General features: G+C 40.0%; 1 protein-coding gene across 2 annotated transcripts; it reads right to left on the bottom strand.

Annotated features, from left to right (window-relative positions):
* Window positions 1–37,432: 37,432 nt before the first annotated feature.
* On the bottom strand, window positions 37,433–114,586 carry LOC149142846 (protein OSB1, mitochondrial-like). 2 transcript variants are annotated; one of them, XM_089447397.1, is made up of 5 exons: window positions 113,921–114,586; window positions 76,899–77,034; window positions 44,026–44,188; window positions 38,109–38,203; window positions 37,433–37,981 (listed from the first exon to the last, which is right to left on the bottom strand). In XM_089447397.1, exons 1-5 carry the CDS (start codon window positions 114,391–114,393, stop codon window positions 37,790–37,792), a joined length of 1,059 nt encoding a protein of 352 aa, XP_089303523.1. In that variant the 5' UTR covers window positions 114,394–114,586; the 3' UTR covers window positions 37,433–37,789. The 2 variants fall into 2 exon arrangements, with proteins under 2 accessions (XP_089303523.1, XP_089303524.1); XM_089447398.1 differs by having other exon boundaries at window positions 37,434–37,981; window positions 76,908–77,034; window positions 113,921–114,585.
* Between the last annotated feature and the right edge of the window lie 29,593 nt (window positions 114,587–144,179).

Below are 144,179 nucleotides of genomic sequence, written 5' to 3'. Positions count from 1 at the left end.
GGGAGAGCGGGATCAAGAAGCTACAACAAGATTAATTGCAGGTATCGAGTTGCATGTATGATTTCCTTGATAATTTTGGCATGCATGGAACATGCATGTGTGTATTTGGTTCTTTCATTATCATTGGCATAGTTTTGCCAGGTGTGATAGTGGTTTTCAACCATTCCTTGCCATTTCCGGATAATCATGGTGTGATGGGGTTTCTCTTACCTGGTTGAGCTGGATTTCCGGATGGTTTTGAAACTGAGTGGGATGGTCTTAGTAAAAATCACAAGGCCTAGGAATCCCTTGACCGTTAATGGCAAGATACACGGTAAAGCCTAGTTATGAATATCCTTGTTGGGCCTAGGAATCCCTTGGTCGGTAATGGCGAGATACACAGTAAATCCTAGAGGTGAATACCCTTGTTGGTACTAGGAATATTTTTACTGGTAATGGTGGGATACACGGTAAATCCTAGAGGGTGGAGATAGACAAATTCCTCACGGTTTAGGTGGAGAGATCCAGAGGCATCTATGCATGTTTAGGGCCTTGTGATCCCTTGACCAGTATATGGCGAGATTGCGGTAAATCCTGTAGTGTATGTTTATTGTTTGGTCCTAGGAATCCCTTAGCGGGATACACAATAAATCCTGAGGAAGCCTTGAAAGATTTTTTTATGAGTCTCACATTCATGCTTGGAATATAGTATGGGGGTGATTGGCTGAAAGAAAGATTTGGTTTAGCCCAATCTATGGTCGGGTGGTACGTTGAAGTCCTTGACTTGGTTCGATTTTGCATATGTTAATAAGAGCTCTTTTTCTGTTGTGTATTATGTGTAAATATACTTGTTAATATGTGGTTTTAATGGTTGTTATATCATTATTATTTTGTTAGTTATATGTTGGTTATAAGCATGGTTTATGACATATCTTAGTCATGGCTCTCATCATGTTTTTATTAGTAAATGAATTGTTAATGAATGTATGACCTAATAGACGAAAATGCAATTATTTTGAGAGAGCATCAAACCTTCTTGACAATTCTTAGATAAGCATGAAGTGCATGTGCTCAGATGTATCTATATGACATGTAGATTACATGTTCATGATGTGTTTGACGAAATATTTGTCATGACTAGGCATTGTCAGTTCAGGTCCTTGTTTACGTTTTGCATTAGAGGCGTTGTAATCCTTTTATTTATCATTTCTGGAAGTTTTATGAAGTTCTTGGTAGAGGCTTGAGTCATGGCCCTGAAAAAGTGGCTCAGAATACGGGGTCGCTAAAACAAAACTACCTGAAGAAGGTTGCAGTCACATGGAGGCCTTGGTGTGGGAGTGACTAGAGGGTCTTAGCCATATGGAAGGCTTGTCATGGGAGTGGCTATGGGTTTAGTTCAGTCAGGAAGCAAGTTCTCTCAGGGATTGGACACCTAGAGGGGTTGGTTGGCTCCTGAAGGTTTTGTAGTTTGTGAAGAAGGTTAGATTGGTCTTGTCTTGTTGGTTCCACTTCCTTAACTATACATGGGGAGTTTAATCATATAATAGTAACTCTTTGTCACATGTTTACCCCGATGTACCGATTAGCTTGGGTAAATGTGGGAGGAGGGTGTTACAGATAACTTGAACAAAGATATCCCACTTCTTAGTAAACCCATCCAAGGCTATTCACACTAACTCATCATCATCTAGTTTATCTCCAAATGTAGCCAAATCATCCTTGACAAGTCGAAGTCTGGTGAGACAACTTGTAATATCTTCACCATTGTTCATCCAGGTGTTCCTCAACTTTTCCTTGAGAGTCAACTTCCTATTCGTGGTAGCATTTTGGTACATATTCATAATTGCATCCCACATCTTCTTCACTATGTTTAGATCTGTGATATGTTGAACTATATGGTCCTTAACACTGTCAAGGATTATCCTCCTCACTTTGGCATCTTCCTTCATATATGTTGTGAGTTGTGTTGGATCTATCGATACGATAATCACAAAGGTCACACGCTCCTTGAGACCATTTTCTTCCAGCAATAAAGAAATTTTGCCTTTCTAGACACCAAAATTTAAGGCTCCATCCAATAGGTCCTGATCTCTCAAACCTATTGAGGCCATTTATGAAAACCCTTAGAAATATAGCGAAACCATAATAAATTTGAAGAATTCAAACTAGGTTACCCTTGCTTTTCTCTTCTTGTGTCTACATAAAACCTCCTTTTCCCTCATATCTACTATGATGCCATGTGACTTTTTTAATATTGTTGCATTTACTAGTTATTATTCACCTATTTGAAATATATTATTTATCTTCTGTAAATTATATGCGGTTGAATAAAACACTACTGCAACTTCATGAAAATTAAACCACTGGAACTGAGAAAATATTGCACACACACAAAATAATAGACATTGATATTTTTAGAAAAATTGTCCCTAGAAAAACCACAGTATGGGGAAACCATTTATCTAGAATAGTATTTTATAATTCTTCAACAAATCTATAATTTAAATTACATGCACAGTTTGTCATAATTTAACAATCCTTCGAAAACTTATTTTCTTCACTTCTGCTAGTTGATCTGACCTCCTAAAAGCAACTGGGTCCCTATGATTCAATTTGGCCCTCCTATGGAACCATGAATTGAACCACATGTGTGACCCTGACTAACCCGATCTCTACTGGAAACGTGCACTAATTGGGAAAATTAACTCAAACTCCTCTGGAAATTCGACCTTCACTAGCAAACTCAGATTCTCCTATGCAAATTTATCACACTAGAAAATTTTCTCTTGCTCTGGAAACACAACCTCACTTATCCAACTCACACTACTAGGGAAACTCGTCCTACGCAGATAAAATTGATCTCCCTCTTATCACTGAGAATCAAGAAATTATTATGAAGGATTCACTTCGACAATCAATATTCAATCATTTTTGATCTCAACTGCGGGTGTCCTTACACTATCACTGTACCCTTGCTCTCAGTACAATTCATTGTTTGAATGTATTCACCAAATTCCCATTGATCCCCTATTATAATATATTGTTGAGCAATCAACGACCACATTGCAACTTCAATCGATGGCTAAGATCATCTTGACTTCTAATATGACTTTTCTAGAAGTCACTAGAGAGAAATCGATTTGTCTCAATTAATCCAAATTAATTAACCACTGAGCCTAAGTTAGACTTGGGAAAATAATTAAACCAGACAATTAAATCTAATTAAGACAATTTTCCTTAGAAACTTTTTCTAGGTATTGAAGATAATTAATCCAACTATGTTTCTAGCCTCTCAGAAACCACTTGAGACTAAAACACCTATTTGAGTTGTGTTGTTCCTTAAGAAACCCATTTCCTGGTTGTAGAGAAATTGTGCTTAAGACATTAATGAATATTATTTATTATCACTTGTTTGTCACTTAGATATATGGTGTGTTCTCAAATGAAGGACCTAGAGACTTGGTTTTTTACTCTTAATACATGTATGACCAAAACATCTCAGAATGCTATTTGTTGCTAGATACAAATGATGAATGAAGAAAGCTTGAAGGAAATGTTAAAGATAATATGTTGATTTTTCACAAAAACTATTATCCGTCACTTAGAAGAATTATGAAAATGAGAACTGAAACATAAACAATATGATGCTTAACACAAAAACTACTATCTGTGACCCTTGGAAAAGTTAAAGATAGTATGTTGGTCTTTCATAGAAACTATTATCAATAACTTAGAAAGGAAGGTGGAAACTTCAAATATAGGAGCGCTCTTTTAAGGAATTTTAACTTTATCTACATAAGCAAATAAAGACCTGCAACTTCATTACTATACTTGAAAGAAGAAAACATAATATGACAAATAACAGAGAAGGTTACAAAATTATACCTAACAATTCATGGAAACTTCTGATTCTTTCATTAATCAACAATTATATCAGGGATACAATGGCCTAGTCTCTGGGTTCTCCAAAGTTCGAACCCTTTCTTTGTAAATTTTCCTCTTTTTATACATTGTGGAACAGTTATTGGTTTCTGAAGCTGCCCAAATTATTTAAATGCTTCTCTAATTATATGAAGTAAAAGCTATTACAGAATTTTACGAGGGTAAAAGACACCTCAAAGAACATGAAATAACAGGAACATAACTGAATTCAGAAGGGGGCGATCATTGTTGGCTTGCTCTGTTAATCCGTTTAGTTCGTGTAATCCTGGGCTTACATGGGCATTCTGATTGGCCAAAATTCAAAGAAACATACCCAATTGACTTACTCTTCAGCTTCGGCTCTAACCCTGATTTTCCACTTTACAAAGTGAAATTCACGCGAACCTTTGATTAATACGGAACTCAAAAGAGTTAATCTTGCTTTATAAACCTGTTAAATCCACCCGTTCAGCGCTTCGTTGACTTCCATCGCAAATCACAATTAGCCCGATATATCACTGTAAAACTTAACTTTACGCACCCTTAGGCCGCATAACTATGGAAGTGTTGGACTTATGCATAAATCCTTTATATCTGCGCTTTTCTATTATATACCTTTTATAATGAAAATATACCATAAAGCATGCTTTTTCCGCTTTTAATATGGTTCGCACAACTATCAAGGCATACCTGTCTGCCAATATATCCCCACCGTAGATCTACGCTTTTCAGATCAGACGGTTTATAAAGCTTTTGGGTGAGACATAAACCCAGAGAATACCCGCCCGAAATGGGTGGTTTTCTCTCTCCACTCGGCTGCTACGTGTCGAATGATAAGTGGGATTGGGTGAGCTCCAATTAAAATCATATACCGTTTATGCTCTACCCAAAAACCTGCTTATAGCTTGAAATCTGCCTTTTCGTACGCCTCGTGAACCCGCCGGGGCTTATAAATCATAATATAAATGTGCTTCAGGTTTGGCCTTTCTATTATAATCCTTTATAATAGAAATACATATAAAACTACAGGGGGTTTGGCCAACAGAGAAGGCCCTACACGCATGGATAAAGAACCATTGGAAACCTAAGGGAGATACAGATCTACACCTTGGATCCAAGGGTTTCTTCATAGTTGTGTTTGCAAACATAGAGGATAAGGGAAAGATGTTTGAAGGAGGTCCTTACTTCTATGCGGCTGCAAGGCTCTATATGTGACCTTGGGTGATGAACTTCGTCCCAGAGCGTGAGACATTTACTTCGGTGCCGGTATGGAAAAGACTTTATTCCCTACCTCTAGATTACTGGTAGCCAGAATCATTAAAGGCCAAAGGTAATAAACTAGGGCATTTCATAAAAATATCGGAGGCCACACTGCGTGGAAAATATACCTCCTTTGCCAGAATATGTGTGGAAAAGGACCTCTTTGGGGCTTTGCTGGATGAAATAATTCTAGAAGTTTATGACGAAGATTGAGTGCAGGCAGTGGATTACGAGCATATACCCTTCAGATTTCGCAAATTCCATGAACACGGGCACCTCTTCAGTGACTGCCCTGAAAACAAAATGGAGAGCAGCATCAAAGCAACCTCAGGTAAAGAGACTGAAAGCTTTACTAAAGTGGGAGGCAAAGGAAAAGGGGGGAGAAAGAACCAAAAAAAAATCTATGAGGAAAAGCAGCCTAGTCATAATAGGTTCAAGGTATTAGAAGAAGAAGAGGGGGTTGAAAGAGAGAAGCAAGTATTGAAGGACAATCCAGTAGTGAAGGAAGAGGATTACAACATAGAGGATAGATCTGATAAAAGCCAACAAAAGAAAGATTAGCTTAGCACGATGGAAGTTGATAGGGACCAAGAGATGACCTCAAGTGAAGTGGGAACGAAGGAGCATGAACTACAGGACATATTGGAAAGGGAGCATCTAGATCTAGAAAAGTTCCTAGAGGAAGTAACTACCAAAGGCGTGGATTCACTACCTCAAGAGGAATTTAACAGAGTACAACAACTCTTCTTCTTGAGAACTAAGGCAAAGGGTTTGGGGGTCAAAAGGAACCATGATAGTCAGGATAACGAAGGGTTTAAAACTATGGAGGAAACAGAGGGACAAGCTCCCAAGAACCTAGGAAGCAAAAGAGGAAGAAAAAGACAAAATGAGCTGCTGATAGAACGTGGAAAACTAATGATCAACTCAGGTAAGATGAAAGACCTATCTAATTACTCATTTACAAATCTTTCTTAATGAAACTTACAAAATGGAATATTATGGGTCTAGGAAGTAAAAGGAAACAACGAAATCTCAGCAATAGAATGAAGGAGGAAAAACCAGATTTGGTATTTATCTAGGAAACAAAATGTTCTGTAGACAAAATAAGAGAAATACATAGAAAATGGCTTATTAAGTATGAATATCTAGAAGTTAAAGCAGACAACACAGTAGGAGGAATTATTACATTGTGGAACCCTTAGAAACTTGGAATCCTAGATGTTGAAGCATCCAGGAACTACCTATCAGTGGTCATCCAACCTTTGGGGGACAAGGAATTTTATTTGATCACAAATGTCTATGGTCGACAAAATCTTGAGGATAAATTCAGGCTTCTAACCTCTATGGGGGAGCTAAGGGAAAGACATACGGGCATCCCATGGATTCTGGGAGGGGATTTTAATATGATCAGATCTCTCTCGGAAAAAAAAAGGTGGGACTAGATCTCTAGGCAAAGATTCCATAGCTTTTCAGAACTTCATTACCAACATGAGGCTAGTAGATACAGAAACCTACAATGGTATCTTCACCTGGAATAATAAAAGGGGAGGGGCTGCTCAAGTGGCCTCTAAACTAGATAGATTCATTATCTCTGAGGACCTTATCCTCTCAGGCCTTGAATTGTCAGCTATGATTCTCCCTTTTGGAGGCTCGGATCACTGGCCAATTCAAGTAGAAGTGTCCTTTATAGGAACGCCAAGAAATAGACCTTTCAGATTTGAAAACATTTGGCTTACCCATCCGGATTTCAACAACAATATTGAAAAATGGTGGACAGAAGATTTGAATGTTCAGGGTACTAAAATGTTCCTTCTGCAGCGGAGGTTGAAACACATCAAACTTAGGCTTAAATATTGGAATAAGAATTAGTTTGGCAATATATTCAAAGCCTGAACTATAAATTTTGAAGTAGTTTGCGTAATGGATTTGTATCAATTTGTTTGTTTTCTTTACCATTAAGTGAGCTTTGAATTAGCTAGGTTATGATCCAAATAGAGTAGTGATTAAGGTTTGAATAGAATAAGGATTTAGCATGATAAGGTTCTTTGCTTCATTTTTTGTGATTAGAAATAGTTTTAACAATTCCGTGATTATGTACTTAGACAGTAAATTGATTTCATATTCTAGTTTAGGTTAGATGCTCTGATCCTGTGTTACCTGAGCTTGCGCATCTAAGTCTTACGACCCCGGATTGATTATTTAATGTTGGAATTATTACACATATAATTTCCCCAACATTTTTGGTGTTGTTGTCGAGGAGGTGCTAAAGGTATTAGAGCAAAGTTTGTTTCACAAGTTTTCGGTGTGGTCTTAGTTATAGGGAACTAGAGCGCAGAGATGATAGTAAGACGTGAGTGAAGAGCCACGCATCTACTTTGGTTTGGTGTCACTCCAAAGTTTGGTTTTCCAATTAAGCAAGTATTTCAAGTTTGGTAAGTTTTATTGCAATTAGCAGTTTTTATTCATTTACATTAAAATTCAAGTTCTTTAAAGACAACATTTTGGGGTGTTGTAATAACCCCCGGGTACTAATCCATGTTGCAAGACAGGAATCATCAACCAGTAGGAGAAATTCAGGAATTATTAACAAGAAGGGATTTGTTTGCATGAGGACATGCAAACCCTCAGGCATGGGGGGATGTTGGGCCTCGAATATGCCCATTTTTCCATCATACAATATCACCATTCATAACCTAAATTCCTATACTTTTACACTTATTTCATACGATAATTCCACAACTTTCCACCCATACAAATCCTACGCCTCATGGTCGATTATAATTAGTTTTCTTAGCTTTTCTAGGATTAGAGATGAATTTGCTATGATTTGCTAATGACAATTTTTTCTAAGTTCATTGAAATTCTTCACAAGTTAATTAAACTAGTTGCTACAGGTTAAGTACGGAATAAATTATGGTAGGTCAAAATCTAAACTTTGTGCTCAAATGAAGAAGAATCTAAATATTCTAACATGCGAGTTTTGTTCAAAGTACCCTCATTCAGGTAACTTAATAATAGATTGGCAAAATTTGGCATTATGAGGAAGTTGTGATCAAGGGAATTTTAAGTACAGAATCAGTGCCTGCGTAAGTACAGAATTGTTGAACGGTTTCGGGTGAGCCACGTGTTGCATGATCTAAAATATTTTAGATTGGTTTATCATCGACCTGTTCTCCTACTTTATTTAACTTCGATCTATTCCTTACTCCCTTTAGCTAATTTGGTATAACTATTAGCTGAACTGTTAAAAGGCCAAATGGTTCTATACGTAACGGGGGGGAGATATGGATATATATAGTCTATGTACAGGAGAGTTGAGAAAAAAAAGGAGTAATAGAACAGACCGTTGATTAGTTTTTATGCCAGTGTGCTTTGATGATGTCAGACCAGGCAGTAACTCCTCAACCAAAAATTGATTCGTACATATTCCTTCAGGTAGGTCTTCATTAAATACATGAGGGAGAGATTGTTCACTTCATCTCCCGATGACTGATCATATTACTTATTTATCTATTTACGTTATATTCACCCAATCATGAGGATTAGGTGTCAACATTTCCCCCCTTAATATGAAGGGATGTTGGTGAGTCCAAGCATCATTCTGAATCGTTCAAGCTTTTCTCTTCCAAGTGCTTTGGTGAAGATGTCTGCAATTTTCTCATTAGTGGAACAATGACAGAGATGGATTGTTTTGGCCTCAAAATGATGTCGAATCAGATGATATTTAGTATTGATGTGCTTCGTTCGATCGTGGAACTTTGGGTTCTTGGCCAACTTTATTGCAGAGGTATTGTCAATCATGAGTGGAGTTGATTGTACTTGTTTTACCTGCAAATCTTCAAGAATTTTCCTGAGCCACACAATTTCTTTTGTTGCTTCAGCTGCTGTCACGTATTCTGCTTCTGTTGTGGAATCTGCTGGAACTGATTGTTTGCATGATCTCCAGGAGACGGCTCCTGATCCAAGACTCATAGCATATCCTGAAGTAGATACCCCAATTTCTTTGTCTCCATCAAAGTCTGAATCAGAGTATCCATTCAAGCTGAAGTCGTCCACCTGTGTATACTTGATTCCAAAGTCTTGAGTTCCCTTCAAGTACCTTAGAACTCTTTTTGCAGCAGACCAATGTCCCTCACAAGGCTTTTGCATAAACCTGGAGAGGATTCCAACGGTAAACGAAATGTTTGGTCGGGTAGTAGTTAGGTAGTTGAGACTTCCTACAAGCTGTCTATACTTTGTTGCATCCTCAAATTCTTTTCCTTCAATAGATGTGAGCTTTAAGTTTTGTTCCATTGGAGTAGCAAGAGGATTGCATTTTTTCATGCCAAACCTGTTCAACAGATCTCCAATGTATTTCTTTTGATAAAGAAATATGGACTTCGGATGTTGGGTTACTTCAATGCCAAGATAGTAATGAATATAGCCCAAATCAGTCATTTCAAAACTTTTCCCCAATTCCTTGTTTATGGATGCAATGTAGCTTTCATTGTACCCTATCATCAAAAGATCATCTACATATACCACAAGATATACAATTGTTTTGCCAACTTTCTTGACAAATAAAGTTGTATCATCAAGATCATAATTTTTGAAATTGAGTTTCAGAAGATGCTCAGTTAGTTTTTTATACCAGGCTCGTGGTGCTTGTTTGAGGCCATACAAGGATTTCACAAGTTTTCATACTTTATGTTCATGTCCTTCCACAGCAAATCCTTCAGGCTAAGACATAAAAACATTCTCTTTTAGATCTCCATTTAAGAAAGCAATTTTTACATCCATTTGATGGACTTTCCAACCGTTCTGAGCTGCTAGTGCAAAGAGTGTCCGGATGGTAGCCCATTTTGTTGTGGGGGAAAAAGTCTCCTCATAATCGATCCCTTCCTTCTGTGCAAAACCTTTTGCCACAAGCCTAGCTTTGTGCTTGTCAAGTGAGCCATCAGCTTTAAACTTGTTCTTGTAGACCCACTTGCAGCCAATTGGTTTGGTTCCTAATGGAGGATCAACCAGCTTTCAAGTGCCATTCTTTATGAGGGCATCATACTCCTTTTTCATCACTTCTTTCCATTCATCATGAGAAGCAGCTTCTTTGAAGGAAGTTGGTTCAAAATCTGTCAACAATTTCAATTCACAATCATAAGAAACATCCATATCAACAGGTGAATTAGAGTCATCCACATCACCTCCATTTTGCCGGTTTGAAATTCTAGTTCCTGTCTTTCCAACCTCATCAGGATGAATACTTTCAAGTGTCTTTGTCAGCCACTTTGGGGGACCTTTTTCAGATGGTTTGTTGATTGAGTTGGTACTGAACCAAGATTGAGTCTCCCAATTCTATCAATCACATCACTTAAAGCATCATTTGTTGTTGGAGTTTCATGTGGGGGAGAGTGTTCGTCAGAAGAAGATTCCACATGTTGATCTAGTATAGGAATCCCCCCTTCAAGATGTGGAATTTGATTATCAAATTCTTGAAATGATTTTGCTTTTGCGAATCTATCCAAGCGATCAAGTTGTAGCCTAAATTGTCAGTTTTGGATGATTCAAGAAAAACTACATCTCTAGATACAAAAAACTTTTTATTTACTTCATCATAGAGATGGTATGCTTTAGAGGTGTTTGAATACCCCGGGAAGATACACTTATGACTTCTAGCACCAAGTTTGTTTCTATGTACCTTTGGTATCAAGGCATAACAGGTGGAACCAAAGACCCTGAGATGCTTTACAGAAGGAACATGTCCATACCACATTTCATAAGGAGTCTTGTTTCTAATAGCATTAGATGGACATCTATTCTTTATATATACAGCACATAGAATAGCATCAGCCCAAAACATTATCTTTACATTTTTTAAGAAGAGCATGGATTGTACCATATTTAAGATTGTCCTATTCATTCTTTCAGCTACACCATTATGTTGGGGATTATAAGGTACAGTTGTTTGATGTTTGATCCCATGTTGGCGAAGATAGTTTTCAAATTCATTTGATGTGTATTCTTTTCCATTATCAGTGTGAATAGACCCAATATGAGATTTTTCATCATTTTCAATCCATTTATGAAAATTCTTGAATGTTTAAAAAGCATCAGATTTGTTCTTCAATAAATAAACCCAACACATTCTGGTGTAGTCATCAATAAATTTCATCATATATTTATTTCCATTTGCAGAAGGAACAAGCATTGGACCACATAAATCTAAATGAATGAGTTCAAGTTTTCTATGTGCTCTTGAATTGAATCATGAAAATACTGTTTGCTATGCTTTCCTAGAATACAAGCATCACATTGCTTAAATTTCCTAAGAATTGTAGGCAAACCTGCAACACCATTTTTCTTCAACAAGCAAAGGATGTCATAGTTCAAATGTCCAAATCTAGCATGCCATAATAAACTTGATGGAAGTGTACCTTCTTCATGATGAGAATTGTGTGAGAAATGTTGTGCATGAGCAGAGGTTCCTTGCAGCTTGAGAAGTCTTTCTTCTTTTATTCCCCTCATGACAAGTGAGTGTTCAGATGCTTTTCTTACCTCAAGCTTGCCATCAAACATATGAATGGAGTGACCTTGCTGGCAGATGTGGACCAAAGGCAGCAAGTTTCTCTTGAGTTGTGGGAGATATAGAACATGAAGCAGAAGAAAGTCTGGAAGACCAGGCAGTTTAAGCCTGATTTTTCCAAGCCCTGATGGCTTGATTTTTTATTGGTTTGCAAAGTATACTGCTCCATCAACATTGTCAGTAAATTCTTCAAAAAAATCTTTTCTATGAGTCATGTGGCAGGTTGCTCTTGAATCAAGCAACCAATCATTTTTCCAAGAAGCAAGTGAAGCATTAAATAAATCTTCATTTACTCCAATATTACATTGTACCACAACATAGTGAGCGGATTCAGGTGCTTTACCTTTGTCTGTATCATCAGTTTTACCTTTCTGTTGGTTTCTTTTCTACTCAATTTTGTCCCATGGTAGCTTGCATGTAGAGGCATCATGTGATCCATTTCTTTTGCAGCGAATGCAGTGCAAATCTTCCTTTTCTCATTGAGAATGTCTGCCCCCCCTACCTCTGAAAGATCTTCCTCTTCCTCTTCGACCACCTCTTCCTCTTGAAGAATATTGAGTAGGATGTTTTTCTTTATGAGCAAGGCACACAGCCTCTTCAAAAGATTCAGGGGTTGTCTTCTTTCCAAAAGCTTTCTCTCTTTCAACAAACTTTTTCACAAGAGAGTCAAAGGTGATATCTTTGAGATTTCCATTTGCTTGCAATGACTCAAGATAATTGGAGTAAGTAGGATAAAGTGCCTTGAGAAAAGTGATAAGAGGAATATCCAATTCAACCTTAGTGGATTTGATATCATGCATTATAGACTTTGCTTCAGATGCAAGAACAAGAGGATCATTATTTTGCAGTTCAAGAGTGAAGAGTTTAATCATGAGTTGAACAACTTCAAGTGTAGAATGTGAGTCATAGAGTTCTTTTAGTTTTTGTAAGGCTTCAAAGGCAGTTGAATATGACAAAATATGGCGACTCACCTCTTCATTTACAGATGTTGCGATTAAAGCATAAGCTTTTTTGTTCTTGTTTTCCCAAATGATGAGCTCTTTTTCTGAGGTAGGTTGTACTGGTTCATTGTCTCCGTCTCCAACACACACTCCTTTCCACAACTCATTGAAAATGAGGGTGTGTTTTATCATCCAGGACCATTCAGGATAGTTCTCCTTGCCAGTGAGAACTATTCCCACCATGGATATGATTGAATGCATTCTGTAAAAAAATTACTTCTGTTGATAGAAAAATATATATATGCTATACCTTCCACTTCTCAAATATATATGCTATACCTTCCATATACCCATATATGTTTTTTTTATACCATATAACACATCGCCATAAAAAAACTTAATGAATTTCATGTCACGTTCACTTCTGTTATTCCCATTCGAAATAATATATTATCACTCCATATAATATATTATTATTCTTATTACTCCATTCTAATCAAACACACATTAATCATAAGGATGATCGTACATATAACACGGCCTTCACACATGAACATATGCTTTCATGTAAAAAAAAATATCGCACCAATAATACACCATCATACCTTACGATACCTCTTTTTATTTAAACATACAAACAATGCAGCATGGAGTTAAAACCAACGCACACCAGGAATGCACGGTCTTCACAAACAGCAAAGGTTAACACACTATATAGGTATGGATCTCACCACGCTTCCATCATTTAGAATAGATTTCATCCAAGGCTCACCAGGAAAGTCCATTCCAGTGCTCACAATTTATCAACACATCGAACAGCGGTACCATTTACACCCCATTTACAAGTAGACCATGACCAACACAACCAGTGCACAGTTCAATGAAGTTCACGGTCAAACGCAGAGTAGTAATCCAATTCCATTCAACGCAGGGTACGGCACAGCCTACCATTTAGCAATCCTCCAAGCACACAGCACACGGTCTCACAGTCATTACAATGCAGCCAACGCTCCAAATTCTGGCAGAGGGACAGGGAATAATGGCAGGGAAAAAATGAGGGCAATGGCAGAAAAGTTACGGGAGTTACAGCACAAAAAACTAATTCGGGAACCTGGCTCTGATACCATGTCAGACCAGGAAGTAACTCCCCAACCAAAAATTGATTCATACATATTCCTTCAGGTAGGTCTTCATTAAATACATGAGGGAGAGACTGTTCACTTCATCTCCCGATGACTGTTCATATTACTTATTTATCTATTTACATTATATTCACCCCATTATGAGGATTAGGTGTCAACAACTGAGGAGACAATATAGTGATGTATATGACATTTGAATCTGCATTTTGAACTTTAATATAATTTTGATTCGGCATTAAATCTTCTGTGAGTATCATGGTTTTTCCTTAGTTTTTAGTAGTATTGAATTAATTTAAACTTGCTCCAAGAGTGGCAAGGGCCCACCACCACCTAGAAACAAATTTTTTACTTAGTATAGATCATAGGAATTATATTTGATCATCCTTTAGCAGTGTGAGTCTTGTTTGGATTTTAGAATCGCTATTTTCATTTCATGCTTAAAATCTTTACCCTGTTTCATAAGTCTGAACCGAATGTAATAGATTTCATTCCTCAAATCTGTAAAGACCAACAAGGATTTCATTGAGTAATGATTCTTGACATATGAATGGTCCTTTTAATATGGTTGCATGTCGTAGAGTGTTTAAGGAATGCTTTTAATTTGGAAAGGTACAGGGATTGACCATTATATTTTAAGTCTCGAAATAAATTTTATGTTTTGTTCGTTTTTTAATCCTGTAGTGTTATGCTTATATGAAAAATTCTCATGATAGTGAAGTTTGAATTTGTTGATTCTGAACTTAACATAGATAGAAAAGGATTGAATTGAGATTAAAGTTTAATACTTATCATGCAAGGTTTTCTGAGTTGGTTGTAATAGCCTTAGTCTGGAATGAGTGGTTGAATTTTTGAGTTAAGTACAATTAGTGTGGAATTAAATAGAGTCAATGTGCATTTAGTTTTTAAGATGGAAAGTTATGACTTCATATGTCCCGGATCTAGGCCCAACAACTAGAATTTTGCTTAGTTAGAACTTTCATGTTTTCTTAGCATAAGAATATGTTAGTTGAGTGTCACTTTTATTTAGATTAAATCTGGTATGACTTTGGTTCTGTAGTAAATGCATGAATACAGTATGAGTTTGGGTTATGTGTGATTTCCATCATTTCGAAAAATTTAAGCTTCCTGAGTGATCTGTTTTACTCTAGGTTGAAGGTTCTTTTTTTTTCTTCAATTGAGGATTTTTGGATTTTAAACTAAGATAATGAATTTCTCATAGTTAGAGGTTAGAATCTCCTTATTCGAGTAATGGTGTCATGGATTGATATCATAGCTCAATTTATATAGTGGTCGGATTCTTTAAGTAATGATTGATATTCTTTTGCAATAGAAATTCATGTTGCTTGAACTATAAATTTTGAAGTAGTTTGTGTAATGGCTTTGCATCAATTTGTTTGTTTTCTTTACCATTGAGTGATATTTGAATTAGCCAGGTTATGATCCAAATAGAGTAGTGATTAAGGTTTGAATAGAATAAGGATTTAGCTTGATAAGCTTCTTTGCTTCAGTTTGTGTGATTGGAAATAGTTTGAACAATTATGTGATTCTGTACTTAGACAATAAATTGATTTCATATTTTGGTTTAGTTTAGATGCTCTTATCCTGTGTTACATGTGCTTGTGCCTCTAAGTCTTACGACCCCAGATTGATAATTTAATGTTGGAATTATTACACATAACTTCCCCAATAGGGATTTTCCAAAGCTTACATCTAGATTTATTTATTTATAAGAGATCAAGTCTGCTAGATTTTAGCTTCAAATCATATGAATTATTGTTGGAATAGTCTTTTTTGAGCTTATGATCATTGTTAGGGAGTAGGGAGTGGTGGTTTCCCTTTCATCCTATTTGCGGAACTTAGTTGATCATGGTTTGGATATTGAGGATAGGTATGTTTGGGTCACATGATACAAGACCATATGTTTGGATTTTTGTGTTGTTTATGCTCTACCTCAGTTCAAAGCAACAAAGCCTTTCATATTGGACAACTTCATCACTCTCAACTGCAAAGTTGATTATTAAGGGGGAATTTAACATGGTTAAGTGGGAAGGCGACTAGTGCAATGATTTAGGTTCTATGATAAATGTCTCTAAGAAGTAGCCTTGGTCCCATTGCAAGGCTATGCTTCAAATGTTTAACCCTAACTGGAAACAAAACAAGTTAAATTATGATGTTTGGTTCACTTGGACGAGCAACATGCAATGTCGCAATAGGGTTCAAGGTTGATTGCATCAATTTATGGTTTCTAAGAGGACATGTCCTTGTGCAAGCTTCATTCAATAGAGGTTTTGAAAGATGTGACAAATTCCTTATCCAAAATTTATTCACCATGGACCACTCAGTGGACTCTCCTCCATATGTGTCGCATGTCAATTCAAGGGACTTTCATACATAAGATCGAAGAGTCTTAAGTCAATTTGAAGAAAAATGATAAATAAATAACCAATCATAAGTTTCTTCAAAGTCAATTTTTAGAAAACGAGACGTGAATTGATGAAATTATATGGATATCATCAATTTCTAAGCATATATTATTAAAAAGGATAAATACTATGTTATGTGACATCCCCAGTGGATAGATCAATGAAAATAAAAACATAGGTAAGAGTTGTTCACTCAAACAAATGTTGAAGTGTTAATAAAATGAGTGTTCACCATAGCAACATATCTTGGCTCTAAACCAAAATGATTCCATCGATTGATGTTACCACATAGGGAAATGTTATTATTATCAGGTGAGTGGTGGGATGCCTAAAGTATTCTACACCTTGAAAGGATTTATTTATGCATCAACTAATGATTAAACAATATTTAGGGAGAATTTGAGGAGCATTTGGTTTATGTGATATTATTTATTCACCCCATTAGTTTCATATTTCAAGTCATTCATCTTCAAGAGGATATGGTTGACTTGGAAAGCTATTGTTGGATTGGTTGGTCGTACTAGGGTGGTAAGGCAAGTTGGGATTTAGCTAGCCACCCCTCTTGGAATTGGAAGGTGCAAGGTCATTTTGTTCTAGAGATGCCTCACTTTCAAGGTCACACATTAAGTAGGAAAGGCATTCTCTTTTTAGGGGGCTTGTGGGATGCAACATGACATGCCTAGAAGAATAAGTTCACTTGTGCTTAGGAGTTTGGACTAATTGTTTTAGATCATCTTTCAATGATGGAATTGAAAGGGTTCCTAAACACAGATTTATTCAAAAATATAAGGGTACACTAGCCTTTTTGGATGGATTGAGCATGGAGTTTTGGATGTCCTCTTCAACAGTGTGACTCTCCATGATTATATTTGATCTTACCATCACCATCCAAGGAATTTATTACAGGCAATTTTTTTGCCAATTTACTGTGTGTGTGTGCGTGCCATTTTATCTTTAAATATTGGCATATTTTTTCCATTAAATATGATAAGATTCACCAATATTTAAAAAAATTAATAGTACATTACATATTTTTAGTTTATATTCACATACATATTTATATGTATGATTTTTTTATTATGAAATAGTCACTTATATACTATACTTGGGTATAATATTTCAATCCTTAAAAAATACCACGCCACCATTGTTGATCTTGTAGCTTTGAAAGGTATTCTGCATAGGCTTGTGTCTATTATGCAAGAGAAGTCCTTTTAGGTGGTTGTTCGAGAGGAGCAACTTATAGGATCTCCTTCCTAAGTTTTCACTTGAGAAATAGTGCATTAACTAATCATTTAATTAATGTTGACTTTGGGCTAATGTTTATGTAAGGATTGTTACCCAACACCTGTGGGTAGTATGCATAGGAGAAATTTCTTTCTTCTAGATGGTCCTCGGTCGACAACCAACAACCCCTTGCAACCACTAGATAGCTCGATATGCCACCATTTCTGCCACCTGAGCCAACCATGTGGTCTCTCACCCATCTGTTATGATCGTATGTTTGAAGGTGGGCCTCCTAACCCCAAAGGTATGACTTTTCATTGGTATAGTTGAGTAATTTTGTTTACTTTTCATGGATACTTTTGGGCATGGATTAGTGGGGGGATTTGGAGAAAATAGTGGGCTAGGTTTTTACCCTTTCCTCCTCTGCTTAATTTGATGGTTAGCCTTGTATTCTAGTCTCGTGGGATCTCCTTTACTGGTTATTGGTTTTAGGGCTGGCACTACACAAGAAATCTCGATTTTGGTTGCATGGTCCCACTTCCTGATACCATATATGCCACTTCCCTATACTCATTATAACCCCATTCATCATATTTCTCATCTCGGTCCACATGTGTTCGATGGGTCCACAAAGGGTTACCCTCCCCCTCCCCTTGTCCACACTTTTGGTCAAGCCTGGAATGATGCCTCAGAGGTTGATGCAGCTAAAAAGAAAAGAAAAAGCATAATTTGGCCACTTACAACAGGAAATGTACCACAAAATGCAAAATATGATCAGGACATAGAAATTTAGCACGTGGGCAAAAGACAAACATAAGTTCTAACCCTATCTATGGCTATCACCCTGGTTCCTATGGGCCTTAGATAAGCGTCATCCACATTAAGGAACCCATGATTGTCCCAACCCCTAGTGGGAAACGAAATGTCCCACCTTAGAAAGAGGTACCTATTGTTATATATCACACATCATGCTCTCATTCCCTTGAGCCTTGAGCAGTTATGAAGGAAAATCAATAAAAGGCAAAAGGCATGTGAAGAAGGGTGGAAAAACAAAGGCCTGGGTAACTTATGTACCATGATTGCTCCCTCCTACACTCATATAACCAAGTGTGGGCTTCCCATATTATAGTTACCCTTATACCCTAGCATGTGTCTTGGAGTTTTTTCCTCACCCCCCACTCCATCTCATCATCACATCACATGCCACCTACCATTTGATGGACTACCATGGACATGTCACCCCTTTTAAAGGTTGAAACCACCTAATAGGGTACTTCGTTAACCCCCTTATTGAGCTTGGAGACACTTGTACATGTCAAAGCCCACTATGGAAGGACATGCCACCATGAAGTGCCCCGTTGATTCCATGACTTGTAAGCTCTTTTACTTGATTATTCTAATGATTTGTTATATTGGAGGGCAAGGGGACGCATTGGATCTTAGGTGGGTCTCCATTTGGGGCTTAGTCTCCCTATACATGGTCATAGCCCTCCAGAGGGCCATATTGATACTTCTAGGATGAGCGTTGAGAGCCATGGGCCTCCACCATCGTAGAGAATACTTCATGGATCCCCAATGCCACTCATTGATTGCTTGTGTTCCACCGTTTGGATGAGGATGATGCACCTAGTTCACCATGCCCAGCCAGCTCCACACTTGCACCATACACTTGGCATATGTTCCAAGGTCCAAATGAGGATATGTCTCCACTACAAGAGACAAGGTAGGGCGTGTGTCATCATACTAGCCCTTAAAGATGATTTACAGACATTTTTTAGCCACTTGGAGACCCATGAGGATGTCCTTGTGCCCCCACACCCACTTAGCAGCATCATAGTGACTTGCTTGGAAAACAAGGGGCCAACACCTTGCCCACTATGTTTGGAGTCCATTATCTCACCATGGCACACTTTGGACTTCATTAGGTCTCCTTAAAGGCCCAACGACACAGTTTATTGATCATTCTTCCCTCTTGAGAGGCTTATTTTTATGTTATTGAGATATATTGGTGGGCTTGTCACCAAGGGATGTTATTGTTTCACAATATTTTCTTATTTGGGGCTTAATTACTAAATTATGACTAATTATGCAAATCAAACTCTTTAGAGATTGTATAAATAGATGAGAGTTTATTCATTCCTCTCATCATCACTTGGATTGGATTAGTATCTCTTGAGAGATTTTCGCACTTTTTGCTAGGTAAACTTTTTGGATCTTTCTTGATGCGCTATGATGTTTGGATTTTCGCTATTGTCTTTGGAGCTTCTTTCTAATGTGAAGTTGATGAATGTACATACTCTCTCTCTCTCATGTAGGTCAAATTTTGATGCTATTCTTGTTATTTTACTAGTTTACTGCATGTTATGGTTGTCATCATTCATGTATGGGTTAAAGTAAATGTGAAATTCTTCTAGGAACCTTGAATAAGTGATTTGATGCATGTTTTGTGCTTGAAGAGAGTGGGTGAATGTTCCTAGAGGCACCTAATAGGTTTTTAAGCCTCGAAACTTCATCTCTTTGGCAAATTTCAAGTATAAATCCCCATTGACCTAGTTGTTGGCCTTAGAGAGGCTAGTAAAGATAAATTAGGGCTCCTTAGCTCACGAAATCATGATCTATGTGTGCCTTGACTCCATTAAACCCAAGCAATAAGGCATTGATCCTTGTATCCCTTTGGTGGTCAAATTTACCTCTCTTTTCTTCACATTTCCAATTTCTAGGCCTAACCCTAGAAGGTCACTTAGGGAATCAAATGAAACTCTTTCTAGCCATCCAAACACCTTGAAAATTAATCCACTACTATGCTAGAGTTTGCTCAAGGGGTCCTCCAAATTTCAGGCAATTTCGACAGTGGAATCTTGAGATATAGCAAGCCCTAGCCTCGAGACCATCTCTTGCCCTACGTTGATTTGGGTTAGCATCCTCACTTGGGTCATTGTATTTGTATTGCAAAAGAAAATTAGTACGTTGATCCTATTCTCCTCCCCAATTAGGTCAAGCCCCTCTTTGAGTGATCAACTCCATACCCTTGACCTAGTTTGGGTCCACTTGGCTTCTCTGTGGTCCCACAACTTTGTAACTCATATTCTACAAGGATTACATCTAAGCCATTTCTCCACAAGGATCCTTAGACCTAGGAAGCCTCTTGTCAAGAAATATTCTCAAACCCTAGGCTTAAGTACCCTCCTAGCCCTTCCCAGAGAGCCCATCACCTTGCTTCTTAAGCAAGTAAGCCACATAATTGAGCATCTCTTGCGAATAGGCTCTAAGAATCACCCTCTATCCATTCGTTGATGTACTCATCCTTGTGATTCCTCTTATATTGGTTCTCCTCCCATCGGTGGTAGTCCATAAAGAGCAGGGAGCCTTAACTGAGGTGACATTGGGCTATTGCTCCATTGTTTCCCCTTGACCTAGTAGTTTCTCTATAGGATCCCCTACTAGGACCCCCACTAGTTTGAGCGGTAACAAGGATAAATATTAAATTATTTACGTGAATTAGATCTAATCTCCATTGTTGAGCTAAGAAGGTTGGAATTTGTTGATTGTTGAGTTACACTTAAGAGAGGCTATGAAGTCTCCATAACCCAAGACACTGAGTACATATCAAAAATTAAATTTCCATGAGTAAACAAGGCATTCTAGCCCCTTTCTCTCTCCTCTCTCTACATTTTGTTTTCAAATTCTACAACCCTGTAGGGAATTGTAAAAATGTCGCTAGCATTATGAATAAAGCCTTGTAACAAGCCTAGGAAACTTGAGAATCGATCAACAAGTGAGTACACACAAAAATGTTGTTGTTGTTGTTGTTGTTGTTTTTTTTTTTTTTTTTTTTTTTTCACTTAGCCAATTATTCTTGCTTTTCAGCCACAAACTAGTTGAGCTTTTTTACTCGTATACACCCCCAAAGCTAGGGTGATGACTTGAAGATCAAGCCTTTGGTTTGTCCTAATGTCTAAAGATGATGTATATTACCATGCTTGATCATCTATAAAGTTTCATAGAATTTGAATTAATCTAGATAAAAAATTGTAATAATTAAAAAATTTCCACAGAACGATATTTTTAATTAATTCTTATGTAAAATGTAAATAAATGGTGCAAGAAGATGTTGAGGGTGTCTGAATACTCAAAATTCATCTTATTCACCCTAACATTCTCTTAGAGAACACTTTGGGTCAAAAAGTCAATATCTCCCCTTCAAAACCACTTTTCCTGAATTTAATGGATAAACGGGTGGAAAAAAAAAAAAATTTAAATTAAATAAAGAGTAAAAAAAAAATTAAAATTCCAAAAGCAAAAAAACAAGTGGAAGCGGAAAATAAAAGTGAAGTTAAAGTGCAAGATAATGATGAGTTGGGTGATTAGTGAGCATCCACCTAAGGCCCGCGAACTAGGTTGCCACTTCAAGGAGGTCAAAGCAAGCACTAAGAGGGCCCACGAAGTACCAAGGCGTGGAACAAGATTGAGACTCATAAAAAATTATTTGAGTAAAGATTATTAAAGTCTAGAGTAACTGAGGCCCACGAACTAGGTTGCCACTTCAAGGAGGTCAAAGCAAGCACTAAGAGGACCCACGAAGTACCAAGGCGTGGAACAAGATTGAGACTCATAAAATTATTTGAGTAAAGATTATTAAAGTGTAAAGTGAGTGCGAGGTAGACCCCACCTCACTCCTCCTTATGCTCCACGTATATCCAGCTAAAGAAAACCTCCACGCAAAGGCTCCAAGCCCCAAGGAATTACTTCCTTGAGTAATCACGGATTTGCCAACATAGTTCCAGATTTTATGGGGTGATTTTGGGCATTTAGTGGCAGCTATCTCCCCTTTATTATCTCTTCCATGCAGTTGTCTTCACAGAGTTACCACACAAGCAGGGAAAGCAGCTCCACGCATCCAACCAAAGGTGGGTTACGCAGCCAGTTAGCAGCTCCACGTAGAGATTGATTTTTGGGTGGCAGATATGTTGAAATCACTCCCACATCTTGGGGAAGCGTTCCTCCTCTCCACCACAACCATTTCCACGATTGACATCACTCAAAAGAGCACACAATAGCTTGCCACAACCATTTCCACGCTTGGCATCACTCAAACGAGCACACAATAGCTCGAAGGAAATCGTTCGCAGCCAAGGAGAAGCACAATGACCCCTACAACAATCACAGCGACCACCTATAGCCAATATTTCAGCCACTTAGCAATTCATTTTTGCCTTGGGATTGGCTCCCATGGCCACTTGGCATTGCTCATTTTTCATTAGGATTTCCTCCTAATTTCTTATATATTTAACCCATGGGTTCTCATTTCTTAGATAGTTGGAAGCTAGATGCTTGTTGTAACTCTACCAAAATTTTCATTGAAGCAATAAAGAAAGTCTTTGGGGTCACCATGCTGGATCTTATGCTGTTATGCCTTATAGCATGAGGTAACATTGTATCTTTTTATTGAGTTTATTCTCATATTACGGTTGTATTTCATTGAATTTCTCTTGCATAGTTATTGATTTCGGGTTATAGCCTGAGGGCATTTTTGTCTAGGGAAAGAAGATTGCAATTTCGTGTAGCCTACCTTGAGTTTGCACATATCCTGAGCAATAGTTGTGATTTGCTTGTTCTCAATTGAACAACAAATCCAACTTTGCCATCATATGACAAGTTTCCATTTGCAGTAATATTTGGCTTTGCAAGATTTTGGTTGTGTTTAAGCAGGGTACCAATTGCATTTGAATATTGGTGTTATGAAACCAGCTCACAAAAAGATAGAAAACATAGATCAACGAGTTCGAAACCAGCCTCTTCGACGAGGCAACCTCCTTTACATTACACAAATGAACAATCCTTGGATGATACAAATGACAAGACCTCCTTTACATTACACAAATGAACAATTCTTGGATGATACGAATGACAAGACCTCCTTTCTATATATAGGAGTCTAAGGGGTCATAATATAATCAGAAGCCGACATAATGATAATAATGTAAGGGCACAATAATAACAATAGTGGGCTTCTATGGGGCACAATAATAACAATATGGGGACTACATGTGCACAACAATATAATAAGGGGGATGTACTAATAACAATAAGGGGTTACACTAGTAGTATAGGGACCTAACATGCCCCTCCAAAAAATATTGTCCTCAACGTTTGAGTAGTTGTTGATGCTTCTATGTAAAATTCTTGTCCTCCCATGTGGAATCTTCAGTGGGTAAGTTCTTCCACCTGATGAGATACTCTGAAATTGATTGATTTCGTAGCTGTTGGGTTCTTGTTTTTGTGACTGCTCCAGGTTTCAATATGATTTTTCATTCCTCATCAAGTTCTGGCAATATTGTTTGAACTGTGATCTTCTGCAACTTTTGAATGAGTGGCCACACTTCTTCGTCCTCCTTCCATTCATCCCTTGCTTCGTTTATCCGATCTGGTTGGATAATATAAATCGCACAAAACAATGCTTCCACATCCTCGTCCTTTCTTGAGAATGCATCTGCAACAACATTTTGCTTCCCTTTTTTGTAGATGATTTCAAAGTCATAACCTAGCATATTTGTGACCCATTTTTTTTGTTCTTCTAAAGATAATCTTTGTTCTAAAAATTATTTAAGACTATCATGATCCATTTTTACCTTGAAGTGTCTTCCCATTAGGTAAGGTCGTCATTTCTTAAGTGCATGTAATATATCCAACATTTCCTTCTCATAAATAGCTTGCTTGAGATGTAGCCGTAAAAATACCCAGTCGCCTACATCAAATTTCTTTCACTGTGATGTTGATCTACTTGTTGTTTCATTTGATTCTGCACCAAAGCAGCATTATCCTTTAAAAGTTGGAGAACTTATTGTTGATGCTCGATGTGATCTTTCACAGCTTGAATCTTTTTCTTCTTGATATGTCCTTCTATCTTGAGAGTTTGAAGAGTGGTAATTTCTTCCAATGCATTACAAGATATGGTTGGATTCATTTCTTGATGCTCGATGTGACATTTCACTTCTTGAACATTTGTCTTCTTGATATGTCCTTCTATCTTGATAGTTTGAGGAGTGGTAATTCCAACCAAAGCATTACAAGATATGGTCAAATTCATTTCTTCTTTCTCAATGTGATCTTTCACTTCTTGAACCTTTTTCTTCTTGATATGTCCTATCTTGAGAGTTTGAGGAGTGATCATTCTTGCCACTGCTTCACAAGATATGGTCGGATTCATTTCCTCTTTCTTTGGGGTTGGTTCCTGATGTATATCCTCTTCTTTTGATGTTTCTTGATGCTTTTCTTCCTCCTCTTCATAATCTATGTAAAATAATTTCTTCTCATCACACTTCTGACCTTTAGTGTATTTGTTATCACAATTGTAACAAAGCCCTTTTTCTCTTTTTTCTTCCAGTTGTTGCGGTGTCAACCTTGTAGGTTGTGGAAGGCTAGGAGAAACAACACTTCCATCTTTATAATTTTGAGGGGTAGACTTCCTTGTTGCCATAATTTTGCTTTCCACTTTTCTTGCCGACCTGAATTCCCTCTCCAATGAATTAGGTTCCCAAAGACAAACCTCATGTTGAATGTTATCCTTTAAAGTCCCTATGGAGACATCAACCCTTTGCTTCTCTGGAATATCATTTTCTTTTATATTTAATTTTTGAAAGTCCTCAATGTGCTCTGCCATTGAACACTTTTGTTTGAGATTTATCAATTGGTTAAAGAAAGTGTTTCTCTTTGTATCCTCATAATGTGTTATCGTTTCCTCCGTGAAAATTGACCATGTAACAAGTGGTTTACGAGAACAAAGCCCTTTATACCATAAAAATTGATCTGGTTCTAAATATGAAGATGCAATACGTACCTTTTGTAACAGTTGCACCTCTTTTAGATCAAAATATTGCTCCATCTGTAGTATCCAATTTACCGAATCCTTGCCATCAAACTTCCTCATATCGTCTTTTCTTGAGTTTAGGAGCTCGATCTTGAAACGACTATAACTTTGTAGTTTCATATCTCCAAGTTCTGAAATTGCGTCCTGCAGTAACTCTCTAAATCCTCTTTCTAACCCCGCAAATCTGATCGTAATTGGATTCCTGAAGAGAGAGTTATGTCCAATCTCTCACGATGACCTAAGTATAGACTAGTTCAGTAGAGTGAATTTGTACGATGTGCCACATGTCACTATTTCGACCTTAGGTTCTGAAACTGATACCCAACAAAATAAAGTTTGTCTTCGTTCTGTCACATTTTACGAACTTTAAATCAGATGCTCTAAGTGAGAGTTATGATGATTTTCCCCAAGTCACCTGTTTGAGATGTAATTCGGGAACCTGCAGAAACCCTTAAGGTATTGAACTGTATCTCCGAAAATATAGCGAAACAAGATCTGAAATTCGGACCCGAGCTTCACCAAGATTTTGGCTTAAATGGGTTTTAATTGCAGAGTCTGAACCTTCGTATAAAAAAAATTACAGCGAAAATTTCACAATGCCCTGTTTGAGATGAAATTATGGAGCTTGCAAAAACCCTAAATTCCTCAGATCATATCTCCAAAAATATAGCGAGACAAGATCTAAAATTTGGACCCAAGGTTCAGACCGATTTCTTCTCAAATGGGTTTTTTGTTTAGCTTCTGAAACTTCGTAGCGAAAACGTTATAGAGAAAATGCCACGATGACCTGTTTGGAGCAGCGAAACCCTAGAATCCAAAGCTCTAATACCAGATGTTATGAAACCAGCTCACAAAAAGATAGAAAAGATAGATCAACAACTTAGAAACCAACCTCTTCGAGGGGGCAACCTCCTTTACATTACGCAAATGAACAATTCTTGGATGATACAAATGACAAGACCTCCTTTCTATATATAGGAGTCTAAGGGGTCATAATATAATCAAAGCCGACTTAACAATAATAATGTAAGGGCACAATAATAACAATAGTGGGCTTCTATGGGGCACAATAATAACAATATGGGGACTACATAGGCACAACAATATAATAAGGGGGTTGTACTAATAACAATAAGGAGTTACACTAGTAGTATAGAGACCTAACAATTGGTGACACTAGTCATCTCCATTGATCTCAAGGAACTCATAATTCATTCAAGCCAAGGACTCTCCAAAGAAACCAAAAGAAGAGATATCAAAAGGGGGTCTCCATAAGCCTCTACTTTCTCCTTCCATCTCATTAAAATCGAATTATTAAAAGGGGGTCTCCATAAGCTTCTACTTTCTCCTTCCATCTCATTAAAATCGAATTATCTCTCTCTATTGAGCAAATATTGTTTAATCGAGCATAGAAGGCTAATGTATTGGGCTTAGTCCCAGCTTTCATTCATTAAATTAGCTCATACGAGTTGGTTTAGTGGAGGAGTTTGTTGTATTATAAGTGTATTCAAATTATCGCTTAATCCATAAGTTTTTTTCCATCACATGCACTCAAGTTTTTCTTGCATATTTCAACGTTTTGCTTCTCTTATATGCTAACTTATCCTCTCGCTGTTGTTCAGGGGTTTGGAGATCCTCTCGCTGTTGTTCAGGGGTTTGGAGATCAATTCAAATTGGAGAAGGTTTGAAAGTAAACTTGATTGGAGAAGGAGAACTGAAGCGTATATATTGGAGGCCTTCTCACATCCAAACCCTTCAAGACTACCACCTTTTTGCTACTCATTTTCTTGTTCCAAAGCTTCACAAATTGTGAGGAGTTGTAATTTTTACATTTCATTTTTCATTCAAGACTTTCAAGTTCTTCTCAAGGAGAGTTTTCTTGTAACATTTCTCAAAAGTAGTCCTTGATCATTCATTGTAACTCTTGGGAAAGAGTAGTCTTGCTTTTCAAGAATATTTTAAAACTCTTCCCAAAACAGTCCCTCATTTCTATAAGAGGACACTCACATCATTAATAATAATAAAATATTTTTATTTAGGAGCTTGGGGCTTGTCCCCTTGGCATCCCATCCTTATCTCTTTGAGGGAAGCGGGTTTTGAGCATGATAGTTGTAATTTCCTCTTTCATACCTTTTCATTTCTCGCAAGTAAACTACTTACATTTTTTTTTGTTTCATATTAATGTTCATGTTATGCTTATGAGACTTTCACAATCTAGTTGCATGTTCTCTCCATTCACTAATGTGCATTTGATTTTGAGCTAGTTGGTTATTTTATGCTTTATCTCACTTGACTATCACTACATGCTAAGTTTTACTTGATAATTTACATGTTAATGCTCTCATAGTTTGATCTCATTTCCATGCCATTTGATTTTAAGCTAGTTGGTTATTTTATGCTTTATCTCACTTGACTATCATTACATGCTAAGTTTTACTTGATAATTTACATGTTAATGCTCTCATAGTTTGATCTCATTTCCATGCAAGTATCTTCTTTCATGCTAGTTTAATTTCATTTACATGCAAATTTTAATCTCCAATTACATGCTCTATAGATATTTTTGCTTTCATTTGATTTAGATTGCTCACTAACTCATTGCAATTTGTCTCATTTCATTTGCAAGTTTCTTTGAGCACTCTTCAAATCTGAAGTATTTGCAATTGATTATTTCAGTTGACTAAAATCAACCTCCAACATAAGTTAGTTGTATAGGCAATAAAACACCCTCCTCAATATTCATTTACCCAAGTTTGGAGAAAGGTAAACACATGACTTGGCAGTTCAGGCTCTATAGGCAATAGAATGCCCTCCTCAATATTCATTTACCCAAGTTTGGAGAAAGGTAAACACATGACTTGGCAGTTCAGGCTTGACTTAGTCCAGTGTTGGAGGGCTTGCATGTGGGTGGAGTGTTTGCATTTGGGTTGACTGGATAGACTAGGTGGATACTCATTAATGAAGCTAAGCTTCTCCACTTGAGACTCCTTGCAACCATCCCTATCCTTACAAGGGTGAAGGTCTAGAGAGGAAGTTTCACCTTAGAATAGGTCTAATAATATAAACCAAGAGCACTTTACATCACACATTACATCATTGCAATATCTCTTATGTTTATAATATCTTGAAGTTATCTCCTGCCATAGTTGATCAAGCTTCATTTTCAAACATTATTTACCTTCAAGTAGCATGTTACACTTGCAAATATTTTGAATTTACTTCCTAGCGTTTCTATTCTTGTACTTTGAAATATTTTCATTTGAAGCTCACTTGCTTATCTTGAATTATCTCTTATTTTATTAATGCAATTTTACTTCCAAGTATATTTCATGTGAAAAAATCTTAGTTTCAAGTACAATTGTATCGCAAACGTTCTACTTGCTATCTTTTTCACTTGCATGTTCTTACTTTACAAGTACTATTTCTTCCCTTGAGCATTTCAATTTGCAGTTTACTTTTTTGCCAATGGTTTCATCATTTTATTTCTTGCAAAGTATCCTTCATATTGGTATCATTGTTGCATATATTTGTTCATAAATGGGTATCTCTATATGCTTATTGCTGCATATATTTGTTCATAAATGGGTATCTCTATATGCTCATGGTGATCTTATTTACTTGTTGAAGTATTTACATGATGCAAGTGGTTTATTGTAAATTTGTAATTTGATGGTTGATGTATCTCTTGGCTAACTGATCATTTATCTCCTAGAACTTGCTTAGTGTAGCACTAATGAAGCCTTAAAATTTTCTTTAGGGTCTAACCCTCTTGGCTTCAACTAAGATAGAGCCTAGATAGAGAATTTGGGAATTAGGTGGCAACCCCAACTCACAACTTGCCCCCAAGGCCACACCAAGTGAAGTTAGGGATTTTCTCCACGCTAACCTTAATTGTGAATTTAGGCAGCAACATGATTTATCTTAGTTGTCTATTGCCTTGGAGATTAGGGATTTGGCCTATGGAAAAATTATAAGAGAACCTATGGGAAAAGATGAAGACACATTACATTGTTATTGTTGAGAGAGTGACTTCCTCCAAGAAGTGAAAGACTCCAGGACTAAAGAGAAGGGTAAAGGATTGCAGCAAGGAAAATTTGGGAGAATATTTCAAGGAAGCCGACTCTAGGAGAGAGGTTGAATTGTGGAGAGGAGGGCCAAATTATCCAGGAGTCGATTTTTCTAGTGCGCAGGGATTGTACGAAGGGTGAGAGAGGGGGCAAGTTAGATAGTAGAGGAAGCCAATTTTCTAGGGCTGAAATTTCTAGGAGGGTCGGATTCCTTGAGGCTAAATTTCCAAAAGGGCCAAGTTCCAAATTCCGGCCATTGTAATTTTTTATGTGTACCCTATGGATCTAGGCCCTAATTTTCAAGTAATATAAAGTGAAGGAAGATTGTTTTGGGTAGAATGTTTTGTTGTTGTGTGATTGATTTCCTTATTTAATTTCTACTGCAGAATTAATTTCTAAAGTTGATATACCAATGGTTCTATTTTCCAGCGATTTTCAAATTTTGTTGAGTAAATAATTTCTAGGTATAAAATAATTGTTGAGGTATGAATAAATTAGATTTGGTATTAGAGATTTAACAACTATCCAGTGTACCCAATGTGAGATGGGTGTCCACTAATGTAGAAGACAAATGCATCTACAAACTTCAGCATTTGGTTGGTGCATCTTTCTTATAACCTGCGAGTCTTTGCTTGGCTCATGATGTATTAGGGGATTTGAATGCCCATTTGCCCAAGAGTGGACCTTCTAACGAGCCCCACCATGTTTGAGATTGGGTGGAAACAGTGAAGCAAATTCTTTGGGAGTGTGATTTTGCCAATGATTGTTGGAAGTTTTCAAAAGATCATTAGCACTGCTTTGTAGGCATATTCCTTGTCACTAGGATTTTTGTTAAATTTGGACAACTAGGTCCAAACTCCATGTTCTGATGCTCAGATTAAGAGGCTAATATTTTTGTTGGATTCCTCTTTCTGAGAGGTGTAAAATCCATATAAAAATAGTCTTAATCCGATGAGCAGAACTTATATTTTGAATTTATTATTCTTAATAAATTATATGTGCAAAGGTCAGCCAGTTTTGTAATGTAGGCTCACATGCCCAACAGATGTGTCACACACCCTCATTGATGGATATATATATATATATATATATACAGGAAAAGTTGGAGAGAATTTAAAAAAACACAACACAACTCACATCTTCCTCTCTCATCCTAAAAAGTACGAGCTACCTGGAGGACGAATTTCAGCCACACGTGGGAAGGACGAAGAGGATTTTTCTGTTGCTAAGGTTTTCTGCTGCTAGGGTTTCGCAGAAGTTTGACCAGCGTTGACTTTGGTCAACGCTTGGTCCAAACAAGCTGAAAACTTGTGGGAGGTTCGATTTTTGAAGGCCATACTACCTGGCACAAAAATCGAGGTCAAAGGGTTGACCGTTTTGCTGCTGCGTTGACTTTTAGCTTGCTGCCCCTGCGTTGACTTTTCAGGACAGCGTTGACTTTTGTAGAACTGACTTGGGTTGACTCATCTACTGGTTGGAGGGTTGTTGTGACACATGCTGGGCTAGCTGACCAAAGGAGACTTTGCTGGTTGAAGCATCCTGTTGACCGCCGAAACAAACACATACATTTTTCTTGTTTCTGATTTGTCTTCTGTAAGATCTGCTTATATGTTCTATCTGCATTTTGCTTATCTACTTGTATGATTGCTGTGAGAAAAGTGAAATTTCTCTTAGCATAGAACATCTACAAAACTTTACATGGTATCGGAGCTGAGGTGAAGACAAACTCTATCTATAGCAATCATCATCGAAGGAAATGGATTCCTCTAAGCTTGAATTCAGGGAGAATGACAAGCTGACTGGAAGTGATGACTTCCATGCCTGGAAGATGTTATTAGATCTCAAATTAGAAGATCATGATCTCCTAGATCATGTGACAGGGAAGATTCAAGAACCTCCATCAAATGCCTCTGCTACTGTTAAACACAAGTATAAGAAGGGAGAAATCAGAGCAAAACTGTTGATCAGGGAATCCATAAATAAGAGTCTGGTTGCCTACATATCTGAACTAGGCACATCCAAGGAGATGTATGACAAACTGATACTTATGTTCCGAGTAAACAATGTGAACCAAGTGCTATTCCTCAAGAACAAGTTGAAGAATATGAAGAAGGGCCGAGATGAGTCTATTCAAACTTTCTTTATGAAGTTGACCGAAACCAGGAACAATCTGCTAGCTATTGGAGACAATAGCTGATCGTGAGATGGTTCTCACCGCACTTGGAGGACTTCCATATGAATGGCAAGTATTCACAACTACCATTCTCAACAATAATACCATCCCTAACTTTGATGAGCTTCTGTCTAGATGTATGCAAGAAGAAACAAGGATGAAGGAATTTAATAATGAAAGAAATGCTGCCTATGTTGCTCATTCCCGAAAGAAGAACTCTGGTGGTTCCAAGGACAAAGGAAGGACTAAGACTCAAAAGAAGAAGGGTAAATGTTTCACCTGCCATAGGACTAGACACTATGCTAGAGAATGCCCCTTCCAGAAGAATTCTCCCGATAGTGACGACAACAACAACAACCGAAGGAAAGAGGAAGGCTCACTTTGAAGGAAACCATCCACCTTCTAAAAGGACCAGAAATACCAGGTATGAGGAGTCTAATGTTGTTGATAAAAGAAATGAGTATATTCTAATATCTGCTCTCTCAGCTGCATCTCCGCCCGACACTATGGATGTCTGGCTAATCGATAGTGGTGCCTCAAGACACATCACCGGATTCAAGGAAGCACTTTCTGACATGGTTGAAAGGGATACTAATCTAGAAATTATCCTTGGGGATAATGCCACTTATCCTGTGAAAGGGACCGGGACTGTGACCCTCCACTTGTCTCAAGGACAAGTCCTCCATCTACAAGATGTACTCTATGTACCCAAATTGAAGAAGAACCTTGTGTCTGTATCTGCCATGGAAGACAAAGGATTCAATGTAACTTTCTCTGATGGAAAGGTACTCATGTGGAAGAAGAGCTTCAAGGAAGCTATCTCAATTGGTTTTAGAGTTGGTACACTCTACCAGGTTGGAGGGAGTCCGTTGGGAGCTATGACTTGTGATACTATCCGTCAAACCGAACTATGGCACCGAAGATTTGGACACCTTCATTACAAGGCTCTTCCCGAAGCAAGGAAGGTGGTGACAGGGATGCCTGATTTTGGAAATAATCATAAAGGTGTATGTAAGGGCTGTGCTGAAGGAAAACATACAAGGGGACCTTTCCCCTCAAGTGTCACAAAGACATCTGAGATATTGCAACTGGTCCATTCTAATCTTTCCGGTATGTTGCCTGTAACATCCCTGGGGGGATGTTCTTACTATATGACATTTACTGATGACTTCTCTCGCAAAACCTGGATATACTTCTTGAAGAAGAAGGATGAGGCTTTCATGTGGTTCCGTATCTTCAAAGCCTTGGTGGAAAATATGACCGGAAAGAAGATCAAGATTTTGAGGACTGACAATGGCACTGAATATGAGTCAAATGAGTTCAAAGACTTTTGCAGAGAAGCTGGCATTAAGAGGGAGACTACCACTGCATATACTCCTGAGCAGAATGGTGTTGCTGAACGCAAGAATAGGACTATTGTGGAAGCTGCCCGTGCCATGCTATGTGACCAGGGTCTTCCAAAGTTTCTGTGGGGAGAAGCTGCAAATACTGCTGTGTACATTCAAAACCGATGCCCTCATTCCGCTTTGGACTCCAAAACTCCCGAAGAGGTTTTCTCTGGTAAGAAACCTGATGTCTCACATTTTAGAATTTTTGGATGTCCTGTCTATTTTCATGTGCCGAAAGAAAAGAGAAGTAAGCTGGATGCTACTGGGAAGAAAGGAATGTTTGTGGGCTACAGTGAGACTTCTAAGGCATATAGAGTCTATGTACCTGGTCAAAGGGAAGTAGAGATAAGCCATGATGTCACTTTTGACGAAGATGCTTCCCTGAAGAAAGTAGTAGATCTTCCTAAATCTGAAGAAAACCATGAAGAAAGACCTGGAAATCTGGAAGAACCCCAGGATGAGACTATGCCTGATGTTGAAGGGCCAATGGACCCTATTGATCCTTCCCCTTCTCTAGGAAAGAGGCCATCATGGCTCAGGGACACCCTCGAAGATGCTGAGGGTCATGCTGCCCCAAGGGGAACATTCCGAGAAAGCAAGAAGCCGTGTAGATACCAAGGGTATCTAGCTGCCATGAGTACTATTATACAATCTGAACCTGGATCTTTTGAAGAAGCCATCAAGCATCAAGTCTGGAAGGATGCTATGCATGAAGAATATGAGGCTATTATGAAGAATGATGTCTGGGATGTGGTCCCGAGACCGAAGGACAAATCTGTTGTCACCGCTAAATGGCTCTACAAGATTAAACATGGATCTGATGGGAGTGCTGAAAAGTTTAAGGCAAGATTTGTTGCCCGTGGCTTCTCTCAAAAGGAAGGAATTGACTATGACGATATATTTGCACCTGTGGCTCGATATACCACCATCCGATCCATCATAGCCCTTGCTGCTACGCAAGGATGGAGTCTTCATCAGATGGATGTCAAGACCGCTTTTCTGCATGGTGCAATAAAGGAAGAGGTGTATGTAGAACAACCTCTGGGATTTGAAGTTCAAGATCGAGACACTTATGTCTGCAGGTTGAAGAAAGCTCTCTATGGGTTAAAGCAAGCACCCAGAGCTTGGTATGAGAGGATGGATAGTTACTTGATGAAGCTGGGCTTCACTCGAAGCAATGCTGATCCAAACCTTTACTTTAAGGTTGAGGAAGGAAAGCCTCTCATTCTAGTGCTGTATGTGGACGACCTCTTCCTGACAAGTGATGACCCTCTCATTCATCAATGTAAGAGGGAGCTTGCTGCTGAGTTCGAGATGAAAGACCTAGGACTGATGCACTATTTCCTAGGCCTGGAGGTCTGGCAGAGACCTGGAGAGATTTTCCTTTCTCAAGGAAAGTATATTGTGAAGCTTCTGGAAAGATTTGGGATGGTGGACTGTAAGTCCGTGTCGACACCAATGGAACTCAACTTTAAGAAGTTGAGTGGCAGCGCTGCAGGGCCTATCTTGGCCAATCCTACTGAGTATCGTCAACTCATAGGAGCTTTGATGTTCTTAGTGAACACCCGTCCGGACATATGTTTTGCAGTGAATACTTTGAGTCAACAGATGGTTGAGCCTCATCATTTTCACTGGGTTGGTGCCAAGAATCTTTTGAGATATCTTCGGGGCACGATAAACCATGGGCTGAGATACACTGCCGGGAGTGTGATACTCTGGGGATATACTGATGCCGATTGGGCTGGCAGTGTGGTGGATCGTAAGAGCACATCTGGATGTTGTTTCAATCTTGGTTCTGCTTCGATCTCATGGATGAGCAGGAAGCAGAAGTCGGTGGCTTTGAGCACCGCGGAGGCCGAATACATTGCTGCTAGTATGGCCTGTTGTGAAGCAGTTTGGTTGAGGAAGCTCTTTAGTGAGTTGTTCCAACATGTGCTAGATACCATTGTAATACTCTGTGATAATCAGAGTGGGATTCGTATGACTGAGAATCCTGTGTTCCACGACCGATCCAAGCATATTGATATCAGGTACCACTTTATCCGGGATATGGTACAGCGAGGCGCCGTAAGGCTCGATCATATAGGAACTGATGAGCAGGTCGCGGATATTCTCACTAAGCCCCTGGGGAAGGTCAAGTTCCTAACCTTCCGTGAGAGTCTTGGTGTCGTGGAAAGACCCTATGATGTGGGTCCTGTTGGACGATGAGCTCTGGGAGCTCTGGGGGGCTTTGGGGATAGCTTCTCGGAGCTATAAGCACTCATAATGCTTCTGCCCCACCCTTGTGATTATTGAGCTGGTTCGCCACTCATTTAATCTGTGCCCCGTATGCATCCTACCCATTGAGTTCAGGGCTCATGGGAAGTACCTCTCATTTGGCCAATGAGGTGTGGGAAAGCTAGAGACTATTAGCAAAGACTGATGGACGCATCAGAGATTGCCGTACTCTCTATCTAGGATGGCATGGTCCAACCACTTGATCTGGGATCAAGATTTGTGAGGTCTGGGACCTCTGGACTGATTATGTCAGTCGGGGAATGATGTCTTTGTGACTGACCCACTTCTGTTCTGAAATAAAGAAGCCAGCAAAGCAAGTTTCGGCGGGATGACTCACGATGTTAATTGCACTAATAGATGGAGTTCTCCCTAGTTGAGAGGGAGTGTTAAATTTGGACAACTAGGTCCAAACTCCATGTTCTGATGCTCAGATTAAGAGGCTAATATTTTTGTTGGATTCCTCTTTCTGAGAGGTGTAAAATCCATATAAAAATAGTCTTAATCCGATGAGCAGAACTTATATTTTGAATTTATTATTCTTAATAAATTATATGTGCAAAGGTCAGCGAGTTTTGTAATGTAGGCTCACATGCCCAACAGATGTGTCACACACCCTCATTGATGGATATATATATATACAGGAAAAGTTGGAGAGAATTTAAAAAACACAACACAACTCACATCTTCCTCTCTCATCCTAAAAAGTACGAGCTACCTGGAGGACGAATTTCAGCCACACGTGGGAAGGACGAAGAGGATTTTTCTGCTGCTAAGGTTTTCTGCTGCTAGGGTTTCTGCTGCTAGGGTTTCGCAGAAGTTTGACCAGCGTTGACTTTGGTCAACGCTTGGTCCAAACAAGCTGAAAACTTGTGGGAGGTTCGATTTTTGAAGGCCATACTACCTGGCACAAAAATCGAGGTCAAAGGGTTGACCGTTTTGCTGCTGCGTTGACTTTTAGCTTGCTGCCCCTGCGTTGACTTTTCAGGACAGCGTTGACTTTTGTAGAACTGACTTGGGTTGACTCATCTACTGGTTGGAGGGTTGTTGTGACACATGCTGGGCTGGCTGACCAAAGGAGACTTTGCTGGTTGAAGCATCTCGTTGACCGCCGAAACAAACACATACATTTTTCTTGTTTCTGATTTGTCTTCTGTAAGATCTGCTTATATGTTCTATCTGCATTTTGCTTATCTACTTGTATGATTTCTGTGAGAAAAGTGAAATTGCTCTTAGCATAGAACATCTACAAAACTTTACAATTTTGAGTTGCTTGAGGATTTCCACTTTACTCATTCTCTAGAAGGTACTTGTAAATTTGCTTTTGAAAAGTAAGTTGCCTCATTTTGTGTTTTGTTCCTTGTGTGATAAGGTATGCCATCAGTCCCCATCTAAGGGAAGTCCATTGATCAAATATAACCAATCTTTAAATCCCGTAGCTTATTCTGACTTTGTTTCAGCTCTAGTTGCTTTAGGGAAGAGGTTATATCTCAAATGTATATAGTCTTCCACCTTTTACGCCATTGAGTATTTTTCCGTTAATGTAAGGTGTCCCTTTCAAAACTAAAAACATCACTATGGCAGGATGTTGAAATGAAATGGTTTTCATTTATTGTACTTCTACTAATGACATGATTGTTCCACAAATCCCCACTTTCATCACCAAAATCTAGAACAATATCATGCTATCCACGACATAATACTGTCAACACTTATCCCAGATTCTGATTTCCATATTTATCAATACCTAGTAGAAATATGTTAGACTATGAAAACACTTCCTTTGTTTGCATGAATCCCAATCTATGCTTCATACATTATAGTGTATGATTACCCTTGACCATCAGAGCACGTCGATTTAATAAACATGAAATGTCATTCAGAATTTTTAAGAGGTAATAAACCTCCAAACCTTGTTGCAATACTGCAAAAACATATCTAAATTATAAAATAGAGCACTGCATGTACTCGGCAGCTTATTATGAATGTCAAATGCAAAGTAGCATAGAGTGAGAATCATACATTAGGTGACATTTACTTCCTATTCTAAATAAGGTGTTTACTTATCGATAATTTTGTTGTCTTTAAATCTTCAGATCATTACATAGCCTTCCCATGATGCAAGAATCAGTTAAACTATCAAAGATAAACTAGCATGGCATCGAAATCAAACTGATAATTACCAAACAAAAAAAATACTCATGCAAAATTGCCTCTACTTGACAATTCATGATTCCCAAGGATTGCATGTCTATCAATTGCTTATGATTTCAATGTACACACATTTGGATTGAAACAAGACCAAAGCACTGCAGGGGAAATATCATAGAAAATGCTCTATTCTCCATGACCAATTGACAAGCAATTGTGAACTATTTGCAGTTAATGGAAGGACTAGTTGTTTATCAATGGAAATGGCTTTTTAGATAACAGCCAACAAAATTATGCCCAAATAAGCATTTTCAAAGACGACCAACAAAATCGATTATTCAGTAATAAATCTTCTTGCCCAACCAAGTAGGATGTCCCATAGAAAAGCCTAAATGTCTGTCCTGGGAAACATATATCCTAGAAATCATTAATCTGGAATGATGATAATGATCCCCGCGACCTTGTAGAAGATCCACTTTCTCCCCACTTGCCTAATCTGGAATCCAGTACATCTAACTGTGACTTGAGCCATGATGGACTATGTCTACTCTCAATCCACAATCCTTCACCTGAATCCTTGTGCTTGAAATCCGGAGCCCTTGGATTCCTCTGTAACATTCACCCACTTTGTGACTATATTTTTATTTTTCCTTGAGGAATATTATCATAAAAACAACTGTCCAACCAAAAACTTCATATATTTCTAACAAAGACAACTGGCAACAGAGGTATTCACCTTATTTGTCCGGTTGTCCCACCACTCAAATGGGTTAGCAAAAAATGTTTGCCACAAACTTTCAATGTTGGCACCAGCTTCTTGTGCATTTTTGCCTGCAAACATAGATCCCATCCATATTAGTTAAGACACCTCAAAATCTCAAGTTAATGTTGTTGGATTATAGATCTCATCCATATTAGTTAAGACACCTCAAAATCTTGAGTTAATGTTGTTGGATTATTGGAGTATACTGCTCAATATTTACAATCCAATGGCAATCTAATGTAAAGGTTGAGTTAATATATGTGGCTTACAAAATAGATAGATATAAAATATTAGATATTAGTAAATGAGTTTAACATGTATCAAAGCTTCTAACCTGGCAAGTCTTGGAGTACACGACTGGTGAAAACGTTCATGTTTATATTGGAGAGAGAAGCAGATATGAATGAATTAAGGTTTGAATGGCAATTTTATATATATATATATATATTAAAAAGAGGCCTCACACGTGGATCTCAGACTCATCTTTAGATATAAAGAAGTAAAGGGCAACAGTAGAACTTAGAAGTATTTGTTTCGAATTTTGTGTGAATTTCCCAGTTAAAATACCATTGACAAACCTTGAAAGAAAAGAGGGCAAAGATACAGAATGTTTACTTCCTAGAAGGAGTTAATTTTCTTGAAAGAAGAGGGGAATGAAACAAAAAATCTTCTATATCCTCTCTTTGTTTTTAAACAAAGAAAAATTATCATTCCAAAAAGAGAGAAAATATGTAGATTTTTTTCTTTCTGAGAATATGCTTAGATTTTGATAAGTTTATTTAAGATTGAATGTGAACCCCTTATCTTTTAAGATAGTGGAAAAAAATGTTGACTCTAATGAAATAAAGACAACAAATAAAAGCAACAAAAGCAGATTGTGAATTCTTATTCTGAGTGGTTTAATTGTCAGATGGTGTTGTCATTGATGTCAACCCATGGAGTTGACTAGGTTTGACTTTGACTAAAAACACCAGTGATTGATGTTAAATGTTTAATGAACACTTCCTAGTAATTGTCGGATTACATCAAGTTGGCAGCTCCATTGTTGGATGGTTGAAAACGCAAGTCCCAGGGTTTCGGTTCCCTTGGTTGAGGATGTACCCCGACTTTGTCAAGCGGTTTTGAAGGGTCAAACCATTGAGTTTGACCCTCCTCCTCGAAGAGATGTTTTTGTTGATATGTGGTATGCCACATAAGTCCTCCTCGTTTGAAAGAAAATTGAGTTTGAAGTTGGTGAACCTAGTTTCTGGGCTAAAACCCCCAAGGCTAGTGACATGAAATCTTATCATTTATTCTCCGATGGTTGTCAAGGTGATTCTTACCGCAATAAACCAATCATTGACATCACACCCTAGGTAGGACATGTTACCGCTCAAACTAGCAAGGGACCTAAGGGAAATCCCTAAAGGGAAAATGTTAGACCAAGGGCCTTGAAGATCCACCTTAGAAAAAATGACTACCTCTAACATAATGTTAGACAATATATGGATGAACATTGTGCAAAATGGTCCCAAACTTTTCATTCTTGAAAGACTAGATGATTCTTACAAAGTAATTCAATCAAGTAAACTCTAAACATGCTATTATCACATGCTTCTATCTATGATGCCATACCAAAACAAGGTTCTTCTAGAAAATACAATGATGCATGCTTACTCCTTTAATGAACTTGTTAGCATCAATTCCTTCAAGGTCCTTACAGTTCCCTCTTCCCATCATGCTCATCATTAACAAGCGCAAGAACTGCCTTGTTTAGCCATCCTTCTCATTTTGCGTCCTTCATTATGTACCTGCAATATTCACCGACAAGTACAACCAAGCAAAATATACAAAAAGAATAATGTCAATTTTGATGATCTAGGGTTTCCATGGATTTCTTAGAGGGTATACTTCTAGGGTTCTTAAACACACCCTAAATTCCTTGATATTTTCCTCGGAAACATCGACCCTAGGGTTTATCCAATTCAATCCTCACTTAGGGTTTACCACATACCCTAGATCTTTTATTGCAAACCCTAAATATCAAGAGCTAGGGCTCCCATGAGGGACCAAGTCAATTACGGGTTTTTTTCACTTAACTAGGGCTTCCTAATCCAAGTCCCATCTTGGTTTTACAATCCCTAGATGCCATGGACCTCCACGGTAAATCCTACAAACCCGAGAACCCTAATGTATTACATTATGCAGACCTTTTATTCAACCTAAGCATAATACAATTGTGCATACCTTATGGACAAGGACTACGTACCTTTATCTTCCATGATCACTTGGAAGCTTCCACAAAGTCTTCTTTAAGATCTCAAAAACTTGATCTCACAAAGCATTGTCACTTCCACTGTTGTCATGATCTTCCTGTCAAGATTGCCTTCAAGAGAAGCTTCAAAAATGTCAATTCAGGATGCTCTTCAAGATGACTAATCGATGCTCTTCTTGAATTCTAGCTAGGGTATGTTGTAGATGCTACTACAGATCCTCAAACTAGACTCCTACTACAGCTCCTTACTTCAAACGAGCCTTGAATGGTATACATCAATCCTTCCTTACTTCACTATCCGCGATGATAGCTCTAAAATGAAGCTTGTGTTGTCATTCTACAACTTCGGCCCTCTGGTTAGGCCTTACTACAGTCATTGTAAAAACTTGAGAGCAGGCTTAACAATGCCTCTTCAACCTGCGGTCTTGAATCCTCTTTCTTTGTTGGCTTTGAGAACCATTATAGGCCTCTCAAACACGAGATTACATTGCTTGCTTTTCTTGACAAGGGATACAGACTCAGTGGCCTAAGCTAAGCAAACCCTAGGTTAAGCCTCTGCTTGGGTTGTTTGAAGAGTGATTTCCAACCTCTTTTAATATTCCAGAACCCTCGGCCTAGAATGATTTGTATAGAGGTCTTGACATTGTTGTTCTAGCTTGTAGATTAGTCCTTCTAACAGCTCTCGATGCCATGAGTTAGTTCTGAAACCTTCAATTTAGATTATAGTGGAATTTAAGTGCCCAGTCTTGCCTTTTGTTCCCACGTCCAACCTTCTACTCTTTCAACTTCGCCTTTCTTCAAGTCTCGGTTTTTTTGAAATGACGAGGTTGTTGCCTGAGGTGAACCTTTTCGGCATCCTGAAAACTCTTGGTTTTATGTGCAGAACTTCAGCCTACTTTTCAAAGGTCTACTCTATAAGATGGGTGCTCTAAAGAATGACTTTTTCTTACTTGGATTTACTTCCAGATGGCTCAGTCTTCAAGACTAATGTAAACAGACCCTTCTCGCTTACAATTAATGGTGATCTTCCAGTTGCCCCTGCCTTCGACCTTAGCTCTGATACCATGTTGGAAAATCGATTAGGGCAGCATTTTAAATTGAATTTTCCTTACTTGACAGTTACTTGTGATACTATGTTCCTTTTTACTTGATTATGCTTATGTTCTTATCATCAAATAAATGCCAAAAACAATGAAGATCACAGCCATACAAAAATGAACATAAGATATAGGCTCCAAGCCTGAGCAAAACACCTCTAAGGGGAAAACCCAGAAAGAACTTCTCTTCTTATAGAATCAATTCAAAGGAGACTTCCAAGACCGAAACCTAGACCAGGCCTACAACTAAGAACCAAGTCAACCAGCCAATCTTTCTTCTTCAATGCAGGACTAAATCTTCAAGGGCAACGAAACAATATCTCTTCAAGATGAGGGCTCTTCTAGCCTTTCGCTCTTACCAAGACAACCTACAACACCTCTTGCAATTTTGGCCCTAAGGTAACCCTAGAAACCCTAGGGTGCTCACATGTGTGAGCAATCGAAAGCATATTTCAAGCTTTCGAACTCTTCTAGGGCTTCTTCCTTTCTTCATTGCACTCCTTTCCAATTACAGATCGAAAACAAAGATGTATGCTTGAAGTATATAGTAATAGGTCGAAGATCCTTCGTTATATAGTCTTTCCAAGAGGTTCAAATAGCCCTCTCTAGGCTGACTTCCTCCTTGTTGGCCGACTTGGTCTTGGGAGCCTTCAAGACACTTATATACAAAATAATTTTCCTTTTCTTGATACAAGTGCCTGAGAGGGTCTTTTACAATATGACAATGACACTTTGACACATGACAAACCCTAGGAGCATTCAATGGATGCTTGACCTAATAACAAAATGACTTGAGCATGAAACTCATGCTTTACAAAAATCATTTTCTTTCTTCTTTTGATAGATACATAGAAATTACGTTATGACATGAGTCAAATGACAATTATGAAGACCAAAACTAGTTACACTCTCCAACACTAGCCTCATTTGGACTATGGTGCACATGGAGAGACACACTTCTCTTGGATTAGACTTCTTTTTTCTAGATAGCTATGGATCACTAGTGGATTGACTTTCTTGGGGACCTTCTTGATGTGGATTTGATCTCTTTTCATGGATGATTTATGGTGAAGTTTGGATGGATGCATCGTAAATCTAGTAAGTGGCATTATTTATCACGGTTAGTGTTTTATTGGATGAATGTAAGTATTAAGCAAGTGGGCATGGTATTTGTTCCATTATCCTTGTTAAACAAACCCTTCTTCCAAGTCTTTCAAGAAGCAGCAAGTGGGCTTATTCCATTAATTCATCTTTGGAAATTGAGACCCTTGATTCAAAACTCGGATACGTCAATGGACTTACCCTAAAATTTTTGAGTCTTGTATCTACTCTAAATATCTTAAGTTTGTTTGTTCCTAGACTCCATTAGCCCTCGATTGAGGTAGGCACTAGTCCTTTCTCTTGTGATAATCATTATACTCATAAAATCATTTTTTATTGTTCTTGGGTAAATTATGATTTAATTACAGAAAATTCATATATTTCTAGTATTATTGTATTGGATGTCCTTGTCCTAAAGTCGAGCATTGTTTGGAATATATTGAAAAAGTAAGTGTCATTTTAAGTGTATCTACTAGCTAAAAATTAGGGTTGATGTCTAGGGTTTTAATTGTTATATTGTTATATTGTTTTACTCTTATCATTAGCCCTCATTTTTCACTTTATTATCATAGTTTTTAAGGCTAAATTCTCTGTTGTTATAAACTAGTTGATTGCCGCAATTTCTAATTACACATGCTAGTTTACATCAGCAAATTGTAATTTCTTGATAGTGTGTTTTCGGGGAAACATATTGAGCCTCTATTGATTGGCCTAAGCCTCTAGAAAAGTCGTAGGATCCTTTGAACTCAAATTTGGAAATCACCTTTTAAATCCAACCTAAATCCTAATTGTTTAATCTCCTATATTGGTGATGATTGAAGTAGAATCCTTAGGGGGATCTTGACTTGGTTTGACTAGGCCATTTTGATCCTTAAGACCTACTAAGGAAGCCTCCCTTACGTTGGAAATCCATCCTACACTAAAACGAGAGGAGTAGTTGCTAAGGTGACAATGGTAACACTCTCATTTTTAGTCATTGTCTAGGTCACCTAATGAGGCTTTGCACTAGAGTGCTAGATATTGTTAGAACAAGAACAAAACCCACTTTCATCCCAGTGGAATGAACCAAGTGAACCAAAGCTTCATTAACTCAACCACCAATTAAGAGAGGAACAACAGTCCATATAAAATGTCCAAAAGGACATTTAATATTTAATAAGTGTGAACGATACAATGATGATTGGTAGTCAAAGAGACTACTTATATACTTCCCAAGAGAAATATGGCAATGCCTGGCTCATAACAGCTATTATCACTAATAATCTAAATTATATTCATTTCACTATTAGCAATAAGCCCTCAGGTATATTGCAAGCATATGACATCAAACATTTAAACTGACTTCAAGAATGTGCATGCATATCTACTTGAGTAATCATGCAATCTAAAGTTGACAGCAAAGCAGCATGCCCATCATATCCAATTTTCAAAAACTCACCTGAACTAGAAGACTCGACTGGGAATTTTTGATATTGAAATGTATCCCCCTGAATAATTGCTTGTCTGGAAAGAGCTGGAGATGGAGTATTCTTGTCTACAACAACTTGTTCGGAAAAATCTAGAGATGTTTTTTGAATGAAATTCAGTGTGTTTGCAATAACCTGTAAACTTACAGCATGTCAGTAAATTTATGGATCGAATTGTAAAAGCTTTAGAGAAGCAGAGCACAAAACTAATATATAATTTAGTGTGATATATGGAAATCCATTTTGCAACATGCACTTGGAATTGTAGTAATAATCATCAGCTTGAACTAAGTTGCACAATGCAAACATCAAATTAAGTGGCCCATGGTAGGGAATATCTTTGTAGAATAAAGTCATCTTCTAGAAGATGGGATAGAAGAACTACACTAATCCAAAGGTGCTGTGGTATTTTTAACACCTAATCAGCAGAAAAAAGTCTACTCCCAATAGACAATATGTAGGATTGATTGAAATGAATGCAAAGCTTCCAAAATTACAGTGCCTCCCCTTGATTGTCAGTTGGTATATCTGGCTGGCCCGTAATCGTTTCATATTTGATAACAGACCAGCGAGCTGGCCTCACATCGCGGCTGGTATAATCTCAGCCTATAATGAACTGCCCGACCCTCCGCCACCCAGAGAGCGCAGACCACATGCCCCTCCTATCATTGACAAAAGCACTCCTTGGGCTTTCTTTGATGGCGCTGCAAATCAACGGGGCTGTGGGGGAGGTTTCATTCTATATATCAGTGAACAACACTTCTTCAAGGTCAAGATGGGATTAGGAGCTGGAACAAATAATTTCGCGGAACTCATTACCCTCCGTCACTTACTTCATTTCTCTCTGGGGCACCATTGCATCAAATTAAATATTTTTGGGGACTCAAAGATCATCATAAACTGGTTCAATGGCATTACTGCATGTCACATACACACACTCAGTAATATATTGAATGAAGTTAATATATTCAAGGCTGAATTTAACAATATCTCTTGCAAACATATCTACAGGGAGCATAACTGCAGTGCTGACCAACTATCCAAGGAGGCCTCGGCATTACCCAGAGGAGAGTGGTTGATACAAGAGCAGAGGGGGACAAATGAATACCGCTATTTTCATCGGCCATATATAGACCAGCATTACCAGAGGGACATCAGTCCCTGATCACTAGCTGTTTTTTGTCAAATACTGTAAAAACATCAAAAATTTTGCAATGTACATAGGCTTATATATACAGTTTTATATTCTGAAAGGGCCCTGCGTGGCTTTTATACAGGCTTATATAGGCATATAAAAGATAATCACAACTGATATTATGACAGATCGCCCTGCGTGGTGTATCTGGACAGCTAATAGTACTTTTTTGTGACAGTCCGTGGTGACTCAGTTACAGCATATGCAACAGCATCTACAATATGTAATTTTTCTATATTAATGAAAAATTACGGATTTTTCCAGTGGAAAAAGAATGCAAAGCTTCCAAGCTAATCATCAATGGTCCAAAATGTCCCATGATTTATCTCAAATTATGTGGGATTGATAGAAATGGATACAATGCTTACGAACTAATCATTGATGATCTGAAATGTACTATGATTGAGCTCCAGCCTAGTAAATTTCATTTATGTACTCATCTATTCTTGGCCATGAAGAACATAAAATAAACATGAAGTGGAAAGAAAGGGGCAGTAGGTGCAGGGGGGGTCATTCATGATCCTGAAAGAAAAATGGAAAAAGAATTTGCTTGAGGAATAGGAAAAGCCACTAACAGTAAGACCGAGGCAATGGCTGGGTTCCACGGAGTGCAAAGGCTAAAGGCACAAGGGGAAAATAAGGCAATAATAGTTGTAGACTCATCTGCAATAATATGGTTCCTACTTCATCAATCAACCCTAAAGAACCCCTATCTCTTTTGATTGGTCCATAGAATCCTAGCAAACATCAAGGAGACTGAATCACTTCAGTTCTACTAAGTTCTATGAGCCCACAATCAAGAAGCCAACCAATTAGCTAATGTTAACGTGGGTATGGTAAAAGAAAACCTAAAAATAAAATGGGGATCCCTCTATTCATCCCCCTTTCCCAACCGCTTTCTCAAATGATGATCATAATCAATATGATGTCCAAATGTCTCATCACTCTGTTACCCATTTGATGCACAAGTATGTTTTTGGGCATTTTGCTATCAGTCATCAGATATTTACAGAGGTTCAAATTGTGTATGGGCATTATGCAGGGACATATTATGGAAGCACACGCCTTTCCTGCCATTACCCTTATTGCTGACTAAGGACTCTTAGGATTTCCTAGTAACTGACTGTTGCTCAACAACTCTAGTGTCTTCGAGAAAGGTGTTATGTGCAATGTGATCTGTTCATGCCCCTGTTGATGGTCTTGATAGCATAGTGATCATGATATGGTGGTATTTTGGTTGAGGGTCTATGTCACATTACACCCTTTTATTATTTGTGTGTTATCATTACCATTTTATACTCCAATAGTATTTGGGTGTTATTGCTATATGATGATATTGGATTCATGTGTGAGCTCCCTAGTAGATTGACACATATCTACACATTATTCAACTAATCGTCATGTCTACTAAGATTATTTAAGGGTTAATTATTTAATGGCCACATGTTGATAATGACAGAAATAATTTAATAGCTGATTATATGTGCTATGAGAATAGCTGAGTATATTATTCCCATGGCTTAGATCTATATTTAATGCTCAAATCCCAAGGGTTAACTAGCTGATTTATGATGAAAACTTGAAATAAAAGATAGTAAACTAAACTAATTAAAACAGAAAATAAAAGTTTTTGGGCCTGTTGCTGCAAAATCTAGCAGACCTTGGAGAGAGGCACTCTACAAGGCTAATACTAGACCAAGAGACAACAATGGGGCAATGGCACACTATTGTTGATTTTTGGTAGCATTGGATGTGCTCTAGCCATGAAAATTGGTAGAGAAGCTAAAGCACATGAGATCTCCAAAACTCAGAAATCGTTTGGAGAAATTCTACCCGGATGAGGAGATATCAAAATAATAAATATTTTTAATGGGGCCTTAAGTATAAACTTAGGAAAATTAAAATATTAATGTGTGTTAATATAATTTTGGGTTAGAAGGTTCCAAGAGATGAGGATCAAGCCAAATCTAATCTTAGATTCTTAGCCATTGATTAGGGAATTATTCTCGGCCGTTGAAGACTCAATAGGAAAAGTATAAGAGGAGGCTTGAGGGTCAGTTGGAGATACACCAAATTGATCAGTCAATTCAATTTTCTGGAGCGAGGTTTGCTGAAAGAATCGAGCCAGTGATCTGTAATAGCGATGGGCAGTTCAACAGAAGGCCGAGAATACATAGCAGAGAGGCAGAGATAGTGCCAAAGAGACAGCGCAGATCCTGGGAGGGATGACATAGAGACAGTTAGGACAGATGCGGAAGCTGAGGAGGCCAACTTGGGCGACACAAAGGCCTAAAAGGTTGACGCAGAGGCAACAGTAGCTGCGCAAAGGCTAGCAGAGGCCAAGAGGCAACGCTGGAGATTTTCGCGGGGCAGACTGGAGCTGAGAGGGTGACACAGTCCCTGCAAAGTGACGCAGAGCAGTGGAGAAGCTTGGAGCAGCTTTCGCTGTCCAGCTAAGGAGTTGCCATAGTTGCTATGGGATCGATCATCCGGTGGCTGATCAGCCATAATATCTGTCTCCGAGGAGAGGTACTTCTGCCAAGGAAATTCTTTGAAGGGTTAGCCATTTCTAGCACCCTAGTTGTATTCAGAAATTGCATAATAATAAAACCCTCATATCTGCTTCACTAGTTTTCCCGCATTGGGTTTTTCCGGGGACGATTGTCCAAAAATAATGGTGTCCCTTGTGTGATTGTCTCAATTATTTCAGTTTTTGATCTGTATGTGTTAAGGTCGCATTTGTGTTTATTTCGGTATTTATATTTATAAATAACTTGTTAATGGAAAGAACAAGTAGGAGATAATAACCCAGATAATGCAATAGGGATTTTTGACGTGTTAGACTTAGAAATTTCAACATGGTATCAGAGCATTGCAGATCACAGGACGACTGAAGCCACTAGCAGAAATCTGAAATTTGCAGCAATAACAGCTGTCCCGAGAGACAGCGTTGTGCTAGAGAAAAAGCAGCAAGAGAAGAAGTGATGCAAAGCCTGGGTCATCATTTCGAGCTAGGAGGAGGGCCAGCGCAGAGGCAGAGAGGGGCAGATCATACCTACGCAGTGCTCGGTCATCTTTCTCAGCCAGGAAGGATCGACGCTGTGGCCAGGAGGAGCAGATTCAGCCTTTGCCGGGATTGCGTAGAGCCTGAAAGGCTCAGTTTCTTCAGTTGCCAGGGCTTGGGGAGTTGTGGGTAGATTGTGATTTGAGGAGCTGGTGGGATGTTGTTTCTATCGAAGCAAAACAGTGTCTAAGGAGATGGAACCAAGGTAGAGGGAATCACTACCTCGATGGATTTCTAGCCAAGGAATCCAAATCCGTGTTGCAGCGGCAAAGGAGGATTGGAGAGCAGTAGTTCAATAGTTGTCCAGAGGATTTCCAGGAGGGAAATCAAGACTTAGAGGGAGATTTCCAGGAGGGGAGTCGAGACTCAGAGGGAGTCCAAAAGAGGAGTTGAAATGGCAGTGAACGGACTGAGGGATCAGGACAGGTTGGACGGGGCTTCCAACTTTGTCATCTGGAAGGCCAGGATCTTGGCAGTCCTGGATCGACATCGCATCAAGGACTTTGCCTTGAGAACCGTGGTTATCCTAGTTAATCCAGCTAAGAACGAGAAGTATGAGGATGCAATGGCGAGGGCGAAGTGCATGATCCTTGACAGGGTCAAAGATCATGTCATACCACATATTGCTGAGAAGAACACAGCAAAGGAGATGTTACATTTTGATGACATTGTATTAGGGCTCTTCCGCACAGCAGAAGATGCTCTTGGAGAATCATTTGAGTCATATCAAATGCAGAGGGGAGAGCAGATAGATCGATTCCTTCTCAGGTTTGTAATATTCCTAATTAGCCCTAGCTAATTGGAATATTCGATTTTGCCAAATTTTGCCTTCTATAGTTATTATGTAAATAAAAAAGTAAGAAAGGGGGACATAACTCACTTTTAGAATAAAAGTCACTTCCTAGTAGCACAATGTTGTGACTTAAAGGGAGAGCCAAGGGGGGCCAAAAGGGGGACGCAGAAATGGAGCCCACGCAGACACATGGAGGGACTGCGCAGGAGGGGAGGAACACGTGGCAAAAGGGGAATCGCGCAGAAGAAGGTGAGCATTGGGATTGAGAGAGGCAGAAGCTATAAAAGAGAGAGGAGCCCCCTCATTTTGATCATTCAGTTATGTGCATTTGTGATAGTCGTTTGGCTTAGAGCACGCTGGCTGTTTAGCTAGTCTGCAGCACTGTTTAGTGCATTGAGCGTCTCCGTTCGGAGATCTCACCCTTAGCCCCAGGGGACTTCGAGTGCCTGCTCGAGCAAGTTATTTTCGTTGGCATTTCAACAGCAGTATCTTCAGCATTTCAGCAGTGGTTTTATCAGTGTTCTGGAGGGCTGCGTAGCACTGGGACAGGGACGCAGTTCTTTTTGGGAGCAGTCTGGATTGAGGGTTTGTGGAGGATTTGGGCCGAGGGATTGAGCAAGAGATCATCTCTTGCATATTGGAGGAGTGGCAGAGTTCTGGGCTGAGTTTCTAAGGGTTCTATTCAGTGGCAGCGCAGAGCAGTGAGGAACTGCGCAGAACCCCAAGGGGGTGATTTTCGGGGGTCACCCATTCCAGGAAAGCTTTCTGGGTTTTTCTGGGTTTCTTGAGTAGAATCCGATTCCAGAGTTTCAGCTTTTTTTTTAGGAGGGGAGCAGCCCCAAATCCTCGTTTGATTTCTAGCAACAGCAGCAGCGCATCAGTTTTCCCAGCAGCTTGGACGCAGATCAGAGAGGGGCCATTCCTTTGCTATTCTGAGTGTATTTCTTCACTTGCAGGTGTCATCTTCCTAATCACCTCCTGTACTCATTTTATTACCCAGTATAATAAAATGGCTTAGCATTCTCTCTGCATTTCTTGTGCATCTGTTTATGGTTTATTTGATATATATAGTATCATTGTTACTTGTATCTCTGTGAGCATTCTCGGCTATTATACCACTTGTGTGTTTCTATCATACTCTTAGACAGAGTCTGGAAAGGGCCAGGTAGCCTCCAGATCTCGTCCTCTTTCTAGAGGCGACATATCTGGTAAATGCCCTCCCAGTCCATCTCTGGTTGGAGTTTGCTTGTGTTTGGGGTATATTCCTGATATGGGATATTATAGTGGTATCAGAGCATAGATCTGACTCTTCCTGTGGAATTAGCAATCTATGACACCGGGGGAGAAACCCTATATCTGTTACAAAGGTTGGAGATACAGAGACGTTGGGCGTAGGTTGGAGAATACCTACGGAGAGGGAGACTGTGTTCCGGTGGTGGACGCAGAACAGGAGGAGCCTGTGGTGGACGCAGAAAAGAGGGAGTCGGTGGTGGACGCAGAGCAGGAGGCTCCAATGGCGGATGATGACGGGAAGAGATTTGCGGATATGCTCCTCAAATCAATGCAGGATATGTCGAGGCAGATTGAGGTGATGGGGCAGAGATTCACAGCAGTAGAGGCCAGACAGCGTGAGAGCCCACAGGTTTTCCCGGTTGGTGAGGGATCGGGTGCATCCCACCATTTGCCAGAACAGCATGATACTACGCAGCACGTGGCCTCACATGCCCCTACACGCTCTACCATGCCCACTTTCTTAGGAGCAGACACAAGGGCCGTAGCCCAGCAAGAGGCAGAGCCTGGACACATGGGTGATTATTTTGCAGAGTACCAGGCCTATGGGCAGGAGTTCAGGGAAGCCCTCTCATTCCGTGATTTTGTTCAGCTCCAACGGGATAGTAGACCCCGCAACCATCACAGAGGGTACCGACATTATCATGATGGTGACACCCACCGTGCAGCAAGTAGATTCCACTTGCCTACGTTTGATGGCTCATCAAACAGTGCGGCAAGGTCTTGGGTGGAGAAGCTGGACATTTATTTCCAGCTTAAACAGATGTCGGAGGTAGAGGCCATCAAGGTGGCAACATTGCATTTGGATGGCGAGGCCCAAGATTGGTGGTTTCATGGGATGGTTACACTCGGGCAATCTACAGTGACGACATATGCTGAGTTTACCAGGAGATTGATGGAGTGATTTGATCGGAGGGATCCAGAGCAGCATTTTGTTGAGCTGACAAGGCTCAAACAGACAGGGAACCCAAATACCTACATTGCAGATTTCTTGAGGGTCTCCATGATGGTGCCGACCTATGCACGGTGCGGAGGGTCGATATGTATGTTGAGGGGTTAGCAAAGCCACTTCAGGATTTAGTCCGACCCACTAAACCAGCCACACTTCAGGATGCTATCAGCAGGATCCGGGACCTACAGGATGTCTTACCCAGGACCCGAACACCTTACCCCCAGAGACAGACTTTCCAGTCTAAGGGGAAGGATGTGAGGATTCCACCTCCAAAGGGGAATCCAGGATGAGTGCAGATTGACGATGATGTCAAGAGGGAGCTGAAGAAGAAGCAGTTGTGCTTCACATGTCAGGAGCCATGGGCACCAGGACATAGATGTGCTGCTGGCAAGGCACATTTCATTGAGGTTTTCTCCGAGAGCAGTGGAGAAGAGGATGACGAGGATGGTGTGGAGGCAGGAGATAGCCATGATGGACAGGGACCTTTGCCACCTCCACCGCCAGCAGCAGGTGGTGCATCTTTTGCACCCACCGGATGGCCCTTGCCGCATTGCAAGGAGTTCCCAAGTATCTAACGCTACGCGTACGAGGGACAGTACGTGGCCAGCGAGTGTCAGTTTTGGTTGACAGTGGGGCGACCCACAACTTCATCGATGCACAGATGGTTGAGCGGAGAGGCATACAGACAGAGAGCTTCGATGGGTTTTCAGTCTTGGTCCCAGGAGATCAGACCATGACGTGTGCTCAATATGTTCCAGAGCTTTCAGTGATGATGGGCACCTACACATTGACTGACCACTTTTTCGTGGTCGATATTCCGGACACCAACATGATACTGGGTGTTCAATGGCTCATCACTCTAGGGAAGGTCACGACGGATTGGAAGACCCTAGAGATGGAATGGGATGATGAGAAGAAAGGGAGGCATGAGACGATACGAGGACAGCATACGTATCCGCCTCAGACTGTTTCGGCTCATCGGATGGAGGCAGTCTTCCGAAAGGGAGACATAGAGTGGGCAGTAGAGCTGCGTGCATTGGAGGCAGGGACTAGAGGGCAGACAGTGCACCCGGAGATACAGTCCATCCTTGACTAGTATGCCATAGTATTTGGGGAGATTCTACCAGGTCAACCACCAAACCGGGGTTTGAGCACACTATTGAGCTTGAGCAGGGCATACAGGCAATGATTACTACCCCCTATAGGCATCCCAAGGCCTATCGGGACAAGATAGAGCGAGCCATTCAGGAGTTGCTAGCTCTTGGGCACATCAGACCGAGCACAAGTCCTTTTGCTTCTTCTGTGGTGTTGGTGAAGAAGAAGGACGATACATTGAGGATGTGCATTGACTACAGGGCCCTGAACAAGAGGACACTAAAAAACAGGTACCCCATACCCAGGATCGAAGAGTTGATGGATGAGTTAAAAGGAGCACGGTTCTTCTCAAAGATTGATTTGAGATCAGGGCACCATCAGATTCACGTGAGGGAGCAGGACATTCCCAAGACCGCCTTCAGATGTCACTATGGGCACTTTGAGTTTTTGGTGATGCCCTTCGGGCTAACCAACACCCCATCTACATTCCAGACTTGCATGAATCACATCTTCCATAGTCACTTGAGGAAGTTTGTGTTGGTGTTCTTTGATGATATACTCATTTACAGCAGGACGTGGGAGGAGCATCTCCAACATATTGAGACAGTATTACGCATCTTGGAGGAGCAGCAGTCCTATGCCAAGCTATCCAAATGTGAGTTCGGGTTGACAGAGATGTTATACTTGGGACACATCATTGGAGTGGACGGAGTGAGGGTCCACGAGGAGAAGATTAGGGCCATCAGAGATTGGCCGGAGCCGAGAAATGTGACGAAACTTCGAGGATTCATTAGCATTTGTACTTACTACCAAAAGTTCGTCAAAGGTTTCTCACAGCTTGCTGCACCCCTGACAGATTTGACGAGGAAGGGGGCATTCAGTTGGTCGGATACAGTGCAGCGAGCCTTTGACAGGCTCAAGGAGGTTATGAGCAGCTGCCCAATGCTTGCATTGCCAGATTTTGCGCAGCCATTTGTTTTGGAGTGTGATGCGTCAGGAGAGGGGATCGACGCAGTATTGATGCAGGGAGGTCACCCTATAGCCTTTGAGAGCTGGAAGCTCCTTCTGCACGAGAGGTTGTATTCTATATACGATAAGGAGATGTTGGCCATCATGCATGCATTGGCTAAGTACCGGCAGTATTTGGTGGGGAACAGGTTCAGGGTGAGGACTGATCACAACAACCTCAAGTTCTTTTTGGAGCAGAAGCTGTATGCCGACAAGGGTCGGGTAGAGAGGCAGTTCGAGGTGGGGGACATGGTCTACCTACGATTACAGCCATACCGACAGTCGTCACTGAAGCAGAAGGGGGCTGAAAAGCTCAAGCCCTGCTTTTATGGGCCATACAAGGTGATATGCAGGATTGGACAGGTTGCATATGAGTTGGAGTTGCCCCAAGGCAGCAAGATTCATAACATTTTTCATGTATCATGCCTGAAAAAAGCATTGGGGTAGCAGGTAACAGTGACAGATGAGCTACCACCTATGGATGATGAGGGGCATTTGGTATTGCAGCCGGAGGCTATCATTGATACCAGGGAGAGGCAACTGCGGAGCAGGACGATCCAAGAATTCTTGGTGAGATGGAAGAATTTGCCAGATGAGGATGCCACTTGGGAGAATGAGAAGATCTTACAGCATCCATCACTTCAGTTGCTTGAGGACAAGCAACATTTTGCCGGGGGAGACTGTAATATTCCTAATTAGCCCCAACTAATTGGAATATTCGATTTTCCCAAATTTTGCCTTCTATAGTTATTATGTAAATAAAAAAGTGAGAAAGGGGGACATAACTCACTTTTAGAATAAAAGTCACTTCCTAGTAGCACATCGTTGTGACTTAAAGGGAGAGCCAAGGGGGCCAAAAGGGGGACGCAGAAATGGAGCCCACGCAGACACATGGAGGGACTACGCAGGAGGGGAGGAACACGTGGCAAAAGGGGAATCACGTAGGAGATGGTGAGCATTGGGATTGAGAGAGGCAGAAGCTATAAAAGAGAGAGGAGCCCCCTCATTTTGATCATTCGGTTATTTGCATTTGTGATGGTCGTTTTGGCTTAAAGCACACTGGCTGTTTAGCTAGTCTGCAGCATTGTTTAGTGCATTGAGCGTCTCCGTTCGGAGATCTCACCCTTAGCCCCAGGGGACTTCGAGTGCCTGCTCAGGCAAGGTATTTTCGTTGGCATTTCAGCAGCAGTATTTTCAGCATTTCAGCATTGGTTTTATCAGTGTTCTGGAGGGTTGCGCAGCACTGGGAGAGGGACGCAGTTCTTTTTGGGAGCAGTCTGGATTGAGGGTTTGTGGAGGATTTGAGCCGAGGGATTGAGCAAGAGATCAGCTCTTGCATATTGGAGGAGTTTGGCAGAGTTCTGGGCTGAGTTTCGGAGGGTTCTATTCAGTGGCACCACAGAGCAGTGAGAAACTGCGCAAAACCCCAAGGGGGTGATTTTCGGGGGTCAGCCATTCCAGGAAAGCTTTCTGGGTTTTTCTGGGTTTCTTGAGTAGAGTCTTATTCCAGAGTTTCAGCTTTTTCTGAGGACGGGAGCAGCCCCAAATCCTCGTTTGATTTCTAGCAGCAGCAGCAATGCAGCTATTTTCCCAGCAACTTGGACACAGATCAAAGAGGGGCCATTCCTTTGTTATTCTGAGTATATTTCTTCACTTGCTTTGTGCAAGTAGAGGTGCCATCTTCCTGATCACCTCCTGTACTCATTTTATTACCCAGTATAATAAAATGGCTTAGCATTCTCTCTGCATTTCTTGTGTATTTGTTTATGGTTTATTTGATATATATAGTATCATTGTTACTTGTATCTCTGTGAGCATTCTCGGCTATTATACCACTTGTGTGTTTCTATTATACTCTTAGACAGACTCTGGAAAGGGCCAGGTAGCCTCCAGATCTCGTCCTCTTTTTAGAGGTGACATATCTGGTAAATGCCCTCCCAGTCCATCTCTGGTTGGAGTTTGCTTGTGTTTGGGGTATATTCCTGATATGGGATATTACAAGGTTGCAGGAGATTTGTGACCAGCTTACTTCCATGGGGTCTACACCGGATCTAGAATTTATGGTTAGGACTGCCTGAATACAGTCTCCAAGGAGTGGGAGACACTTGTCCAAAGTATTTTGGGCAGGGCTACTCTTCCCGGTTGGGAGGAGATGTGGGCAACTTTTCGCCAGGAAGAGATCAGGAGGATGACCAAGGCGAGGAGTAGTGGCAAGGGAGGTCGAATCAAGAACGAGGAGGAGGATGCGGCTCTAGCATCTGCGGGACAACAAGGGAAGAGGAAGAAGAAGAACATCTCCAAGGTTAAGAGCTTCCATTGTGGGGAGATGGGACATTACGCATCCCAGTGTCCCAAGAAGAAAAAAAATAAGGTAGAAGCTTCTAATTCAAAGGCAGCTTCAGCTAAGGCGGAGAAAGAGATCGTAACTGATGACGATTATGCCATGAGTGCTCATCCGCCTCTAGAGAAGAGGTGGGGAGACATCGAGTTGTATTCAGGAGGAATACATACCAGGGGCAGGATCCTTGAGGTGCCCAAACTCTTGGATCATATCCGGCTACAGGAGCCCTTAACGACAGTAACAAGATGATAGGGGTCGGGTGGAGCAAAGTGTAGTGGAGCAGCAAGGCAATGCTTGGCTGCAAAATTCTGAGACAACGCAGTGGAGGTTGCAACAGTGCGAGAGGCACAGAGATGTATGCAGCAGTGCAGTGGCAACAGAGGGAGCACAGGATAGCAGCGGCGGCAACTTCAGCATCACGAGGCTTCCAAAATCACTGGGATGTCAGTGTTTGAGGGAAGTCAGTTACCTACTTCTCGGTAACTAAGTTGCAATGCAGCAATTAACAATGGCAGTGCTAGGGGCAGCATGGGAAGCTTGTTGAAAGGGCGCTACAGTACAGATATAGCAGTGGCAGTGGCAGTGTCATGGGCACCAGTACAAGGAGCAGTAGTGCAAAGGATATGAGGCAACAGGTCAAGCATTAGCACAGGTACCAATGTGAAGGATCAGTGTGATGTTTTTATAGTGAAGCATTGCTAGAGCACATTCCTCGCTAAGAGGGAGTGTTGATTTTTGGTAGCATCGGATGTGCTCTAGCCATGAATATTGGGAAGTTTGACTCAGATTTGAACGAAGACCAAAGTTGACCACAGACGAGAAAAGTTGTCTCTGATATATTTTGATGCTAGAAACTTATTTTTGAATGTTATTGGGTTTTTTTGTTGATGATAGTGTATTGGGATCATTGTACTATCTACTAAACATTTTATGACAATCTAATAGAAGAATAATTTCAAAGGGTTTTCCCCCTTGTGGGGTTTTTCCCTAATCTTTGACCAAACTTGGTGTCTCTTGTTGATGTGTTGATTGTCTCCTTTGTCATTGCATTTATTGTTCTATCTTCAATTATTGTTGATGAATGGAAAGACTAATTGTAATTGGAAAGATTGGCAATCGAAGTATTGAATTAGGCTAAAGTAATTTATACAGCATAGAACAATCTAAAAATTTAACATGGTATTAGAGCTAAGGTGAAGGACAAGCCCAAAAGGAGACAAGCATTGAAGCAATCATCTTTGGAAAGTTGAAAGAGTTGATCTAGCCAAGTCAAGATGACTTCCTTCTTCAAAGAAAATGAGAAGTTGGGTGACTCATCCAATTTTGTTGCATGGAAAGTCAGGTTGGAGATCATAGCTGATAATAATGATGTTTTGGACTACATTCAAGGAAAAGTACTTGAGCCTCTAGAGAATGCTTCTGTTGTTGCCAAGAACAAGCACAAGAAAGGTGAGTTGAAAGCAAAGCAAATCATAGCTGATGGTTTACAAGATAATTTACTTGCATATGTTGGAAACTTGAGAAGGTCTAAGAACATATATGATAAGGTAGCTCGCATGTATGAAGTCAACAATTTGAATGAAATCATCTCCTTGAAAGATCAACTCAAAGACACAAAGATGAACAAAGGAGAGTCTGTGCAATCCTACATAATGAGGATATCTCATCTTAGAGATCAATTGCAAAGAGTTGGGGAATCTGTGCCTGACAGGGAATTGGTGATTGTGACTCTAAGAGGTCTCCCTCCTATTTGAGAAACCTTCATTACTACTATAAGCAACAACAATGTCCTCCCTCAAGAAGAATCAAGGATGATATCGAGAGGAAGGATTCAAAAGCATGAAGAAGGAGAGCCTGTTGCATTCATCACTCATAACAAGAAGAAGAAGGAAAAGGAGGTCCATCAAACTCAAGAAAGCCTCCTCCTCGAAATCCAAATAGAAGGAAGGATTTTTTGCACATTGAATGTTACAATTGTCATAAGAAAGGCCACTATGCTCGAGATTGCCCCGAGAAGAATAATGGACCACGCTATAATAATAGAAGTAACAACAACAGGTTCAATGGTCAAAGGAGGAGAGATGACTGAAGGAATAATTGCAATGGGAGAGATGAAAGAAGAAGAAGAAATGGTCCAAGTGATCATGAAGAAGATCGTCGTCCACAAAAGAAGTCAAAATTCTCCAGCTATGAAAGCAATGTTGTGAATCAATCTGAATATATTCTTATTTCTGCCCTTACTAGCGTGGAATAGTTGGTTGGTTGATAGTGGGGCCACTCATCACTTCTCTGGTTATAAGAAAGTTCTCTCTAATTTGGTAGAGAGGGAGTCAAATTTGAAAATTATCCTTGGAGACAACTCCACTCATCCGGTTAAAGGTTTTGAGTGAGTCAAATTTCTTTTGAATTCGGGAGAATCTATTTTTCTCCATGATGTGAAGTATGTGCCAGGGTTGAAGAAAAAATTGGTATCAATATCCGCTTTGGAAGACAAAGGGACGAGGGTTGCCTTCATCAAGGGAAAGGTCCTTACTTGGCCTGTTGGATCACCTATGAGAGATGCATTCATATTGGGATCAAGATATGAAGGACTCTACAAGGTTACTGGAAGACCACTTCTAGCATTGGTCCATTATACTAATCATCTAAGCGAGCTATGGTACCGAAGATTAGCCCATCTACATTATGATGCTCTTCTGAAATTGAAGAAATTGGTCTCAGGGATTCCCAAGGTTCAAGCCTATCATGATGGAGTATGTTCAGGTTGTGTTAGTGGAAAGAAGACAAGGGGACCATTCCCCTTTAGCGAAAACAAGACAAATGACATCCTCCATCTCATCCATTCTGACATATGTGGTTTGATGCCCGTGCATTCTATTGGTGGCCATCTCTACTACATCACCTTCATTGATGATTTCTCAAGAAAGACATAGATATATTATTTGAAGTACAAGGATGAAGCCTTTGAAATGAAGGAGTTCAAAGTTTTGATCAAAAATCAAACAAGGAAGAAAATCAAAATATTCAGGTCCGAAAATGGTGGAGAGTACACATTAAAGGACTTCATTGATTTTTGCAAGAAGGAAGGTATCAAGAAAGAAACAATTGTGCCCTATACTCACGAAAAAAATGGAGTGGCTCAAAGAAAGAACTGGTCCATTATAGAGGAGGGCTGAAATTAGCAAGGATGTTATATTTGATGAAGATGTCGCCCTTGGAAAAGCAAGGGACCTTCCTCCGCCTCCTCCTCCTGAGGAGAATGATGATATGGATATTCTAAATGGTCCTTTTGTGCCTGAATCTAGGACAGATATTGTTGATGGTCCAATGGAACCCATGGATCCCCTAGATACTCCTCCATGTGATCCTCCCACCAGGAAGAGGCCACTTTGGCTTCGAGACACATTACATGATGATGAGAGACAAGCTCCCATTCGAAGATCATTCAGAGAAAGGAAGAAGACATGCAGGTAACAGGGATAAGTTGCAGCCATGAGCACTATGCTTCAAGCCGAACCTCCCACATTTGAAGAAGTCATGAAGGAACAAGTTTGGAAAGATACTATGGCCAAATAATACGAATCAATCATGAAGACCAAAGGGGAAATCTGTGGTGACTTCAAAGCAACTATTCAAGATAAAGCATGGAGTTGATGTTAGCATTGAAAAATATAAAGCAAGGTTTGTGGCCCAAGGTTGATGATATATTTGCACACGTGACTCAATATACAACCATTTGTTCAATAGTTTCCCTTGCTCCATTCGTTCGATAGTTTCCCTTGTTGCAAGTCAAGGATGGACCCTTCATCAGATGGACGTGAAGACTGCATTCCTCCATGGCATGTTACAAGAAGAAGTGTATGTTGAGCAACCACAGGGATTTGAAGTAGAGGATCGAAAGACACATGTTTGCAGGTTGAATAAGGCATTGTATGGTTTGAAGCAAGCCCCCAGAGCATGGTACGCCCGCATAGACAGTTATTTGGTGAAGTTGGGATTCACAAGAAGCAATGTCGATCCCAACCTCTACTTCAAGGTAGTCCAAGGTATGTCGTTGATTTTGGTTTTATATGTTGACAATCTATTCTTGACAGTTAGTGAGCCCCTGATGATCAAGTGTAAGAGGGAGCTAGCCTCTGAATTTGAATTGAAGGACCTTGGAATCATGCATTACTTTCTAGGCCTTGAGGTGTGGCAAAAGCCCAGTGAGATTTTCCTTTCACAAGGAAAATATGTTGTGAAGCTACTAGAAAGATTTGGAATGACAGAATGCAAGTCACTACCCACACCGATGGAAATGAACTTCAAGAAGCTATGTGGAGAAGCTGCAGGACCCGATTTGGCAAATCCATTTGAGTATAAACAGTTGATTGGGGCTCTAATGTTCCTAGTGAACACCTGTCTGGACATATGCTATGCAGTGAATACGTTGATTCAATTCATGACTGAGCCTCTCCATGCACACTGGATCACTGCCAAACACATTTTGAGATATTTGCATGGGACGATCACACTTGGTCTGAGATATTCTACCGGAGATGTTCGACTTCATGGATACACCGATGCTGACTGGGCAGGAAATGTTGTTGACAAGAAGAGTACATTTGGATGTTGTTTTAGCCTTGGATCTGCCATGATATCTTGGATGATCAGGACATAGAAGTCTATAGCATTGAGTATCGCCGAAGCAGAGTATATTGCCGCTAGCATGGCTAGCTGCGAAGCAATGTGGTTGAGGAAGCTCTTTGGAGAGTTATTTGAGCGGGTCCTAGATACTACAGTGATATATTGCGACAACAAAAGTGGGATCCGTCTAGCAGACAATCTCGTATTTCATGACAAGTCCAAGCACATAGAGATTCGATATCACTTCATTCGAGACATGGTGCAAAAAGGAGTTGTTAGACTCCATCACATATCAAAGAGCAGCTTGGACTAATGGATGTGAACCCCCTGATAAGGGGCATCACTGATCGAGGACGTTGAGCCAGCTCCCCCCCTGTTTGAGCTCCCAGGGTGTGGAATTGAGATAGAGGGCTCCTGGGGTTGAGGGATCTCTGGACAATAGGGTATCACCCCTATCTGTTACCCATAGGGTTGGAGATGTTGCTCCCCTATCTTGGTCTTTGTAGAGTATACCCCAGTTGGCATCATACCCACAAGCCGAGCTTTTTGGGGTTGTCCCTCCCCATCGGGTTGAGGAGGCTTGAGGGCGTGTGATCCTTACCTTTTGGTAAGTCGGGTATCTCACCCAAGCTTGGATTATGATGCAGGTGTTCTACCACATGACTCTTGAGGGTCACTGTTGGGAAGATCGGTAGGCAATAGGATGGGTTGAGATGTGATCCCTATATCACCTATTGCTCAATATGGGGTCGGAGAGCTCCCCTGTGAGATTTCAGGTTGAGATGTACTCCCTGATGGGGTTTCGGATTGAGATATGCTCTCTAATGATGTAGAGGGTGGTAGCATTAGCTCCCCGGTGATTTTTCTTCTTTAGATTCAAGAATGTTTCAGCAGATGGAGTTGAACAGAGATTGGACATGATATGGCGACAGGATTGTTGATCGATGGTCACATATTGACAGGTGGAATTCTCCCTAGTTGAGAGGGAGTGTTAAATTATGCAACTACGATCAAATTCCACTTTAGACAGCTCATTTGATGGAGATGATGATTGCATTGAATTCCTCCTTTCGAGAGGACCAAAATCGACCTAAAGATCACTCAAATCAGATAAGGAGAAGTATTTATGAAGGAAAGCCCACACATGCACTTTTGGACAAGGTTGTCCCTAAAGCAAATTGGTCACCCAAGCTTATAAATACAAGTGACCTCAAGCTCATTTGCCCATCATCAAGCATCTTCTTCTTCTCTTCTTCATTGATTGGCTCACACAAGTCAGAGCAGGGATGACAATAGAAGTTCGCAAAAGTCCGAAATTATAGGGTCTGAGGCTCGCATTTGTTTTAGGGTTTTTGGATTACAATCACAGGCACGTCACAAGGTAAATTCGACCACAGTCGTTGGCTTGGAGGCATTAAGGGAGCGACTGAAAGCCTTCAATCACTCACACAGTTCCTCCTGCATGCAACCGAGAAGTTTGACTAAGATTTGACCGAAGACTGAAGTTGACCACAGACGGGAAAAGTTGTCTCTGATATATTTTGATGCTACAAACTTATTTCTGAATGTTATTGGGTTGTTTTGTTGATGATATTGTATTGTGCTCATTGTACTCTCTATTGAACATTTTATGACAATCTAATAGAAGAAGAATTTCAAAGGGTATTAACTTTTCCCCCTTGTGGGGTTTCTCCCTAATCTTTGACCAAACCTGGTGTCTCTTGTTGATGTGTTGATTGTCTCCTTTGTCACTGCGTTTATTGTTCTATCTTCAATAATTGTTGATGAATAGAAAGACTAATTGTAATTGGAAAGAATGCTAATTGAAATATTGAATTGGGCAAAATAATTGATACAGCAGAGAAGAATCTGAAAATTTAACAGCAGCAACCGGGTTCATAGTGTCTATGGGTCAATCCTAAGGGTTACTCAACCTTGGGAGTCTCGAATAGAGTCCCAAAACACAACCGATGCATACAAAACACAAGACCGTTGTAAACTAGGGCAAAATCTGCAGTTCATGACAACAAATGAAACTTCATTACAGCATCAAAACTAACCATTCAAATTGCATGAAAATTATACTCGAGGAACAGTTAAAAAATTAGCAACTTAGGAAATAAAATTCAGCAACATCCCATGGTTCAATTAGCCAATAAATGCGATCGCAGAAAATTACATAAATTATAAAGATTATGCTTCTCCAATGCACTTTAAATCAATTCTACACCATCAGACATTCATCAAAGCGCATTATTAAACCAATAGAACACATTTTAGGAGAACTTTATCCCCAAGATCAATGAAATTATATAAAAAGAAAAATTTAATTAAACTAAGGTTTTACAAATTTAAATAAAATTAAAACATATCCACTTGATGAATGAAGACTAGTGCCTTCTCCACCAAGGGCAATGGAGTTTAGGATATAGAATAACACCTAAGGCAATCTAAAAGGGAAGGCTTAATTCCAACACTCTAGGGAAAAATAACTTGTTTGCCCTAGGGTTTAAATAAGGGTTCTTAATTCTCTAGAATTTCAAGGGAAAAGAATTAACCTACACTCCTCAAATCTTTAGCAAATGAGGACCAATTGAACAAGGAGCATGCACACCAATGTCAAATTAGCCTACTATAACAAGCGTAGCAACAATTCCTGTGAAAATTATCCAAGTATAGTAAATAAACCAACTTACAATACGTGCAAGTTCCAAGATTCACCAAGAAAACCTTTGAGAAGAGCTGAATCCACAAGAAGAGAAACCCTAGCCCTAGTTACTCTACTAGACCTCGATTGCCCACTAGTTCAAGAGAATCCAATACAATAGAAATGAATGTGTGTTATGATGTGAAGAGGGAGCAATTATGGGACCTGAGTTACCCCTTTCCTCGTCCTATTTTTATCACCCCTCAAGTGTGCTGTTTTCTTCAGTGATTTTCTTTTTCTTTTCATTCATAACTTAAATTACAAGCTCCATTAGGTGCATCAATTACCCCTTAAAGACGTAACAGTTCATTGCTCATCAAGGTTGGAACATTCATAAAATTTATATCATTTAAATAGATCATGATATACCAAGAATTGAGTGGGGGCTAATGAGAGAGGTAGAGATCAGGCTAGGCTTTTGTCCACACACTTTCATTTTGTCCCAATTGTGCTTTGCCTTTTAACATTCTTCTTTTAATGTGGCTACATACACTTTTATCTTTCTTTCAATTGCATCAACCTCTTAAAGCGAAGTTTATGGGCCCCAACTCAAAGACATGGTACATAGGGAACTAATAAATATAAGCAAGAAGCAATCAACCAAAAGAAGGGAAACGGCAAGGGCGAAAAGTGGTAACTATGGATTACCATGGAGATCCAACATTAATCAATGCCTCTTATTTGTGCCCCTCCTAGGCAATGAAAGAAAAAGCCTCAAGGAGGGTCACACTGGACTAGGGGCGAGCAATAACCAACAAGGTGAGGCAAGGGAACACGAGTACAGTAAAAAGCAGTCAATTATCCAATTAACTCGTGGTCCATACCAGAATGCCTTTAGCCATTAAATAAAAGCACTTGCATACAAAAATGGCTAGTATACCTCATATTTGAATACCCACCTTCATCGAGTGAACTGGTTGGATGAAATAAAACAATGACCAGAGAGTGTCTGATGTTGATTTTGGGTAGCATCAGATGTGCTCTAGCCTTGAAAATTGGTGGAGAGGCTAAGGCACATGGGATCTCCAAGACCCAGAAACCGTATGGAGAAATTCCACCTGCATGAAGAGATATTAAAATAATTAATATTTTTAATGAATTCCTAAGTCTAAACCTTAGGAAAATAAAAATATTAATGCGCATTAATATAATATGTGTGAGAAAGTTCTAAATGACGAGGATCAAGCCAGTTCTAATCTTAGCCGTTGATTAGGGACTTAATCTCAGTCGTTGAATCGTCAACAGGAAAAGTATAAGAGGAGGCTTGAGGGTCAGTTGGAGATACACCAAGAGAGATCAAGAATTCGATTTTTTGGGGCGAGGTTTGCTGAGGAAATCGAGTTAGTGATCAGTTGCAGCGAGGGGCAGTTCAGCAAGGGATTTTCATCCAAGGCTGAAGAATACATAGCAGAGAGGCAATGAAGTGTCGGGAGAGAGCACAGCCCAAGAAGGGCTGACACAGAGGCCAAAGGAGGTAGCGCAGAGGATGCAGAGGGCCATAGAGGCTGACGCAGAGGACGTAGAGGGCTTCAGAGGCAGCGTTGGGAAGTTTCTATGGGGCAGACTAAGAGCAGATCATCCAGGAGAGGGTGACGCAGTTCCAGAGCAATGCTTGGAACAACTTTCACTGTCCAGCACAAGGAACAATCAGAATCACTGTGGGGTTGATCATCCAGTTGTTGATTTGCCGGAATATCTGTCTCCGGATAGAGGTACTACTGCCAAGGATATTCTCTACAGGGTGATCCAATTCTAGCACCCTAGTTGTATTCAAGAATCTGCTTAATAATAAAATCCTCATATCTGGGTTTCCCGCACTGGGTTTTCTCGAGGACGATTGTCCTAAAATAACGATGTCCCTTATGTTATTGTTTCTGTTTACTTCAGTGCATGATCTGTATATCTATGAAAGTTGCATTTGTGTTTACTTCGATGTTTATGAAATTAAATAACTTGTTAATGTCAATAACTAGTAGGAGATAGTAAACCAGAAATTGCAGCAGGGGTTTTGATGTGTTAGATTCAGGAATTTTCACATGGTATCAGAGTGATTGCCGATCAGAGGCCACTGAAGTCACCAGCCAATAAAATCTGAGAATTTGCAGCAAAGAAGCAACTGTCCCGAGAAACAACATTGTTCCAGAGCCAGAGACGCAGAAGGAGATGGGACGTAGTGCAGAGAAGGTGATGTAGAGGCTCACGCAGTGCCTACATCAACACTCTGAGCCAAGTGAAGGTGACGCAGAAGCTGGGAGGAGCCCACGCAGTAGCTGCATCAGCTATCTAAGCCAGCACAAAGGCAGAGGGGGGAAGATCAGACCTACGCAGTGCCAAGTCATCTTTCTCAGCCAGGAAGGATTGACGCAGTGGCCAGGAGGAGTTGATCCAGCTCTCATTGTGATTGCGCAGAGCCAGAAGGGCTCAGATTCTTCAGTTGTCGGGGTTAAGGGAGTTGAGCAGATTTTGATTTGTGGAGTTGGTGGAACGTTGTTTCTGTGAGTACAGAACAGTGTCCAAGGAGACTGAACCAAGGTAGAAGGAAGCACTACCTCAACAGATTTCTAGCCAAGAGATCTAGATCCAGGTTGCAGCGGCAAAGGAGGATTGGAGAGGAGTGATTCGACAATTGACCGAAGGATTCCGAGAGGGAAATCAGGACTCAGAGGGAGCCTAGAGAAGAGGCGCAGAGATGGCAGTGAACGGATTGAGGGATCAAGACAGACTGGATGGGGCTTCCAATTTTGTCATCTGGAAGGCCAGGATCCTTGCAATCCTGGATAAACATCGTATGAAGGACTATGCCTTGAAAATAGTTGTTATCCCAGTTGACCCTAATGCAAATGAGAAGTATGAGGAGGCCAAGGCAAAGGTGAAATGCATGATTCTAGATGGGGTCAAGGATCATGTCATACCACATATTGTTGAGAAGAACACAACAAGGGAGATGTGGCAGACGCTGACCACCTTATACCAGGGCTCTTCCGTGCAGCGGAAGATGTTATTAGAGAATCAGCTAAGGTCATATCAGATGTAGAAGGAGAGGAGATAGATCCGTTCCTTCTCAAGTTGCAAGGAATTCGTGACCAACTTACTTCCATGGGGTCTACACCGGATCCAAAGTTTATGGTCAGGACTGCTCTAAATGCAGTCTCCGAGGACTGGGAGACGTTTGTCCAAAGCATTTTGGGCAGAGCGACTCTCCCCAATTGGGAGGAGATGTGGGCAGCTCTTCGACAGGAAGAGATCAGGAGGTTGACTAAGGTGGGGAGTAGCGGTAAGGGAGTTCGAATCAAGAAAGAGGAGGAGGATGCAGCTCTAGCATCTGCAAGACAACAGGGGGTTCAGAAGAGGAAGAAGAAAGATATCTCCAAGGTCAAGTGCTTCAACTGTGGGGAGCTAGGACATTATGCCTCTCAGTGCCCCAGGAAGAAAGGCAAGGGAGAAGCTTCCGACTCAAAGGCTGCTCCAGCAAAGGCAGAGAAGGATGTCGAGACTGATGACAATTGTGCCATGAGTGCTCATGCGCCTCTAGAGAAGAGGTGGGGAGACATAGAGCTGTAGTCGAGAGGACTACAGAAGAAGAGGGGCAGGATCCTTGAGGTGCCCAAACTCTTGGATCACATCCAGCTACGGGAGCCCTTAACGACAGTAACATGATGACAGGTGTCGAGTGGAGCAAGGTGTGATGGAGCAACAATGGAAGTGCTAGAGTGTCGGAGTCTGTACCAATGCAGTGGAGGTTGCAGCAGTGCGAGAAGCACAAAAGAGGTTGCAGCAGCGCAATGGCAGCAGAGGGAGCATAGGATAGCAACAGAGGTAGCTTCAGCATCACAAGGCTTCCAGACTGACCAAGATGTCAGTGATTGGGTGAAGTCAGTTACTTACTTCTCGGTAACTGAGCTACAGTACAAATGTAGCAGTGGTAGTGGCAGTGTCATGGGCAGCAGTACAGGAAGCAACAGTGCAGTGGATGTGGGGCAGCAGGCCAAGCATCAACACAGAGGACCGATGTGGAGGATCAGTGTGATGCTTCTATGGTGAAGCATTGCTAGAGCACATTCTTCGCTAAGAGGGAGTGTTGATTTTGGGTAGGATCAAATGTGCTCTAGCCTTGAAAATTGGTGGAGAGGCTAAGGCACATGAGATCTCCAAGACCCAGAAATCGTTTGGAGAAATTACACCTAGATGAAGAGATATTAAAATAATTAATATTTTTAATGAGTTCCTAAGTCTAAACTTAGGAAAATAAAAATATTAATGTGTATTAATATAATATGGCTGAGAAAGTTCTAAGTGACGAGGATCAGTCAGTTCTAATCTTCATCGCTGATTAGGGACTTAATCTCGGCCGTTGAATCATCAACAGAAAAAGTATAAGAGGAGACTTGAGGGTTAGTTGGAGATACACCAGGAGAGAACAAGAATTCGATTTTTTGGGGCGAGGTTTGCTGAGGAAATCGAGTTAGTGATTAGTTGCAGCGAGGGGCAATTCAACAAGGGATTTTCATCCAAGGTTGAAGAATACATAGCAAAGAGGCAGTGAACTGCCGGGAGAGACAGCGCAGGCCCAAGAAGGGCTAACGCAGAGGCCAAAGGAGGCAGCGCAAAGGACGCAGAGGGCCGCAAAGGCTGACGCAGAAGCCGTAGAGGTTGACGCAAAGGACGCAGAGGGCTTCAGAAGCAGCGTTGGGAAGTTTCTGTGGGGCAAACTGAGAGCAGATCAGCAGAGAGAGGGTGACGCAGTTCCATAGCAATGCTTGGAGCAGCTTTCGCTGTCCAGAACAAGGAACAATCAAAGTCACTGTGGGGTTGATCATCCGGTCGCTAATTTGCCGGAATATCTGTCTCTGGATAGAGGTACTACTGCCAAGGACATTCTCTGCAAGGTTAGCCAATTCTGGCACCCTAGTTGTATTCAAGAATCTGCTTAATAATAAAACCCTCATATTTGTTGCATCGGTTTTCCCACATTGGGTTTTTCCGGGGATGATTATCCAAAAATAACGGTGTCCCTTGTGTTATTGTTTTTGTTTACTTCAATGCATGATTTGTATGTCTATGAAGGCTGCATTTGTGTTTACTTCTATGTTTATGAAATTAAATAACTTGTTAATGTAAATAACAAGTAGGAGATAGTAAACCAGAAATTGCAATAGGGGTTTCTGATGTGTTAGATTCAGGAATTTTCACAGCTGAGAGGTTGAGAGTGGCTATCTATAGATCATCGTGGAGATGCTAGCTAGCAAGTTGACTGTTGGATCAAAAAAAAATTGGGGAAAAATTCCCCTGGGGTTTACCCACAAGCTAGTGGGTGACAGATCTTTAATGTAGCTTGTGAATACCAAGCCATATATGTGTTATGTAGTTAATACATTGAGTTAATTCATGGTTGAACCTCAACAAACTTGTTGGAAAGATAGTAAACATGTGTTCAAATACTTGATGTGAACGATTCCTTATGGCGTGTAGTATGTAAGGAATGGCAAGTTGCAACTCTATAGATTTGACGATTCATATTGGACAAGAGATCAAAGCATGCAAAAAAGTACTTCTAACTAAAGTTTTAGCTTGGGCACAAGGATGATTTCTTGGTTCAACGAGAAGTTAGTGATAGTTCTCAATTCAGAAAAAGAAGAGTATATGGTAGCCTCTTCAAAAACCAATGAGAAGTTGAAGCCCACATTTACTTACTATTATAATTAGAGTTAGAGTTGCATTAGGCACTCTGAGAATCCAGTCTTCCGTGATCACTCCAACCACGTTGACATCCAATATCATTTCCTGCAAGCAAATAAGGAAGGGTGTAGTGGTCATGGATTGCATTCCTACAAATTCACAACTAGCTAACATTCAAACAAATCCCCTATCAACAAGGAGTTCGAGATGCCGATGAAGAAGATTGGTTTCCTTAAAAACATGTTCCTTGCAAAGAGAGTGTGTTAAATCTTTTTGATGCTCCAAACTCGTTCTCCATTAACCATCCATTTTTGTCATTTCTCATTTTTACACAATTTCTCTTTTTCCCAGTTAAGTTTATAAGCTAGAATTAATTGGTTCACTATTGATTAATCATCAATGAGTTGAACATGTGGCATGTGTTCGCATGTGTTCATCACATAGAGGAGTGTGCTTGGTGTATGTCCACCATATGGAGGAGTGTGATTGGCATGTGTCTACCTAATCTTGGCACATGTCAAGCACACTAATTGTGGAGTTACATACAGAGTGTTTGCCATGTCTTGGCATGTAGCCACAGCATGGAGTGTGCATTAGCGAACAAGTAGTCATTGTAATTATTCTTTCAATGTTAATGAGAAGTTATGTGATTATGGATATAGTGTTCTAGCTTGTTTGTTTCGATTTGCAGATTAAGTATTTATCATATCTACACTTTGTCACTTGTTGGATTGATCTAAATTCTGTTATGCAATGTCTACACTCTTGATGTATACTCCTATGCTTCTACTTTTCAAAAATATGAAATTTTGAAGGGTATTGCTTAACATTTTCAGCTTCAATTGTAGGTTAAAATCTTCGAGTGCACATCTACTATCATGAAATAGGAAATTTAACATACTAAAGCCACAAAACATACATGTTGATGAGAGTAGCTCAAGCAGGTACTTCTGCACAAGTCTAAGTGTCTAGACGTGCTGAAGTCACCTAATTAACCCTTAACCTTAGCAATTACTTTAATTAATAAAGTAAATGAATTTTATAAGATAAAGTGAGTTACTCTAATGAAATGCAAAGGTTATTTGCATAAGTGAATTAGATGAATCTCAACTGTTGATCTCAAGTGATGTTGAGATCTAATCTCAACCATCAATCACTTTGGAGATTAGGGTTGTGGATTCAGTCAATAACTCAAACTTATAAAAGGAAGGCTAGCCTAAAGGAGACACATCTTTGAGCACAAGACACAATGAGATAGTGAGATCCAAGTGATTGGATGAAGGACTTTCATCCAAGTGTGCAGAGTCCGAAGAGGAGTGAAAGGGGCAGCAAGGGAGAAGGATCCAGATCAGCCAAGCAAGAACAAAGGAAGATCTTCACAGGGTTTGATCAGCTGGAATATCTCCAGGTTTTGTTGTATTTGTATTTTAACTCAAAGGGCCATTTTCCCAGGAAGGGAGCCCTTGTATGCTGAAGATTTATTAATGAAATAACAGATTTTGAAGGAAATAAATTTTGTGTGTGTATGAGATTGGTGTATTAATTTGCTTCCGTTGTTATCTTTTCTTTATGTGTTAAAATCCAAATAGTGTTTTTATTTCGTAGATCTGCTAGGCAATAATTAACCAGTAGATGAGGTTAGGGAAAATTAACAATACATGAGTTACTAATACAAATATATACCCTGTTGGAGTGCTACAAATGCTAAACCAATTTTCTAAATATCTTGCAAGAGATTCTCCAAAACACTTGTAGTAATGCTTACAAATATTCATCATGAATTGTAAAACTCCCTATAGCACTTTAACAACTTCAATATTCATCATAACAACAATGTTACAACTTTATGATAAGTTAAACATGTGTCAAGCTTCTCACATTCATGATACATGTTGTACCTAGTGATACTCAGAAGGAGCCATGATTAATTGTAAAAGGGGCAAAGCCTAGTAATCCAAAAAAGATAAAATATGATAATACCAATGTTCCACCAAGACTCTGGTGCAAGGAGACGCGAGTTCAGGGAGACGCACAAGGGGGATGTGTGGGAGTACCCTCAAATTTTAGGGAAATTTCAGGGGTAGAGGACGTCGGGGTATATCATTTTTAATTATATATATATAATTCAAGTTCATATTCTTTGTTCAATAATGAAAGCATAAATATTAAATAGACTAATAGTCATATGGATACCAATTTATTGAAATTTGATCCACACATAAAATTTAAATTCATAATTGAATTAAATAATGGCATACATTGATCCATCCTCATCATTCATTTTGATATATACATCATTCATATGACATACTCATTATTTATCCATACCATGAGATTCAATAAAAAAATTCAATAATGAAATATTCAAATATATTGATCCATATCATTCATCATTCATCATTCTACAATCTACATTGATTTTAAAATTAAATTCACCATTCAACATTCTAGAATCTGAATTGAAAGCAAAACATAATAGTATATTACTAGATACTGAAGCTTTGAGGGGGGATGCCCAAAAGCACCCCTTTTGGGCAGTCTCGTCCCCCACACAAGGGAAATGCACCCCCATGCGTCTCCCCGAGGCTCCCCAAAAAGGGTGCATGGGGAAACGCACCCCCAGTAGACTCTCCATCCTGGGTGCGTGGGGTGCGAGGGGTGTGTGCACCCAACCCTGGGGGACGCGTCCCCGTGGAACACTGGATAATATTGATATCAAAGTGAAAATTATAGTGAATGAATGAGATCTCTTTATATAACATTGAATGGGATAGTCGTTAGCTTGTTGGAATTTCTAAGTCTATCCGTTAGAAATTCTTCCTGTACTATCTGATTTATTTCTTCCTACTTGTTCAGTTACTTAACAAGTTATTTACCATGTAAATACTGAAAATAAATACAAGTACAGTATCAACACATACAGATCATCAACTGAAAGAAACAAGCACACAAGTGACACAGTTATTTTTGGACTAATGTCCCCGAAAAAACTCAATGCGAGAAAACGGTGCAGCTATCAGAGGGTTTTATTATTAAGCAGCTTCAAAATACAATCTGGGTGCCAGAAATGGGTCACCCAACAGAGAATGCCCTCGGCAGTAGTACCTCTTAGTCAAAAACAGATATTCTGACTAAATCACTGGAGGAATGATCCCACAGCAACACTGCAACACTTTTGCTGCTCTTTGTCACCCATATAAGGACTATGTCAGCCTATCCAGCTCTACAACTCCAATCTATCCCACGAAATCTCCCAACGTTAGCCTCTAAGGTCCGCGTTAGCCTCTCTGGCCCAGCGTCAACCTATTTGGCCCAGCATTAGCCTCTTGAGGCTCTGTGTCAGCCTCTGGAGCCTCTGCATCTCCCACGTTAGCCCTCCTCGGGCTCTGCGCAGCTCCTGGCTGCCTCTGCGTGGCCTCTGGCTGCCTCTGCGTGGCCTTTGGCTGCCTCTGCGTGGCCTCTAGCTGCCTCTGCGTCAACCCTCTCCCGACTTCTGTGTTGATGCTCACGATACTATCTTTGCTTCTCTGCTACTATATTCACTGCCCCTCAGCTGCAACTCTGATCACTCCTTCGATTTCCTCAGCAAGCCCTGCCCCAGAAAATCGAATTCTTGATCAACTCGGTGTGTTCTCCAACTGACCCTCAAGCCTCTTCTTATACTTTTCTCGTTGATAATTCAACGACCGAGATTAAGTCCCTAATCAACGACTAAGATTAGATCTGGCTTGATCCATGACTTTTGGACCATTCTAACTCAGTTTTATATTAATTCACATTAATATTTTATTTTTCCTAAGTTTAGACTTAGGAACTCCATTAAAAATATTAATTATTTTAATATCTCCCAAACTGGTTAGATTTTGCCCAAACCATTTCTAGGTCTTGGAGATCTCATGTGCTTTAGCCTCTCCACCAATTTTCATGGCTAGAGCACATCCGATGCTACCCCAAATCAACACTCCCTCTTAGCGAGGATTATGCTCTAGTAATACTCCTCACAGAGTATCACCCTGATCATCGGACATTGGTCCCTGTGCTGATGCTAGGCCTGCTGCCCAACATCCTTTGCACTGCTGCATCATGTACTGCTACCCATGGCCCCGCCACTGCCACTGTTGCATCTGCATTGCATCCCCTCTCATCATGCTGCATCGTGTTGCCCATAGCACTTCCACTGCTAACTGTTGCACTGCAACTCAGTTATTGAGAAGTAAGTAACAGATCCTCCCGACTCTGACATCTCTATCAGGCTAGAAACACTCCCGATGCTAAAGCTCCCTCTGTTGCTGACAAGTGCTCCCTCTGCAGACCTCTGCGCTGCTGCAACAACTACATGCCTCTCGCATTGTTGCTTCATGTTGTCTTGGGACTCATGCACTGTAGCCCTCTCTATCACCCCATCTGCATCCATCTCTACTGACATCGGCCAGTCCTGCTACTCCTTTTTGAGGCTCCCGTAGCCAGGTATAATCCAAGAGGTTGGGTACCTCGAGGATCCTGCCCCTCATCACCTATAGTCTGTCTGACTACAGCTCGATGTCTTCTCACCTCTTCTCTCGAGGTGCATGAGCACTCATGGCACAGTCGTCATCAGCCTCCACTTCCTTCTCCGCCTTAGCCGACGCAACCTTGGTCTCAGACGTCTCTCCCTTGCTCTTCTTCCTAGGACACTAGTTCGCATATTGACCCAGTTCCCCACAATGGAAGCACTTGACCTTGGAGAGGTCCTTCTTTCTTTTCCCCTGCTTTCCTGCAGATGTGAGAGTCGTATCTTCTTCTTCCTCCTTTTCGATTCTGACCCCTTTTTCGCTACTCCCCGCCTTGGACACTCGTCTAATCTCTTCTTGACGAAGAGTCACCCACAGTTCCTCCCAATCTGGAAGGCTCGTCCTGCCCAGTATGCTCTGGACAAATACCTCCCAATCCTTTGAGACTACGTTCAATACGGTCATCACCATCAGTTCCTGATCTGATGTGGCCCCTATGGAAGTTAGCTGATTACGGATCTCCTTAAATCCACCGAGGAAGACATCTATCTGCTCTCCCTTCTGCATTTGATATGATCGCAGTTGGTTTTCAAGTAACATCCTCCTTTGCACAGAAGTATGTTGGTACAATTTCTTCAAGGCCTCCCACATCTCATTTGCCGTCTCCTTCTCGGCAATGTGTGGCACCACATGATCCTTGACACCATCAAGGATGATGCACTTTGCCCTAGCCATTGCCTCCTCGTACTTGTCATTTTCAGCTAGGTCAACCAGGATTGCTATCGTTTTCAAGGCGAAGTGTTTGATGCGATACCTATCTAGAATGGACAAGATCCTGGCCTTCCAGACTACGAAGTTTGAAGCTCTGTCTAGTCTATCCTAATCTCTTAGCCCATTCACTGCCATTTCACTGCTCCTCTTTCGACTCTTTCAAGTCTCTCTACTTCCCGTCTGGAAGTTCTCGGTTTGACTCCCTTTGAGCCTCGATTTCCCTTCTGGAAATCCCTCTGCCAATCCTCGGCAACAACTCCCTCCTCCTTGGTCTTGCCCTGTTAGGTACTGTTCTAACCACAGTACCCCACTAGCTTCGCTCCGCAACTTACCCACAGTGTCCTATGCCTAAGCAGTCTGAAGGTTAAAGCCTCTAGGCTCAACACTATCCCAGCACCGACACAATCTGCACCTCCTGGCCACAGCGTTGATCCTTCCTAGTTGAGAAATATGATCGGGCACTGCGTAGGTCAGGTTTTCTCCTCTCTGCCTTAGTGTTGATCATCCTCCTGGCTCGAACTGATGACGCAGGCTCTCTGAGTCACCCCTTTCTTGCTACTTTCTGCTAGGAACAACTTTTGTCACTCGGGACAGTTGTTTCAGTTGTTGTTGCTATGCTCGAATGATGCCTTCAGTTATCCTATGATCTGCAACCATGCTCTGATACCATGTTGGAATTTCTAAGTCTATCCATTAGAAATTCTTCCGATACTATCTGATTTATTTCTTCCTACTTGTTCAGTTACTTAACAAGTTATTTACCATGTAAATACTGAAAATAAATACAAGTACAGTATCAACACATATAGATCATCAACTGAAAGAAACAAGTACACAAGTGACACAGTTATTTTTGGACTAATGTCCCCGAAAAAAAACCCAATGCAGGAAAACAGTGCAGCTATCAGAGGGTTTTATCATTAAGTAGTTTCAGAATACAATTTGGGTGCCAGAAATGGCTCACCCAACAAAGAATGCCCTCGGCAGTAGTACCTCTCAGCTAGAGACAGATATTCCAACTAAATCACCAGAGGAATGATCCCACAACAACACTGCAACACTTTTGCTGCTTTCTGTCACCCTAATAGGGACTACGTCACCCTATCCAGCTCTCCAGCTCCAATTTGTCCCACGAAATCTCCCACTGTTAGCCTCTAAGGTCTGCGTGAGCCTCTCTGGCCCAATGTCAACCTATTTGGCCCAACGTCAGCCTCTCGAGGCTCTGCGTCAGCCTCTGGAGCCTCTGCGTCTCCCATGTTGGCCCTCCTCAGGCTCTGCACAACTCCTGGCTGCCTCTGCGTGGCCTCTGGCTACCTCTGCGTCAACCCTCTCCCAGATTCTGCGCTGATGCTCCCGGTACTATCTTTGCCTCTCTGCTACTGTATTCACTGCCCCTCAGCTACAACTCTGATCACTCCTTCGATTTCCTCAGCAAGCCCTGCCCCAAAAAATCGAATTCTTGATCAACTCGGTGTGTTCTCCAACTGACCCTCAAGCCTCTTCTTATACTTTTCTCGTTGACAATTCAACGACCGAGATTAAGTTCCTAATCAACGGCTAAGATTAGATCTGGCTTGATCCATGACTTTTGGACCATTCTAACTCAGTTTTATATTAATTCACATTAATATTTTATTTTCCCTAAGTTTAGGTTTAGGAACTCCATTAAAAATATTAATTATTTTAATATCTCCCAAACTGGTTAGATTCTACCCAAACCATTTCTGTGTCTTGGAGATCTCATGTGCTCTAGCCTCTCCATCCATTTTTGTGGCTAGAGCACATCTGATGCTACCCCAAATCAACATAGCTTATGTGGTTGAGTGCTTTGAATTTGATGCAGGACATTTCAATGTCGATTCCCCGAGCTATGTGATGTTGGTTGCATGCCTCATTCGATATCCATGCTAGGTCAAATGTTTTAATCAATGTTGATGACTTTCGACGGGAATTTTCCCACAAGATATTCCTTCGAAATTAAATAGCATTGTATAGGTGGGTTATAATAATAGCCGTGGCCCTAGGGAATAATTAATGCAGTAATTAGCTACTACCCATCATCTTGAATAATCACTTGAGAATCCAAAAGAGCAGATAGGTTTGTCTATACCATTCTTATTTAAACAACATCCTTATATCAATCCCATACACTAAGCAATGACTAAGAACATGCCTAAGCAATGGCAAGCAATGAAATGCACAAGGCAATTCAAAGCCTTCAAATGGCAAGGATACTGCCATAACTTGACTATGCTTTTGTATCTCTTAGTTAATCAACAGATAATTCCAGTTGGCCCTAAATAGCTAAGGAAATTTTTTTATAACTGACCTGACTGAATCCATTAGAAAGAAAACCAGTCTGCAGACAATATGAGGTTTTTGCCAAACCATAACCTTGATAAGTTGATAACCCATGAAAGAACAAAATATAATTGAGACAAGGAAGAATTAAAGACCATGGTATCATGTAAAATGCTCCATATATTCTTCCCATGACATAATTCAAAATCAGCTACTAGAAGATGTCATCACAGAATCCAATAAATTATCTTAGCCCCATGAGGTTCATGTAGGAAACCAATCCTCAGTTTCTGTAATTTATACAAGATAATCATCCAATGCCAAAGAAAATATTCAAGCTCTATCAACATAAAAGCACAATGAGACATTTACAGAAAACACCCATGAGTCAGAGTTTAAAATGTTTAATAGAGCTCACCATTTCATGTAGTCTAGACTCTAGATAAAGCTCATTACTGCAAATATTTATAAAATATCAGCTTGCTCAAAATTCCTATCAAATGTGACAGTGAGAAAAGAATTTAGTCACAGTAAACCTTATACACCTTTGGCTTATCATATTCACCATCTGCTCTCCATGAAGCGAAGCGACCGGAGACACAAACTTCATCCTTTAGTTTGAGATGTAGTGCAGCAGTTTCTGCCAACTCATCATAAAATATCAAGGGAAGCCTGCAGATCATGAAAGATATTGATTAATGATAAACAACAACTCAAAACAATTTTGCAATTGCAACAGATATATCTTACAGTTGAGACAAGTATGTAATTTATGAACCATTAAAAAAGAAGAATAAATCAGTCTACTATGCATAGTTTCAAGCATGCAGCAAAGATTATCATGGTCAAATCAAAAGTAAAATAGAAATGCACGAGGGGATAGATTCAATAAATCAAATGATAATCTTTGGTGGACAAAATGTATTCATGAGCATAAGGAGGAAGAATCATCATGTCTACCTATCTATGGATCTGGGAATGGACAAGCTGATGATTCCTCCCCCTCCCAAAAACATCAGTAATAAAAACATAGAATGTCCAATCTTCAATCAAAATGCAGGAAGAAGCCATCGTATTATAGGAATTAACAAAATGATTTTATTGAATGGCCTGCATGTTTTCAAGGGAAAAGAAGAGGCCAGAAGAGTCCACGATCAAGAAATTCATTGAGGATAGTAGGGGCAGGCCAACAGGTATAAAATTAAACCTTTAAAACAGAAAAAGTAGGTTCAGACATGTCAGGTTATAGATGCAGATAAACTATAGAACTTAGCAAAAAGAAAAATCAGTTAGACACTCAGCAAGCATAGTGGGGAAACACCTCTAGGTTGTATCCTATCACCACAAAATCTAGCAGCCCTAGTGCAAAGCCTCACTAGGCAACCTAGGTCTTATAGCAACAAGATATCAGCCACTGCTGTCACTGTAGTGGCTTTCATCCAGCTGTTTAGTGGTGGATATTATCCCCACAAGGGAGGCTTCCCTACAGAAGATCACCAGCAAGATATTCAACTAAGGAGGGCTCAATGGTGATGCAAGGTCTAATAATTGAAGGAAAAGGTACTGGCCAAGCCTTGAAAAGCTGAGATAAGAGTTGCCTAGAGTTCAAGTACACTTTTCTAAGACATTTATAATGTAGAAGAAGGCTGCTATAAGTTAGATTTGTGAGATATGCAAATTTAGGGCACAAAATGGAATATAGAAGCTCTAGAAAATAGCATATAACTAATAGGATCAACAAAGGATCAAAGGCTATAAAGGAGGCAAGCTAGGGTTAAGTAAACAATGGTCTTAAATGGTTGAAAATGCATATGACAGCAATTAAAATCAAAATGTCAGCCTGAATTTTGGGGTGAAAAGATGCAATTAATTCTAGATTTTGCCTTTTTATGTTTATTGAATGCAATCTCTTTCAATAGGGAAATAACAAATGGACAATAAATTGCTATCAAACACAGATTTAAGCTAACCCTAGTTACTATAAATTTAAGAGAAACAAAACAAAAACAAAAAAAATTAAATGACCACCACAAGTTAGTCTAGTGCCTTCTCTCAATTGAGCAAGGGGGTCAATGATAGAGGAACTTGGATGAGGTGGGTAGAGGACAAAAATGCCTCTCTTAAATACCCTGGTGACTTTCTTCGAGTAGAGATTTAAGGTCAAGGTATGCATGAACCAAGTTCGTTTGATGGATGCTTGAAAGACTAATTTTGCAAAGCATAAAGAAACAAGATTTCGTGAAAGATATTGCACTTTTTAATATGGCACAAAGAAACCCTAACATCCAAGGTTGCACAAAATGGGAAAACGGGTACGAGTTTCCAAAACGGGCACGGGTACGAAACGTGACCCCCCCAAATTTTGGAAACGGGGAAACGCGAATATATATATATATATATATTAGGACATTTAAGAAATATGTGCAATCATAAAGCATATATGATACATTCTAATTTATTACATTATGATAAAATTGTCAATGCATAAACTATAAGTCTCTAAATTTACATCACATTTACTCATGAATGATCACATAATGAAAATAGAAATATCCAAAATCAGCCACAAGAAATTTATAATTTCTTGTCTCGTGCTTGATTGGGAATCTCCTCCTACATAGTCGAACGACCTTAGTGCTCTTGATTAAATACAAGTTTCATACCCTAGTACCCTACATGCTCTTCTATTTTACTTTTACTATGAACTGCATATGCCTCAAACTTCTATTTTACTGTAAATCAAAAGTAAATCTATATTGAAGGCTGCAATATATTCATTTCAGTGTTTACTATAGGAAACAGTAAATAATTTTGTTCAGTAATTAACAAATAGGAGACACGTAATCAGTGGTCGCAATAGGAATTTGGGCATCCAAATTTTCCCATGGTATCAGAGCTACAGGTGAAACAAGAGAACAGTGTCGGAAGAGCCCAACGCTGAAGGAGGAAGGGAGTTGGAAATTCCTACAGAGGCAGCAAATCGAAGCCCCAGAGAGATTGCGCAGTTCAGGCCAAGAGGGCTAGATTTTCGTGGTAAACCTCTCTCTGAGTGAGTCGACAAAGAGGTAGGATTTCCAAATTGAAATCTGTCAACGACAGTTCTTGGGCAGAAAAAACGTCAGAGGGAAGAAGAGACACTTGAGGGAATTTCTTCCTCAGAGAATTCCTAGCCAAGGAATTCAAATTCTCATTTGTTGAGCAGCAACAAGAAAGAGGAGGTCATTCGACTTTTTCAATTGGCAAAGATGGCAGCCAATGGATTGAGAGATCAGGATCAGTTGGATGGTTCATCCAACTATGTGATTTGGAAGGCAAGGATGTCGTGCCTTTTGGATGAACATTTTCTCAAAATCTACGTCAACAGTGTCGGAGCTGAGCTCGCAGATCCAGATCCGCTCAAGAAGTACAAGGGAGAAATGGCGAAGACCAAGAGAATGATCCTCGACGGAGTGAAGGATAATATAGTCTGTCACATTGCTGGCAGAGACACTACCAGGGAGATGTGGGATGCTTTGTTGACACTATAACAGGGATCTTTCGAGCAGCTGAAGATGTACTTGGAGCAGAAGATGAGATCTTTGCAGATACAGAAGGGGGAACACATTGATCCATTCCTCACTAAGCTTTAGGAGACCCGAGACGAGCTGGAAGTTGTGGGGTCAACACCTCAAGGTTCCGAGATGGTAACACTGGCCCTAAATTCAATATCTGAGGAGTGGCAAGTTTTTGTCCAGAGCATCTTGGGCAAGACGACTTTGCCAAACTAGGATGGAATGCGGGCAGCGCTTAAGCAAGAGGTGTTGAGGAGAGCCTTGGTCAAGTGTAAACCTAACGGAAGCAACAACAGGGGGTCGAAGCCCAAGGAGGAGGAAGAGAATGCAGCGCCCGCATCCAAGGTGCAGCAGGAGCAACGGAAGAAGAAGAAAGATGTTTCAAAGATCAAATGCTTCAAGTGTGGTGAATTCATTCACTACACAACACAGTGTCCTCTTAGGAAGAAGGACAAAGATGAGAAGCATGATCTAAAGGTTGTAAACACGAAGATCGAGGAGGAGGAGTTCGCCATGACAGGCCAAGGATCTCCAGGAGGGAGGTGGGGAGATTTAGAGTTGTAGTTCGAAAGGACTACAGTTGGGCAGGATCCTTGAGGAGTCCACCTCTCGGATCAATTCCTTGCTACGGGAGCCCAAATTAGAAGTAGCAGGATGGACCAGTGTCAGTTGGTGTAGAGGAGTGTTGGAGTGACAATTGCAGTGGCTAAGAGCGCCAGAGACTGAGCAGCGCAGAGCAAAGTTGGTAGCAGTGCAATTGGCACAGAGCAGAGGTCAACAACAGCGCAGAGGCTTCAAAAGGTCAGCGTAGAGACTAGCAGCAATCAGAACTCCAGCAACGAGATGCATCATACTGAACACTTGTTCAGTGATTTTGGATGTTTTTTCGTTGCTGATGCAGTAGCAGCAGCAGTTGGAGAAGGTTCCAGTGCAGACGCAGTATTGGCAATGGCAATGCCAGCAACAGCACAGATGCAGAATTGAGAGGGAGTTGCATTATGGATGCAGTGTTGACAGTGGCAGGGTCAACAGTTATACAGATGCGGCATTTGCGCAGTAGTTGGTGGACAGGATGTCAGACATTAGCAGCACAGAAGGAGGTGTTACAGAACAGAGTGATGCTTCAGCAGGGTGCACTGCTAGAGCACATTCCTCGCTAAGAGGGAGTGTTGATTTCTGGTAGCATCGGATGTGCTCTAAGTCTCAAAATTTGCAAGGAGGCTTAGACACGTGCATTCTCCAATACTGAGAAATCGTTTTGGGAAATTCCACCTGGAGACAGTTTTATTAAAATAATTAGTTATTTTTAATGGGACACTAAGTCTAAACTTAGGAAACTATAATAATTAAAGGGTATTAATCTAACTATGGGTGAAACTTCTAGAAGAAGACGAGGATCAAGCTAAAATGATCTAAGCCATTGATTAGAAGTTAATATGGGTCGTTGGTTGTCCAACAGAAAGATATAAGAAGAGGCTTGAGGGGAACTTGGAGAACACACAGAGGGGAGATCAGAAGTTCGATTTTTTGAAGCAGAGCAAATGTCGGAGAAATTTTCGATAGTGATCTTGTGCAGTGAGGGGCAGGGATAGTATCCGAAGGGAAATCTTTCCCAGTCGGAAAATACTCAACAAAGAAGGCAGAGAGAGATCCAACAGAGGCAGCGCAGAGCCAGAGACGTTGACGCAGAGGCAGCGCAGAAGCCAAGAGGGAATCCAAAAATTTGTTGAAGGAATCGATTGCAGAAGCCGAAAGCCAGGGCGTGAGATTAGGAGGTGAAAATCGAAGTTCCTGGGCAGCAAATCAATCAGCTGAAGAGGTGACACTGTCCACAGAGGGTGTGACGTTGGGCTAACGTAGTGACTGCATAGAGGCAGCCAAGGGCAATTCATTCAGTGGCTGGATTAGCCAGGATTTCCAATGATAGTGTGAGGTAACCTCACTTATCTCTCTGTTAGTGATATTCTTTGTAACTGGATTGTCGGGAAGGCATCCAGAGATTATATTCAGAAATTACTACTGCTTAATAATAAAACCCTCAGTTGCTGCACCGGTTTTCCCACACTGGGTTTTTTCGAGGACATTTGTCCAAAAATAACTGTGTAGATGTGTTGTATTTCTTTCTTGTTAAGTTTCTTGTTTCTGCATTTTATTTAAATGGTGAAGGCTGCAGTGTATTCATTTCAATGTTTATTGTAGGAAACAGTAAATAATTTTGTTCAGTAATTAACAAATAGGAGAAACGTAATCAGTTGTTGCAGTAGGAATTTGGGCATCCAAATTTTCACATAAAGGTCACAAGTCGACCTTAAGACAACTTCAAAACATGATAAATACACCAAAATAGCCCACATGTGTGGTAATAAATGTTGTTTGTGATCACACCATCCTCTCAAAATGGACAATCTCCATCAAGCAAGTGACAAAGAGGCTCATGAGTGCTCCTCACTCCAAGAAATCATCAAAGTGCATGGGTATATCTCCAAATAACTCCTCTTCCACCATGACATCATCTCCAAGAAGGCCTACATCACCCTTCTAGGGCACATGGGGGTGACATGTCAAGCTCTGAGGCAAGTGTTGGCACATGGCCATGATATTCTAGCCCTCCCAAGTCATCTCAGTGCTAATCATCATCAGTTGGGCTCTAAAACAAGGCAATGCCCATCAAACAGGGTCAAGGCCAACCTGGGGTCATATTGGGTCCACCTAGGTACATCATCAAACAAGCCAACGCCTTGGCTTCCTAGTACAACATTTCAACGTCTAGATGTGTAGTAAGGAGCATACAACCATGTGGAATCTCATCAAGGCCCAACATCCATCTCATGAAGGCAATGTTGGGGCTACAAGGTCATGTCTGCTCTCAACAATGGGCAAAACATCCTTTGAAAGGTGTTGGATATGTGTCAAGTCTTCCTTCAAAGGATCTTTGTTGCATGAGTGATGAACCACCTAAAACATACCCTTAAGATCAAGTGAGATCAACATCATCAGGGACAAAAACCATTAAAGTATCATTGTAAGCCATATTCAATCTTAGGGGCACCAAAATAGTTCACACAAACCTTACCTTCCAATGGCTTTCTAGCTCAAGATTGTAGACAAGTTACCACAATTGTGTTAGGGATGGTTATTCTTCTATCCCTATTATGTGCTTCCAACGCCTAAGGAGAAGAACATGCCACAAGTAGATCCATCAATCCATATGTACATGTGATAATGATGGTGATGGAGTGGGAAAGACTTTAAGGAAGATGACCATAACCATGGTACCAATTGGAAAGGGTCCAACATCTCTAAGTGAATGAGAAGAGGGAGCAATCATGGAGCATGAGTTACCCCTTTCCTTAGCCTACTTTTTCCACCCCTCTAGCGCATTAATTACATTAATGACTTTCTTATTTTCATGCATAGCTTAGGAGACCAAGTTATTTTATGCTTTTCCAATACCTCTTCAAGATGTAGCAATTTATCGCTCATCAAGGTTGGGACATTCAAGAGTTCTTTTTTAGATGAAGCATGAAATGTTGAGGAACTATGGCTAATGAGAAGGGGTAGAGCTCATGCTAGGATTTTTCCCACATGCTTACTATGTCCCAACCATCTTTTGCATTTTTATTTTCTTTCGTTGTGGCTTTATATGCTTTTATCATTCTTTCAGCTGCATCAACCTCTTAGGGCAAGTTTTTGGGCCCTTATTCAAATACAAGGATATAAGGTGCCAATCCCAATGACAAATGACAATCAACCCAAAGAATAGACGTGGATAATAAGGGGAACATGGAATGTGGTAAGTATGGAGTACCTTGGGCACGTTAGTTTAATCAATGCTTCGTATTAGTGCCTCTCCTAGAGGAAAGACCTCAGGAGAGGTCATACTAGACTAGGGGCAAAGGATAACCTCCCAGGTGGAGCATGGGAACAAGGGTACAATCAAAAGCATTCAATCTTCCAGTGTGGCCTGTGATCCATATTAGTATGCCCCAAAACATTAAATGAAAGCACATCATTACAAGAATGGTCAATGTACCTTCCAACAGATGACCCATCTTCCTTCAAGAAGCATGTTAGATGGGAGAGAGCACTGACCAAAGCATAAGTGGAGAGCTTTGATGTAAAGTTATCTATGGGCCATCGTAGGGTTGCATGTTAGCTAGCTCTCAAATGAGAAGAAAAACTCTACTATGGGTTACCCACTTTTGGTGGGTAACATGTCCAATAACTTCCCTCAAGGTGTTATCTCTTCTTAGTCTCAAAATAGGAGTTACATTATATCAAGAGTTAAACCACTTTGTGTTTCTACTTTTGTGGTGTCTTTGATCCTAGAAGGAGTCAGTCATCAACTAAGTCCATGAATAGAGGAGTCATGCTAATCAGAGGTTCAATCTAGAATATGTCTAAGTATGGGCACGCAGATTTGGCCATTGTATCAAAAATGCATAATCATTTGAAATCATTATTGCAGTAGTTAGCTTTGGCACGAATCAAAGTCGCAGTTTCACATTGTATCACAGACAACAAAATCATGTGTAATTTAGCATTACAACCTAGTATCACTTCCTAGGCACATGAACTTTTCCCATAGACATGCAAACCTTTCGCAAAAACGAAAAACTTAGCAAATGCAACGTTCTAACATAGTATCACTACCTAGCCACATGCACTTTTTCCGCAAGCATGCAGGCCTTTGGCACAAATGAATAGTTTAGCAGATGTTATGCATGGAAATCCAATAGTGATAAAAGATCCATGACAAATTTTGGCAATCAAAGAAACTACATTCACACCAAAACTTTAGGAGCAAAGCACTACCAACACGTTGTACAATCTCGTAATCACACCCTTCCTTATATATTAGTTCTAAATTCTAATACCAGTGAGAAATTTCCTATTTACAATGCCACTTCTAATAACCAACACACTTCTTCAAAACAATGCTAATGTAAGATTTGTGCCAGTCTTTACCACTATTACACTTATCATCGATATATCGCTAGTATCATGATACATTGCTTGTTTTACCCTGAGCCAATGTAAAGTATCTCCCTATATGCTCCAATCACACTTTATAACTAGAAATTTGGTCTTTTTCCCCTCATTTTGCAGCAAAGAGATGGTGGATTAAGGTTTGAGGAGTTTGTCACCATTTTCCATCGAACAAACACGAGAAAATTTAGTGATTTCGTTGCCATTAGCTAAGCTATTATGGTGGGACTGACTCTAATCTACCATATCCATATTCCCAAGTATGTACAAAATTTTATAATTGCATTTTCTTTCCTTTTCAAGATTTAATTAGGGTTTGCAATGCCCATTAGATATATTTGTTCTTTCCATATTTTAATGGGACATTTAACACTTATCTACCCTAGATTTTTTAGTTGCAGCATTCTTTTGTGTTGATTCCCATTGTTGTTTTGTGCCATAGGTTTAATCAATGCCTTATGTAATGCCAAAGCTATTGGACCCACTATGGGAGTATCATGACCCAATTAAGCCTCGTATTCGACAAACATTGAGGTGCAAGCTATGTCGAAAGAAAATATTTGGTGGAATCAACCACTTGAAGTTCCACCTTACCAAAATCCCAAGGCATGAAATGGATATTTTCCATTCGTCTACTCTGAAAATCGTCCATAATTCAAATCAATAAATTCTTTGTATTGCTAGGAAGAGAGGTGAGAAGGAAGAATTAAGGTTCAAAATTGCAACTAGAGCAAATGCAAGAAGCATGGGATTTGTTACCCCTCATTTTAGCAAGGGCATATATATGCACATTTTTCATTTCGCAACACCATTTTAAGCCCAAAGAATGCAAGGCAAAAGCCTTGTAAGCCATGTGTAGGCTACACTGTGGTATCCCTAGACCTATCATGGTTTGCCATGGTCGGTCTTACTAGTACCCACTCTCAATTCCTTTCCTCCTATATAGGATTGGAGGACTTGGGGTGGATCTTTTGGGACTCATTGTTTAGGGGAGCCATTCATTTGTAGGGCTGATCACACATTGTAAGGCCAATCTAGCCCATGTCCCTTGTGTAACCTTGTCTTTCCTTCATGTCTTAGTTCTTCAATATGGCAGTCTCACGTTTTCCAACATTCCATGCTTCCCAAGGGAGTTTGTGGATCCCAATGCACATGGCCCTAGGGGTCAAAGGTCAACAAAAGCTCAGATTGCTCCGCATACTTTTTACTTGGCATGCCTCTTGGAATTTTTCAGAAATGATGAAGAAGAAGAAAGGTATACTCAACCAAAGAGGGCCATTCTCCATTTGTGGCACCCATGGACTCTTTTGAGGCTAGAAGGGGTCAAATCTTGTTCAAATGAGGCAAGAAGGTAACAAAGGGCATTTACAATTCTTTTGCAAGACAACCCATGTCCCAGAATCATTAAATCAAGCAAGGCATCAAAGATCTACCAAAAGGGTCACTCTTCTAAGGGGATAGCCACACGTGTGAAGGCTAGGAGAGCATTTCAAGCAAGCTAAAGTGAATGTTGGACCAAGTCAAAGGTGGAAAAGATCAAATTCACTCAAAGTAAAAGGAAAATCATTGAGAAAAAAAGAAAAGGCATGATGATCAAGCAAAAGGACCAAGTTGAACTAGTCAAAGGAGACATTGAGCCTTCTAGAGCAAGGCGTCAAGGGTTTGAAGGAAAATTAAGTCAAGTGAACAATGGACCCAAGGTGGACAAGATCTGTCCATTGGAAGGTTAAGTGGGCCTATCTCAATGCAAAGCAAGCCTCCTTCCAAGTAAATTGGCCCCAATCAAGCCAAGTCAATTCTCCTTCAAGCAATTCCTATTAGTTTTTGGTAGCATCGGATGTGCTCTAGCCATGAAAATTGGGGGAGAGGCTAAGGCACATGAGTTCTAAAGAACCCAGAAACTGTTTGGTGAAATTCCACACGGATTGTATTTTATTAAAATAATTAATATTTTTAATGGGGTTACTAAGTCTAAACTTAGGAAAATTGAGGTATTAATGGGTATTAATTGAAATATGGGTGAGAATGTTCTAGAAAGCGAATCAAGTCAAGATTTAATCTTAGACATTGATTAGAGACTTAATCTTGGTCATTGAAGTCTCAGCGAGAAAAGTATAAGAAGGAGGCTTGGGGTTCATTTGAAATACACAGAAAGTTGATCAGTCAGTTTGATTTTCCTAGGGTAGGGTTTGTTAAGGAATTCGAACCGATGATCAAGCAGTGAGGATTAGAGGCAGTACTAGAAGGACGTAATTTCTAGTTCCAGTGAATATACGTCAGAGAAGAAAGTGAAGGATAATAGAGCCAGCGTTGTGCCAAGGAGGGCAGTGCAGCAACTGGAGGAGATTGACGCAGAGAGACAGTGCAGAAACTAGAGGAGGTTGACGCAGAAGTGTTGGGGGATAGCAGATATCAGTGCCAAGAATCACTGTGGGTGATTGGTAGGAGAAATCTCAATTTCTAAGCAGCAACAGCCAAAGTTGACGCAGTCAGAGGGAATTTGCATGTAGAAGTCACGCAGTGACTACATAGGCTCACGCAGAGATTGCGCAACGGGTCATCCAAGAGCTAGGGACAGGATAAAATCTCCAAAATCAGTGTGAGAGAATTCTCAATTATCTTCTTTAAGTGGATTGCCATTTTCTCTGGGGCATCCAGATTGTATTTAGAAATTTACTGCCAATAATAGAAACCCTTAGATCTGCTGCACCGATTTTCCCACATTGGGTTTTTCCGGGGACAATTGTCCAAAAACAGGTGTGTCAATGTGATTGTTCATATGTTGATGTTTCTCTTGCCTTTTAATTTTCAGTTCTTAATTTGTGAAGCCTACAACTGAATTTATTTTGATATTTACTGAAGCATTGGTGAATAACTTATTGTAAATAAGAAGGAGAAATAAATTAATTACTGCAGCAAAATTTTCACATGGTATCAGAGCAAGGTCCAGGCAAGATGGAAGCAAAGAAAAAGAGCATGGAGAACAGTAGGGATCAGAAGATTTCCGAATTAGCTTCCAAGATGGAAGAGGAATTTGCTTGCTTATCAAGTTTTGCATCAACCAAGGATTGATACATTGATAGCGGGGCTTCAGCTCATATGACTGGAGAATGAGAATATTTCTCGAGCTATCAAGAGGAACAGATGAACTTCCAAATCACAATGGGTAACAAGTCGAAATGCACCCCAATAGGCAAGGGAACCGTTATACTCTAGACGGCAGCAGGAGATAGTCTTCGGGCCACGAACGTACATGTGCCAGGTATGGGAATGAATTTGATTTCTATATCTCAATTACAAGATAAGGGATATGATGTGTACTTCATCGATAATAGAGTATATGTCAAGCATCCTAAGTGGAAAAAGAGGGCCCAGATTGGAACTCGAAACAACAGGTTATACAAGTTGCATAAAAGGATGGGACACTTATATCATGGGGCATTAAGGATGCTCAAGGAAACTGTTATGGGGATTTCAGTGCTTACTACCAAGCATGATGATACATGCAGAGGCTGCGTACTAGGCAAGTACGCCAAAGCAGTTTATTCCAGAAGCAACAATAGAGCTAAGAGTGTGTTAGGCTTAATACACTTAGACATCTGCGATCTAATGTCTACAAGAGCTATTTGTGGTGCTGAGTATTTTGTCACCTTCATAGATGATCATTCCAAGAAAACTTGGATTTATTTTTAAGAACCAAGGATGAGGTCTTTAATCGGTTTAAGGAGTTTAAGGCTCTAGTGAAAAACCTGATAGGAAGGAAGATCAAAATATTGCGCTCAGACAATGGCGAAGAATACACGGATAAGGACTTCACAGATTTTTGCGCAAGAGAAGAGATCCAAAGAGAGTGGACAAACCTTATAATCCAGAGCTTAATGGATTCGCAGAAAGGAAGAACAGAACTATTGTTGGAGCAGCAAAGGCGATGTTATATGATCAGAATCTACCCAAGTTTTTATGGGCATAAGCATGCAGCACAGTTGTATACATTCAGAACAGGACTCCTCACAGGGCTTTAGGAAAGAAGACGCCAAAGGGTGTTTTCACGGAAAAGAAGCCAAAAGTAAGTCACCTTAGCATATTTGGAAGTGTGGCTTATTGCCATATTCCAAAAGAGAAGAAGAGCAAGTTAGAGAAGACTATCGAAGTAGGGTATCTCGTGGGTTACGGCGAGACTTCAAAGGCGTACTGAATCTACATTCCGACCAGTAGGAAGATTGTAGTAAGGCGAGATGCAAAGTTCATGGAAGATAGAGCTTTCAAGAAATCTCGAGAGATCTCGTTTGAAGAACAGGCTGAGGATGCTCCTCTAGTCCAACAACAGGGATCAGATCTGGTAGGAAGACAGGTATTTGGTTCAAGCATTGTAACCAGTATTGGCATCTCCTCAAGAGAAGAGAACCCAGGAGTGTCACAACAGGTACAACAACAGGAAGAGGAATAGATGGAACCTCCCACCACCAGTGAAAGGACTAGCCAAGAAGTACGACAAACTTTGAGGGAAGCAGAGGAATTCTTTGGAGCTCCTAGAGCTGAGAAAAGGCAGTGTAGACAACTTGACAGATACTAAGCATTAGTAGCTCAGGTCGAAGAACCTCCTAGTTTTCGAGAAGTCGCACAGCACCAAGTATGGGTGGACGCCATGGTAGAAGAGTACAGTTCCATCATGACAAATGATGTCTGGGAAATTGTACCAAGACTAGAGAACAGATTAGTTGTGGGTTTGTTAAAATTGGCAACTAGGGCCAAACTCCATGAGGATCACCTTATTCATGGCTGATAATATTTTATCTATATTCCTCTCGTCGAGAGGTGTAGAATTGATCAATTCCGATAAGTATTTATGGAGATGTGAATTTATTTTGATTATGGACAAATTGTGAAAGTCGCCCACCAACTTATGTAGGCTCAGAAGCACAACAGACACATCTATTCATCATCAACGTTTGCATATAAATACAGGATGTCTCCTCCTCATTTGGATACACACTTCTCATCCATATCTCTCTCTCTTCTGCGCAGAAAAGAGTCTCTCTCTCTCTCTTGCACAGATAGGTCTCTCTCTCACACGTGGGAAGGAAGGACGCAATTTTCTAAGGGTTTACAAATTGCAGATTGGAACTTTGACCAACATTGACCAGCATTCTCTCTCTCTTGACTACGCAGTAGGTGATGCTGACTCTCCTTGGAAATCCGCAATTTTGGCACAGGAATCGAGGTGATCTGACCTCCGGTTTGGAAGATATTGACTGCCCTAGTTTAGGGCTGATGCCGATGATACTATTGTCGTTGATGCCGATGATGTTGATGTTGCTGATGCCGATGATGTTAATCCGCTATGCCGATGATACTGATGCCGCTAATGCCGATGATGTTGATGCCGTTGATGCTAATGTCGTTGATCTAGGGTTTGCTGTTGCTGATATAAATCAGATTTTTGTACTATTTCTCTCTGCTGAATTATTGAAGATAAAAGAAGATTTGATCAAAGGGTTTCCCCATATTGGGGTTTGTCCCTGGCTAGCCACCACATCTTGTGTCTCTTGTCTTGGCTTGTTTTTTGTTGATCGTTTAATGTTCTATCTGCACTTTACTTATGTACATGTGATTGCTAATCTGTGGATAATAATAAGAAAGATAAGTAAACTACTCTAAGCATAGAACATACCATAATTTAACATGGTATCAGAGCTGAGGTGAAGACAAAGCCCAAGCAAGAGCAAGAGCAATCACCGAAGAGAAGGTTGGCAAGGCTATCTAAAAAGAACTATGGGGTCCTCAACACTCTTCCCCGCCGAAGACAAGCTCCATGAGAAGTCTGACTATCACGGATGGAAGATGTCTCTCGATCTAACTTTAGAAGATCAGGAAGTGTTGGACCATGTAAGAGGCAATATTATTGAGCCTCCATCAAATGCATCCGTTGCTGCCAGGAACAAATGGAAATCCGAAGAAGTCAAAGCAAAGAAGATCATCCGGGACTCTATCGACAAGCGCTTGGTGGCCTATGTTTCTGAGCTAAACACCTCCAAGGAAATCTACGATAGATTGGTGAGTTTATTTAATGGCAAAATGCATTCAAGAAGAAGCAAGAATGGAAGAACAGGAAATGCCCACACTTAAAGGTCATCCCGCTGCCTTTTCTTCTCATGCTAAAAGAAGAAACAATTCCGAGGCTAAATCCAAAGGAAAGACTGGACCAAAGGGTGGAAGAAAAGGACGATGTTACCATTGCAATAAACCAGGTCATTATACAAGGGAGTGTCCTGATAAAAGGAACTCACACCGGGATGATGATCAAAATCCCTCTCAAGGCAATCAAAGAAATGGCAGGTCAAATGGCCGAGGTAAAAGGAGTGTTGGAAATCAAGGAAGAGGACAACCATTCAAGAAGGCAAGAAATTCTAGGTATGAATCTAACACTGTTGACAATAAGCAGGATGAATATTATCTACCAGTTGCTCTATCTACCTCTGCTCCTCCGGACTCGCTGGGAAATTGGCTTATTGATAGTGGTGCCTCAAGGCACTTCACTGGTTACAAAGAAGTTCTCCATAATCTGATAGAGAAAGAAACCAACCTGGAAATTGTCCTTGGAGATAATATGAAATATCCCGTGAAAGGTGTAGGCAATGTCTCTCTTAAATTGAATCAAGGTAATACAATCCACCTACAGGATGTATTATATGTACCTGATCTCAAAAAGAACCTGGTGTCCATTTCGGCAATGGAAGACAAAGGCTACAAGGTGGCTTTCAGCGATGGCAAGAGGTTGGCATTAAGAGGGAGACTACTACACCATACACTCTTGAACAGAATGGTGTGGCGGAAAGGAAGAACCGTACGATTGTGGAAGCTGTTCGTGCCATGCTTCAAGATCAAAGACTTCCGAAGTTTCTATGGGCCGAAGTTGCAAACACCGTCGTATATGTACAAAACCGATGCCCCCATCAAGCATTGGGTTCCAAAACACCTGAAGAAATGTTCACCGGTAAGAAACCTAATATATCTCATATCAGAATTTTTGGAAATCTTGTATATTTTCATGTGCCGAAAGAGAAAAGGAATAAATTGGGTGCATCTGGAAAGAAAGGAATCTTCGTGGACTATAGTGAAAATACTAAGGGCTATAGAATCTATGTAGCCGGTCAAGGGAAGTCGTGATTAGTCATGATGTCACCTTTGATGAAAATATGGCTCTCTGCAAGGTGAACAATCTTCCTACAGTGAGGACCTCTCAAGACGCTGACACCAGGGAACCAAAAGAAAAAGAGTATGACGAGATATTTGCACATGTTGCCAGATATACCACCATCCGCTCGATCATAGCCCTTGCGACTTCACAAGGATGGAAACTACATCAGATGGATGTTAAGATCGCGTTCTTGCATGGTTCAATCAAAGAAGAGGTCTCCGTGGAGCAACCTGAAAGATTTGAGACTTATGATCGAAAATCTCATGTGTGCAAGTTGAAGAAGGCCCTCTATGGGCTAAAGCAAGCACCCCGAGCATGGTATGAGAGGATCAATAGCTACTTGATGAAGTTGGGATTCACTAGGAGTGATGCCGATCCCAACCTTTACTTTAAGATTGAAGATGACAAACCTCTCATACTGGTGTTGTATGTTAACGACCTCTTTCTAACAGGTGCAAACCCTCTCATTCACAAATGTAAGAGGGAGTTGGCTTCTGAATTTGAAATGAAGGACCTAGGACTGATGCACTATTTCATAGGACTTGAAGTTTGGCAGAACCCAGGGGAAATTTTCCTATCTCAAGGAAAATATGTGGTGAAGATATTGGAAAGATTCGGTATGGTGGACTGCAAGCCTGTAACTACCCTGATGGAGCTTGACTTCAAAAAAAAAAAAAAAATTAAGCAATAGTGCTGCTGGACCTGTTTTACGAAATGCCACCGAGTACGTCAACTCGTCAGAGCATTAATGAACTCCCGTCCAGATATATGCTTTAACATGTTGAGTCAACATATGGTTGAACCTCACCACATACATTGGATTGGTGCCAAGAATCTGTTGAGATATCTTCGTGGCACAATTACTTATGGGTTAAGATACACTGTCGGAATACTGATGTTGATTGGGCAGGCAGTGTGGTGGACCGTAAGAGCACTTCCAGGTGCTATTTCTCCTTGGGATCTACTTCGATATCCTAGATGAGCCGGAAACAGAAGTCGATGGCTTTGAGCACCGCCAAGGCAAAGTATATTGTTGCTAGCATGGCCTCCTATGAGGCAGTCTAGTTGCAAAAGCTCTTCAGTGAGCTGTTTGGATTTACATTGGATACCACCATGATCCTGTGTGACAACTAGAGCAGGACCTGTTTATCAGAGAATCCCGTATTTCATGATCGCTCCAAGCATCGATATCAGGTACCACTATATTCGAGATATGGTTCAACGAGGAGAAATAAGACTCCAACATATCGGTACAGATGAACAGGTCGCCGACATCTTGACAAAGCCCCTAGGAAAGGTCAAATTCCTGACATTCCGAAAACGACTTGGTGTCGTTCAGATACCCTCTTATGAGGGTCAAGTATGATGTATTGAGCTCTGGGAGCTCCAGGGGGGCGCAGGTTACTTCTTGGAGCGACATATGACCATAGGGTGACTCACCATCCCCTGTTGGTGCACCTTGTACAAGGTAAAAGCTTCAACCTTCCCCTGTGACACCCCGTGGCGACTATGGAACAGGATGATTAGTTCTCCTGTGGGCCAGGATGATTTGTTCTCTGTGGCGACTATGGAACAGGATGATTCGTTCTCCTATGGGCCTGGATGATGTGTTCTCCATGGTGATTGTGGAACAGGATGATTCGTTCTCCTGTAGGCCAAGATGATTAGTTCTCCGTGGCATCCACTGGACAGGATGATTCGCTCTCCTGTGGACAGGATGATTAGTTCTCCTGTCGAGGCATCCTACCCATGTAGTCTGGGACTCATGGGAAGTACCTCTCATCTGATCAATGAGTAGGGAAATGAGGATAGGGACCACAATAGTACCGATGGATGCATCGTTTTATCTACCGTACTCCTTATGCTAGGATGACCTTCATTGATCTGGGATCAATGATACTAGTCTGGGACCAGTGAGAGTGGTACCCGCTATGACACTGACTTCGGGTCAGTAGAGGACTGGTCTGGGACCAGTGGTACACACTCTGAGACTGACTTTAGGTCAGTGGAGGATGGTATGATACATCCTCGATCATTTCTTCTTCTTCTTCTTCATAGTTCGAGCAGAGCAGAACAGAGCAGAGCAAAGCAGAACATAGCAAGGCAAAGTAAAGCATAGCAAGGCAGAACAGAGCATAGCAAGGTAGAGCAGAGCAGAGGTCAAGTTGTTCAGGGCAGTGCATTTGATGGATGAATAGTAGCGACAGTCAGACGAATTGCAGATGGATTTCTCCCTAGTTGAGAGGGAGTGTTAAAATTGGCAACTAGGACCAAACTCCATGAGGATCACCTTATTCATGGCTGATAATATTTTATCTAGATTCCTCTTGTCAAGAGGTGTAGGATTGATCTAAATATCATGTGATTCCGATAAGTATTTATGGAGATGTGAATTTATTTTGATTATGGACAAATTGTCAAAGTCAGCCAGCAACTTATGTAGGCTCAGAAGCTCAACAGACACATCTATTCATCATCAACATTTGAATATAAATACAGGATGTCTCCTCCTCACTTGGATACAAACTTCTCATCCATATCTCTCTCTCTTCTGTGCAAAAAAGAGTCTCTCTCTCTCTCCTGCACAGATAGGTCTCTCTCTCACATGTGGGAAGGAAGGACGCAGTTTTCTAAGGGTTTACAAACTGCAGATTGGAACTTTGACCAGCATTGACCAGCATTCTCTCTCTCTCTCTCTTCACTGCGTAGTAGGTGAAGCTGACTCTCCTTGGAAATCCGCAATTTTTGGCATAGGAATCGAGGTGATCTGACCTCCGATTTGGAAGATATTGACTGCCCTAGTTTAGGGTTGATGCCAATGACGTTGATGCCGATGATACTAATTTCGTTGATGTCGATGATGCTGATGTCGATGATGCTGATGTCGATGATGCTGATGCCGTTGATGCCGATGATGTTGATGTCGCTGATGTCGATGATACTAATGCCGATGATGCTGATGTTGTTGATGCCGATGATGCTGATGCCGCTGATCTAGGGTTTGTTGCTGCTGATATAAATCAGATTTTTGTATTATTTATCTCTGCTGAATTATTGAAGATAAAAGAAGATTTGATCAAAAGGTTCCCCCATATTGGGGTTTGTCCCTGGCTAGCTGCCACATCTTGTGTCTCTTGTCTTGGCTTGTTTTCTGTTGATCGTTTAATGTTCTATCTGCACTTTACTTATGTACATGTGATTGCTAATCTGTGGATAATAATAAGAAAGATAAGTAAACTGCTCTAAGCATAGAACATACCATAATTTAACAGGGTTCGAGATGGATCTACAAGATTAAGTATGTTGCAGATGGCAGCGTGGACACGTACAAGGCTAGGTTCGTCGCAAAAGGATATGCTCAAAAGGAAGGAATAGACTATGAGGAAACATTTGCCCCAGTGGCTCGATATACCTCTATCAGATCCATTATATTCTTTGTGTTGAAGAAACTAGGGAAAAGTAATGTAGTGTGATTCTTCATTACATGATAACAATTTGTGGAGTCATTTTAATTTTCTTGTTAGCTTATTCTTCTTCTTCTTATTATTAGTGCATATGTGTGTACTTCATCAAACTGCTACCAAAACATAAATAACAAGAACACAAAGTTTGGCTCTCTGCCAGGGACAAAACCTCTCCACTCTTGAGAGGAAAACCCTTGGTAAGTTTTCTCTTATTGAAGCTTCTTATTTGAACAATTGCCAAACCCTAGACCCTTGACTAGGATATCCTCCAAGCACAAGTCAAATCCTTCCTCTTTCTGCACTATAACTTCTGGCACATGGACCTCTGTCTTCCGGCACTTTGCTCCTTAGCACTTCGTCCTTCTTCTGCTGCTTGTCTAAGTTAGGAAACCCTAGAACATTAGGGCTTCTTTACTTCGTTATAGAGAGAGTCTTCTTCGCTTTCCTTTGGATACCTTGTAGACCTAGATACACATCGAATGTTGCTGCCTTCTTCTGTTGTCAAATATGCAAGGGTTTACTTGCTGCATATGTGGACAGAAACCCTAAAACAATCTCCTTCTCCTCGTTGTCTTTTCCTTCTTCTTCGCTGGTTGGGGAGGCCTTATGGTCCTTGTTTCTTAGCCCAAAACCAAGATACTTGTTACTGTTGTAATGACCGCAGGAAGCCTCCTTTATCTTCGCATGTGTGGCTGCAAAAACCCTAGAAAACGTCTCTTCTTCGTTGTTCTTCCTCCTTGCTTGCTGCCCTTGTAAACCCTTTACCTTGGCTTTCTTCATCCTCCTTAGTACTCTTTTTCCTACCTTATACCCTCGCTGATTTCAGAGAGAATTCATTATGCTTTTGAGGAGTGGACAACCTCTATAAATAGAGGTTTGTCCCTCCTCTTCAAGCCGACTTGACAGTTTTGCTATAATTCATCTTTTCTTCATTATTTTGCTGCTTGGAGACTTCGTTGATGCTAGGAGAGGATTTGACTTGTCTTGGAGGTGTTCCCATGACCTTGTACATTGACATTCATGATGTAACATGCCCTCAAAGGGTCTCATCATAATTACATTTTGACTTTGACTTTCTAGAAGCACTTTAAAATGTGTTTGACCTATTTTCAATGAGCAAGAAACTCATTGACAAATACTATAAAAATAATTTCTCTTTTCTTGAATAAATACAGATATCAAAATTACATTTATGAAGACCGAACCTAGTTACATTTCCTTCAACACCTTGCAGCACAGATGGGATAGGAGATTCACCAAATGGATGTCAAGACAGCATTCTTGAATGGGGTGATAGAAGAAGAGGTATATATCGAACAGCCAAAACGTTTTAAAACACATGAAAAGAGAACTCATGTGTGTAGCGTTGATTTTTGGGTAGCATCGGATGTGCTCTAGCTCCAAAATTTTGTGGAGGGGCTAGAACACATGAGATCTCCAAGACCCAGAAATCGTTTGGAGAAATTCCACCCAGATTGTATTTTATTAAAATAATTAATATTTTTAATGGGGTTCCTAAGTCTAAACTTAGGAAAATTAAAATATTAATGGGTGTTAATAAAAATATGGGTGAGAAGCTTCTAAGAGATGAGGATCAAGTCTAATTTAATCTTAGCCGTTGATTAGAGATTAGATCACGGCCGTTGATTTATCAACAAGAAAAGTATAAATGGAGGCTTGGGGTCAGTTGGAGAACACACACATAGATTGAGGAAATCGATTTTATGAGGTGAGAAGTTCTCAAGAAGGAAATCGGTTGAAGAGATCTTGCAGCTGAGGGGCAGTGATAGTTTTGGAATACAGACAGAGAGGCAGAGAGAAACTTGTGGAGGCAGCGCAGTAGCCGGGAGAGCTGACACTGGGCCAGTCTGGGCCCACGCAGCCTTGACACAAAGACAGGAGGGCCAGCGCAGAGGAAGAGTTGTCTTCCACGCAGAGAGTCGGGGAGCTGCGGAACAGCTGGGAAACCTAACGCATTGGGCAGAAGTGGTGACGCAGAGCCTCAGAGAGCTCCACGCAAGCCCACACAGTTACTACGAAGGGGCAGCGAAGTTGTAGCCGGCGCTAACCAGATTTGTTGCCGGATCAGCTGGATTCTATCGGGTGAAGTGAGGTAAAACTCACTCAGGTTCTCCGCCATTGTATTTCTCTATCACTAGTTAGCCGAGAGGGAAACCAACATTTGTATTCAGAACTTATGCTTAATAATAGAAAACCCTCAGAGTTGTTGCACCGATTTTCCCACATTGGGTTTTCCCGGGACGTTTAGTCCAAAAATAAGTGTGTCCTTTGCATGGTTGTCTCATTTATTTTTCAGTACTTGATTTGTATAGTGGTGTAGGTTACAGTGTATTTACATTAACATTTTCTAAATATTTCTAAAAATAACTTGTTAAATGAAGAAAACAAGTAGGTAATGTAAATCAGTGTACTACAGTAGGATTTCTAGTTTGTTAGACTCAGCCACTTTCACATGGTATCAGAGCGATTGAATATCAAGGAAGACTGAAGCCATCAGTGAAAGGACAGAGAAGAATCTGTGTTGAAAACAGTTGTCCCGAGAGACAGCGCAGTTTTAGCCGAGAGAGCAAAGGAGGGGTGACACAGTCACCAAGGGAGGCTCACGTAGAGCCTGCGTCAGCCTGTTTGTGTGACGTTGTAGTTGCAAAGGGCAGCGCAGTGATTGTTGGGCCAACGCAAACACTGTTGAGTCTCGTTTTTCCAGTTGTTGGGGCTAGAGGTGTAGCGCAAACTTCATTTGGAGTTGCTGGTGGGGTGTTGATTCTTTTGGTGCAAAACAGTACCTAGTGGGGCAGAAGCAAAGTAGAGGGAATTAGTTCCTCAAAAGATTTCTTGCCAAGAAATCTAAGTCCAGTGTTGAGCAGCAACAACGAGAGATCAAAGAGGGGTGGTTCGACAGTTGTTGGCAGAAGGATTTCCGTGAAGGAAATCAAATTTCAGAGGGAACTTGTTCCTTAGAGGATTTCTAGCGCCAAAGAAATCCAGATCCGAGTTTTGCTGGGGTAGCAGCGAAAGAGGGAGACGAGAACCTGTTCGACACTCATTTGAGCAGGGATCACAGTTAATGGATTAAGGGATCAGGACAGGTTAGATGGAGCATCCAACGTTGTCATCTGGAAGGCTAGGATCCTGGCAATTTTGGACAAAAATCGCATCAAGGATTATGCCTTGAAGACGGTTGTTGTTCCGATTGATGTTGATCCTCTCAAGAAGTACGAGGAGGCTCAAGCAAAAGCGAAGTGCATGATCTTGGACGAGGTCAAGGATCATGTGATCCCACATATTGCTGAGAAGGACACAGCAAGGGAAATGTGGGAGGCCTTGACCACTTTGTACAAGGGAACTTTCGTTCAACGGAAGATGTTGCTTGAGAGTTAGCTGAGACAGTATCAGATGCAGAAGGGAGAAGAAATTGATCCCTTCCTTCTCAAGTTGCAGACGATCCGTGACCAACTAACTTCCATAGGGGCTACACCAGATCCTGAATTTATGGTCAGGATTGCCCCGAATGCAGACACTAAAGACTGGGAAACCTTTGTCCAAAGTGTCTTGGGCAGGGCTTCTCTTCCCAGTTGGGAGGAGATGTGGGCAGCTCTTCGACAGGAAGAGATCAGACAGTTGACCAAGGCGGGAAGCAGCAACAAAGGGATCAGAGTCAAGAAGGAGGAAGAGGAGGATGCAGCTCTTGCATCAGCGAGACAGCAAGGGCAGCAGAAGAGGAAGAAAAAGGACATATCTAAAGTCAGATGCTTCAGATGTGGAGAAATGGGTCATTTCGCCACACAGTGCCCTCGGAAGAAGGGCAAGGAAGAGAAGTCTAACTCAAAGGCTGCTCCAACGCAAGCTGACAAAGAGGGAGATGATGATGATTGCGCCATGAGTGCTCATGCACCTCTAGAGAAGAGGTGGGGCGATATTGAGCTGTAATCGGGAGGACTCCACAGGGGCGGGATCCTTGAGGTGCCCAAACTCTTGGATCACATACGGCTACGAGAGCCCTTAATGACAGTAGCAGAATGACGAGAGTCAGTTGGTGTGAGGCATGATGGAGCAACAGTGATAGAGCTAGAGTGCCAAAGTCTGAAGCAGCACAGTGGAGTGTTGCAGCAGTGCGAGAGGGACAAAGCAGATACAACAGTAGCACAGTAGCATCAGAGTGTCGGCACAAATTAGCAGCAGAGGTAGCTTTAGCATCCAGGGACATCCAGACTAACCAGCATGTTAGCTTTTGGGTGGCTTTTCGGTTGCTTACTTCTCAGCAACTAAGTCGTAGTTCAGCAGTTAACAATGGCAATGTTACGAGCAACATGATGCAACATATTGAGAGGGAGCTGCAATATAGATGTAGCAGTGGCAGTGCCAGTGTCATGCGCAGCAGTACAGATTGCAACAGTACAGTGGATGAGGGGCAGCAGGCCAAGCATCAGCAGCGCAGAGGACCGATGCCGTGGATCTGTGTGATACTTCTGCTGGGAAGTATTGCTAGAGCACATTCCTCGCTAAGAGGGAGTGTTGATTTTTTGGTAGCATCGAATGTGCTCTAGCTCCGAAATTTTGTGGAGGGGCTAGAACACATGAGATTTCCAAGGCCCAGAAATCATTTGGAGAAATTCTGCCTGGATTGTATTTTATTAAAATAATTAATATTTTTAATGGGGTTCCTAAGTCTAAACTTAGGAAAATTAAAATATTAATGGGTAATAACAAAAATATGGGTGAGAAGCTTATAAGAGACGAGGATCAAGTCTAATTTAATCTTAGCCGTTGATTAGAGATTAGATCACAGCCATTGATTTATCAATAGGAAAAGTATAAATGGAGGCTTGGGGTCAGTTGGAGAACACACACACACAGATTGAGGAAATCGATTGTCTGAGGTGAGAAGTTCTCAGGAAGGAAATCGATTGGGGAGATCTTATAGTTGAGGGGTAGTGATAGCTCCAGAATATAGACAGAGAGGTGGAGAGAAACTTGTAGAGGCAACGCAGTAACCAGGAGAGTTGACACAAGGACAGTCTGGGCCCACGCAGCCTTGATGCAGAGATAGGAGGGCTAGCGCAGAGGAAGAGTTGCCTTCCACGCAGAGAGTCGGGGAGCTGCCGGAAACTGTCGAAACAGTCGAGAAAGCTGACGCAGTGGGCAGAAGTGCTGACGTAGAGCCTCAAAGAGCTCCACGCAGGTCCACACAGTTACTGCGAAGGGGCAACGAAGTTGTCACCGGGGCCAACTAGATTTGTTACCAGATCAGCCAGATTCTACCAGGTGAAGTGAGGTAAAACTCACTCAGGTTCTCTGCCATTGTATTTCTCTATCACTGGTTAGTCAAGAGGGCAACCAACACTTGTATTCAAAACTTGTGCTTAATAATAGAAAACCCTCAGAGTTGTTGCACCGGTTTTCCCGCATTGGGTTTTTCTGGGGACGTTTAGTCCAAAAATAAGTGTGTCCTTTGCATGGGTGTCTCATTTATTTTTCAGTACTTGATCTGTATAGTGGTGTAGGTTGCAGTGTATTTACATTAACATTTTCTGAATATTTCTGAAAATAACTTGTTAAATGAAGAAAACAAGTAGGTAATGTAAATCAGTTTACTGCAGTAGGATTTCTAGTTTGTAGATTCAGAAATTTTCCCAATTGAAGAAAGCCTTGCATGGGCTGAAACAAGCACCCAGAGCTTGGTATGGTCAAATTGACAGCTACTTACAGCAGTTGGGATTCATCAAGAGTGATGTCGATCCCAATCTTTATTATCTTTTGGTAGAAGGTGAGCCATTAATTCTAGTATTGTATGTGGATGATCTATTTTTGACAGGATCATCCAGACTCATAGAGGATTGCAAGAAGAACCTGGAAACAAAATTTGACATGAAGGATTTGGGGCTAATGCACTACTTTCAAGGATTGGAAGTTTGGCAGCAGGATGGTGAGATCTTCGTTGGCCAAGGTAGATATGCATCAGAAATTCTGAAAAGATTCAGAATGCAGGATTGTCGACCTATGGCTACGCCTATGATTATCGATTGGAAGAAAATAGATGCTTTTGGAGACAAAGAATTGGACCCCACCTTATACAGACAACTCATTGGGTCGTTTATGTATCTGGTCATGTTAAATTTGGTAACTAGGACCAAACTTCACCTTGGACAACTCATATGAGGCAGCTGATATTTTTATTGGATTCCTCTCTCCGAGAGGTGTAGGATTGATCTAAATATCATCTCATTTTGACATGTACAAATGGAATTATGAATTTATTTTGTTTATGGACAAATTGTCAAGGTCGGCCAGCAAACTAATGTAGGCTCAGAAGTCCAACAGTCGCATCTATGCATCCTCAATGTTTGCATATAAATACAAGGTGCCTCCTGCTCATTTAGACACTTCACTCACTCACACATCTCTCTCTCCTTCATTGACTGGGTACGAATTTCTGAAGCAGCTCTCCACATGTGGAAGAAGGGCAGTTTTGTTCTAGCGTTGACCGAAGTTGTAGGAAGGGTTTTTTATCAGCATTGACCTATTTGACTGCGGTTTTGTGAGGGTTATCTATGTTTGCCCAAGCCGCATTTTTGGGCACAGAAAACGAGGTAGACCGTATTGTTTGACCAACGTTCACTGCAGAAGGGTTTGACTACAGCATTGACTTTCGTTGACCAGGTTTGACTGGATATTTTCAGACTGTTTTTGGGCTGATTTGATTTGTTGTTGGAGGCCGAGTTGACCAAGTTTGACCGAGCTATTTTGGAGGTCAAATTCTGCCCTATTGACCAGCATTGACTTTCTGGTTAGGGCTTTCTGTAGATGTTGTTTGTTGGGACAAATTTCACTGTGATTGGGCAAGTGAATATTGCATATTGTACTCTCTCTCTCTTTGTTGAACTTTTGAAGAATAATAAGAAGAATTGATCAAAGGATTTTCCCACATTAGGGTTTGTCCCTGGCTGGCGCCATATCTTGTGTCCTCTTGTCTTGGCTTGTCTTCTACTGTTATTGTTTATGTTCTATCTGCATTTTACTGTGATGTTGATGTGATTGCTAATCTGGATATTGATATTGGGCTAATAAGAAAATTGAAGTAAAATTGCTCTTAAGCATAGAACATATCGTTGCTATCCAAAATTAACATGGTATCAAAGCTGAGGTGAAGACAAAGCCCAAGCAAGAGTGAGAAGAGCAATCACTAAGAGAAGCAACCACTGATCAAGGACAAGATTCAATGGCCTCCACATCCTACTTCAAGTCTGATGATAAGCTTCATGATAAGTCTGATTATCATGAATGGAAGATGTCTCTTGATTTGACTTTAGAAGAGCAAGATGTTATGGATTATGTGCAGGGAAAAATTTTGAAACCTCCTTCTAATGCACCAGCTATTGCTAAGACAAAGTACAAGAAGGGTGAAGTCAAAGCAAAGAAGATCATCAGGGATTCCATTAATAAGCATTTAGTTGCTTACATCTCCGATTCGAACACATCAAAGGAGATATATGACAGGTTGGTTGGCATGTTCAAATCTAGCAATGCAAACCAAGTTCTCTTTCTCAAAAACAAGTTGAAGGATATAAAGAAGGGAAGAGGTGAAGACATTCAATCCTACTTCATGAGGATTATTGAGATCAAAAATGATATTCTTTCGATTGGAGAAGCTATTGCTGATAGGGAGCTTACTCTCATTGCCCTTGGAGGACTCCCTTGTGAATGGCACGTGTTCAACACCACTATTCTTAACAACGACAGGATTCCAAGTTTTGAAGAATTGTTGACTAGATGTTCTCAAGAAGAAACAAGGATGATGGAACTAGATATGCCTTCAAATAGGAATGATCCTACTGCATTCTCCGCTCATGCTAAAAAAAGAATAATGCAGGTTCAAAGAAGCAATGTCAAGGAAGGTCGGGTTTTAAAAATGGAAGGAAGGGAAGATGCTTCATTTGCAACAAGTTTGGCCACTATGCTAGGGAGTGTCCTAATATAAGGGATACACCTCATGATGATGACAACCACAACAACAACAATTTCAGGGGCAACAACAATCAAAGGAATGGCAAATTCAACAACCAAGGAAAAAGGAATGCTCCCGCTCCTCATCAAGGAAATGGTCGCCCTCCCAAGAGATCAAGAAACACCAGGTATGATGAATCTAATGTTGTTGATAACAAGCAAAAATAATTTTATCTTATATCTGCCCTCTCTACTGCATCTCCTCCGGACACTTTGGGAAATTGGTTGATTGATAGTGGTGCCTCAAGGCACTTCACTGGGTATAAGGAAGCTCTTTCAAATCTGATTGAAAAGGATACAAATTTGGAAATTATCCTTGGATACAATGCCACCTATCCCGTGAAGGGAGTTGGGAATGTTACTCTTCAATTGAATCAAGGTAACACCATTCATCTACAAGAAGTACTATATGTACCCGATCTAAAGAAGAACCTAGTATCTATCTCGGCGATGGAGGACAAAGGATTCAAGGTGACATTCATCGATTGAAAGGTACGTGTGTGGAATAAAAATTTCAAAGATGCATTTGCACTTGGATTCAGGGTTGATAGCTTATATCAAGTTGGAGGAAGTCCATTGGGAGCTATGTCTTGCGACACATCACTTCAATCCGAATTATGGCACCAGAGGTTTGCTCGTCTACATTATAAGGCTCTATCCGATGTGAGGAATATGGTGACAGGTATGCCCGAATTGAAAGTAGAACATGAAGGTGTTTGTCAGGGGTGTGCCAAAAGAAAGCATACAAGGGGACCATTTGCCTCAAGTGATAGCAAGACTACCGACATATTGCAACTGGTTCATTCTGATCTATCTGATATGATGCCCATGAACTTATTGGGAGGATATTTATATTATGTTATCTTTATGGATGATTTCTCTCGCAAGACTTCGATATATTTCTTGAAGAAGAAGGACAAACTATTCTCATGGTTTCGTTGTTTCAAAGCTTTGGTCAAAAATCAAACTAGGAAGAAGATCAAAATATTGAGGACCGATAATGGAACTAAATATGAATCAAATGAGTTCAATCATTATTGTAGAGAACCTGGCATTAAGAGGGAGACTACTACCGCATATAATCCTGAACAAAATGGTGTTGCTGAAAGGAAGAACCATTCTATCATAGAAGCCACTTGCGGCATGCTTCATGATCAAAGCCTTCCGAAGTTCTTATGGACCGAAGCTACAAACACTGCCATGTATGTTCAAAATAGATGCCCTCATCAAGCGTTGGACTCAAAAACTGCTGAAGAAGTTTTCACCAGTAAGAAACCTGATGATTCTCACTTTAGAATTTTTGGTAGCCCCGTATATTTTCATGTGTCGAAAGAAAAGAGAAGCAAATTGGATGCTTCTGGGAAGAAAGGAACATTTGTGGGCTACAGTGAAACTTCTAAGGCATATAGAATCTATGTGTCTGGTCAAAGAGAAGTAGAGATAAGTCATGATGTCACCTTCGATGAGGATGTTGCCCTTGGAAAGATTAGTAACCTTCATATTCCAAGGAAGGACAAAGAAGCAGATTCAGGAAAGCAGGGAGAACCGCAGGATAAACCGATGCCCGATGCTGAAGGACTAATGGATCCCATTGATCCACCCCCTCATGAGCCCTCCTCCTCAAAAAGGAGACCCTCATGGCTTAGGGAAACTCTCGAAGATGCCGAGAGACATGTTGCACCTAGGGGGGCATTTCGTGAAAGTAAGCAGCCGAATAGGTACCAAGGGTACTTAACTGCAATTGGCACCGTTGTTCAATCTGAGCCTTGCACATTCGAAGATGCTGTAAAGCACCAAGATTGGAAGGATCCAATGAACGAAGAGTATGAGTCGATTATGAAGAATGGTGTCTGGGATGTGGTCCCTAGACCCAAGGACAAATTTGTTGTCACCTTGAAATGGCTCTACAAGATCAAGAATGGAGTTGATGGAAGTACTGAAAAGTTCAAGGCTAGATTTGTTGCTCGAGGCTTCTCTCAAAAGGAAGGTGTGGACTACAATGAGATATTTGCACCTGTTGCTCAATATACCACCATCCGTTCAATTATAGCCCTTGCTTCCTCGCAAGGATGGAATCTACACCAGATGGATGTCAAGACCGCCTTCTTACATGGTTCAATTAAGGAGGAAGTCTATGTAGAACAACTCAAGTAGTTCGAAGTTCAAGATATTCAAACACATGTATGCAAGTTGAACAAATCCCTCTATGGGTTGAAGCAAGCTCCCCGAGCTTGGTATGAGAGGGTCGACAGCTATCTGATGAAGTTGGGATTTACGAGAAGTGAAGTTTATCCGAACCTTTACTTTAAGGTTAAGAATGATAGACCTCTCATTTTGATACTTTATGTGGACGATCTCTTTCTGACTGGTGCAAACCCTCTCATTCATCAATGTAAGAGGGAGTTGGCTTCTAAATTCGAGATGAAGGACCTAGGACTGATGCATTACTTCCTAGGGTTGGAGGTCTGGCAAAAGCCAGGTGAGATTTTCCTTTCTCAAGGAAAATACATCGTGAAGCTACTTGAAAGATTTGGGATGATGGATTGCAAGGCCGTGACTACTCCGATGGAACTTAACTTCAAGAAGTTATGCGGAAGTGTTGCTCACCTCGATTTGGGAAATCCTTCTGAGTATCATCAACTCGTGGGGGCCCTGATGTTCTTGGTGAACTCCCTTCTGGACATATGTTTTGCAGTGAATACATTGAGTCAGTTTATGGTCAAGCCTCATCACATACATTGGATTGCTGCCAAGAATCTCTTGAGATATCTCCAAGGCACAATCACTTATGGACTGAGATACACTGTCGGGAATGTGAGGCTCCATATTTACTCTGATGCAGACTGGGCTGGCAATATGGTGGATCACAAAAGCACATCTGGATGTTGCTTCTCTCTAGGTTCTGCTTCAATATCATGGATGAGTAGGAAGCTAAAGTCAGTTGCCTTGAGCACCGTTGAGGCTGAATACATTGCTACTAGTATGGCCTCTTGTGAAGTTGTTTCGTTGAGGAAGCTCTTTAGTGAGTTGTTTGGACATGTGCTGGATACCACCGTGATCTATTGCGACAACCAAAGTGGGATTCATCTTTCTGATAATCTCGTGTTTCATGACCGCTCCAAGCATATTGATATCAGGTACCACTTTATCCGGGATATGGTACAACAGGGAGCAATAAGGCTCCGTCATATTGGGACTGATGATCAAGTCGTTGATATTCTTACGAAGCCCTTGGGGAAGGTCAAATTCTTAACCTTCCATGAACGACTTGGAGTCGTGGAGAGACCCTCTTATGAGGGTCCCGTATGAGATGGATGTTGAGCTCTGGGAGCTCCGGGGGGCTTGGGGTACTTCTTGGAGTGATGAGCGACCATAGGGTGAGTGGTTCACCTTCCCCTAATGGTGCGCGATGTACAGGGTGAGTGGTTCACCTTCCCCTATGATACCCCATGTTGAGATATGCATAGGATGAGTGATTCACCTTCTCTTGTGGCATATGAGCAAGATGAGTGGTTCACCTTCCCCTATGATACCCCATGTTGAGATATACAAAAGATGAGTGATTCACCTTCTCTTATGGCATATGAGCAAGATGAGTGGTTCACCTTCTCCTATCGGCACATCCTACCCATGCAGTCGACTCATGGGAAGTACCTCTCATCTGGCCAATGAGTAGGGAAATGAGGATAGGGACCATAGTACTGTCGATGGACGCATCGTGTAGTACCGTACTCCCTATGTTAGGATGTCTGATATTGATCTGGGATCAATGGAAACTTACTTCGGGTCAGTTAAGAGTAGTATGACACATTCGATTATTGGAGACTGACTTCGGGTCAGTGGAGAATGGTATGATACATTCTCGATCATTTCTTCTTTCTTCATGGTTCAGTAGAGCAGAGAAGAGATAGGGATGGTACAAATTGTCAGACAGTTTGGCAGGTGAAGTTCTCCCTAGTTGACCAAGTTTGACCAAGCTGTTTTGCAGGTCAAATTTTTCCCTGTTGACCAGCGTTGACTTTCTAGTTAGGGCTTTCTGTAGCTACTGTTTGTTGGGACAAATCTCACTGTGATTGGGCAAGTGAATATTGCATATTGTACTTGTTGGAAGTTCTAATTCTAACCAGTTAGAAATTCTTCCTGTACTATCTAGTTTATTTCACCTACTTGTAATTACTTAACAAGTTATTTAACCATATAAATACTGAAAATAAACACAAGTACAGTCTCAACATCTACATATCATCAGCTGAAAGAAAACAAGCACACAAGTGCCACCGTTATTTTTGGACAAATGTCCCCAGAAAAACCCAATGCGAGAAAACCGGTGCAGCTATTCTGAGGGTTTATTATTATGCAATATTCCTTGAGTACGACAGGGTGCCTAACTGGCTCACCCGACAGAGAAAAATACACAGCAGCAATACCTCTATATCCAGAAACAGGTATTCAGAAAACCTGTCCCACGAAACGCTCTTTGGCACAATTGAATCTCAGCGCTAGCCCTTCTAGCCTTTGTGTCAACCTCCTGCTGACTTGTGCTAGCCCTAGGACCCTTTGCGTCAGCCCTCTAAGGCACTGCGCAGCCTTTGGGACCCTCTTCGTCACTCCAGTAGCCTCTGCGTGGATGGCACAGTCCCTCTGGCCTTTGTGCTAACTCTGCTGGGCTTTGCGTAAACTGGATTGGCTATTGCTCTCGCTCTCTCTGCTTCTGCGCTAGTCTCTCGGTACTGTCTCTGCCTCGTACTCACTGCCCCTCGCTGTTGATCATTGATTCAACTTTGCTTAGCAACCCCGCTCTAGCAAAATGAATGACTGATCACTCTGGTGTGTTCTCCAACTGACCCTCAAGCCTCCTCTTATACTTTTCTTGTTGGCCCTTCAACGACCGAGATTAAATCTCTAATCAACGTCTACAATTAGATTTGGCTTGATCCATGACTTCTGGAACCTTCTAACCCAGTTTTATATTAATACCCATTAATATTTTATTTTTCCTAAGTTTAGACTTAGCAACTCCATTAAAAATATTAATTATTTTAATATCTTCCAAACGGGGTATAATCTGTCCAAACCATTTCTGGGTCTTGGAGATCTCATGTGCTTTAGCCTCTCCACCAATTTTCATGGCTAGAGCACATCCGATGCTACCCCAAATCAACAGTACTCCCTCTCTCTTTGTTGAACTTTTGAAGAATAATAAGAAGAATTGATCAAAGGGTTTCCCCACATTGGGGTTTGCCCCTGGCTGGTGCCATATCTTGTGTCCCCTTGACTTCGCTTGTCTTCTATTGTTATTGTTTATGTTCTATCTACATTTTACTTCTCATGTTGATGTGATTAGTAATTCTGGATAGTGATATTGGGTTAATAAGAAAATTGAAGTAAAATTGCTCTTAAGCATAGAACATACCATTGTTATCTAAAATTAACAGGTCAATACCAGGCCAGACATATGTTATGCTGTCAACACCCTTAGTCAATTCATGGTGGAACCAAAAAGGGTGCGCTGGGCAATAGCAAAGCAGATTCTCAGATATGTGCAGGGAACAATCAATTTTGGATTAAGATACACCAAGGGCGATGATATCAAATTGAGTGGATTCAGTGATGCAGATTGGGCAGGAAGTTCAGTAGACAGGAAAAGTACCACTGGGTATTGCTTCAGCATTAGATCTGGGATGACCTCCTGGTGCAGCAAGAAGAAGTCTGTAGCACTGAGCTCTGTTGAAGCTGAGTATATGGCAGCTAGCAAAGCAACATGTGAAGCTATATGGCTCAGGAAACTGCTTGTAAATCTATTTAGGAAAAGGATGGAAGCGACAAAAATCTTCTGTGATAATCAGAGTTGTATCAAGCTCTCTGAAAATCCAGTGTTTCATGATCGCTCCAAACACATTGATATTTAGTGTCACTTTATCAGGGACTGTGTTCAGCATGGGGCAGTACAGTTGGAGTATACTCCCACAGGAAATCAGGTAGCAGATGTACTCACCAAGGCTCTAGGAAGAACAAAGTTTGTTCAATTTCGGGAACAGATGGGTATGTTGGAAAATCCCTTTCAATAGCGTGATGCAGCATTTGAGAGGGAGTTGTAGTACAGATGCAGCAGTGGCAGTGGCAGTGTCATGGGCAGCAGTACAGTAGCAGCAGCAACAGCAGAGTGTTGGTGGAAGCAACAGTAAGGAAAGCAGATGCTTCAGAGACAGAGCAACATGCAGTTGGACATTATTGCTAGAGCACTTTCCTCGCTAAGAGGGAGTGTTAGTTTTGGTAGCATCGGATGTGGTCTAGCCATGAAAATTGGTGGAGAGGCTAAGGCACATGAGTTTTAAAGAACCAAGAAACCGTTTGGTGAAATTCCACCCAAATTGTATTTTATTAAAGTAGTTAATATTTTAATGGGGTTCCTAAGTCTAAACTTAGGAAAATTAAAGTATTAATGGGTATTAATTAAAATATGGGTGAGAATGTTCTAGAAAGCGGATCAAGTCAAGATTTAATCTTAGCCACTGATTAGAGACTTAATCTCAGCCGTTGAAGTCTCAATGAGAAAAGTATAAGAAGGAGGCTTGGGGTTCATTTGAAATGCACAAAGAGTTGATCAGTCAGTTCGATTTCCCTAGGGCAGGGTTTGCTAGGGAATTCTAACCAGTGATTAATCAGTGAGGATTAGAGGCAGTACTAGAAGGAAGTAATTTCTAGTTCTAGTGAATATACGTCAGAGAAGACAGTGAAGGATAATAGAGCCAGCATTGTGCCAAGGAGGGGCAACGCAACAACTGGGGGAGATTGACACAAAGAGACAGCGCAGAAACTGGAGGAGGTTGACGCAAAAGTGTTGGGGGATAGCAGAGATCAGTGCTAGGAATCATTGTGGGTGATTGGCAGGAGAAATATCGATTTCTCAGTAGCAGAAGCAGCAGCAGCCAAGGTTGACACAGTCAGAGGGAGTCTCCACGCAGAAGTCACGCAGAGACTGCGCAGTGGGTCATCCAGGAGCTGGGGATAGGATAAAATCTCCAAAATTAGTGTGATAGAATTCTCAATTATCTTCTCTGAGTGGATTGCCATTTTCTCTAGGGCATCCAGATTGTATTCAGAAATTTACTGCCAATAATAGAAACCCTCAGATCTGCTACACCGATTATCCCAGATTAGGTTTTTCCAGGGACGATTGTCCAAAAACAAGTGTGTCAATGTGATTGTTCATATGTTGATGTTTCTCTTGCCTTTTAATTTTCAGTTCTTAATTTGTGAAGTCTGCAGCTGAATTTATTTTGATATTTACTGAAGCCTTGATGAATAACTTATTGTAAATAAGTAGGAGAAATAAATCAATTACTACAACAAAATTTTTACAATTTCAACCCTCTTGGAGTATCCATTTTCTCCATGAAGCAAGTCAACCCCATCCCCCTCTTGAGGGTTGTTTCCCATGTAAAAAAAAAACAATTATTGTAAATACTTAGTCTATGGGTCATGGATGACAAGTCAAGTCATTATTTTGGGGATAGGGTTTCAAATTAACCATTAGAAAGAAAATTATATAAGGCTAGCCCCTCATCTCATTTGTTGTGGTGAACTGTGAGATCATCATGCCATAATAACAATTTTTTGGTGCAAACAACTTGTCTTATGGATTTATTATTCTATTTTCTTTCTTCTTGGCCATATTTAGAAATTGTTCTTCATAAAAATTTTGCAGGTCTTCCCAAATCACGCAAAGTCTGTGAATCGCTCCGTTAAGGGACTATATAGTCATGTGGAAGTGGAAGACTAGGGCACTAATCCTCACTGTCTCTTTGTTGGGTGAGGGTTATCAAAATCTTATTATTGGACTAGCCCTTATCGAGGGTCTCTTCTTCAAGAATAAGATCTCTCCTAATTCCATAATTAATCCATTGGCCTGACTCCTGAGGTATTCAAAGAGGGAATCGCTCCTAGTGGGGTTTGGGCACCGGTATATTATCTTAGGCAAGGGTTAGGCCAACTAGCCTTTTTTACTCCAAACTCACATCTTAGTCCAAAAATACAAGGTTAATTTAGAAAGGGCTGTAATCACAGCCCAGCACTAAAAAGAGGTAATTTGCAAGGCCAAGGTAAGCTTCACATCACCAACCACCTATTTCAAGAATCTAAATTTTTTCTCGGATTTCTATTTTATAAAATACAAAAATATAAAAGTTCATAAAAATACAAAAACAATTTCACTAGCTTGAGATAATTTCCATTTTTCAGCTAGTTTTATCTCTTGGGTTATTCTTGAATTTTGTCCACTTGATCCAAGAAAGGTATAGCTTGTTTGGCTTGTGTAAGAAAGTTTATCTAAAGCAAATTCAAAGGGTTGTCCAAGGGTTTTATAGGTCTGCAATACAATTTACAGCAGCAGATTTGAGTGGTACGTAAAACCCTCCTTCAAGATCTGAACCTACAAGGTATGTACTTGTAAACCCTTGTCATTTTTTTCACTTCCGAGCAATAGTTCATCTTTATTTGAAGTGAATTATCACATCTGACTTGCTAGAAATTAAATGTCTGCATAAATAAAATTCTGAGTTTTGGCCCCTTGGGGATTTGCCCCCTTTAGTGAGTAATATTTTCCAGATTTCAATAAATTTCTAAGTACTCACTTTTTTTAGTTTTGGGTTGTTTTTATTCATTGCCCTATCATTTCCACCCTTACATCCACTTCCAAAGAGCATTTATAGGCTCATGGGTGACCCGAAAAGGGGTTTAACTTGTTGGTTTCTGTGTTTCTGCAGTTTCACAAGTCTGAAGTTGTATCAAGGTCTACAACAAAGTATTCATCTCAAACTTGGTGAGGGCTCTCAACACTCAATTTTTATGTTATTTTAAGGCTTATTTTCTATAATTAAAATGTTATTTTCTTGCTAGTCTCCATTTTCTATAGTCAAATTTTCATCTTCAAATTAGCAATATCTTTAAAATAAACTCCTAGACTTCATCACCCAAGAGGTATTACTAGCCTAGGTTGAAGCGTATTCCGTGTGGGGAAGTCTCTCTTAGCCTTGTAGCAGTTGGCTTAAGGAGTGGGTACTTGTCCCGTGGTGACTGTGGGTACTTGTCCCGCGTGGTGTCAGCCTAACATCTCGTAAGGACCTCAACAAGACCCGTTAATTTGGGCAGTAAAAAGTTCCATTTTGCATATTGGGATGCTCTAATCAAGCTAGGTTGGCACACACAGTTTTGTTAGGCACACAAAATTTTGGGTAGATGATCAACTTGACAAATGTCATCTATGGAAGTCCAACAAACACGATGAATCATCTTCTTCTTTGTCTCTTCATCTTCCCAATTGTCTAAACTAATGTAATTTGGGATATGATTAGATGTGGAGCCAATCATGTCATATTCCCTTCATAGCATAATAATACACTACCCTACGATAGTAAATGGATTGGTTGTCGATAGTGGATTAATAGTTGTGTTGTGAAACTTCAGATTGTTCATATCTTGTAGTACAATTTTTTTCCCATTAAATAAAATTGGAATCAAGTCATTGCCCATAATAGCACACCAATGTCTTTGTTTAAATATGGATTCATTTTTGTTTTATTTGCATTGGCTTCATTATTTCTTGTGCCATAATTTATTGATTGGCTATGTGATTTGAGCTTGTCATAGTTGTTGTTGTGGTTGCGTTAATTCCATTGGCATGTGTTTAGATCACTCTCCAAGTCATCCAAGCCAGGTGTCATCAGTGGTGTGGAACAAAATTATGACATGATATTTCGTTGAGTGTGGGAAGTTGTGCCTTCAATGCGACAGCTAAGATAAATTCTCATTAGATCTCCTCAAATCTCTGGCTTCAACTACTAACCAACTCATGGGCAATAGCATTGGAACATTCTTTGTCTTGTTGAAATGACACAAATAGAAGAAATGATCAATTTGTGCTTCCATAGGGTGTTAAAATCTCATAAAATAAGAGACCATAGACCACCAGAGTATTGTTGTGGTTCAAAGTTACAATTTGTTTACTGCTTGGGATCACATTAGAAAATGTTGGGCAATGTGTTTTCAAGATTGAGACAATGTGCCCTCTAAGTACGCGCCCCTTTCTCATCGTTTAAGAAAAAACCAATGGGCATATCTCTCCAGAGCGTTCATTTATTTTGTCAAAATGCCAATATAGAAAATCTCTCCTTCTCTTAAGTTTCAAAGTTGATCCCTCTCTGAGATGTTAAGAACGGGAAAACCAAAATATGTGTGGAATATGGCACACATGTATACAACTCTGTGTAATAAAATGAAGCAAAATTTGAAATCTCAATTTTGTTTCTGTTAATCAGAGTATTGAGAATCCGTACCACATAGTTCCCTCGCGCTGGCGTGCTCTGACTCTAATTTCAGTCCATGCAAAAGCTTTGCCTGATTGTGTCTGCTTGAATTGAACACGCTGACTTACTACGCCAGTAAAATAGACTTTGTTGGCAAGCTCTTTTTGCCATGGCACCTCTTGTGGTCGAGGATAATTGGCATTGTCCCTTAAGCTTTCGTCTTCATTATTTTCATTATTGCCTTTAAGCACGTTACCAGCAGCAGAGTAAAGCGTCCGAACCTCTTTTGGCAATCTCTGTGCAGAGTTTGAAGTGGTCGCGGCGGAAGAAAATGTGAATGCAGTAGGAATGATGGGGGAAAAGCGAAGCCCAGTGATTTGAGGATTTACAGGGGCAGAGGTGGGCTGGTTTTGGCCAACAGAATTACAGAGGGCAGGAATCCACGGGGAAGCCAAGGCCATGCCTCTGAAGGTCCTGATAATCAAAGTGCGATGTACTTCCATTGCCCGCCACTGTTGTTTTGCACCAGAGAAAAAAAGTAAGAAATAGGCCACTGTTTTGCACGAAAGAAAGAATTAACAAATAGCCTTCAGTGAATTATATAGGTGAAATGAGAGAGCTACATTCTGTGAGTGTGAGACAGCTGATTGGACAGCTGAGGGGACTGAGCTCCGGGTTTCGCGCGGCTGCTTTGTTGACACATTTTTGAATGGAATGGTGGTGACATTTTTCAATTTATACTGTTATAGGTATATAAATGCAAACTGGGGTTAGTGTCAGTCATGCACTAAAGTTACAATGGATTTAAATCCTACCCGTGTACGTTTCAAAGTGTTTAATTAGTCTTGATTAAGTTTGGTTAATTGATAAAGTGGAGGTATATTAGGGTAGGTTATGATGTTTTTTTAGTATGGGGGGTTTTGTGGTTTTGAAATTTTCAAAGGAATAGTTTAATTGATTTATCAAAGTAATTTTATAATTTATTGTTTTATAGATTTTTTTAGTTGTTGAATTTATTTATATATTCAAAAATACATTTTAAATAAACAAATAAAAACAATCACCAAACAAATAAAAATAATCACATTCTTCCTTGAAATTGTCTATAAGGTAAATTGCCATTTTTAAATTGATTTTATGAAATTTATTAAAGTTTTGAAAAATAAAATTCAATATTTTGAAAATTACAAAAGATTTTTTATTTTTTAAAATATAAATTATTTTTTTATAATTGGTTGATGGTTATTTTTATATAGTTTTAAATTGTGTTGTCAAATATTAAAATTATATTAAAAAAATCAGTTTACCAGTGTCATAATAATTTAGGATTTGCTACAATATTATAATTTATCAATACCACTTGCCCAAAAATTATAACTCGTTTCAAAATCTAAATATTTTAATTTAATTTAATTTTATAACATTTTTTTCTTAATCATGCATATTTATCCTCATTTTATCATGGATATTATTAACTTGTAAATAGACTTTGTAACAATATTATTAGCCAGTCCTTATCAATACCACTTTCCCAAAACCATAACTCATTTCAAAATCAAAATATTTTGTTTTATAACATTTTTATATTGCTTCATATTGTTCTTGATTTTAGTAAAAAAAAAGCTTTGACTTTCAATGAGTTTTGAAAATTTTAAACAGGTTCTATAAAGTTTATTAAACTCTTATTATGTTAAATTTTTATATTAGTTTTTAATATATATATATATATATATATATATATATATATTTTAAAATTGTTAATTACTTTTTGTATAAGAGGTAGATACTAAAAAGTAATAATGCATGTTACACTTGTTAAATTACAATAATTGGTATCTAACCACCCTAGATTTATTTTAACTTTGGATCTACCAAGCGGGAGGGATAAAATCGTTTTTCACTTTAAAAGAGGTGTGTATCTAAAGAGATTTTATCCATCTCTACGCTGGTGTGTATCTAGAGAGATTTGATCCATCTCCACATTTGGTAGATCTAGAATTAAGATGGATTTAGGTTGATTTTAAAAATAATATAATTTATAATTTTTATTTCATGTTTAAAATATACTTAAGTATTAGTGTTTTGTTTTTTTATATTATTATAACTTACAATATATTAATAGTAATTTATTGTTGAAAATTTTGAAAAATATATATATAATCAATAAATATATATTATTATTTTTAAATTTTAATTTTAAATTATTGGAATTTAAATTTGTAAATTAATAATAAAAAAATTATTATTTCAAACTAAATTTGGCATAGTCTAAGTAATAGACAAATGGTTTTTTGGTCTAAATCTAGCAATACAATCTCTAGCAAGATTGTGATTTCGTCTCATGTTGGATGATTGGATGCTTATGTGATTCATGATTTTAGCCAAAATATTCTAAAGAAATCACATAGAAAAATTAGGGTTGACGCTTTTCCATAAAAGCCAAGACCTTCAAAAGAAATCACATAGAAAAATTAGGGTCTATGGAAATTCATCATTAGGATATGGTTGGAGAGCAAGATCAACATATTACCATAAATACCAGAGATGCAACCGTAACTATTTAACGCTCAAAAAGAAAATCAATACTAAAAAGAAACGTTAAGGGGTCAAACTTAAAATAAACAATTATTTAAATGGTTCCTTTTAAAATTTTATCTCTATTTATTTACTTTTTATTTTTATTTTTCTTAAAAAATTATAAATAAACAATTCATTCAAATTGTTATTAATAATTTTAATCTCTATTTATTCATTCTATTTTTTTAGAAGACCTTGACACTAAATAATCAATTGTCACTTAATTATTAAATTTATATTAATCTTAAAAGATAGAAAGATAAAAACTCATATAACTATTAAGAAAGAGACAAAATATATATAATTGAACGAATTAATAAAATTGTCAACATAAAAACAAAAATCACAATAAAGACCAAGAAATCAAAACACAAAAAGAAAAGGAGATCAAAAACAAAAACCACACACAAACCCGAACAAGATAAGGAAACAAAGAAGGGGAGAAAAACAAGGGATTAGGAAAAAAGGGAAAGGGAGGGGACCCACAAACTGCTAATCTTCCATCCATCGTCCCTATTAAGAGTACAAATCCTCTTCTCAATTTCGATGGCTTCTCTTAATTTACGGTGATGGAAATGGTCAACCCTAGCGAGGACTTTAGAATCTTCTAAACAAATATGGTGTTTAGACACTTTTGCATGCTCTGCAAGAGCCGAGGATCGAGTCCTACAATGTCTAAGGTCTGCAGCATGTTCTTGAATTCTTTGCGAAATGGAACGACCAATCTCTCCAATGTAGGGGGTTCCACAAGAACATGGAATCAAATAAACACCTTTCATGCTTTTGGGATCCACCGGGTCTTTGACAGATCTTAAAGAGCTACGAATGGTTTTTAAAGGTCTAAAGGTAGATACTACCTTTTGCTTCCTCAAAATCCTAGCAATCTTGTCAGTAGTCCCTTGGATAAAGGGGAGTTGGACATTAGAGGCCACCTCACTAGGCTCTTTTTTAGTCCTAGGTCCTTGGCCAGCTTTTAGAAAGGCTCGGATACCTTGGGACTTATTATAACCATTCTTCTTAAAAATGCTCATGAGATGGATTTTCTCTTCGGCCAGATGGTCTTTATCAGAAACCCTTAAAGCCCTAGTAGCCAGAGTGTTAAGAACACCTAGTTTCTAGGCCGGAAAGTGATGAGATTCTGCATGAAGATATTGTTCAGTGTGGTTTTCTTACGAAAGACCTGGTGGGAGAAAGAACCATCATCTCTCTTGGAAATGAGCACATCGAGGAAGGGTAAGCTACCATTAACCTCAGATTCCATGGTAAATTTGATGGAATCAGATTAATTGTTGAGATGCTCGAAAAAGGATTCTAATTTTTCATGACCATGGGGCCACAAGTTAAAGGTATCATCAACAAAAAATTTCCAAATTTTTGGCTTAAATTGAGCAGTAGCTAAAGCTCTAGACTCGAAATCTTCCATAAAAAGGTTCACAACCACAGGAGAGAGGGGAGAACCCATCACAACCCCACACGTTTGCTCATAGAATTCGCCTTTGAAACTAAAGAATGTCGAGGTAAGGCAAATCTCTACCAACTTGACCGTGTCAGGATCTGTTATGCGATTGATAACATCAATAGCTTCTTTAATAGGGATGTTAGTGTAAAGAGAAACAATGTCAAAACTCACCATAAAATCATCAGGCTCAAATCTCACCTCTTTCAACTCCTCCATAAAAGAGAAAGAATCCTTAACAAAGGAACTGGACTTACCTACCAAAGGCTTAAGCTTTCGAGCCAAATATTTAGCAAGGAGATAAATAGGCCCATCTATGGTATTGACAATAGGTCTAACGTGAGGGGCTTCCTTGTGAATCTTAGGAAGCCCATAAATCCTTGGGGTGAGAGGGTTACCCTATATAAGCTTGTGACTTATTGAGCTCATAGATTTATTAGACTTAATAGCCAAGGCAACAGCTTTAGAAAAAAAAATTAATGGGGTTCTTGCTTACCTTTCTATAGCTCCCATTGTTGCACAGGTGATCTAACATCTTCCTCTGGTAATCATCTTTATCTAAAACCCCTCCTCCTTTATCGGCTTTAAGGACAACAACCTCGGGGTTATTATTTAAATATTTTAGGGCTTCGAATTCTGCCTTGCTAATATTACTCTTAGGGGGCTTAGCTTTCCTAAAAACTACAGAACAATCCTACCTAATGACATCCTTGATGTGATCAGGCAACTCCTTGATGTTGAATTTTAATTTCTTGTTATTTAAGATGATGTTGTCTATTGAGGCCACAATTTTGCTTGGACAACAAAAAATTTGTTGGGATCCAATGAGAAAATTTTCAAAAAATCTCAATGTTGGAGTATTTGAATCAATTTTCTGATGGTGGAAATGGATCCAACACCATCAAGAACCCTCTAGGCACCCAAAATCCTAAAGCTTGAAGGTTCTAACCCAAATTTCCAAAAAATTCAGCAAGATTTTGAAAAAAATCTTGCTGAAATTTCCATCTAAAATTTCCATTATTTTCTAGCGAAATTGTGGCCTTGTTATATAACTCTGTTTAAAATAAACTTTTGAATGCATAAATAGATTTTTCACCCTAAAAACGCCTAAGGCAGTTGATGTTTGCACATTGAACAACTTAAAAATATGGTTTTTAAAAATTTGTACTGGATTTGGAATAAAATTGACCCAAAAAATGTTTTGAATAGTACAGTTTCATCTATTAATTAGACCACTCAAACTTAATTCATAATTTTGATAATAAAAAAAATGGCATAACCTTTAATTATTAGTCCATTTATGATGATGATGATTAATGTCCATTAAGACCAATATGATCTATCATACCTTAAAGAAGGGAGAGAAGCATTCCTAGATCACTATAGTTAGTCAAGAAGGTTGCTAGTGTGACAAAGGTTTTGGAAATGATAGTGTTTAATTCTTATTTTATTTATTTATAATTTTTGAATTTCACTTATAAATTGAGATGGACATTTTCATATTTATTATTTATTATAATTATTGTTATCGTATTTAATGGGTCTCTCATATATAGATATTTGCATTTATTAAATCATTAATATATATAGTTATATTTTATATTAATTATTTTAATGGATCATAATTTGTATAATAAATTTATTACTATGTTATCTTTTGATGGTCAAATTTAACTACCTCACATTAATATTATTTATTTTTTATTAATCTTAGTTGATTTTAAAAATATTATTAAATTATGAATTTTTAAATTTTTAATAAAGTAAATATTATATATAAATATCGTTTGAGTCTATAAGTTACTAAGCCATTCATTTTTAGTCGTTGGATTTGATTGTGTTAAAGTAGATTTTGAGAAAAGTATTGTCGCTCATGATTTGGTTATAGTCGATGGTTTTGTACTTTATATTTATTTAATCTAACAGTTGTTTCCATGGTTTTGTTAGAGCTCGTGGTTTTGTATTTTATAATTATCCAATTTATTAATTTTGTTTGTTAAATTTTCTTTTATAATAAAGATGGTTACGATAGATAATTGTCAGGTGAAATTATTTGACGTTCATTTACATTTTACATTATATATTTGTATATGTTTTAATTTGAATATTAATTAAAACATATCAAACAGAGATTTAAGGTTTTTTTTTTAATCTACTGAACAACTTTCTTACATTATGCGTGCGTAGCTTCCCTATATTGGGTTATAGAGCGCCTCTCAACAGAATCAAAGTTTTTATTGATTTAGAACTTGGATTAAAATTATGATGATTGAGGTCCATGGGGTCCTGGATAAATGGTGATCGGGTGTTATGTTAAGGCACTCCTTGATGTGAAGTCATCGGTTCAATTCCCGACCCCGATTGGGGTGATATATTGGACATGATGAATATGTAGTCCTGTGAAGCTTACAAAAAAAAAATTATGATGATTGAGACAATTCAAAATTTAAATGATTAGAATTGGGTAAAATTCTTATCAGCGTCATTTTAATATGCATGAAACTTGGGTCACGCTGGAACTCTACTCACACCTAGAATATATGCCATATTCTTATCAAATTTGTGCTAGAGGAAAGAGTCCTTTGGTTCAAGATTAGTTTACTTCCATCTTCACAATTAGCACTCCAACTTGCTAATAAACTAAATGCCATAAAATGTTCCATTGTGATTTTTTTTTTTTTTTTTTTTTTACAAAAATGGTTATGGGATTTCATTAAATGTTTGGCAAAAAGCCATAATTCCGGTTACAAATAGTGAGGCTGGTTTCTAAGCGTCTCTCCAACAAGAGGGACATAGCACATACGCTTATGAATTGCCTCTTTTTACATTTTATAAAATGAACTCTTGCTACTAATTTCCCGAGCTTATGAATGCATACAAACTGTTTCAATAAAATGCAAAAAAACATGGATATTTAGGGAATTGGGTCCCAAGAAGTTTCATTGTCTCTGAGAATAGTTCTGGAAACTAGTTGGACTGCCTTGTTTGCTTCTATGTCTGCTTCTTTGTTGTTGGCTCTTAGGACATGAAAAAATTTCAAATTCAAAAGCTTTGTCATGTCTTTAATTCTTGTAATTGTCCTTGCAAGTCGTAGATCTGCTGGATTTGTGTTGGTCGCCACTGCTTTGATGATGACCTGAGAATCACAATAGCAATTGCCTCCTTGTGTCCCAGCTCTTTGAGAAGTTTGATCCCTTGAAAAAGGGCCATCGCTTTAGCTTGTATGCTTGAGGAGTGGCCCAGTCCCCAAGCAAATCTGTGTATAGAAGTTTCTTCTGGGTTTATAATGAGCCCTCCTGCGCCAGCAATTCCTGGGTTTCCCTTGGCTACCCCATCAAAGAAGAGAGAAGGAAGTGTTTGCTTGGACATCCAAGATTGAAATTCTTCTTCGTTTTTCCTGATTTGCCAATCTTTGAGGGATGTAGGTGAGATTTTCGATTTTTGAAATTTGAGATTGAGAGCAGCTCCAAACTCAATATCCTGCTGGCTTAGGTTTGTGTCATCACTTTTGTCTCTTAGCCACTCATTTAACTGACATTTCACTATATTTGCAACTAGTCTGAAGTCCTGTTCCTTGTTTCTGAAAATCCTTCTATTCCTCTCCAACCAGATTTGCCAGCTGATGAGTTTAGGCAGAGTAGTCCACGTTGCCTTTACAATATTATTTTTTGGATTTAGGCCTAGATATCTGGCCATCCATCCAACAAACAGGTCCGGGACAGAGCGAGGGAAGGTGAACATAAAATTCCATAATCCCAGAAGCTCCTGCTAGATTAAACCTGCGAATTTGCACTCTAGCGTGAGATGAAGGGCGGATTCCGAACTTTCCTTGCATAGCATGCATCTTGATGGCCCGAAAATGCCCCTTTTCTATAACCTGTCATCTGTTAGAATTTTTAGGTGGCAAAGCAGCCAGCAGAAGTGATCTATTTTTGGAATAGAAGGGAAATTCCAAATGCCAACCCAGGGGGCAGGATTGGGAGGCACGTGAGGCCGCTCCATGCACTTGGTGTAGCCCTGAGCCACCGTGTAGCCAACCTGTTTCAGACCCCAGCCTCTCGCATCTTTCCTTCGTGCATGTGATGGAGCCAGCCCATGCAACATCGTTAATAGCGCAACAAATTCTGTTTGTAATGCAAGTGGAACTGTGAGTTGTTTTCAGCCTGTCCAACAGTCGCCACTCCAGTTCGAAATGTCCCAAAGTGTTTTGATGTTTTCTTCATCCATGGTCATGAGGCCCGAGTCTGCCAACGGGGGCCTGTTCATTATACTATCATCCCACAAATTGATGAATTTTCCATTTCCCGGTATCCAATAGGCGTGGTTTCTTATCAGTGGGCCAGTTTTATTGCTGAGCATGCTGAAAGGGGTTCTGAGATGATTTTTGGATTGCTCCAGGCACCAGAGTCTCTATCCTCTGAAATATTTTCTCCACAGAGCTAAGTGAACCCATCCTGGTTTTGGAGCTATGATTTTCCAAATCAATTTGGCTCCCATGGCTAAGTTTTGGGCACAGAGGTCTTTGAAATTCAACCCTCCCTCCTGGAGCGATCTAGAGACAATTTCCCAGTTGACAAGAGGAATCCTCTTCTCGTTTTGCTTGCCTCCTTTCCAATTTTTTTTTATTAGCTCCTCCATCTTCTTAATGATTCCTATAGGAGCCAAGAGAACAGAGAATTGGAATAACAGTAGGCTGCTAAGCACAACTTTGATGAGCACTGATTTTCCCGCAATGTTGAGCCAGGAGGATCCCCAGGCATGCATTTTTGCTTTGAATTTTTCTATCTGAGGATACCAGTTCTTGCTCAAGGCCATCTTATGAAAGATGGGCAACCCAAGGTATTTAAAGGAGGTCCAAGATGGAGATGTTGTAAAGCCTAGACATCTGGCAATGGAGTTTGCGGAAGAAGCAGAGATATTCCAGCAGTATATATGGCATTTGCCCTTGTTTAATTCACTGCCCGAAACTTTACAGTAGTCTTCCAGCACTTCTTTAAATTTGATTGCTGAAAGAGGAGATGTAGCCCCCAGCAACAAGGTATCATCCGCGAAAAGGGCGTGATTGATGCTCTTTACCCCTCTTGCTATGCACAGGCCAACTATATCTTGGTCTTGCTGCTTCTTATCTAAATAAAAGCTGAGGACAGAGGCCTGCAGCACAAAGAGGAGGGGTGAGAGGGGACACCCCTGCCTCAGCCCTCTAGAAGCTTTGAAGAATTCAGCAGCCCTACCGTTCACTAAAGGTGCAATCCAGGGTTCCGAAATACAAGCTCTGATCCACTTGATAAAATTTTGACCAAAACCCAGCTTGTGCAGAACATCAAACAAAAAGCTATGTCTTACATGATCAAATGCATTAGCTAGATCTAGTTTAATGACCATACCTTTTTCTTTTCGAAGAAGACTAGAGTGGATCGCCTCTTGGACCAGGACGAAGTTATCTACTAGCTATCTGCCATGTATAAATCCACCTTGATTCTCCGAGATTATTTTGGGGAGAATTTTCCTCAACTTGTTTTCTATTACCTTGGTTATCACTTTATATCCAATGTTACATAAGGATATTGGGCGAAATCTATTGAAAGAGTTTGCACCTTTTTCTTTTGGGATGAGGGTGAGAAAAGCAGAGTTTGCGCAACATCCAATTTTCTGACACTCTTGGGACATCTGGATCATTTTAAAGAACTCCTTCTCAACAATCTTCCAACAAGTCTGAAGAAATCTAGGTGTAAAACCATCCGGTCCCGGGGCTTTGTTGAGATCCATTGCAAATAGGGCGTCCCTAAATTCATTTTTGTTCATTTTGCCTTCAAGAGCCTGATTCATTATAGAAGTGATAAGGTTGGGAACAATGTCTAGCAGATTATCATTTTGGCCAGCGTCCATGTCTTCACTATACATCTTCTCAAAATATTCTAAAGCTACCTTTTTTATGCTGGAAAAATCCTTTAAGATGCATTTATCTTCTTTGATTTCAGAGATAGAATTACGGCATTTCCTGGCTTGAGCTTGCTTATGGAAAAAAGAGGAGTTTCTATCGCTTGCTTTGAGCCATAAACTCCTGGACTTGAGCCTCCAGAATTCTTCTTTTGCCAGACAGGTCTTATGGAATTTATGTTGTAACTGAGACTCCTTTTCCAACTCTTCTTTGGTGATTTCAGCAGCTTCTAGATGGAGGTGCTACTTCTCTAGAGCGCTTTGGATTTTTTTTCTTTCAACAGCAGGATTGGGCAAGGTCTTAACCCAGTTTTTCAGCATAGCTTTTACTCTTCTAAGTTTTTCCTCCCAAACAAAAAAAGGGGAACCCTTGACTGGATCTTTCCAGCAATCTCTGACCTTTTGCATGAAGTCTGCCTCTTTAGTCCATAGTGAACTGAATCTGAAAGGGATAGGCCCCAAGTCCTTGGGAGTCAGCAGCTCTAGGCTAATGGGCTTGTGATCTGATACACTGTTATGAAGAATACACATTCTAGCCTCTAACCCAAGAAGCAGGAAGGAACTTTGAACAAAAAATCTATCAAGTCTTGCCGCTATGTGTCCCGGACCAACTCTCTTATTTGACCATGTAAACTTACCAGTAACCGGCTTGATATCTAGCAGGTCCCAGTCTTGCATGAGGTCTTCTACCCATTCTCTTGCTGGATCTCTAACGATGCTACCTCCTCTTTTTTCTGACGAGAGGAGGGTGAGGTTGAGATCTCCGGCTATGATTATATTTTCCAGGTTCTCTAGATCTGCCAGGCTTTTTATGGAGTCCCAACAGTTTTTTTTCTCACCTGCATTGTTAGGAGCATACACATTGAATAGACAAATAATCTCCTTAGATTCTAAATGCTGCATTTTTAAAAAAATCCAATGGGTATTCAGGGACTCAGAGATTAATGAGAACTTATTAGGGTTCCAGAGCGACCCAAGCCCTCCCGAAGCTCCACGGGCAGAAATTGCATGCGCTCCACTTTTATTCCAAATTTTTTTACTTGCTTGGAGGAAAGTTGTGTCCTCCAATTTAGTCTCCTGGATGAGGAGGATATTCGAGGCTTCCAATCTTATTAAACTATTCATTGCTTCTTCCTTGATTGTGGTGCCCATTCCCCTACAATTCCAGGAGACTATCTTCATCATTTATTTTTGTTGTGATGAGCTCCCTTGGAGCCCTGAGATTGATTCCTTGTCATCTTCAGGGTTTTTGCCAGTAGCTTCTCTAGCGTTGGCTGGCTGCCCTGAAGCTTGTCCTTATAAGTTTCTTGTTCTCTTTTTTCCTTTGCAGACTTGCGTCCTCTTATGGTTCTTCTGGGAGAAGATTGAGATTCACCTATTTCCCCTTCTTCCTCAGATTCCTTGGATTCTTGGGTTTCCTCCTCCTCTTCTGAAATCTTCCCTTTGGATCTCTCTGTTGCACTTTTGGTGGAGGGGGAGGCTTTAGATGGAGAGACCTCCTTTGGGATTTCTGCCTCCTGGGTGATCATGATTTCAGATCCAAGGATCTCGAATTTATTCCCTTGACTTTCCGTGGATGGTTTCTGAGCAGGACCCGTGTGTGGAGCTTTAGCATTTACATTTGCATTCTTCTTGTGAGAAGTTTTGGAGCGCTTTGCCTGGTTCCATCCCTCTTCCTTCCCTTTTTCTTCCACACCTTTGGACGGGCAGTCTCTGGCAAAATGTCCATAGACGTGGCACTTCTAGCATTTGAACGACAGCTGCTCATAATCCAGTTTCTGTACATGAGTCCAGGGGCCTACGATTATTTTGATGGCTTCCGGTAGTCCGATCTCTAGATCTACCTCCACGCAAATTCTGGCACAGTCATACTGATCTTTGTTGTTAGCCTTGTCTATAAATTTGCCAAGGGTATTTCCTATGTGCTTCAGAGAGTCCCAGTTCCAACAGTGCACTGGAAGGTTGGGGAGTCTCACCCACACCGGGACCGCTGTAGGCACATCCACTGTCGGATCGAAGTCTGGCGTCCATTTATTCAAATACAGACCTTGAGGACCCATGAAGTAAGGGCCATTCCGGAAAATGAGATCTTTGTCCTCTTTTGTAGAGAACTCAAACAAAAAGTAGCCTCTCTCGAGGAAGTAAGAGGTTACCTTGTCTTTTATCAAAGGTGCCGAGTTCCTGGCGACCCAGTTCTCAGTGGATTTCGGGGAAGGCCAGAGTCCTGTGTGTTGAAAAGTGTGCAACAAGAAATGCTTGTTGAGAATGCAACAAGATGATGGAGCTTAGTGAAAAGAGTCGCCTTCACTAAGTGGGACCGTAGGTAAATTATGGCGCAAGTTCTATTTTTGATCCCAGTAGGGATGATCACAGTATGAGTGATCACAGTGTGGGTGATCACAGTGTGGGTGACCACAGTGTGGGTGACCGCAGTGTGAGTGATCATAGTGTGAGTGATCACATTGTGAGTGATCAAAGTCTATGTTTAGACTGGCTGTCAAAAATAGAAAAGTCAAATATTATTGTCTCATAATAATATTTGGACTATAAACTTGATCTTATTCTCTTGGAGCACTTCAGGATGAGCTACGGATGTGGTACATGTAGATCCCAGAGGGAAATACGTGGTTACCTATGGGATGACTAATATTTGCATGCAGGACTTCAATTAGAACTCAAGTGAGTTGAGTTTAGTGGACTGGAGGTGCAGTTGATGGAGTTGTGTTCAGTTTAGCCTTGTTAAACTAGTTGTATTTAGTCTAACTGATCAATAGACTAGAGATGAGTTGGGTGAATTAGTTATTAATTAATTCACAAGTTATTAACTCATAATGAAACTATAGAATACATCAGTTAACTCAGTTGCATGTCAGTGCATGTTCCGTTCAGCAGGGACAGGTGTTAGAGGATCAGATTGCTATCAGTTGTGACTATAGTTGTGCATGATGATTTGCACAATCAAAGGGATTGAGTATGCCAATGAATTGGCCAATATCAAGAATTGTAGCATGTGCTCACGTCCAACAGAGTGTGAGTGATTATTTTCAGGTCAAATACGAGTTTGGTAAGCCATTCTCATCAGTTCTTGAGCAGGTATTGAGCTGTGGAGGCAGGCAAGCAGCGGGGGAGATTTGGAGATCAGATCTGAGCTGTATTGTGTGTAGCATGTGGAGATAGTATTGAGTACTTGTGAGGAGTATTTTACTATGTATTGTTACATGATTCAATCAATATAGTATACAGATAGTTGGGGTTTTTAGTGAGATGCTTTCCCCGGGGAAATACTGTGTTGATATGTGTGATTGATGCCTTCTATGTGCGCCTGTGAATGTTTCTGCTTCTGTAAATTGATGATCAACGTAGAGGAGGTTATGTATTAGGCATGTTCCACTTATAAGTGTATAATCAGGATAATCTCTATGAATATGTGTCATATTATTCAAAATTTCTACATGGTATCAGAGCTAGATGATTTGTAGAAAAAGTTTCTACATGGTATCAAAGCTGCTTGATTTGTAGAAGAAATTTTTACAGGATATCAAGCGAGGATTGATCATCGGATCAATTATTCAGAAATTGTTTACATTTTATTTCTTCAGGAAGAGTCTGTAATCGGGCCAGGTAGCCTCTGGATTCATCCTTCTTTTGGAAGGTGAGATATCCAGTGAATGCCCATACAGTCGATCTCTGTACAAGAAATACTTTGTTCTCACGAATTCTAGATCGGAAGCGGTTGAGTTTTGAGCTGGTGGAATTCGAATTTAATTCCAAAGCAAGAGATAAAACTTAGAAACATTAAGTGTGAGAATGGAGACAGTATGCCCCAGTATCTCACGAAGTTCACCCAATGCCGGGATGAGCTGGGAAGTGTGGGGGTCACTGTCGGATGAGGATGGTGAGTCTAGCACTCCTTGACCTTCCTAAGAGTTGGCATAGCTACCAGGACTCAGTGAATGGAAGGGAGAAACTATCAGGATGGGAGAGACTTTGGTTGGATCTTGTGCAGGAGGAGATTAGACGGAGCACCAGAGACGGTTCTTCATCCATGCAGGATGAGGAGAACTGTGCCTTAGCGAGTAAGGTGAAGAAGGGGAAGAAGAAGGGTTTTCTTTCTGAATCCAGTTCTTCCAGTGATGGGAAGAAGGTTGACAATTCGAAGGTGAGATGCTTTCATTGTCATGAGATTGGTTTACGGGTCAGGAACCTATATGCTCTTGAGGTTCAAGATGCATGCGAAGCCTTGAGCAGTGAGGCAACTAATGGAGACTTGGTGGTTGAGAGGGAGCATATATTACCTCTCAACATGAAGAGTCAGAAGAAGTCTCAGACAATTGTGGAGGAGCCACGATTGGTGTAGCAGCTTCAGGAGGTTGTGGAGGATCCACAACAGGGGAAGCTGAGAGGAGATCGAGTAGAGACATCTACTCATCCAGAGACTTCCAGTAGGGGGAAACTTCGAGCTAGGTGGGCTGAGGGATCGCATGCAGCCATACCTCCAGGTAGGAGGTGGGGTGATGTGGAGTGATTGTCCCAAGGAGGAGGGGAAAGATCCTTGAGGTACCCAACCTCTTGGATGAGACCTTGCTACGAGAGCCCCAAATGTGTAGCAACAGGAACTGACTGATTGGGTAGAGACAGATGCGGATGGAGTGGCAGAGAGAGCGACAGTGCAGGGAATCCCAGGACAGCGCATAGCTAACAGGCTACAACAATGTGAGAGGCACAAGTGTTTTGTACAGTGCTAGGTGGGCACATAGAGGCGCGCAATGGTGCGAGATGCATGGAGATGTTGTAGTAGTGCAGATGTCAGAGAGGGAGCACTTGTCAGCAGCAGGTAGAGCTTCAGCATCAGAGGGTGTTTCTATCCCAACAGGGACATCAGTTGGGAGGTGCAGTGCGGATGCAATGCTGGGGGATAGAACCAGCAGCATCACGGATGCAGTCAGAGATCAAAGTGATAGAGGCTAGAGCGGTCAGATACTAAAGAGCACAGAGATGCAGAGTTTCAGTCGATAGAGGAAATAGCAGTCAGAGACTTTGATGACAGAGCAAGTGGACTGGCCAGATGTGTTGCATGGAGAACATTCCAGAGTTACAGGATCGGGTTTGAGATGAAGCCTTTCTTGTTGAGAGGGAGTGTTGAAAAGTGTGCAACAAGAAATTCTTGTTGAGAATGCAACAAGATGATGGAGCTTAGTGAAAGGAGTCGCCTTCACTAAGTGGGACCGTAGGCAAATAATGGTGCAAGTTCTATTTTTGATCCCAGCAGGGATGATCACAGTATGGGTGATCACAGTGTGGGTGATCACAGTGTGGGTGACCACAGTGTGGGTGACCACAGTGGGGGTGACCACAGTGTGAGTGACCACAGTGTGAGTGATCAAAGTCTATTTTTAGACTGGCTGTCAAAAATAGAAAAGTCGAATATTATTTTCTCATAATAATATTTGGACTATAAACTTGATCTTATTCTCTTGAAGCACTTCAGGATGAGCTACGGATGTGGTACATGCAGATCCCAGAGGGAAATACGTGGTTACCTATGGGATGACTAATATTTGCATGTAGGACTTCAGTTAGAACTCAAGTGAGTTGATTTTAGTGGACTGGAGGTGCAGTTGATGGAGTTGTGTTCAATTTAGCCTTGTTAAACTAGTTGTATTTAGTCTAACTAATCAATAGACTAGAGATGAGTTGGGTGAATTAGTTATTAATCAATTCACAAGTTATTAACTCATAATGCAACTATAGAATGCGTTAGTTAACTCAGTTGCATGTCAATGCATGTTCAGTTCAGCAGGGACAGGTGTTAGAGGATCAGATTGCTATCAGTTGTGACTATAGTTGTGCATGATGATTTGCATAATCAAAGGGATTGAGTATGCCAATGAATGGGCCAATATCGAGAATTGTAGCCTGTGCTCACGTCCAATAGAGTGTGAGTGATTATTTTCAGGTCAAATACGAGTTTGGTAAGCCATTCTCATTAGTTCTTGAGCAGGTATTGAGCTGTGGAGGCAAGCAAGCAGCGGGGGAGATTTGGAGATCAGATCTGAGTTGTATTGTGTGTAGCATGTGGAGATAGTATTGAGTACTTGTGAGGAGTATTTTACTATGTATTGTTACATGATTCAATCAATATAATATACAAATAGTTGGGGTTTTTAGCGAGATGCTTTCCCCGGGGAAATACTGTGTTGATATGTGTGATTGATGCCTTCTATGTGCGCCTGTGAATGTTTCTGCTTCTGTAAATTGATGATCAACGTAGAGGAGGTTATGTATTATGCATGTTCCACTTATAAGTGTATAATCAGGATAATCTCTGTGAATATGTGTCATATTATTCAAAATTTCTACAAACTGGCCAACCAAAGCACGATCTGTCAGAGACAAGGCTACTTGGGTCGGTCCTTTTGGCGGAAGGGCGATCTCAGGGATTTCTTCTAGTTTTTTCACAAACTTTGCAGCTTCCATGCTTTTCTTCTTGGGCAAAGAGGCCAGCAAGGATTTGAAAGCCTCAACGGCAGAAGGCGGAGGAGGAGAGGGAGGCCCCTGAGGGGGAGTCAGCGCCTCCATGATGAGCTAGAAGACCCAGCCAGGGCCGCCTGCGGCCAGCAGAAAAGCCCTTAGCAGACGCGCGCGCAGGTTGCAGAACGCACAGAATGCGGATCTCTTAGAAAAAAATCAAAAGTCAAGTATATAGTTTCATTTTTGTTCCATTGTGATTGTCAACAAAGGGGGGTTGAAGAGATTAGTTGTCTTATTTATTGGTTCTACCTATAACTTTACCAAAATTCCAAGTCTCCTCTAGTCCTCAAACTCTTAGAGACAACAATTAATTCAAACCCACCAATAGTGACTTGGGTACCGCGAGTTCCACCAAGGGGTGCGTGGTCAAATTCCAAGCTAACTGTGATGGGGTTTAGGTAAACAATACAAAGGTAATGGGCCCCACAAATGACAATTGGAAAGTTATGTATCACTACCTAAGGGTCTAGGTTAAATCAGTTGTGGATGTTGATCACTGCCTGAAAAAAATCTAAAAAAATAAATAAAAGAAAAAGAATCAATTGTGTAACTTGCCTTTTTACATACCTCAACCTCTATTGAAGATTTTTTGGTATCATTTAAAACCAAACTTTCTTATGCATATTAGGGATTCATTAAAAGCATCGTGTGTGTGTTCTAACATCAATGCATTTAAAAACATGGCATGATATTGATTGAATCCAAGTAATTTATCTCTTTCTGACATGATTTTTTAACAAAAACATATGGGTTTAATTGATGAACAAAGTTGCTTGTTTAATTCTTTTTCACACCCATAAATCATCAAGGTTGTTGATAGTTTCACTTGATCTCGAGAGTGATTGTTATCAAAGTTTATATTAGGTCCCTATAATACTAGTGTAGCTCCCATATTTCTATTGTTGTGCTCCATATAACTCCACAATTGTTATTGTTGTGCCCTTAAATTATTATTGTTATGGAGGCCCTAATTATATTTTGACCCCTTCGACTCCTATATATACCAAGGAGGTCTTGTCATTTAAGTCATCCAATAATTGTTCATTTATGTGATGTAAGGGGAGGTTTCCCCCTCAAAGTGGCTTATTATATGGTCGTTGATCTATCTTTTCTTATGCTTATGTGTTATTTTTTATTTGGATACATAACATTTGGTATCAGAGCTCTAGATCCTAGGGCCTTTTTGCTTCAAACAATTCATCATGGAATTTTCGCTATAATTTTTTTTTGCAAAGCTTTAGATTGTGAAATTGATACCACACGAAGGAAAAATCTTTATGAACATATGGATACAATTTCAAACCTTGATTCAATATATTTCTGAAGATATGGTCCAAGAAGTTAGGGTTTCTGCATGCTCTAGAATTTAGCCTCAAAGAGGTGTTCCGAGGAAAAGTATCATGACTTTCTCTTCGTGCGTCGAATTTGAATTTGTAAAATTTGACCAAAAGCACACAGATTGTATCTTCTCGTGTATCATTTTCAGGCCGAAGGTTAAAAAGGTGACACATGGCATCTCATATCAGTTTTATCTACTAAACGAGTCAATAATCAAGTCATCTTGGGAGAATTGGCATAACTTCACCTTGAAGAATCCAATCTTGGTCTATCAGGTGGGGTTAGAAAGAAGACACGAAAGGCTACCACATGACACAATTTCTGACCTTGGAGAGCCGAAATCACTGAGATACAACAGTTTCCAATTCAACCTTATCAACACGCTCAAAATCAAGCTCTAAAAGGTGTATATTTTAAAATTTGCATTAATTTTGTTTGAAAAAATAGTTTGAAGTGATTGAAAGGGCATAGTGAAGCATAAATATCATTAATTGGTTCCAAAATGTCTCCCAAATAAAAAACAATTACACCCATTAAGTCGCCATTAAGCCCTCAGAAATCTCTACTGTGACGCATGAAGAAGAAGAAATGCAACATGATATATCAAAATTATGAGACCAAGTGTAATAACTTTCACTATCTCAAAGAACAACTAAATATGAATTGGAAGCAATGATGAATGTTAAGATGGATGGTTTTTAGAGGCAAAAATAAAAGCACACATGGAAGCTTTGAAGGAAGGTTTGACAAAGTTGTTAGAAGAAAGGCTTCCTAGTGGTGACAAGGTATGCCATGAAACCCATGATGAGAACAAAAGGAATGTGAATAATGATTTTAGAGACTCTAACTTGAGGTTGAAGACCAACCATATTCTAAATATTGATATGAGTAATTTTGATGGCAAGGATCCAATAACATGGATACTACAAATGGAGCAGTTATTTGACCTAAACGATGTGCAACACACACAAAAGGTACACATTGCATCTCTATTTTTAGAACCCAATCAATTTGTATGGTATCAATGGCTTTGTTCTCGTAAAGCACTTGTCACTTGGACAATTTTCACGAAGGAGTCGTTAACCCATTATGAGGATACATAGAGCAATACCTTTTTTAGCCAAATGATAAATCTCAAACAAAGGGGTTCAATTGGGGAGAACATTACTGACTTTCACAGATTGAATATCAAGGTAAATGATATTCTAGAGGAGCATCTGATTGATGTCTTCATAGGGACTTTAAAGGATAACATCCAACATGATGTTCGCCTTTGGGAACCTAAGTCATTGGAGAATGCATTTAGGGTGACAAGAAAAGTTGAAAGCAAAATTATGGCAACAAGGAGATCTACCACTCACAACTATAAATATGGAAGTGTTGTCGATCCTAACTTCCCACAACCTACAAGGATGACACCACAACAACTAGAGGAAAAAAATATAAAATAGGGATTTGTTACAATTGTGATGTCAAATGCACTAAAGGTCATAAGTGTGTTAATAATAAATTATTTTACATATATTGTGAAGAGGAGGAAGAAAAGGAACAAGAAACATCAAAAGAAGGAGATATATGCAAGGAACCAACCCTAGGGGTTGGAAAAGAAGAAATGAATCCGACCATATCTTGCAATGCATTGGTGGGAATTACCGCCCCTCTAACTCTCAATATAGAAGGATATATCAAAAATAAAAAGGCAATAGTATTGATTGATTCAGGTAGTACTCATAATTTTATTCACTCTAAGATAACTAAGGATTTGAATTTCTTTCTATATCCAATGCCAAAGTGTCAAGTAATGGTTGCAAATGGAGGAACTTAAAATTGCTCAAGGAAGTGCCATAATATCAATCTAACCATGGGGGAATATGTATTGAATAGACCAATGCTTTCCATTCCAATGGTTGGTGTGGATGTTGTATTAAGAGTCTAATGGTTACAATCCTCGGGGACGATAACTTTTAATTCTCAAGAACTTTTCTTGAAAATTTTATCGGAAAGAAAGGAAATTGAATTAAGGTGTATCATAGGGAAACCTAGGAAAACAATAAGCTCTAATTGCATGACAAAGCTTTTGAAGTAGGAACAATGAGGGGTAATTGCAAAATTATGTTCACTAGATTTTTAAACTTCTAAGTCATTCATTTCCCTAGATCTCCAATGAGTCCTTGACAATCATTCCAAGGTATTTGAGACTCCCAAAGGTGTCCAACCCATTCGCAATCATGGTCATGCTATTCACTTGATTCCTGGAAGTGTTCCTTCAAACATTAGACCTTATAGATATCCATATGCCTAGAAGAGTGAAATTGAAAGTATGGTTGCATAAATGCTAGAGGCAGGTATTATTCAACCTAGCCAAAGTTCTTTCACTTCTCTAGTAGTATTGGTGCACAAGAAGGATGGATCATGGCGTATGTGTCCATATTATAGAGAGCTCAACACGCTCACTATTGAAGATAAGCTCCCATTCATGTCATTGATGCATTGTTGGATGAACTGGATGGATAAATTTACTTCATCAACCTGGATCTTCATTCAGGATATCATCAATTTAGAATGAAGAGAAAAGAAATTCAGAAAACAATGTTTAGAACTCATGAAGTTTATTACAATTTTTCGGTCATGTCCTTTGGCCTTACTAATGCACCTTCCACATTTCAAGGTTTGATGAATTCCACTTTCAAACCCTTCCTTAGAAAATTTGTGTTAGTATTGTTTGATGATATACTATTCTACAACAAGTCTTGGAAAGATCATGTTCAACATGTTGATAGGGTACTAAAACTATTGGAGGAGAAACAATCGTATGCAAAACCCTCAAAATGTTTCTTTGGGGTACATGAAGTGGAATATTTGGATTGTATTATATCCCATGAGGGTGTTAAGGCAATCCTTGACAAAATTAAAGTCATCAAGGAATGGAAAATCCCCACAAACTAAAGGCATCTTCGAGGATTTATTGAGTTGATAGGGTATTATCACAAGTTTGTTAAGAATTATGGGAAGATAGTAGCACCTCTAACAAAGAAATATGCATTTTTTTGGACTCTATAAGCAACCAAGGCCTTTGAACATCTTAAAGAGGCAATGTGCCGAGTGTCGATATTAGCTACACCAAACTTCACAAATACTTTTAACGTGGAATGTGATGCCTTGGGAAATGACAATGGAGTTGTTTTAATGCAAGAAGGAAGACCCATTTCTTTTGAAAGTCGTCCAATAAAAGGAAAGTATTTACAAAAACTTGTTTATGAGAAGGAAATGTTGGCAATACTACATGCACTAAATAACTGATGCCCTTACCTAATGGGAAGACACTTCAAGGTAAAAAAATATCACGATAATTTTAAATACTTCTTGGAACAAAGATTAGCTTTAGAAGAGCAACAAAAATGGGTCACAAAGATGTTGGGTTATGACTTTGAAATCATCTACAAGAAAGGGTAGCAAAATGTTGTTGCAAATGCACTCTCAATAAGGGATGAGGATGTGGAAGCATTGCTTTGTGCCATTTCTATTATCTAACATGATTGGATAACTGAAGCCAGGGAGGTATGGACACTCATTCAAAAGGTGTAGCATGATCCAAATGTATCTGATTCATTTATTTGGAAAAATGATTCATTGTGGTACAAAGATTGTTTATATCAATGTAAGAAATCTCAACTTAAACAAAAAGTTATTTTGGAATTGTACACCTCTCCTATAGGAGGGTACTCATGATTTTTAAAAACTTGCCACAGGGTCAAGAAGGAATCTTTTTGGGATGGCCTTAAATCTAATATTCAGAATTTTGTGGCAGAATGTTTGGTTTGCTAACAAAACAAAGTATAGACAATCTAGACCCTAGATCTTTTATAACCATTAGCCATTCCAAGTCAACATTGGGAAGAGGTCCCAATGGATTTTATCACAGGTTTACCCAAATCTGAAGGAAAGAGTGTCATCATGGTGGTAGTTGATAGAATTACTAAGTATGCACACTTTTCTGCACTATATCATCCTTTCAAAGCCAGTACAGTTGCCACTACATTTGAGGAAATAGTTCAAAATCTACATGGAAACCCAAAGATTATTGTAAGTGATAGAGATCACATTTTCACTTGAAATTTTGGACATCCTTTTTCTTGTTTTGGTACTCAGTTAGCTCATAGTTCATCTTATCATCCTCAATCTGATGGGCAAACTGAGATAGTGAACAAATTCTTGGAAGGATATATTTGTTGCTTTGTATCTAATAAACAAACACGATGCATCAAGTTGGGTTACCCCTCGAAAAAAGGTGGTATAACACTTCCTTTCATACCGCAACAAAAATGACCCCATTTATGGTGCTTTATGGATATCATCCATTTTCCATCACATCATCTTTAAGAGACAATTATAAGGTCCAAATAGTGGAAGATCACATCGGACATCATCAACAAGTTCTCCAACTCTTAAAGGATAACCTGACCCTGGCACAAAATCGAATGAAACAATAGGTAGATCAACATCTCAGTGACATAAGTTTTGATGTGGGCGATTAGGTATTTTATGAATATAACTATACAAATAACTATCCCTCAAGCAAGCTAAGAAGGATAATAAATTATCACAAAAGTATTATGGCCCTTACAAGGTGTTGTAAAAGATTAGTTTTATGACACACAAATTGGAGTTGCATGCATCTTTGCAAGTACACCCAGTTTTCCATGTTTCATGCCTAAAGAAGGTTATAGGTGATAGGTTCTTAGCTCAAACTATATTGCCAGAACTTGACAAGGAAGGAAAAATAATATTGACTCCTGAAGCAACCACATAAAAAAGAATCTGACAACTATGAAATAGATTAATTTCAAAGTATCTCATTAAGTGGAATAACTTTCCTATTGAAGACTCCACATGGGAAGATAAGTATTTTATTCAGAAGCATCCAAAACTACTTAAGCATTGAGGACAACATTTTTTTGAAGGAGAGGGGCATGTTAGGTCTCTATGATACCAATGTAGCCCCCATATTGTTATTGATTTGCCTTAAGAAGCCCACCATTGTTATTGTTGTGCCCTTGCATTATTATTGTTATGTAGGACCTAAATATATTTTGACCCCTTAGACTCCTACATATTTTTTCCCCGGGGAAAAATTGCAATTTTATTCATAAGAATAAAAATACATTTTGCTGATGCTGAAAAGAATTCAATCATACTAGCCATTGTTTGGTGCACAAAATAAACAAAACCAAAAAGAACAACGACATCAAAAAGAGAAAATAAAATTAGGTGCTTAATATGAAAACACTGAGCTACCCTTTTCTGCCTTTCTTTTTCTCCACTTTTTTCCAACCACCATAGTTGGGAGTGGAAGTTATAATAAGCACTTGATTCTCTTCCATGTTTACATGGATTTCCTTGTCAAAGTCTGAACTCTCTGATGCATGGGTTATTTTTGTGCCACTCGCCTCTCTTTTAGGAGGAGACTTCGTATTCTACTATTAGAGAGTTGTAGGTGCTGAAACTTTTGTCGAACTTGGAACCATAGTTCTTGCTTGCTCAACCCCCCCTTCCAATAAAAATTCTTGGGAAACTTGTTTGTCAATGTTTATGGTATTCTTTATATTTTCTTCCTCCTCTACCTCAAAAACATGTTGATTAAAGAACAACCAACTCATTGGATTTTGGACTTGTTTCTTTCTTCTTCTGGGCTCTTTCTTTGCCTAAGGGCACATGTTTTGTAAGTGTCTTGTTTGAAGACAAATATTACATCTAAATGTTGTATTTTCAAAGTATATGGTTGGGACCACTGAATGTTATTATGAAGCATGATAATATGATCAGGTAAACCTTTACTAAGGCCTACCTCTACACATATCCTGGCAAAAGTGAAAATTCCTTTTGTGACTCTTTTTTAATCCACTTTTAGAAACTTCCCCATAGCATTGTCAATCCATTCTAAGACTTTATGATGCCAAAAATGCAAAGGCAGATTAAGAAGTTTGACCCAGATTGGCATTTTGGATATCAACATGGAATTAACATCAAAACCTGGGAACCAAGGAATCATAAAAAGACCTACACTACCCCAAAACCATGGACCTTCTTTTAAGGCGAAATCCAAATATTTTGATATATCAATTTTCACAACAAAAAATCCCATGGAAGATAAGTGAATATCACCTTTTTCAGTCCATGTGGAGAAAATCCACTGTTGGACGTATTTCGACTTGGGCTAGAAACCATTAAAACGACATATATCTCCTCGAGAACGAAAATCAGAATAACTATCATTGACCTCTGGAAGGTTAACTACCAAAACCAACACTCGATTCATTTGTTCCACAATATAGGGACCATGGATATTGGGAACTTGATCATATTTTTTATGTCATTCAACCCTTCTTTTCATTGCATCTTTGAAAGAGACTAGAGCTTTAGTGTTACTAGATATAGGACATCCTTCATGTAACTTGAGGTTTAAGATGATGGATGAATCATATTTATTGCCATAATCTTGTAGCTTGGAGTCATATTGCATTGATTTCCTTACATAAATCACACTTTGAAGCTTTACTAGAATACCCAACTTTTCTTGAATATTTTGCTTAAGATCTTTCACCAAATCCCTAGCCCATACCCTTATGATCAAAGATTTCCCAACAGGTGTTTTAACAAAGATTTGAAATTTTGCTTTCACTTCCAGATCTAGGTTACGACAGTCAATTTTGCTTCATTTCACCTCAGATCCAGGCACCTTGACATTGAAGGGACCCATTGATTTGCATAGGTGAATGATGGCATTTCACCTCTATATATTACTCTCCACCACCAATTTACAAGTGATGGTGTGGTCGTTTTGCCTCAGATCCATGTCTACCATTCGACTCCAAGAAGAAAGAGGAGGCCAAAGATCCACTAAACAGATTTGCTTTGGATGCAACAAAATAACTTGGCTTCGACATAGGAGCCTTTTTGCAATCTCCATAAAATGGTTGAAAACTACAAAAAGACATAAAGATAATTGAAGATCTGCGAAAGAAAAAACATGATCTATCACAATACATATATTCATGTCAGTTGAGATCCATCTCTCATCACATATATTGATTACACCCACTACACTAAGAAAATTATAGGAGGAAGGCGAATATGGGGTTTTAATAGATAGATCCAGTGCATGGAGGGCACCTACAAGAAAGGAATACACCGACATCATATCTAGACTTCCTTTAAAGCACCCCTACAGATGTAACTCCAGATATTTGCAGCCTTCGACCATCTCCCATTGAGAACTGAGATTTGGAATATGCAATTCGTCGCATGAAATAGGATCAAGTAAAATATTTGTGGCAATGATGACTGCACTGCAGGAAACCCTAGAGCTCCTCAGATCCACACTAATCTCTCACATCAAAATTTTTATAGACTCCTATATATACCAAGGAGGTCTTGTCATTTGAATCATCCAAGAATTATTCATTTATGTGATGTAAAAGGAGGTTACTCCCTCGAAGTGGCTTATTATCTAGTTGTTGGTCCATCTTTTCTTATGCTTTTGTGTTATTTTTATCCAGATACATAACAATTTATCTATTAAGGTTTGAACCTAGTCCATCTTTACAACTAGCACTCCAACTTTCCAACTTGTTTAATTGATCATCATACTCATAAATCATTAAGGCTATTAAACCATTAAAGTAGTCAAGAGTTTAACTTGATCTTTCAAGTGTTTGTTATCAATGTTTATCGTTTAAGATTTGAACCTTGTCCATCTTTACAGCTAACATTCCAAGTTTCTACTAAACTACAAAACAATTCATTATAATTTTTAGTAGAGGACCAAGTAAGGGGAACTTGAAGAGACTTGGTCATCTTATTTGTTCTTCATTAGTGTAATTAACTTTTCAGTACGTTGGCCTCTCCCAAAAGAAATTGAGTATTGTTTCACACCAAACTTCTTATACTTATTAGGGCTTCACCGGGAACATGGTAAAAAACTTGCTCTAACAACAATTCAATAGGAATGATAGTATAACACATTGAAACTAAGTAATTCATCCCATTTCATAATGATTTTTGTGATTTTTATTAATTTTCTAATAACAAAGCTTTAGCACACCTAGTTGGGGCATTAGCAAAGAGATCAAGGGAGGTTGTCACTTGGGTGGAGGACATGAAAGCATGTGGGAAATGAATTGAATGATGCCAAAAAGAGGTAGAGGTGGTAGATTTAGGTAGTATAGGCACTCACAAAGTTCCTTCCTCATAGCATTCAACTTGAATGGAGGGTGCTCCTACTATCATAATGTGACTTCTTTCATGATCACCATTAGTCATCATGATACTGAGCAAGGAAATACTTGAAGAGCATTTCAATGCAACGAGGTTGAGAAAATCAAATGAACATTTAGAAGACCTAGTGATAGGTTCTCACTAGCAATGTTGGTGAATATCCAACATTATCTCTCCCATGGTTAACATTCTACTTATCTACATGAAACACACAAAAAATGCCACAACTTAAGGGTTTAAAAAGAGAGGTAGAGCACTTAAGGGTCAAATGAAAATATGAGAAATTCCTCTTCATGTAAGAAGAAGACAAAGGATGTAGTAGTTATTATTAACTCATACCAAACCGAGCATTTGGAAGTACAAAGGGGAGGTGTAGCCCATGCAAGATATAGTTAGGGTGAAGAGGGGAAAAACTTCCAATGTTGAGGTTGATGCAAAAATTAGGAAGCTTATTCCAAACATTAGTTTCTCTAGGAGTAAGGAATCTAAGTACACAAAAAAATATAGAATTGTATTCACATATCAAGGAATTAACATTGGAGTAATTTTTTCATCTCGCCAGCATTTGTTCTCTCACATAGCATAGTAGGTCTCGTCTCCATAATTCAAGGGGTCCTATTTGGGGAAAATTTGACTTTTTGAGGTATGAGAGCACTACATTCCTAAAATTTAGGGATGATTACCTATTTTTAGAAAGTATAAGTACACTTCCTACCTTATCCTTCTACTTTAGGAGCCCACATGCTATTTTCGAGGTCATTGTCTCATTTGTGGAACCTTGCTACTAGTTTCTTAGGAAAAGTGCGCTTCTTCCTATTTGTAGATATTTATTCCATTTTTATGGATTAAATCTTACTTTTAGGGGAACATAGCACTCTAGTGGCTATTGTGGGTAATTACTCATTTAGTTAACCCCCTCATGAGTTTCTACTTGGTTAAAGGGTAAATGAGCTCTAAATTGAGCCAAAGTTGGGTTGCATGAAGCTTGCATGCCTTTGTACTATTACATATTCATGCTTTCTAATCAATAAGATTGCTTTATTAACCTTTTTTCTTTCTCTTCTCAATTGCTATCACACTACCTTTCTATTAGACCCTAGATCAAGCAAGTGTGTGACAATTTCTACAACTATTAATTTGTGGAATTGAGAGCAAAAATCTTTGGAATAATGTTGTCCTTGAGAGGCTAGACCAACTAACTTCAAGTATGATGCTATTATTTGAGTTGTACAAGGAATGAAATGAAAGGCATGAAATAAAATGAAACACACATAGAGAAATATAACAAAGAGCATAATAATATAGTGAAAACCCAACTTCTATTAATAAATAACATAACAAAACATTGTTGAACACAAATTGGCTAGAATGGTGGTAATTATCTCTAAAGAGAGAGAGAGAGAGATGGTGGCTACATACATTCACAAAACCTATCACAAGAAGATGGAAGAATGGTCATATCACACAAAGAAAGTACCCTAGAATTCCAAAACCTTAAGCTTAGAAGATGAAGCACTGGGTTTGTGGGCCCTGAAGTGGTTAGTTGGTACATCTTGTTGGGGAAGAAACGTTTGCATACAAACTCTATTTGGAGCGCACAATAGCTTGGTTGAAAGAACTATTTGAGCACTACATCTTACTACTTAGATTAACAGATGCTATGACAACCACTTGGACCTCAAAATTCCAAATAACGTTGTTTAGGGCCTAAGAAGGGCCCTAGAAGTTTCATACTAAAAAACCATCAAAAAACTGGCAAGAAGATAGAGATATGTCGAGTCAGTACAAGACATAAGTGACCAAAATATCCACTTGGATCAATCCTCCCCCCTTATGGAAGAATGGTATACATTGCATCGAGTTCCCTCGTCACATGGGCAAACTTTTGTTGAATTGGTTGTTAATGAGCCACTTGCCTTGGTTAAAAGGTTGCCCTTCTTTGACAACTCAATAGAGTTGCATGTGCTATTGGTGGTTTTGCATTCTTTTAGTGTCCATCATATGATCCATTTTATCACATGTAATGTAATTAGGATTGAGTTTTTTGGGGGAAATTACTTAACTACCACTGAGGTGTCCAACATAGGTGGAAAATATGGTCATAACAACTCCACATTAAATATTGGGTGCAAGCCACGGAAAGGGGGAATACTCAATTCAAAAGCATTTTCACCCACATTGATGGGCCATAGAAATGGATGCTCAAAGACCCATCTACAACCTTTGATCACCTTAAAAACATGTATTCTTGACCTTGTTAATTATACATTCTAATGATTTATGTGTTCTACCTCGTGTCAAGTAAGTGCGTAGGTAATTTAATCATTCTTATGGTTTTCAAGACCATTGGCAACATAAGCATGTTTATTTGATAGGTTTTTGGAGTGTAATGTCCCAAATTAAATTAATTTGGCCAAGATGAATTTCTATTTTTGAAATTGGGTGTTGGGAAATATTTTGGCATGTAAACTTAGGAAAAGTGGGTGGAGGGAGTTCCCACTTAATTTTTGGATAGATTGAGACCACCAACATTAGAGAAAAAGGAAAGATTAAATTTTTAGTGGGATGTGGGGCCACCCAAAGAGGGGAATTCGAACTCAGGAAAATCAAATTTCTAAGGGAAGGAGGTCGAAATATTGGATGGAGGGACCCACATGACGAGGCAAGAAGAAATTATAAATAGAAGACGCATAGAAGCCATTGGGGTATTTTGTTCATTCATCTATTTCCTTTGTTGCTCAAGTTGTTTAGCTGGCTCATGAGTGCTACTTGGCATAGAGTTCTCCAAGGCGGTAATTCACCCTTCTTTCGGTGGACTTCGAGTGCCACCCCAGGGAGGTCAAATTGTACCACTTTGGAGAGGAGTTGGAGGGATTCAAAGCCAAACATTCAACCAATCATTCAGCTAGTGTGTATTCCAGGAGGACGTTGGAGAGGATACACTTGGGTCATTTTGGTGGTCTTCCGGGTAGCAATTGCTAGGAGAATTTTGGCATAGGAGCTTCAGTGGGATATCAACCTTTTGGAGGAGTTTGGGAGCAGGAGATTGCTTCTTGAAGACAACACGATTTGGAGCATCCAGGGCCAGCACAGAAGCTACTCATTGGGCACACGTGGGAGTTTGTGGGACGAGTTTTGGAGCTGGAATTTGCCGGGAGAAATAAGGAGAACCTTGGGGCAGTATAACTCAACATTTCAGGAGTGATTGGAGGGATTTTTCTGGGAGTTTGCAGGCAGGCCGTATTTCCCAGTTGTGGGAGGAGGGCATGGTATTTGGGGTTGAATTTCGAGGGTCAAAACTAGATCAAAGCCTTAAATCCCCTCTTTGTTCAGCAGTGTGTTTTATTATTCAACCGATAAACGCACCATTTTGTGGGTTTTCGGGTGGTTGGTTTGGGGCAGATTCGTTTTTGGGTTTGCTTGAGTATTTTTGGGAGAAGCTACAACTGCATTTTCAGGTGATTCTGGGCACCACAGAGGGTCATTCTCAACATTTTTAGTGCAACAGCAGTTGTCAATTTATGGGTTTGTGCAGAAGGATATTGGGTCGAAGTTTCCTAACTCTTGGGAGTTATCTCTTCCACCTGGGTTGATCCAGCTTTCTTATGCAAGCCCGGGTTCAATTGTTCCTTGCTACATGTACTCCTTACAACTCATAATTTAATAAAATGGCTCAATTATTTGTCCAATTTCTTGGTGTTTTTGATGGTGTATGCTTAGTCGTGATTTTATTTGCTATAGCTTAGTTCATATGTCTATTATTAGCTGTAAATTTCAATTTGGAACATTACAGTGGTATCAGAGCATGATCTTGGCCCAGCTATGGGAAACCAGTAAGGTCATGGAATATTTGGGTATGAGTTCACAGTGATTAGTGAAACCGGAGACAAACCCATGGCTTAAGGGAAATCTAATATGCAGAAATTCTGGGGTGGAATCCGTTAAGATGATGAGATGTTGGCCCAATTGAGGAGGGTGACATACTAGACCCATCTTCATCCATTCATCAGAGACATTAGAGGTACATAGACCGTGGGGGTGCAGCCAGCTACACCATGTGGGGTAAGTCAACAGAATCAGGACACCATATTTCCTTAAAAGGTGTAGACAGACTAGGGACTGAAGTTGAAGGGTGAGACCAGGAGGCGATTTTGCTGGTGGACACCTGAATTTATA

Source organism: Pinus tabuliformis, chromosome X, assembly GCF_031772625.1.
Source record: "Pinus tabuliformis cultivar Carrire ecotype Pingquan chromosome X, CPIR1, whole genome shotgun sequence".
Taxonomy (NCBI): domain Eukaryota; kingdom Viridiplantae; phylum Streptophyta; class Pinopsida; order Pinales; family Pinaceae; genus Pinus; species Pinus tabuliformis.
This window is presented reverse-complemented; position numbering and strand designations above follow the sequence as displayed.

Bases quoted from the DNA above. Each gene is read 5' to 3' on its own strand.
- LOC149142846 (XM_089447397.1), bottom strand. From the start codon at position 114,393: ATGGAAGTACATCGCACTTTGATTATCAGGACCTTCAGAGGCATGGCC. The intron at 77,035-113,920 runs GTACGGATTCTC...CATGATCTGCAG, and splicing joins CAGCGCGAGGGAACTATGTG to GCTTCCCTTGATATTTTATG. The intron at 38,204-44,025 runs GTGAGTTTTTGA...CTATGTTTGCAG, and splicing joins AGTCGAGTCTTCTAGTTCAG to GCAAAAATGCACAAGAAGCT.